The sequence below is a fragment of the Halichoerus grypus genome, chromosome 2, assembly GCF_964656455.1.
Source record: "Halichoerus grypus chromosome 2, mHalGry1.hap1.1, whole genome shotgun sequence".
Taxonomy (NCBI): domain Eukaryota; kingdom Metazoa; phylum Chordata; class Mammalia; order Carnivora; family Phocidae; genus Halichoerus; species Halichoerus grypus.
This window is the reverse complement of record NC_135713.1, coordinates 165923868-166068046: the sequence shown is the minus strand read 5'-3', so window position 1 is coordinate 166068046 and position 144179 is coordinate 165923868. Positions and strand designations below refer to the sequence as shown.

At 42.8% G+C, this 144179-nt stretch overlaps 3 protein-coding genes, 1 long non-coding RNA gene and 1 other non-coding gene across 10 annotated transcripts in view; 2 read left to right on the top strand and 3 right to left on the bottom strand.

Annotated features, from left to right (window-relative positions):
* Positions 1-21877, top strand: part of NSRP1 (nuclear speckle splicing regulatory protein 1) — a 53743-nt gene extending 31866 nt beyond the window's left edge. For 2 of the 3 annotated variants that reach the window (XM_036111873.2, XM_036111872.2), the window contains 5 exons: positions 10523-10579; positions 15236-15364; positions 16807-17014; positions 18212-18320; positions 20081-21877. In XM_036111873.2, coding sequence (XP_035967766.1) covers positions 10523-10579; positions 15236-15364; positions 16807-17014; positions 18212-18320; positions 20081-21134 — 1557 coding nt within the window. In that variant the 3' untranslated portion in view covers positions 21135-21877. Of the gene's footprint in view, positions 1-8248; positions 8450-10522; positions 10580-15235; positions 15365-16806; positions 17015-18211; positions 18321-20080 lie in introns of those variants that run through there. The other variant, XM_078068103.1, reaches the window with a different exon arrangement.
* Positions 3663-3757, bottom strand: LOC118548122 (small nucleolar RNA SNORD116). The gene has a single exon (XR_004923479.1). It is a non-coding gene; the product is annotated as a small nucleolar RNA SNORD116 (small nucleolar RNA).
* An 11959-nt stretch (positions 21878-33836) lies between the features above and the next one.
* SLC6A4 (solute carrier family 6 member 4) lies at positions 33837-69225 on the bottom strand. 2 transcript variants are annotated; one of them, XM_036111870.2, is made up of 15 exons: positions 69060-69225; positions 59800-59955; positions 56965-57419; positions 54670-54804; positions 53316-53535; positions 52359-52497; positions 51700-51834; positions 51064-51167; positions 49688-49815; positions 48590-48702; positions 47823-47954; positions 46487-46586; positions 44823-44923; positions 40711-40878; positions 33837-36098 (listed from the first exon to the last, which is right to left on the bottom strand). In XM_036111870.2, the coding sequence occupies exons 3-15, from the start codon at positions 57305-57307 to the stop codon at positions 36024-36026; spliced, it is 1893 nt and encodes a 630-aa protein (XP_035967763.1). In that variant the 5' UTR covers positions 57308-57419; positions 59800-59955; positions 69060-69225; the 3' UTR covers positions 33837-36023. The 2 variants fall into 2 exon arrangements, with proteins under 2 accessions (XP_035967763.1, XP_035967760.1); XM_036111867.2 differs by lacking the exon at positions 59800-59955.
* Positions 40885-43401, top strand: LOC144381196 (uncharacterized). The gene is made up of 2 exons (XR_013446070.1): positions 40885-41076; positions 41831-43401. It is a non-coding gene; the product is annotated as an uncharacterized LOC144381196 (long non-coding RNA).
* A 10980-nt stretch (positions 69226-80205) lies between the features above and the next one.
* Positions 80206-128214, bottom strand: BLMH (bleomycin hydrolase). 3 transcript variants are annotated; one of them, XR_013446069.1, is made up of 13 exons: positions 127918-128212; positions 127402-127599; positions 123642-123751; positions 122808-122949; positions 122120-122208; positions 120524-120616; positions 102624-102779; positions 101563-101721; positions 101376-101443; positions 100005-100122; positions 97307-97376; positions 88553-89047; positions 81007-81144 (listed from the first exon to the last, which is right to left on the bottom strand). XR_013446069.1 is itself a non-coding variant. In XM_078068102.1 (12 exons), exons 1-12 carry the CDS (start codon positions 127928-127930, stop codon positions 80993-80995), a joined length of 1368 nt encoding a protein of 455 aa, XP_077924228.1. In that variant the 5' UTR covers positions 127931-128210; the 3' UTR covers positions 80206-80992. The 3 variants fall into 3 exon arrangements, 1 of the variants encoding a protein (XP_077924228.1); XR_013446068.1 differs by lacking the exon at positions 88553-89047 and adding an exon at positions 81581-81707 and having other exon boundaries at positions 81009-81144; positions 127918-128214; XM_078068102.1 differs by lacking the exon at positions 88553-89047 and having other exon boundaries at positions 80206-81144; positions 127918-128210.
* Positions 128215-144179: the final 15965 nt, after the last annotated feature.

The following is a 144179-nucleotide window of genomic DNA, read 5'->3' as shown; positions in this document are numbered from 1 at the left end:
TCTCCTAGCTTAGAAACTTTAATACCATGTTTGGTCCTGTTTTCTGCATTCCTTCTGTCCATCTACTTCCAAGTTCTCTTTCTTTTAGAGCGTCGTCTAGTTTATCCCGTTTATCCATTCCCATGTGCGGTAGTCTTACAACCTCAGTGCCCCTAGTCTAATTCCCTGTTATCCATATTACATTGATTCCAGATCATTTTTCTAAATGACTTTTTCATTAAGTTTAAAAAAGTTAATTCTTTTTTGTCTTTGCATCACATTTAGGGTTTCTATTTTTCATAATGTAGTCTTGAGTCCAATTTTAGTTGGGTTTTTTTTTTAAAGATTTTATTTATTTGTTTGTTTGTTGGTTTGTTTGACAGAGACACAGTGAGAGACAGAACACAAGCAGAGGGAGTGGAAGAGGGGGAAGCAGGCTTCCCTCTGAGGAGGGAGCCCGATGCGGAGCTTGATCCCAGGACCCTGGGATCATGACCTGAGCTGAAGGCAGATGCTTAACGACTGAGCCACCTGGGCGTCCCCCAATTTTAGTTCTTAGCACCCATACAGAAGTCATTTGCTTTAATCATACTGATCTCATCATTCTTTCTTGCCATGTTTATGTCATTGTATTTCTTTTTTAAGACTTCATTCATTTGGGCACCTGGGTGGCTCAGTTGGTTAAGCGACTGCCTTCGGCTCAGGTCATGGTCCTGGAGTCCCGGGATCGAGTCCCGCATCGGGCTCCCTGCTCTGTGGGGAGTCTGCTCCTCCCTCTGACCCTCCCCCCCTCATGTGCTCTCTCTCTCAAATAAATAAATAAAATCTTAAAAAAAAAAAAAAAAGACTTCATTCATTTATTTAGAGAGAGGGAGAGACAGAATTCCCAGCAGACTCCGCGTTGAGTACAAGCCCTATGTGGGGCTCGATCCCATGACCCCGAGACTACCACCCGAGCTGAAATCAAGAGTCAGACGCTGAACCAGCTGATCAACCCAGGCGCCCCTATTTTTTTATTGAGTTTCCTTTATATAATACAACCTTTTTTTCCTGTTACCTTTCTTTCTAAATTTAGCTTAGATCTTCCTTCTCCATAGATACTTCTTTGACTCTCTCAGACCATGATTACCCCAACTTTTCTTTTCCACTGTCACCAAGTTGATTTTTATTAAAACTGTCTTTGCACTTGAAATAAAATTAATTAAAAATAATCTTTTTTCATATAAAATTTGATATATCAGATGAAAACTTCCACTTAATCCGCAAATTTGTTAATTTCGCATTAGGCAAGGTTTGTGTTTAAGAACACACTGAAATTATTATTAACCTCCTCTGAATTCTTAATACCGGTAGTAAGTTTCTCCATTCACTCTGATCCATGTCCACTTCCTTGGAGATGTTAGCCATGCCCTTGCCTATTCTCTGTGCCTGAAAAACTGTTCTCCAGATCTCATTGTGACTTGTTTTCTTAACTGTTTACCCGTCTTGATTCAAATGACACCTTCTTATTGAGACCTTCCTTGAATGTCTTATTTTAAATTCAGTCTTCTCCTTAGTCTCTGTACCTTTCTTTGATTGTTTTTTTGCATAGAGTGCAATACATCTGACATATATTTTACTTGTCTGTTTTTGTTCCCTTATAAGTTCATTGAGGGCAGAGGTTTTTGTTTATTGTTTTTTGACCAATACCCTGAATAGTGCCTTACACATGGCATATGCTCAGTAAATACTTAAGTGAATGAATAAATGCTATTAGGTTGGTATTAATTGTTCTTTAGTTAAATAAAGGTATTAGTTCAGTTTGTTTAGTTCTTTGAAGGTTGGCATGGAGTGACCTATTAACATTAAGTACTAACTGACTGAAGGTGTAGAATTAGAAACTTTGACCACACAAAGGCAGGTTGCACTTTATATTCCACAGCTGGTCAAGATGCTAAGCATAATTAACTTTCAGTTCTGAGTAGGATCTTAAAGTTGCTTTTGTTACTTAATAAATTAGAATAATTTCTGGTTACTTAATAAATTATAGTAACCTCCTGGTTTTATAAAAAATGCATATTCTTTTAGACCATTTAGAAAATACAGAAAAGCGGCGCCTGGGTGGCTCAGATGGTTGAGTGTCTTTCGGCTCAGGTCGTGATCCCAGGGTTCTGGGATTGAGCCCCGTGTCGGGCTCCCTGCTCAGTGGGGAGTCTGCTTCTCCCTCTCCTGCTGCTGCTCCTCCTGCTTGTGCTCTCTTGCTCTGTCAAATAAATAAATAAAATCTTTAAAAAAAAACAAAATGCAGTTTCTTCCTTCTGGTACAGGGAAGGCACCTTTCGCGTGGGAATTTTCAAGTTTCTTCAGTTCAAAATAATCAGTATTTGCCAAAGGAGCATATTTTGGGGTGGCCATGTCCTGAACTCCTTCAATACGTACGTAGCAAAACTAACAAAAAGCAAGGAGACTATATAAAAATTTAGGATGGAAAGGGTGGGAGATGAGATTTAGGGAAGGATATACAGTGACTTCATCTCTACTGATAATGTTCCATTTCTTAGGCTGGGTAATGAATTCACAGGTACTACGTTATTTTTTGTACCCTTTTTGTACATAATTTTTCATAATTTTTAAAGGTAGTGGTAATGTCATATATAGGGAAAGTTGACAGGGTATAGGAGGTTTACAAAGAGAGGAGGCCTGAATATAGTTGGTAGAGAAAAAAGAGAGACTTGATTAGTAAAAGGATGTTTGGTAAATACAGTTAGGACCCAATTACAGTTGGAAGCTAAGAAATAATATTTTCCAGGAGTGCTTAGCTGTCTTACTATAGACAGAGGTGGTTGCATGGATTCAGGACTCATATTTATCAAATAGGTGCAAAAGATGGGCAATGGGAGTTTAATTATTGGCAAGAGTAGTTGAAGATTCACTACTGTAAAGATGCTAATAAAAAAATAGAAAAATCAAGGGATTAGTGGCATCCATAAGATCAAAGAAAAGATAAAGTGGAAATAAATGAGCAAGAGAGCTATGTATTTTATTGAAATCTGAAACATTGGGGCGCCTGGGTGGCTGAGTCGTTAAGCGTCTGCCTTCGGCTCAGGTCATGATCCCAGGGTCCTGGGATCGAGCCCTGCATCGGGCTCCCTGCTCAGTGGGGAGCCTGCTTCTCCCTCTCCCACTCCCCCTGCTTGTGTTCCCTCTCTCGCTGTGTCTCTCTCTGTCAAATAAATAAATAAAATCTTATAAAAAAAATCTGAAACATTGTAAATTGCACTGTTATTTTATGCATCATTAAGAAAACACTACCAATTGGGCGCCTGGGTGGCTCAGATGGTTAAGCGTCTGCTTTCGGCTCAGGTCATGATCCCAGGGTCCTGGGATCGAGTCCCGCATCGGGCTCCCTGCTCAGCAGGGAGCCTGCTTCTCCCTCTGCCTCTCTCTCTCTCTCTCTCTCTCTCCCTCCCTGTCTCTCATGAATAAATAAATAAAATCTTTAAAAAAAAAAACAAAAACTACCAATTAAACTATGATAGTCTTATGAGTTAGAATTCTAATTATATATTTACTATACAATACAATATTGAAAGTTCTTTTAGTCTTAAGGTGTAAATTTTTACCTTTGGTTACTCTTATATTAAAAAGCAAAATATGAATAAAAATAATTAGTTAAGGGATCCCTAAAACTTTTTCAAATCCAGAGTTTTTTGTTTGTTTTTTTCTTAATCATAGGAAGTTCTCACTGATTTTGTTCAGATTTTCCAAGGAATGCATATGAGGGAGTCATCATCAGTCTTTTGGACTTACTTCTTCACTCAGACTCACTGATGACTATGTTTTTCCAAATTTATCATTCTTTCTGAGATCGACCTTAATGGTCGTAAGGAGGGTGTTTGGAGGTAGTGAACTAGGCATATTAAGTAGTAATCCCAAGTGGGTGTCCAAAGTAAATTATCTCTACATAATTGCATAATTTTAAGAAATGCTATGTCACCAACACTTGATGATATTCATTCTAAGGTTTTGGTGCTGTTGCTGTTTTAGTATTTACACACATGCAGGTAGAACCAACTATTAAGAATATCTCTTGGGCGCCTGGGTGGCTCAGTTGGTTAAGCGACTGCCTTCGGCTCAGGTCATGATCCTGGAGTCCCTGGATCGAGTCCCGCATCGGGCTCCCTGCTCGGCAGGGAGTCTGCTTCTCCCTATGACCCTCCCCCCTCTCATGTGCTCTCTCTCATTCTCTCTCTCTCAAATAAATAAATAAAATCTTTAAAAAAAAAAAAAAAGAATATCTCTTGGTCAACAGCAGTTAGATGATGCCAGCTGATTATAAAGTGTGTCCTGATTTCATCAATATAAGGATGTGAAATAATGTACATCTTCTATACAGTGAAATTTGGTAGAAAAGTAGTGGTTGTTGTTGGGTTGGTTGTCCAGATTTACAGTTTCAGAGCTGGGGCAGTCGCAGATAATGACAAGAGTGACAATGATAGGGTGGCTACGTGGAGAGGAAACCATCATAACTGGACCTGAGGAAAACAAGGTCAGGTCAGTGTGTTGTATGGATTTTCTGTGATGATGATGGCATGATATAAAGCAGAGAGGAAAACAGATCAGGTGTCAGAGATAGTAATAAAGAATTCATAAATTAAGAGTAAAAAGGGATAAAGGTAGTAGTCATATGGCATGACTTCAAAGGAGTAGGGGTTTTACTTTTACCCACAGTGTATGACACTAGAATCAGGAGGAGACACAATGTCTTCCTAATGTGAAGTATGTAAGCCATGAGCAGCCTCAGAAGAAAGGGTATCTTTAGGGAAGAGGCAGTTTCAGTCAAGGAAATAAAGGTTTATGAAAGAGGATGAGAATGCAGGGATTATAGAGGACTTCATGGGAAGGTTTTAATCAAGGTAAAAGACACAAGCAATGTGGCCATAGTATGAGAGGGGATGATTATTAGCAGGGGGGCTTACTTCTTGAGTAGTGAACATGGACTAACATGGGTATAACATTAAAGTTTGCCCATACCATTAAATGTTGTTGAAAACAGATTCTTTTTTTTTTTAAGATTTTATTTATTTGAGAAAGAGAGCACAGAGGGAGAGTGAGAGGGAGAAGCAGGCTCCCCACTGAGCAGGGAGCCCAATGTGGGGCTTGATCCCAGGACCCTGGGATCATGACCTGAGCCGAAGGCAGACGCTTAACTGACTGAGCCACCCAGGTGCCCCGAAAACAGATTTTTAAATGGCTGCAGAACTTTGTGTTGAAGGGTATACAGCTTACTTAACTGATATGATGTTGAAAGTTAGGTTGCTTCAAGTTTTTCACTAATGTGAATGGATATTCTGTTATATAATACAGTGAAATATAATAGCACCTAAATCTTTTTGTATATCTTTTTTTTATATCCATACAGTGAACTCCTGAAAGTGGAACTACTGGTTCAAAAGAAATGGATATTTTTTCAGGCTTTTAATACAGTTTGCCAAATTGGAACCATTTCACACTTTCACAATGTAGGAGTATATATTTACTCATTACCTTGCCAGTATTGGATGATACAACTTTAAAAATCTGAATTTGATGATAAAAGTTAATATTTTCATTTTCATCTCCTTAGTTATTGGTGAGACTGAACATTTTTTCATATAGTTAATGGTCATTTATATTTTCTCTTTTCTAAATTTTCTGTTGATAGCCATGTCCATTTTTTCTTAGCATATATAATAAAAATTTTATGTATTTTTTGCAACTCTTAAACAGGCTTTGTACTTACAAAAGAAGCATGTGAATGTGGACAAAGCTCATAATAGAGATTGCTGAGTTGTAGGACCTTTAGTAAATGATCTGTTGCTAAGTTAAAAAAAATAATACGGAACAGGAAGTATTCATTTCTAAGTTCTCAGAGCACAACTGAAAATTATAGCCATAAGCCATTTGGGGAAGGATTGATTCTTGAACTGTTTTTTCTTTAGTTGAGAACAGTTTTGGATAAGTGGATAGGTAAATATCTTATAAAGAAGGCCATATGTGATTTTTTAAAATCTGTGACTTATTAGTTATGGAAAAAGAGATTGATTTCTGCAAAAAAAATATTCAGAACCCTTTTCTGAACTTTTATTTGTTCTTTTTTTTTTTAATTTTTGTTTAATTTTGTAAAAAGTGTGACTGAAGAAAGGTAATTCAATAATATAAATTAATGGTCCAGTATCTTATTTCTTTCCCAGTGTCATTAAACTGTATTCTGTGTATTGGTGAAGGGGCTGTAGTAATATATATAAAACTTATTTCTCTTCTGGCAGTTACCAAAGCCCAGGAGTCAGCCCATCTAAACATGTGTAGTGATGTAAGAAATGCACAATCATGTGGTTTTCTCTTGCATTTATCTGAACTAATTGTGAAGGTTTTAAAAACCATTTCCCTTTTAATTAGATCATATCTGTCAGACTACATCCCAATGAAACATTAGATCGATTAAATAAATTTTTTTTTTTTTAGATTTTATTTATTTGGGCAGAGTGTAGAGTGAGAGAGAGCACAAGTGGGGGGAGGGGCAGAGGGAGAGGAGAAGCAGGCTCTCCACTGAGCAAGGAGCCCGATGCAGGGCTCGATCCCAGGACTCTGGGATCATGACCTGAGCCGAAGGCAGCTGCTTAACCGACTGAGCCATCCAGGCACCCGATTAAATAATTTTTATTCTCTACACAGAACAAACGACTAGGGGAGGTAGTAAAGACTAAGAACAGCCAGTCGCGGTGTTTTTCTTAATTCTGCAGTTTATGGTGCCTATGCTTGATAACCACATGTGTGTGTATGTGTGTGTGTGTGTGTGTGCGCGCAGAGGGTATTATTATATATTATTAGTATCTATAAAATGGACCTGGCATTTTATCTCTTTTTTTATGTTAATTTCTTATTTGGAAATTAAAAGAAACCTACCAACTCTTAGATTAGACATAAAAAATTAAGATGTTGATCAAATATGGCTCCTCTCCCACTTTTAGTGCTGTACACGTAGTAGGCTCTCAGAACATGTTTGTTGAATCAAGTTGAAATATTTGCAAGGAACTACTACTTCAGGTTTTATAAAAGGTTATTTCCCTGAGATTTTTGGTACAAAACCTGTTTTGAAAGATTGGTGTGGTACAATAGCAGTTTTTACACTTTCAGGACAGTTGGAATGTTTACATAAGAGCCAGTTTATAACTTGAATTATTTTTTCTTTAAGATAAAGGCCCAGGGCGCCTGGATGGCTCAGTCAGTAAAGTGGCTGACTCTTGGTTTTGGCTCAGGTCATGATCTCAAGGTGGTGAGTTCCAAGTTCCTTGTAGGGCTCCGCACTGGGTGTGGAGCCTACTTGAGATCTTGAGATTCTTTCTCTCCCTCTCCTCCCTTTGCCCGTCCCTGCTTACACAGAAGCTTGCTCTCTCACACATTAAAAAAAAAAAAAAAAGGCCCTTACGGGGAATAATTTTTATCTTCCTACATTTAAAACTAATGGTAATTTGTGGTTTTATTAGAAGGCACTATTAATGAATACTCTATTCTGTGAACTAATTGGTCTTCAAACATAAAATTAGAATAATTGCATGCCTGCTAATTGTGAAACTAATCAATTAATGACTGTATTGTATGGTTAGATCACTTACATTCATCCTTAATCATATTATTTAACAGCTATTTTTCCTTAGGCCATTTGTAGACTAGAATATTTTGGGCAAGAACTAAAGTGTTTTGTGATATCTGGGGCTTTAACTTACGATCCCAAGGTCACAGGCTGCAAGCACTACCAACTGAGCCAGCCAGGCTCTCCTCCTTCCTTTTTATAGAAACCATAGATGGTCCCCAACCTAGAATACTTTGATTTAGGATTTTTCAGCTTTACAGTGGTGCGGAAGTGTTACGCATTCAGTAGAAATTGTACTTCAAATTTTGAATTCCGATCTTTTCGTGGGCTAGTGAAGTGCAGTACTCTTGTCATGATGCAGGGCATTGGCGGTGAACCACAGCTCACTCGTAGTCAGCCATGTGATCATGAGGGTGAACAATCCATACACTTACAACTATTCTGTACCCCTACAACCATTCTTTTACTCACTTTCGGTACAGTATTCAATAAATTACATTAGATATTCAGCACTATATTATAAAGTTGGCTTTGTGTTAGGTGGATTTGCCCAACTGTAGCTAATGTGAGTGTTCTGAACACCTTTCAGGTAGGTTGGGCTAAGCTATGATGTTGGGTAGGTTAGGTGTATTAAATGCATTTCAACTTAAAATATTTTCAGTTTTTTTAAAGATTTTATTTATTTATTTGAGAGAGAGTGTGTGCAAGAGATAACAGCAAGCACAAGAAGAGAGGAACAGAGGGAGAGTGAGAAGCAGGCCCCCTGCTGAGCAGGGAACCCGAGGCGGGGCTCCATCCCAGGACCATAGGATCATGACCTGAGCTGAAGGCAGACGCTTAACCCACTAAGCCACCCAGGTGCCCAAATATTTTCAGTTTGTTGGCATTTTAGTGAAAACGTTAAGTCATTGTCAGAGTTCTTTTAGTTAGAAAACTGAGAATCAAATGAGCTTCAAAAGGAGATAATCTTCCCTGACTTTTTCCGCTTAGGTTCAGAGTTACCTCTTTATCCACTGATGATGCTGTTAGAATTCCAGGGATACAAGTCTATGAATAGAATTTGTAAAATTACTGTACTCCCTCCATTGTGTTATCACCCTGTAAGTAATAACTGATTTTTTCAAAGGGCAGACAGACACACATCATCCTTCAAAATGGGTATGAACATGGAAACAAAACCTCTTATGTCTCACAGTATATACACTTTACATTGGAAAGGCCCTTCCCAGTCTGCTTATTCTGTATTATATGAGTCTAAAAAGTACTAGCTTTGTGTTTTATTTTTCTAAGTTCAATAGTTTAGGTTGAAGCAACCAGTTTGAAAGTCACAGCAGGTGAACTGTGATTGGAGGAGAGATAGGAAAAAAATAATAAAAGCAAGTAAAAGAAGTAGAAGTCTAGTATTTGGAGACTTACTCTTCTAGTTAGTCCTTAAGACATTACTGAGTCAATGATCAAGAAATACTTAATTTACACTGATTAGAAAGACTGAGACATTAAAAATAGATGGGAAAGAATTCATGAGATATGGTTATTAGAATAGTTAATATTTTAATGTTTAAAATTTATATTCTAATGAGTACAAATGTATCACATAATAGGGAAGTTTGTGTTAAACAAGTAATTAATGTAATATACAAGTAATACACTTAGCATAGCACCTGGCTCAATAAATGTTAGCTGCTGTTTTTGTTATCAGTATCTTTTTCTCTAGTTGTAGTCAGTTTACTGTCACCTAAAATGTCCTTAGTTCTTTGCCTATCCACTTCTTTTAATTTATTAAGTATGTGTTCTATTACTTGTATGGCCTTTGTGAGTCTCCATGGTCATAGGGAACTGGAATTAGGTTTATGTTGTTCTCTTGGTTGCCATGGAAAACAAAGGAAGCACCAATTGATACTGTATAGCTAAAAGCAACAAATGTCAATAGGCTAGAAAACTATAGTCCTAGGGATGAGGATTATATTTTTCAATAAAAGATAAATTCATCTAAGATAAAATTCACATAACATAAAATTTGCCCTTTTGAAGTACACATTTCAGTGTTGGTTAGTATATTTACGAAACCTTATACTTTTAGAGAAAACGTTTTTTTAAGTAGTTTAATTATATATTTTTTCTTAGCTGTAAATGTTTACTTTTGCCCTTGTGGTTACTGCTTCCTAAACACCTCTTGCCTTTTCTTAAATTCTTTTTGATTCAGGTCTAATGTCATATCTCTTTTAGGAAGGCTTTCTTGATTCTTTGCTCCTACAGCCCTTTTTTTTAAAAAAAAATCTCTTTATTATATAGCTTATCACATCTATATTATGATTATCTCAGTCTTCCCTTTCAGACCATTTATCTCTCAGGGATAGAGACTGTTCTTATTTTCCCCACTATCTTCAGGAGCTAGAACAATGCCTTAGTACATATTTATTGAATGATTATAACCCCGGATAGTTCTGGCTGCCCCTAAGCCTTAAGCATATAATAAGATCTTGATATACTATATTCAGTGGTGAATATTTTAAAAAATGTGCTTTTTGTTGCTGGGAATCATACCATTAAATGTGTTGGAAGGGACCAGTTCTTCCCCACCCAATACATGCATGTTCACTCACGTTCACATGTGCACACAGAATAATTGAAATCGTAGAGATTGCGTGCCTTAGTGGTGAAGTTGGGAATAAAAAGCCATGTTACCTCATTTTTTTCATGTACCATTCTATTTTCTCTTACACCTTACAGCCTACGCTTTTGATTTACAATAAAATTCAGTTGTTTCCTAAGGTTTTGGTAAAAGACCTTGAAAATGTTTATTTAATTATAATATTTTTTCATAATACTTTTCTGGTTTTTAGTATAGGTAAGAAACTAATTGCCAACCAGAATACTGGAAAAGAAATTTTAAATTGGCTTAAACAAAGACAACATTTTTATGTTTTATAGACCTCCGTGAGTGAAAGCCTTCAGAGGGAAGCTGCTAAGAAGCAAGCAATGAAACAGGTAAGGTGGCTGAGGGAATTAAATGTATTTGGTGAAATAAGTATTTCAGTATCAGTTTTGGTATCTAGGTCCTGAGACAGAGCAGAGTAGTTGTGTATAAAGAAATAATTTTATCTTAACCCTTCTTTTCTGAAAATGTTTAAGATGTTTCTTGATTTACATATATTTCAGGTTTTTGTGATAAATTTACATGGAAAAAGCACAATGAAGAATTAACTCTTCATTGCTGTGTTGTAGATTAAACCCATTTCTGCTTTTAGATGACTCAGGAGTCTTATATTGGATTATATGGTTTAATTATTCTTACTAGTGAGCCTACTTTAAAAAAGTCTCTTCACACCAAAGTGGTTTCATAACTTTATAATTATTTGAAATTTGGCTACTGAGAATGGGGAATATCTGATAATTTTCAATAGATTTGCCTTGCACCTTATATTTATATAGTGCTCTGTCATATTTCCAAGCACTTTCTTATACATACATTATATTTTTAAAATTCTCACAAACCTGCCCATGGTCTGTTAAGAAATCTGAAACTTCAAAAGGATAAATTACCCCTCATGATCACACAGCTAATTACAGAACTAGGCGTGAAGGTTTACTAATTTTTCTACTATACCATTGTATCTTAGATTTAGCTGCTGCAGAACATAATGAAATTAAACAATGGCATAGTACCTTTCTTTTTAATTTTAATTTTTTCCTCTCCACATTTTCTTTAACCTTTGGCATCTGTTTCTCTCTTGTCTACCTGGAATCCTGCATGAGGATAAATTTGTTAAACACTTTCTAATGTGCCAGATACTATGGCAACCACCTTTTTTTTAATGAAGCTGATACTGTTTGTATAAAGCTGATAACAACAGCACATCATAGAATATATTACTTAGAGCCATATACATATGTGGGGGGAAAAGGAAGAGAAAATAAGCATTAAATTTAGAATATTGTTTACATCTGTGTGGTAGGCAAAGGGAATCATGGAGGAACACATAGATAACTTTGAAGATACTCGTAATATTCTAGTTTGTAAGCTGGGTGACATATTCTTGAGTGTGAGTTCTGTTTTATTGCGTGGGTGTGTGTGTATGCTATTTTTTCTGTTTGAAACACTACATAAAAATAACATTTTTAATTTTTTAAATTTTTAAATACTTTTTTATTTAAATTCAGTTAATTAACATATAATGTATTATTGGTTTCTGAGGTAGAGGTCAGTGATTCATCAGTCTTAGAGAATACCCAGATGGCAACCACTTTTTTTGTTGTTGTTGTTTAAGATTTTATTTATTTATTTGACACAGAGAGAGAGAGAGAGAGCACGAGCAAGGGGAGCAGCAGAGGGAGAGGGAGAAGCAGGCTCTGCTGAGCAGCCCAGTGCGGGGCTCGATCCCAGGACCCTGGGATCATGACCTGAGCTGAAGGCAGACGCTCAATGACTGAGCCACCCAGGCGCCCCTTCTTACCTACTTTTTAAAGCATAAATCCCAAATCTAATTTTATTCTTAATCCTAGCTGTCCAAAACCACTTTTCCTATTAGTGAGACTTTTTCTCATAGTTTGCTTGCAAGTTAGGAGTGCTCCTATAGCTATTCTTGTACCTTTACCTGCCTGCTGCCCCTTTGATCTCTCATCTGTACTTCCTGCTTTTCACTCTATTCCCCATCCACTTGGATGATTTAGCTCTTGTCTTCTGCTTTAATCCCAAACTAACTTTTATGATGAAGAATACTAACTTGACTGCATTTACTAAATCTAAGATACAATACTCTTAGAAATGGGGTATTTTATTTTTTTAAGGTATTACTTTTTTATTTAAATTCAATTAATTAACATATAGTGTATTATTATTAGTTTCAGAGGTAGAGTTCAGTGATTCATCAGTTGTATTTAACATCCAGTGCTCATCACATCACGTGCCCTCCTTAATGCCTGACATCCTGTTACCCCATCCCCCCCACTCCCCGCCCCTCCAGCAGCCCCCAGTTTGTTTCCTATGACTAAGAGTCTCTTACAGTTTGTCTTCCTGTGTGATTTCGTCTTGTTTTATTTTTCCCTCCCTTCCCCTATGCTTCTCTGTTTGGTTTCTTAAATTCCACGTATTTTTTTTTTAAGATTTTATCAGTTGAGAGAGAGGGAGCAGAGAGAGAGCACGAGCAGGGGGAGGGGCAGAGGGAGAGGGAGAAGCAGACTCCCAGCTGAGCAGGGAGCCCAACTCGGGGTTCCATCCCAGTACCCTGGGATCATGACCTGAGCTGAAGGCAGATGCTTAACTGACTGAGCCACCCAGGTGCCCCTTAAATTCCACATATGAGTGAAAGCATATGATAATTGTCTTTCTCTGATTGACTTATTTCACTTAGCATAATACACTCTAGTTCCATCCATGTCATTGCAAATGGCAAGATTTTTTTTTTTCTTTTTGATGGCCGAGTAATATTCCATTGTGTATGTATACCACATCTTCTTTATCCATTCATCTGTCAATGGACATCTGGGCCCTTTCCATAATTTGGCTATTATATAATGCTATAAACAATGGGGTGCAGGTGTCCCTTCAGGTCACTACATTTGTATCTTTGGGGTAAATACCTAGTAGTGCAGTTGCTGGGTTGTAGGGTAGCTCTATTTTTAACTTTTTGAGGAACCCCTGTAATGTTTTCCAGAGTGGCTGCACCAGCTTGCATTCCCACCAACAGTGTAAGAGGGTTCCCCTTTCTCCACATCCTCACCAACATCTGTTGTTTCCTGACTTGTTAATTTTAGCCATTCTGACCAGTGTGAGGTGGTATCTCATTGTGGTTTTGATTTGTATTTCCCTGATGCTGAGTGACCTTGAGCATTTTTTCATGTGTCTCTTGGCCATTTGTATGTCTTCTTTGGAGAAATGTCTGTTCATGTCTTCTGCCCATTTCTTGATTGGATTCTTTGTTCTTTGGGTGTTGAGTCTGATAAGTTCTTTATAGATTTTGGGTACTAGCCCTTTATGCTATATGTCATTTGCAAATATCTTCTCCCACTCTGTAGGTTGCCTTTTGGTTTTGTTGATTGTTCCCTTTGCTGTGCAGAAGCTTTTTATCTTGAAGAAGTCCCAGTAGTTCATTTTTGCCCTTGCTTCCCTTGCCTTTGGAGACGTGTCTAGCAAGAAGTTGCTGCAACCGAGGTCAAAGAGGTTGCTGTCTGTGTTCTCCTCAAGGACTTTGATTGATTCCTGTCTCACATTTAGGTCTTTCATCTGTTTTGTGTCTTTTTTTGTGTATGGTGTAAAAAAATGGTCCAGTTTCATTCTCCTGCATGTGGCTGTCCAGTTTTCCCAACACCATTTGTTGAAGACGCTGTCTTTTTTCCATTGTATATTCTTTCCTGCTTTGTTGAAGATTAGTTGACCATAGAGTTGAGGGTCCGTTTCTGGGTTCTCTATTGTGTTCCGTTGATCTATGTGTCTGTTTTTGTGCCAGTACCATACTGTCTTGGTGATTACAGCTTTGTAATAGAGCTTGAAGTCTGGAATTGTGATGCTGCCAGCTATGGTTTTCTTTTTCAACATTCCTTTGATTATTATACACGGTGGTCTTTTCTGGTTCCATACAGATTTTAGGATTGTGTGTTCCAACTCTGTGAAAAATGCTCGTTGTTATTTTGATAGGGATTGCATTGAATGTATAGTTGCTCTACGTAGCATAGAGATTTTAACAATATTTGTTCTTCCAGTCCATGAGCATGGAACATTTTTCCATTTCTTTGTGTCCTCAGTATCTTTTATGAGTGTTCTAGAGTTTTCTGATGACAGATCCTTTGCCTCTTTGGTTAGGTTTATTCCTAGGTATCTTACAGTTTTTGGTGCACTTGTAAATGGGATCAGTTCCTTAATTTCTCTTTCTTCTGTCTCATTTTTAGTGTATAGAAATGCAACTGATTTCTTTGCATTGATTTTATATCCTGCCACTTTGATGAATTCCTATATGAGTTCTAGCAATTTTCGGGTGGAGTCTTTTCCACATAGAGCATCATGTCATCTGCGAAGAGTGAGAGTGTGACTTCCTTCTTTGCCCATTCAAATTCCTTTTAAGAAATGGGGTGTTTTAATAGTTAGACAACACTTTTTTTTCTTTCTGTTCTTTTATCTGGTCTTCAAGTGCACAGGACTGATGATGGCAACATTATCTTACTCCCTATTTCATTGGAAAAGCTGTTAAATGTCATCATTAGGTGTAATATTTGCAGTAGGTCTTTGGTAGATATGTATTGTCAAGCTAAGTTCAGAAGTTCTTCTCTGATCTTGGTTTGAGGTGTTTTGTTTATTTTTAAAAATCCTATATGAAAAAAAATCATATATGAATGAACTGTATAAAGTAGATAATACAACAACTTGGAAGGTAGATACAATTATTATCCTCATTTTTTTAGATGAAAACTGAGGCACAAAAAGATTACACAAACTTGCCCCGAGTAGCTAATAAGTTATAGAGCCAGGATTCAAACCCAGGCAGCCTGGCTCCAGACCGATGTTTATATTTTCAGTCTAAAATGTGATTGATAGAATTTTTGTAATATATATCTGATTCATGATCCTCTCTCAAAAAAGTTAACCAAGACTTTTTATCGTATGTTTTAGCTGGTTCATATTTTTTAGACATGTTTGTTTGTTTATTTTAGACCAAACTAGAAATCCAGAAGGCCCTTGCAGAAGATTCCACTGTATATGAATATGACAGTATTTATGATGAAATGCAGAAAAAAAAGGAGGAAAATAATCCCAAATTGCTTTTGGGAAAAGACCGAAAGGTTTGTAGCTGAAAATACAAATTTCTTTGACCTCAACCTGTATTTTAAAGATTTATTTATTTATTTTAGAGTGAGAGTGTGCATGTGCAAGTGAGGGGTGGGAGAGGGTAGAGGGAGAGAATCTCAAGCAGACTCCCCGCTGAGTGTGAAGCCTGACATGGGGCTTGATCTCACTACCCTGAGATCATGACCTGAGCTGAAATCAAGAGTTGGATGCTTAGCTGACTGAGCCACCCAGGTACCCCTTGACCTGCATTTTATTTCTTAATCTTATTTAGCATGAGGAATGATCTGAGAAAAAGCTTTTATAAGGGTATTTGAAGTGTGAAGAGCCCCTAGTTCCAGATAATACAGTTTTGATTTAGAACCCACAAAGCCCTGCATTTAGTATCCTAATAGTGAGTAAATTATCTAACAATAAAAACAGTAAGTTTTGATTTTTTGTTTTACCACCTTCACAAATAAATTTTTGAACTTTTTTTTCTTAGAAAGTCTTTGTATTAGGGGCACCTGGGTGGCTCAGTCAGTTGGACATCTGCCTTCGGCTCAGGTCATGGTCCCGGAGTACCGGGATCGAGCCCCACGTTGGGCTCCCTGCTCAGCCGGGGGTCTGCTTCTCCCTCTCCCTCTGCTCCTCCCGCTATTCATGCTCTCTCTCGATCTCTCTCTCAAATAAAAAAAAATACTAAAAAAAAAAAATCTTTGTATTAGAAACTCCTCTTCCTGTCCATATTTTTGTGTTTTATCATCCTCTCATTTCTTTATTGCTTTCAAGCTGGTAACTGAATCATCTGCACATATGATCATATTTTTAGTTTGAAAAAATAATTGAGAGTGGGGTCTTGATATAAATTCACACTGTCATTCTTTTTCTTTCACAAGCACAGACTGATTTTTAAAGATCTTTACATTTTATAGTATGTACAAGTAGGGTAGTGGTGTAAAATTACAGCTATTTTTTTTTTTAAATAGGCTCCATGTGGAGCCCAGTGCAGGGCTTGAACTCATGACCCCGAGTTCAAGACCTGAGCTGAGATCGAGTCAGACACTTAACCGACTGAGCCACTCGGGAGCCCCCATGTATTCTTTTAAATAACCGTATTTCAACTAATGTGAAAAACTAGTAAGAACCTTTCTGTTTCACTTATCTGTTGAAGTATTGAGATAATACCTGTAAAAAGGGTGAAAACACAGTGGAAAAATTACTTAGTTTGAAATTTTAAAGTAAAATAGGATTTTGAATAATTTCTGTCTTTACACTTAAATTTTTCTTGAAAAGAATTTGTTTCAGTCTTGCTAGTTAAATTTATATTTAATTTTGAGATGATGACAGTCCCACCTATTTGGACTAGCCATTTTTATCTTAATAAATTCATGATAAAAACAGAATATTCTTAATTTTTATCCTTGATTCTTCCCTAAATCTTACTTTTTTCCTCTAGCCCAAGTATATTCACAACCTACTAAAAGCAGTTGAGATCAGAAAAAAGGAACAGGAAAAGAGAATGGAAAAAAAAATACAGAGAGAACGAGAAATGGAGAAGGGAGAATTTGATGATAAGGAGGCATTTGTGACATCTGCCTATAAGAAAAAACTGCAAGAGAGAGCTGAAGAGGAAGAAAGAGAAAAAAGGGCTGCTGCACTCGAAGGTGAACTGGAAGAGGGAGGAGGGGAGAAGAAAACAGAAGCAGCAAAATTCTGCCCTGTGGTTTCGCCATTTGCTCTGTCCCTGAACTTCTAGATTATAATGTTGTGGTCCTCATTTGTGTATATGAACTCGAGGTGTAGATACGATATTCTGTGATATTATAAAACGGAGAAAAGACGATGACTAAAAACATAGCTGTACTTTTATTTATTTTTTAAAGATTTTATTTATTTATTTGACAGGAGAGAGACACAGCAAGAGAGGGAACACAAGCAGGGGGAGTGGGAGAAGGAGAAGCAGGCTTCCCGCTAAGCAGGGAGCCCGATGCGGGGCTCGATCCCAGGACCCTGGGATCATGACCCAAACCGAAGGCAAACGCTTAAACAACTGAGCCACCCAGGCGCCCCATAGCTGTACTTTTAGTAACTATTACTTCTACTGGACTTTTCACATCTCTCATTTTGTTTCTTAAAACTATGGCCATTACAAGTCATTGCCTTAGAAAATAATTCCAAATGTAAAAAACCTTTATTATAAGTCATACACCACATGATATTTGTCAGAAGCAATATAAACTAAGATTTAAATCCTACTTATATTTTCTGGGTTTAGAAAACTAGAGTAACATCACTCAAGGAACTGGGTGGGCCTTCAGAAAAAGAATAATGTTAATTCAAGAAAGAACAAAAATGTGCAGGAGCCAAAGAATGTCTTAGGGCTTTACTTCAGTACTTTCTAATCGTGGTCATTTCTCAAGATCTAAGTACATTGTATACTTACAAATAACTTAACTGGCAAATGCTCATAGAAGTTTTAAATAGAAGGAAATCAAATCTATAATATTCTGTCTAAGCATGTACTATGTGTTTATATAGAATACCAGTTGGCAAATTTTCTGTGAAGGACCAGATAAGTAAATATTTTAGGCTTTGTGTACCATATGATCTCTGCTGGAGCTACTAAATTCTGCCTTTCTAATGGAAAAGCAGCTTTAAACAATAAATGAACAAGGCTACATTCCAATAAAAATTTCTTTACAAAAACAGTAGGCCACATTTGGCATGCAGGCTATAGTTTGCCAGCTAGATCCAAAGAGTAGTTGATACACTGTGTATGTTACATTCTCTGTACCTTTGAAACTGAACTGTGTTGTGCCTTGTTGAATCTATTCCTCTCACTTTTGCTTGCCCTCTCTTAGCACGTTTGGATGTAACCAAGCAGAAAGATCTCAGTGGATTTTATAGACACCTATTAAATCAAGCAGTTGGTGAAGAGGAAGTACCTACATGCAGCTTTCGTGAAGCCAGGTGAGCCGCGGCATATGGAATAGTAGAAGAAAGATTCCTTTCATGATCTGTGGTTGTGGGATCATTTTAACCCTCTGAAAGATGGAGGATTGCAGCACTGCATATTGTGTTGTCAGCCAAACCTGACCTAATTGAATTGCTAGGGATTTACAGTTTCTTAATTCAAAACCTACGGATTACATGTATGTTCAAATAGTATATAAGAGAAGTGGTTTATTTTCGTAAATAGAACTCGGCCTCTATAAAACAGAAGGTTCACATATCAAGGGCTAGAATGCACTACCTGATATGTAGCCACATTGCAAATACTCAGTGGCCACATTTGGCTAGTGGCTACCATACTAGATGGCACAGATATGAACATTACCATGTCTGTAGATACGTCCATTAGCACTGGCATAGAAAGTAAGGATTGGAGAGGTTTTTTGATAAAATTATAAGATATTGTAGGAATGGTGAAATGACTGTCATAAGTATATAGCTGAAGGTAAAAGGGAGAATTTGTCCTAAGCTTGTATCTGAGTAAATGGTTTTTTGGATCAGAAACATTCATATTAGAGGATCTAAGTCTGTGTTGCTGGGAAAAGGAAAGAGTAGAATTAAGGCTAAAGAGACAGAATTAGATTTATACTCCACCTTCCCTCCCCCCCTCCAAATGCTGGGTTTGATTACAAAATTCATGAAAATTGTGTCTAAGAAAGTATATTTGAAGACAGATTTTTGAGTGGAAAATTAGAATTTCAATTAGAGTTTCATCTGGAATAGTTGTGAGGCCAGCCATGAAACTCCATAATGTCATTTAATAGTTGTACTTTTCTCAGAGTCTAATAATAGAATTCCAAAGTATTAGATAATCCTTCAGCCAAGACAGTTCTGCCAGCAGTTCCCAGAGAACCACAGTTGTTCTCTTAGCATGATTATTATGCGATCAGTAAGAATGAACATGTGGCTAATGTAAATAAATTAGCCACACTTACCAGTTGGGAAAATGTAGGTGATGTAAACAATTTTTAGTGTTATTGATTGTAATCAGATGGATTCACGTATTCCTATTTTGTTGTGATAGGTGCCAGGGGGTAATACCAGGATGCTCGTGCCTTTTTAATCATAAGAGATTATTTAGTGATATTTAGAATTAGATTTTGCTGTCAAAATATCTCAGCTATTTCCAGGACTATTCTTGAATTTTTTAAAAAGAAAGGAATAAGAATCCAACAAAGAGCTGCAACTTGAACTTCATGTTGTGAAAATAGTACTTAGATCCAGAATATATCTTACTTTTCCCAATTTTTCTTTGTCATGCTTAACAAAAATGAAGACCTTACACAGACTTATGCCTAAAGATTCTAGTGGTCCAATACAGAAAGGCTCATTTTCTCTATTTCACTTCTACCTTTTTCTGAAAATATTCTGAATGGTTAGAAAATACTAGTTTGGGGGCACCTGGATGGCTCAGTGGGTTAAGCGACTGCCTTTGGCTCAGGTCGTGATCTCAGGGTCCTGGGATCGAGTCCCACGTCGGGCTCCCTGCTCATCGGGGAGCCTGCTCCCTCTGACCCTCTCCCTTGTCATGCTGTTTCTCTCTCTCAAAAAATAAAAAGAAAATACTAGTTTGCAGATGTTTACAAGGTAAATAGACAGCACCTTTTTGCATTTAGTAGTTGCATTGGTTTAAGTATTGAGAAAAATTATATGAACACTTCATGTGCTTATTACTACAGTGATAATGTGGCATTTTGTGTTATATTATTTGTTTTAAGGTCTGGGATAAAGGAGGAGAAATCAAGGGGTTATTCTGATGAAGTAAGTTCAGAGAACAGAATACCACATGAGAAATGCAGTCTCCAAACTGTTGTGCAAGCAGAGGAAAACCCAGATGCAGACAGTGACTTTTATGCTAATAGTGAGGATGATGAAATGGAAGAAAATAATAAAGTGAACTGCAGAAGGAAAAAGGTCACAGAGACCTCCGAGAGTGACTCCAAGCATCAGAGAAATCAAGCGCACTCACGGTCTTCTAGTGAAGAAAGAGAGCATGGTACCAAATGTCACACGAAAAGGTCCAAGTCAGGAGTTCATGAGAAAAGGGAAGATCAGCACCAAGAGAGACAATCCAGGGATCATGAGAACTATTACACTGACCGTGGTTCCCGAAAAGAAAAGGATTCTCAGAGGCACAGAGAGGTCAGTCACAGAGCTTCTCACTGGAAGAGGCATGAACACGAAGATAAACTGAGGGGAAGAGACCAAAGAGAAAGAAATGACAGAGATTGGAAAAGGGAGAAAGACAGGGAGAAATACTCCCCAAGAGAACAAGAAAGAGATAGACCACGAAATGATCATGACCGACACAGTGAGAAAGGAGGAGAGAAAGAGAAAAGCAAAGAAAAGGAAGAGCATATGAAAGCAAGGAAAGAAAGATATGAAAACAGTGATAAGTACAGAGATAGAGAACGAGAAATAAGTGTTCAATCTTCAGAAAGAAGCCGAGACAAAAAAGAAAGCAGCCCAAATTCTAGGGCAAAGGATAGGTTTCTTGACCGGGAAAGATCCAATAAAATGAGAAATACGGAAAAGGACAAAGAAAGAAACCCAGAAAAACCCTCCAGTTCTGAAACATCCCTGGGAGCAAAACACATACTCACAGAGGGATGCCAAGAGATGGGCAAAGAACAAGAGAGACCACATGAGGTGGGGAACAAGTTTGCAAAACGAAGCAATGAAGAAACTGTAATGTCGGCTAGAGACAGGTACCTGGCCAGGCAAATGGCACGGGTTAATGCAAAGACATATATTGAGAAAGAAGACGATTGATAACTGCCCAAATAGAAAGACCTGTGGAAGCACAAAAATTGTAACTCCTGGACCATGCTGTGTGAAGGCACAAAGGAGTGTATTAACAGTGGTTGGGAGGGTATTTTTTAATATATTTTCAGAATTCATTTTTGGTTAAGTAAAAAATAAGTCCTTTTTTCTTGAATGTTTGAGTGAATTGATATATATATTACCAATACCACATTCTTGGTTGTAATCAAGCCACTTAAAGAATGTTAAATCCCTATAGTTACTTAATGAGGAAAATGGGCTCCACTGTAGCTATTAAAAAATAATTCAAACAACTCCCCTAATAATGTTGGTTTTGTTGCAGGGAGGTGTTAGGTTTATAAATACTGTATTCTAGATAAAAATATGGATTTGAGGGGCGCCTGGGTGGCTCAATCGTTAAGCGCCTGCCTTCAGCTCAGGTCATGATCCCAGGGTTGTGGGATCGAGCCCCTCATCAGGCTCCCTGCTCAGTGGGAGGCCTGCTTCTCCCTCTCCCACTCCCCCTGCTTGTGTTCCCTCTCAGTGTCTCTCTCTGTCAAATAAATAAAATCTTTAAAAAAAAAATTTTTTTTTTAAATGTGGATTTGAACAATAGAGACTATTGTTATACTTCACATTCTGAAATTTGTGTTAATGTATAATGGATCATACATCTTGTGTAAGTAACTTTCTAGCTCACAGCACATTTGGCTTAAATGCAAATAAAAATAGTGATGTGTTTGTACATTTAATTCATGCTCATATTTTATTTTAAAAGTATGTCACTCATTTATGCCACAGTTCCTCTTTTATTTTTTTAATTTTAAAAATCACTTTAATTCTGATCCCCTATCAAGTTAGTAAATTGGTTATGTTATTTCAGTCAGTTTTAGGTAAGGGTAAAAAGATGGAGACATTTAGTCAAAATGAAGTTAGCTAAAGATTCAGGTAGCCTATTTAAGAGCCTGTCTTATTTTATATACTTAAGAAACTTAATATTTGGGGGCACCTGTGTGGGTCATTTGGTTAAATGTCTGACTTGATTTCAGCTCAGGTTGTGATCTCAGGGTCATGAGATCGAGTTCCATGTCAGGCTCCTGTGCTGGGTGAGATTCTCCCTCTCCTCTGCCCCTCCCCCTGCTCTCTCTAAAAAAAAAAAAAGAATACTGAGTTTTAGAAAAGACATAATATTAAGGATCAAATTTAGCATTCATAAATCATTTTATTATAGCTTTAAAGCCAAAAAGGGAAAGTAACAAGAAATCTAATGCCCATATCTCTTGACTGATACATTAAATATCAGTTGCATCCTAATAATTTAAAAAGATCAGTGATGGGGCGCCTGGGTGGCTCAGTCAGTTAAGCGTCTGCCTTCAGCTCAGGTCATGATCTCAGGGTCCTGGGATCGAGCTCCATGTCAGGCTCCCTGCTCAGCGGAAAATCTACTTCTTTCTCTGCCTCTGTGTGCGCTCTCTCAAGTAAATAAAATCTTTAAATAAAAATAAAATAGATCAGTGACAGACACTTAAAAAGCACTGAGTACATGTACACAGAGGGAGTCATATAACTGAAAAAGTTCAGGTGAGATGATGGAAGAGCATGAGTGACAGGCTAAAAATCTTCGACCTCTGTAGGGGAATATGGTTCCTTTGTTGGAGTTGTTATAAGTAGAGCCATATATTAGATTAAATTTTTTTAAAGATTTTATTTATTTGACAGAGCACAAGCAGGGGGAGCAGCAGAGGGAGAGGGAGAAGCAGACTCCCCACTGAGCAGGGAGCCTGATGTGGGGCTCGATCCCAGGACCCTGGGATCATGACCTGAGCCGAAGGCAGATGCTCAACCAACTGAGCCACCCAGGTGCCCCTAGAAAGATTAATTTAACTATAGTATGTAAGCTATAGTCAGGGAGGGAGAGACTGGAGATAAATCTGATAAGAAATTAGATTTCTGGGCGCCTGGGTGGCTCAGTTGGTTAAGCGACTGCCTTCGGCTCAGGTCATGATCCTGGAGTCCCTGGATCGAGTCCCGCATCGGGCTCCCTGCTCGGCAGGGAGTCTGCTTCTCCCTCTGACCCTCCCCCCTCTCATGTGCTTGCTCTCTCTCATTCTCTCTCTCTCAAATAAATAAATAAAAAATCTTTAAAAAAAAAAAAAAAAAGAAATTAGATTTCTTTCCCCCAGTAGTTCAGAGACTTTCACAAAGCAGCTTGGATGCTTTGGATAGGAAAAGCTATATATTACTCTTAACAAAATTTGACATAACTCAGGGACGAACTACAAATTAAGGGTTTTCTTTTGATCTCCAGATACATAGATGTTTTTGCCTCTCTCGCATTCATTTTACCCTTTTCTGAGAACAGTGCCTTGGTTTTCCCTTGGGGAAGTACCCCTTCACTACTTAATCCAGTGGTTCAAATGGGGTGGAAGAGGCTCCAGGAAAGGTATGTGACTTAAGCGAGGCCAAGTCAGACTTAAAGAGATGTTTTCCACTACCATTGCCAACTTCAAAGGTGAGGTAAGTCCAGAGTTGTATGGGAGAATGAGTGCCTCACTGCCTGACAGGCTAATTGGTTAACACGGAATGAACACATCCAGTGCAAAAAGAGAACATTACCTGACCCACAGAAGCTCTCTTCACACCCCTTCCTGGCTTCCTTATTACCCCTTCCCCTTTCACTTTTTTTTAAAGATTTTACTTATTGGAGAGAAAGCATAAGCCGGGGAGGAGCAGAGGGAGAAGGACAAGCAGACTCCACGCTGAGCATAGAGTCCGATGTGGGGCTCGATCCCATGACCCATGAGATCATGACCTGAGCCAAAACCAAAAGCTGGAAGCTTAACTGACCACCCAGGCACCCCCTCCCACTTTGACTTTTAACACCATAGATTTCTTGTTTTCTAGATTTTATGGTACTTACACATTCTACTGCAGTTGGACATTGAGTTATTTCCTGTTTGGGGTTATTATGAATACACTTCTAGGAGCATTCTGGTCCTTGTCAAAATTTTAGCATGTACATGTATATGTTTTGGTTGGGTATTTCCTAGGGATGGAATTGCTGACCCATAGGTTATGCATAGTGTAGCTTTATTAGGTACTGTCAGTTATCCAAAATATACATCATCAATGTATTCTCATACATTGCTCCACGTTCTTGCTTACACTTGATAATTGTTTACCTTTTGTCTTTTGAGTTTTGTCGTTCTGTTGGGTGTGATGATATCTCACGGTTTTGTGGTTCCCTTATGGCTGCCATATATTTATTAGCATTTGAATACTCCCTTTTGAAGAGTGTTTCTTATGCCTATCTTGGAGGGCTTGGGGCTATTATCTGCCTTTTCTCATGACCTAAATTATTTTTTATTTTTTTATTTTTTTAGAGTGGGAGAGAGAATCCCAAGCAGGCTCCATGCCCAGTGCAGAGCCTGATGCGGGGCTCGATCTCAACCCCAAGATCATAACCCAAGCCAAAATCAAAAGTAAAACATTTAGGGGCGCCTGGGTGGCTCAGTCGTTAAGCTTCTGCCTTCGGCTCGGGTCGTGATCCCGGGGTCCTGGGATCAAGTCCCACATCGGGCTCCCTGCTCAGCGGGAAGTCTGCTTCTCCCTCTCCCACTCCCCCTGCTTGTGTTCCTTCTCTCGCTGTGTCTCTCTCTGTCAAATAAATAAAATCTTTAAAAAGAAAAAAAAAAAAAAGGACATTTAACCAACTGAGCCACCCAGACGCTCCAATTCTTTATATATTCTAGGTAGGAGTTGTCTTTGCAAGTAATTTCTCCCCCTCAGTGGTTTGCCTTTTCACTCTCAATGGTATCTATTAATGAACAGAAATCTTTAATTGTCATAAAGTTCAAGTTAATCAAAAGTTAAAATTTAAAGCTCACTTCTTCAGTTGCCTAGACATTTGAAGATGTCAATAGCCGCATGTATCTAGTGGCTACCATATAGGAAAGTGCAGATTGATAGAACATTTCTACCATTGCAGAAAGTTCTGGACAGCACTCTTCTAGAAGCATAATGCTTCTACAGTAATGTCTACTTTTCACAATTAGATTCACCATGCACCTGGAAAGAATGTTTTATATAGTATAATATGGGGAGTAAGATTTTTTTCCAACTGGGTAGCAAATAGACTCATCGGTGAGTGAAAATTTGTTCAAATTAAAATCACAGTGAATACCACCAAACATCCACTGAGAATGGCAAAAATACTTGGATACAATACTAAGTGTTGCTTTCGACATGGAGCAGTAGTCATCTATGCTACCAGTGGGAAATGAGCTTGTAGAACCTTTCTTGAAAACAACGTGGGGGCGCCTGGGTGGCTCAGTCGTTAAGCGTCTGCCTTCGGCTCAGGTCATGATCCCAGCGTCCTGGGATCGAGCCCCGCATCGGGCTCCCTGCTCCGCGGGAAGCCTGCTTCTCCCTCTGCCACTCCCCCTGCTTGTGTTCCCTCTCTCGCTGTGTCTCTCTCTGTCAAATAAATAAATAAAATCTTTAAAAAAAAAAAAAAAGAAAGAAAGAAAACAACGTGGTGACGCACGTTTTCTGTAACTTGTGTTTTTCCACGGGTGCACCAGGAATTTTCATGATAGTGTTTTTCATCGAACCAGAAATAACCTAGAATGTCACCATTAGTAAATGAATCTGGTATCCATATAGACACAATACAGTGAAAACACTAGAGCTACACACAATTGGGATGAATTTCACAGTATTGTAAGAAAAAGTAATTTGCTTTGTTATTTTTAAAAGAAGCAAAATGATACCATATATAGATACATGGTAAGTAAAACTAAGAAAAAGCAAGGAAATGATTGTTAGAGTCAAGATTCATGATACAAGAGAGGTACACACAGGGCTTCTAGATGCTGACAATGTTCCACTTCTTGACTTGGATGGTAGTTACTTGGCTGTTCTTTTCATTGTAAATATATTTTATATATTCTGTACGTGTAATATATCTCAACATTTTTGTAATCTTACTTTTTTTAAAGATTTTATTTATTTGACAGAGACAGCAAGAGAGGGAACACAAGCAGGGGGAGTGGGAGAGGGAGAAGCAGGCTTCCCGCTGAGCAGAGAGCCCGATGCGGGGCTCGATCCCAGGACCCTGGGATCCTGACCTGAGCCGAAGGCAGACGCTTAACGACTGAGCCACCCAGGTGCCCCAACATTTCTGTAATCTTAAAATTTCTAGGGCGCCTGGGTGGCTCAGTCGTTAAGCGTCTGCCTTCGGCTCAGGTCATGGTCCCAGGGTCCTGGGATCGAGCCCCGCATCGGGCTCCCTGCTCAGCGGGAAGCCTGCTTCTCTCTCTCCTACTCCCCCGATTGTGTTCCCTCTCTCGCTGTGTCTCTGTCAAATAAATAAATAAAATCTTTAAAAAAAAAAAAAATTTCTAGTATATGAGTCAGAGGAACTGTTGGCCATCCTGGTTAATCTTAGTCATTTCTACAGGAAGAATCTATAAGAGGTTGATTAATAGAATGGCTTATGCACAGGGCGGCAGTTACTTGATAATGTACGATTTGAGCTAGTATAAATAAGAAATTCATTAAATTTGTTGCTAGTTGTGTGTTCTTTTTTAAGATTTTATTTATTGGGATGCCTGGGTGGCCTAATCAGTTAAACATCTGCCTTCGGCTCAGGTCATGATCCCAGGGTCCTAGGATCGAGTCCCGCCTCGGGCTCCTTGCTCAGCAAGGAGCCTGCTTCTCCCTCTGCCTGCTGTTCCTCCTGCTTGTGCTCTCTTTCTCTCTCAAATAAATAAAATCTTTAAAAAAAATTTTATTTATTTACTTGAGAAAGGGAAGGAAAAGCAGGCTCCTGCTGAGCAGAGAGCCCGATGCGGAGCTTGATCCCAGGACCCTGGGATCATAACCTGAGCCAAAGGCAGATGCGTAAGTGACTGAGCCACCCAGGTGCCCTTAGATGTGTTCTTTTACATGGATGTGAGGTCCATGGGATGCCTGGGTGGCTCAGTTGGCTAAGTGTCCCAACTCTTGGTTTCGGCTCATGTCATGATCTCCTGGGTAGTGGGACTGAGCCCCACATCAGGCTCCACGCTCAGTGGGGAGTCGGCTTGGGGGTTCTCTCCCCCTGCTCTTCCTCTTGCTTTCTCTCAAATAAATAAATACATCTTTTTAAGAATAAGTAAATAAATAAGGTCCAAAATAATGTACTTAAATTTTACAAATTGATAAATAGCTGTTCCCCTGACTCAATTTTCAACAATACACAAGTAACTCAAAATGTTTTCATTTTCCTTCTCCCTCCCCTTGTTGACTCTCACTGCAATCATATCAAATACATAGTGCTGTTTCATGATAACCATGCCTTCCCACATACTGGTGGCTTTGCCTAGAATGCCACCTATGTTTCTACCTAACTTGTTCCTTTTTTTTTAAAAGATTTTATTCATTTATTTGACAGATAGAGAACACAAGTAGGCAGAGTGGCAGGCAGAGGGAGAGGGAGAAGCAGGCTCTTCACTGAGCAGGGAGCCGGACATGGGGCTCGATCCCAGGACCCCAGGATCATGACCTGAGTCAAAGGCAGCAGCTTAACCGACTGAGCCACCCAGGCGCCCCTACCTAACTTGTTACTTTTAAAACTGAACAAAAGTGGTATTGCCTCCATAAAGCCTCTCTTAATACCGCTCTTTCAGCAGCACCTCTATTTTCTTTGCATTCTGTGCATTATGATAGTATGTTAGTTGTTGAAGGGCAAAGACCCAATCTCAACTTTATATGCCCAATGCCTACTATAATGCAAGGTTTTGTTTCTTTTATCTTAATATCCCCTAAGCATTTCTTAAAATCAGAATTTTTAAACTGGAATGACCTTAGAGATCATCTAATGTAACCCCTCCAATTTAAAATGTTTTTAATGCACTATGACATCATGTTTAAAAGCTGAGACTTGGAGGTCTAGGGTCTACTACTTACTAGCTGCATAGCCTTGGACAAATTAAGTTCTCTACGCTTCAGTCTCATTTGTAAAATGGGGATAATAAAAGTGTTTCTTTTGGGGCACCTGGCTGGCTCAGTCAGAGGAGCATGCAGCTCTTGATCTCAGGGTTGTGAGTTTGAGCCCCACATGGGGTATAGAGATTACCTTTTTAAAAAATCTTAAGAAAATAAAAAATGAAAGTGTGTCTTTCATAAGATTGATGTGAGAATTGCTTAAAACAATGCATGCAATGCTGTGCCTGACATTAGTAAGCACCCAGTAAATACCAGTATTTGTCATCAGTTGTATTATTACTACCCATGAGGAGATGGGGCTGGTGAAGCTGAGTGACTTATGTAAGGTTACTTAGTTTAGTAGTTGCTGAGAAAGGAGCCCTTGTCTTCTCAATCCTGTCTGTTCTTTGCATTGGTGCAGGGAAGGTTTTTGCTTTTGGAAAAATATATGACATCAGTCATACGATGGAGGGAAACGAGGCCAGATAAATGACATGAAATATGTATTTTCATGCATTTAGCAAGTTGAGGGCTATGTGCCAGATGTGTTACATTCTTGTTCATTGTGTTAAGAAGACAAAGCCTAAAAGAAGAAATAAGGAATAGTTAGCAGGAAAATTTGTGGGTTGGGAAAAAGAGTTTAAAAATATACTTAAGTATCTCTCCTGGAAGATGCTGTCTTTATCCAAGCTCTGCCCACCCCATTATACTACTAATCCCCATCCTCACTTTGCCCCTTAAGAAAAATGATGGCTTTTTAAGGCTTTAATTTTAACTATGAATGTAAACTGATCCTCTCCCCTTTTGATCATCCCTTCGCTAGCAATTCAGTCCGTTAAGGGGTGCTGTGCAGGGTAAAAGCTATCATGGCCCAGAGCTGGGTGTCACTAAAACCCAGTGAAGAAAAGAATTATGTAGGCACAGCCTACACTCTGTGTCAGCCCAAATGAGGGTGGAGGGTAATCGTGCAGAGAGGAGGCCCATGCAAGAGGTTGAGCCCAGGTGTGGTCAGGAAGGCATCCATAGAGTGAGTGCGGTGTGACTGCCCAGGATGGTTGTCAGCCTGAGCAAGGTGAGAAGGGCATCCGTTCAGGGGACAATCCCAGCACGAGGTGTCAGAACCTGAGTGGGAGAAGGAGATCAGAAGCCGTAGAATATTGCTTACGTTCAAGGACACCGATCAAATAAGGAAATCTATTCAGGATAATGGGAACCAGGCTTCTCATTGTCCTAGAAGGGGTTATAAATATAAAGACAGAAAACTAGAGAGAACTTTGCAGTGTTGGGTTAGAATTGGAGATACTGGTGTGAACTCAGTTTTCACAGTAGAGATCCAGAAATAATTATGGATGCAAGTGTGTGTGTGTGCACGATTACACACATGCACACACATACTTTTGTTCTGTCCAATGAGAGGACTTGGGATCAGTGACAGCCCAATAGCAATGATCATACCTACCCCCTAAGTCTTGGTTTCTAAATACATCACTCACTAAAAGGAACCAGGGCTTCCTGGAGGAAAGGCTGTGTCAGGGAAAGTACAAGATGCTCCTGGAACATTTTACTCCAGACAGTAAGGAAGTGTTCTAAATGATGGGGACATGTCAAAGGGACAGCTTGCCAAGACTCTCACTGGCTCAGCATGGGATGATTTGAGCATCAAAATTAATGATTATAGTCCACTGAACAAAATAGGAATCCATAATAAATACATGAATAAAAGTTAGAGAAGGAAGGGGATATTTGCACAATCTCAGAGGAACACTCCCTTACAAAATACTAATTAATTACAAAAAAGAAAAGAAACTTGACAGCAAAAAGCCTGGCAGACACCACCTTATTTGTGTGATTGAAGTTAACATGAATATGGGACAAATCAAATTGTGCTCCTCCAGATAGAGGAACACAGCATCATTCCCACGATATTTGCCAAAATACTTAGCCTGAATCTAATCATGAGGAATCCATCTTCAAACAAATCAAACTGAGGGGCATTCTGCCAAATATCTGATTTGTAATCTTCAAAAGTATTGAGGTCATGAAAGTCAAGGGAAGACTGGGAATCTGTTCTGGCCTGAAGGAGACAAAAGCGACATGAAACTAAATGAAACGTGTGATTCTGGACTGGATCCTTTTGCTAAAAGGTCTGAGATTAAATGGCAGTGACGTATCAATGTCACTTTCCTGATTTTGATGGTTGTATTATGGTTATGAAGGAGAATGTCCGTATTTGTTGAAAATACATCCCTCATGATTTTCATTTTTGAATTTAGGATCTGTGTATTTAGGCTTCTGTGGATGATGATTTTAAAGATAAAGTGCAAATAACCTTTGGCCTTGAATCAGAAAGCTGAGGCGTAAGTCCTGTCCTGGAACTTTTCAGCTGTGAACTTGGGCAAATTAATTGACTTCTTTGAGCCTCAGTCTCCTCATCGGCAATACTAGGGAAATAACACCCAGAGTTCTGATGATCACGTGAGATGATATATGTGAAAACACATTATTAACTAAAGTTCTGCACAAATTGCAAAAATTGTAGTAATTTAGCTTTACTGAAATTTAATATTTCTAATTCTAGGTAGTTTTGATACTAAGTATTTGCAAATGACGTGTAGTGTTGGGGAATTGTATAAATGTTTTGATAATGTACAGTTAAGATTAAGATTTTTATCTTAACCTTAAGAGGTTGGAAGTTTTGTTTTTATTGTGAGACAGAACAAATCTATATATCATGATGTTAAAAGTTATTACAGTTGACAGTTCACAACATAAGGCATTTGCTGAGATCTCTCATCTAACCTGGACTGCGTAAATGAATACAGGGACATGCTATGCATCTTAAAGAGGGGATTCTACTTTTATACAAATAAAACTTAGTTTAGTTCTGCCACTAAAGTTTAAAAATGTTTTATGTAAAAAATAAATAGAAATTTCATTGTACCACTGTTGACAGAAGTGAATAGAAGAAGGAATTCACTTAATTGTCGTTGTAGGTAATGTGGAAGAGGAAAGTAAAGATGAAAAGAAAGAAATACCATTTATATAATTCAATTAACCATAATCAAGAACTTGAAGTACCTCACTGATATGTCCAACACATATAGTATCCTGAAAGATTGTTTGTAAATCAAATCCTATTTACTTTAAAGATTTATTTATTTGAGGGGCATCTGGGTGGCTCAGTTGGTAAGCATCTGCCTTCAGCTCAGGTCATGATCCCGGGATCCTGGGATCGAGCCCCTAGTCAGGCTCTGCTCAGCAGGGAGCCTGCTTCTGACTCTCCCACTCCCCCTACCTGTGTTCTCTCTCTCTCGCTGTCTCTCTCTGCCAAATAAATAAATAAAAATCTTAAAAAAAAAAAAAAAGATTTATTTATTTGAGAGAGAGAGAGTATGTGTGAGTTGGGGAGGGGCAGAGGGAGAAGAGAATCCCAAGAAGACTCCCCACTGTGTGCGGGGCTCATTGCGGGGGCTCAATCTCAGGACCCTGAGATCATGACCTGAGCCGAAATTAAGAGTCGGACACTCAACTGACTGAGCCAACCAGGGGCCCCAGTCAAATCCTATTTTAAATGCCATTGAAGAAATAACTGCAAACTCTTGAAGTCCCTAATTTTATCTTTTAAAATATGCGTTTTTCATAAATCAAGTTTTCTTAAGGTGCACTTCTAGTATTAGAGTTTGAATAAGAAGTATCTTTCAAAATAGCTTTTTTTTTCTTTTTAAGATTTTTATTCTTAAGTAATCTCTACACCCAACATGGGGCTTGAACTCAAAACCCTGAGATCAAGAGTCACATGCTCTACCAACTGAGCCAGCCAGGCGCCCCCAGAATAGCTTTAAAAAAAAACCCAGAAAATGTTCTTGTTTGGTTATAGTATTTTAGGTATTTTAGCATAAAGATGGGATAACTCCTCCTCCCCAAATATTTGTTGTTTGGGCTGTCAGTGTTTACAAATTGCTAGAAATAATGATCTACTATTATTTAGTCGAGCAATTTGGCATGGATAGTGTGATGTGTTGGTAAGAGAAATACCAGCTGAAATTCCAACTGAAATATATTGTGAATCATTAAAAAAAAAAAGACTTCTCTTGAAAAGGTGAGTTATTTTGAAACACTCCGTTTAGAAACAATACTAAATAGGTCCCAATTATATGAAACAGAAGGACAGACATATTTAAGATTCCATCCTAAAATGTTTATCTTTTCCACTGAGGTAAATGCCCACTAAACCAATTGAGAGGAGTATTATTTCATTCTAGCAGAGGAAATAACCTCACCTTCATTTAGAAATTTCCAGATCCCAGGAAGAGCAGAGAAATTAGCTAGATCACCAGGTTTGCTCTGCCTGTAATGTGGTTATCTAAACGTTAAAATATTGTTCTATCATTAAAATTTAGAGAGAGTTAAGCAATGAAGGGAAAGTAAGAAAAGAAAAAAATTTAGAAATTTGAAATACTCCATCTATGGAGCTACTTATGCTGAATTTTAATAAGATAATTTACTTATCTCTGATACTAAAAAAAAACTTCAAAAACCAGAATGTTTCAAGTGGACCAAAACAGCTTTCTACAGTTTAGGGATAATCTTTCTGCTGTAACATTTCTTTTCCCATATTTGATTTTATAAATTTCTCTCTCTGACATGCTTCTCAAATAAGCACTTTATAAACTCAACTTCCCAGTGAAGAGCCTTTTGTGTAACTCACCTTGTGTTTTAAATGATGTGTGAGCTCCATGATGACTTTAACGTATATAAGGCTTCCCACTGAGCATAGGACTATTTTCCTTTTATTACATAACTTGATTACTTATGGGATGACAGGTTGTAACATAGTCTCTCTGAGGAACCTACTGCTTTTCCCCACTACCCCCTGACCAAAAAAAAAAAAAAAAAAAGGAATGAAGAAAAGGATAGTGAAAAATGTCCTCTGATTACTGCCGTGTTTAATGACACCATTCTGAACAATTCTGGTATCTTAAGCACCAGTTATTGATTTATGAGGAGGGGAGTCAAGATGTGCTAAGAAGGGAACCAGGCTTGGATTGTACGTTTCTGTAGCTAAGCACTAAGATATGGGTAAGAACACCACAGTTAAGCCATTGCATTCCATAGTTTTAAGCTTTGCTCTGACGGTGAACCCCCAAATCAATTATACAATAGGTAGAACATTTCGGGTCACTCCTTCCTACTTATCAGAGAGAATACAATTGTAATTCTAGGAGAGTAATCTCCCTTTTCAGGCGTGGAGGTGGGGTGGATGGGTTAAATGGAAATTCATATTTAAGCTTAAATTTTGAGATTGGTATCACAAGTTAACAAGCTTAGTAAAAAGAGGATGGTGAGGGAGTGACTCATCTCACCAAATAACTTTTTTTTTTTTTTTTTGCCTTATTGTGAGATTTCATTATTTGATTTGATTTTCGCTAGTTGATTTTGGAGCTATTCTGTTGACTTTGTGCTTGTCAGGGTCTTCATCTCCAGATGGGGCAGCCAGGGCAATGAATTTAGGTTATAAGTCATATGCGTTCTAAACAACAAATGGAATAAATTTTAAATAGGTTGTAAGTTTTCTGGAAGGGAGATGAATTCTTTGGCTTCATTGCTTATCAATATAGGAAACAACCTTAATCAGCTGAATTGCCCTCCATGCCTTTATCTTGTGTCTTGCCTATTTCTTGGGTATTTCTTACTAATAAAATCACAGCCAAAAAAAAAAAAAAATTAACTTCAGTACTCAAATAACTTTACAATTCAATTCCATTTTTATTCTTTACTTTTATGTAAATACTGCATTAGATGTAAAAGGTCTTTAAAAGATTATTTTAAAGTCCACCTACCTACTTCTAAGTTTTCCTTTAAAAAAAAAATCCGTAACAGAAATAGGGATCAAGTAAATGCAAACTGTGCAGAACAGAGATTTTGTTATTTTTTTTAAGTCCAGTGAAGTCTGAAAACTTTTCAAAACACCTATATAATTCCCTCAGCACCTGGCTTGGCAAAACTCTATTCTGTTTGAAAAAGTGCTTTTTAAAAAATGATGTCTTTGGAACATGCGTAAGTGTGTGTGGGATGGAAAGAATCCATATCTGAATATCTTTATAAAGTAGTTCTTAAAATTTGCAAAGCTATTTACCACTGAATCACGCTGCCGCTTCTACAACCCCTCTCCTTTCAGCGCACTAGAAAGCAAAGAGAATGGAAATAAGGTAGCATGAAGGAATGAAAGAGCGAAGATAATGAAGGTAGGTCAGTGAGGGACATTTTTTAATCCCTCTTCTCTTTTCCTCTAATATTTTGGGAAACTTCTCAGCAGCTCACATCTATAAGGAAAATATCCTGCTGGGAGAAGCAAAGAATCAGAAATAGAAGAATGTAAGGGGAGTACAAGAAGATGGCTGGGGCAGAGATTGTTGGGGAAAGAAGCCAAGAGAGGAAGATCTGTGATTGGATAAAACCAAGCTTCTGCTATATGGGTCTTCTTTCTATAAGGTGGTTGGAATTAAATGCTATATATAGAGGACCGAAATGATGTGGGGCAAGATGATTGAGTCCTTTTATCATCGACTAGGCTTTATTCCCTTCAAGATTTTGGTGAGGAAATCTTACACTACAAGGTAAATTTACTTCTTTAGTTATGCATCTGAAAGTCACAAGCCACTCAAGGTCAAATTTACTTGATCTGTATTCAAGGCTTTATGTGGAATGCAAGGTTATTCATTTAACTGACCCTTTTCCAGTTAGCCTCAATCTTGAATATTAGCTGGAGGGCTCACAATCCTGGTGGTCAACCAGGAAGTGTTAGGGGAATTCCATTTAAGGCCAACCCATAGTCTCCAATTACTTCTAGATTGAGGGTGACCTTGGTTAAGGTCAGGGTGCCAGACTCTATACTTATCCTCTCTTCACAAAGCAAGGTAACCTGAGCGGTCAAACCCGGTAATTTGAAACAGGGCTTAAACCAGATAGTCAACTGAACACCGAAGACACATTTGTCAGTATCCGTCTTCAAAGCAGTTTACGGCCAAGCCACAGTCACCAATGAAATAGGCCAGATTTGCCTGTGGAACATTATCCTGAATGTTTAACTGGCAGAGACAGGAAGATGGCAATGAAGTGCAGCAAATGCTAAACACCGGCCCATAAAGGAAGGTGCGCGCTAAAGCGGGGTCATTGGAGAAGGCGAAGTTGGCAGTGATACCCTTATAATAACATACATACGCATTTGAGTAGGTGGAATTGTTAATGTAAGAAAAATTAGAGGAAATTCATATAGTTTGTAATGGGCCCAAAGTATTGGACTAGAGACAAGGATACACTGAAACAACAGTATACACAGACACACATGCTCACGTGAATACATTATTTTTCCATTTAGTTTCTACCTCTCCCTCTGCTGACTCCACAACAGCACACGGGTTACAGGGTTCTAGCAGATTCCAGCTACAGAATTCTATGCTACTCAGAAAATATATGGCTAGCAAAACGGCATCCCTGTTTTCTCCTACGTGGTTTATGCACTCATGAACAGTGAAACCTTTAGAAGCAATGGATGTCAGATACCAATGATCATAACAAGAAATGACACAGGCGACTTGTACGAACTTGCTTCTCAGCCTAATCCTAACTGATTAGATGGTGGCTTCCATCACCTCCATACACACCCTCACGCGTCCAAAATAGTCCAGTTTAGCTGTGTCATAGAGCTAACGTGGTGATGTGTCCAGGAGATTTCCCAGAAACAAGTAGTTGGAGGCCATAAGGGTCTGGGCACCATAGCCTTTTGGGACTGTCTCTCCATGAAGAAGGCCCTTCCATTGTCAGGCGTAGCTGAAAACTTGTTCACTCTGAGGGGAGAAGGCGAGGCATGACTTGTCAGAACCAGAGGAAGAGGTTGTTGGGAAGCCATTTTCCCCTCACTGAAGCTTGTTATATGGCATTCAAGTGGATGTCCCCATAGGGAATTTCTGTCGCTGTTTCTGGAGTGATACCTTTAATAATACGCTGTTGGGAAGAAAATACAACGTTACAAACATAATAACAGTACTACAAAAATATTTCAACATTAATATTAAAACATTTAAATAGCATTTTAATGGCATTTACTAGTAAGTGGGACAGTCTCATTGACTTTCCTTAAGAAAATAATTCCCGGGGAGTGGGGGGATGGGTTAGCCCAATGATGGGTATTAAGGAGGGCACGTATTGAATGGAGCACTGGGTGTTATACGCAAACAATGAATCATGGATCACTACATCAAAAACTAATGATGTAATGTATGGTGACTAACATAATAAAATTTTTAAAAAATTAAAAAAAGAAAGGAATTCCCAATTTATCTGTTCTCAAATATAGATAAAAATGCTACGTTCAGGGAGCACCTGGCTGGCTCAGTTGGATGCTGTGACTCTTGATCTCGGGGTCATGAGTCTGAACGCATGTTGGGTGTAGAGATCACTTAAATAAATAAATAAATACATACATACATACCTACATACAACTTAAAAAATGATATATTCAGGAACTATAAGCATCTGTCAACTAATTACAAAAATCATTGTAACACTAACGGGAGAAAATGATGATCTTTCAGTCGAACCTCCACCGGGGTATAACATGCTTTTGAGGACCTGGGAAAGCACATCTTTTTCTCTGGACCGAGGAGGCTTCCTGCAGCCACACAGGGCTCAGGGAGCAGAGTGAATGCTGGACCCTGTACACCCCCCACCCCGCCCCAGCCAGGCTCCTTGCACCCTGCACACACACCGGGCGCATGATGCACAGTGTCAGCAGCCGCTATAATGGCTAGGATGTTACTGATCTCAGGAATCTACCTGTGAAGAAGTTAGTTCATACAGGGTTACAAATTATCACAAAACTTTTTAAAAAGAGTGACCATTTAAATCAATCACTCCTAAAGCAAACTCATGTTGACATAGGACTCATTACAAGGAAGACTTTAGGAATTTTTAGTTTGGAAACAGCTGAGATACACAGAAGCTTTAAGACAGATCTGAAATACGCTTGGGCTTGGGTATGAGACATACAGCCCACCATGTAAAACGTAGCATCAGGGTGACATGAAGCAGCTCAGGGATGCGAAGGGAAAACAGAAGCACTTCAGAGGCTTAGGGAAATCTTTATTAAGTTGCTTAGCAAAATCTTTGATGGCTGAAAGTATGTACAGGAAGTGGGCAAAACTGGATTTCAAAGCAGTTTTTGATTTATGGATTGTAGGTGAAGCTCTGCTACTAGTCCTTTTTATTTTGGATTGAAAAAGTATTTAGTCCCCTTCAGTCTTTTTTTTTTTTTTTTTGAGATAGTTAATACAAAATGTTACATTAGTTTCAGTCCTTCAATCTTTTATTTCCTGATTCTGGGAGTTTGTTCTTCTTTATGGAGCAGGGCCTATGGCATTCAAACAGTTCCATCTGCATAGTTAATGAAATTAACAAAATTGTATATTTTGTGTTCCTAATGACCTTAACATCCAAGAACTGAAATTTCACGCCAGAAATCCCCTTAAAAAGGTAGACCTCATCAGCTACCTGGACATGTCAAGCCATAGAAAGCAAAATTTCACAAACCATCCCTCCCCATAGATGAATATGTAAACCATAACTGATTACGCAGAGTTAAGTCTTGCTAATTGGGAACTGGACGCAGATCATTCTAACTAGTCTTGAGTGAAGCTATGTTGTGCAGGAAGAGAAGAGAGTACTAAGGCATATGGTGGAATGGTATAATGAACAACACTGCAAAGCAGAACTTTTGGCTTTTGTGTCCTAGTCCCCAGCCACCCATTCTGCTGCCCTTCTGGCTGCTGATCTCCCAAAATACTAGGCCCACTTTTGTTTTCCCTGTTTTGGCAGCATTCCAGTTGCCAGACTACCACTGCTCTCAAAATTTGCCAGGCCTTGGCCTTTTGCAAGGTGATAATCTAAGAAACAGATCACTGTTGACATCTTCATGAATGCTTACTTTTGAGGGCCCAACTTCCCAGTATCTTTGTGCAGTTTACTAGGGCTTTCTACAACAATGACCTAATCTAGTTGATGACTCCAAACTGGAGACTTCCAGGCTACAGGTGCATGTCCAAATTCCAGGTAAGCAAGTGGAGGATCATTCCACAAACTCCAACCTTTTATATGGCTAGGCCCCAAAAGAGTTGGGAAATTTACCTTAGTCTTTTTTTTTTTTCAACTATACCAAAATTTTACATGCAGCCTCCCTCCCTCATAGATAGAATGTTATGGACCAGCAAGTCTGGTATTCACAAAGAATTATCGTCCCTCGGAGTGCTTGGCAAAAAAACCTAGCATGCTTTATCCATCTCAGAGATTAAGCATGCAAATGGGCATATAAAGGCTTTTGAGAAGTCCTGTAGTAAAGAAACCTATTTAACTTGCGTTAATCCAGCTTTCTTCAAAGTTATTTGACCACATAACATTTTCCCCAGCAGTAACACCTAGTGATATTCCAAGAATATTTTATTCCTTAAAAAACAGTTTGAGAATTGTTAATCCAGTCCAATAAGCACATTTTATAGATGAAGAAACTAAGGCCCAGAGAAGAGGAGCAACTTGCCAGAGCTGACTAGCTCCTTTCTCTACCAGTCTTCCTTGACGGGCTGCATCATGCTTCCTGGAAACCCACTCTTCCCCATATGATGGCCTATGGCAAAGATGATGGTGCAATCACCCTTACTTACCTCTATTGCTAATGGATCTGAGCTGTAATAATTATTCACCCTTGGGTGACATTTCCTTGTGGCCAACGGAGAATTTGCAAGAGAGAGGACCAGGATTTGAGGTGTAGTCTAACCAAAGAATACTGATATTTTCTAACCTAACTAGACTTCCCACCCCTGACCTTGACCTCTGGATTTTAATCAATGGAACCAGTGGGTCATCATGACTATGATAAAGGATGATTTGAAGGGATAAATCCAACGATTCTGGGTCTGAGTGTGTATTTCAAGCAACACCAGGGTCCCAGGCCCTTGGGGAGGAATGAGGTTGTGATAGGACTGGTTTCAGTGCAGGAAATAAGTAACTCCATGCAGAGTTCTCGCCACCTAGAATTCAGTTTTCCTGTTTGGAAAAATAAATGCACTCAGCTGTTCTCAGAAAGAGCTGATGTTTAATTGCCTTATGTACTCTTGCTTACTGTTTCTTATGAAATGTTTTAGGAAGATGAGTGTGATGGTCTCCTATTTGAGTTTTGCATTGAAGAGCCCATAGACTAGCCCACCTCAGTTCTCAGGTCATTACAGATACGGTCCCTTCTAGCTTTCCCCAAATACCACTCTTCACCTTTGAGCTCATCCCCTACAAAAGCACCCACCTACAGACTTCTTCAGGCTCTTCTGCCACAGTAACCTTCTTACTATGGCAAGAAAGACAACCAAGTAACAACTCAAACATTTTCAATTCTGGAAATAACGAAGTACCACATTATTGGGAATCCTGGTGACCTCAACTACGAACTCTGGTGGCACTGGATGAAAAATGGCAACTCACCGCTCCCAAACCTCTAGTGTCAATTTCTACATAAACTATTGACCCTCTGAGGAGAAAAGTGAAAAGAACTGGACCAGGAATTAGAAAACCTGGATTCTGAGCCTCCCTGTACTTATATCCTTGGACAAGTCACTGAAATAAGGAAATTTTGGGCAAGATTATTCCCAGCCTCAATATCTTGTGTCTAATAATACCTGCCCATCCACCTCACAAGGGATTCTGATAGCAAAAGGGGATCATCTACATGAAGATGCTTTGAAAAATATACAATCTTATACAAATTATAAGGTTCTATTAATAAAATTTTATAGCATTATTCATTACTATATTAATATTACTATAATGGAAACTTTTTTTTTTTTACTCCAATGGTTTGAGCTAAAACTATTATATTGCTGCAACATCCTTATTTAGTGATGATTTTCAAAATAGCACTCATCACACTGCTGTTAGAAAAATGACCATGGACATTTTCCACCATAATCTCCACTTAAGTCAAAATATGTGTATTGCTTCAGGGGCACCTGGGTGGCTCAGTCAGTTAGGCGGCCAGCTCTTGGTTTCAGCTCAGGTCATAATCTCAGGGTCCTGGGATGGAGCCCCGCCTTGGGTTCTACACTCAGTGGGGAGTCTGCTTGAGGATTCTCCCTCTCCCTGTGCCCCTCCCACTGCTCGCAAATAAATATTTATTTACTTATTCTCTCTCAATAAATAAATCTCCCTCTCTCAAATAAATAAATAAATCTCTAATAAAACATAATGTGTATCGCTGCAGACACGACAGGCCTGATGCCCATGCCCAATGGCAAGCAGAAGGCAAAGCAGTCATCTGATAAGTTTAGAATGCTATCCACACCTCACGCTGTGCGCTCTGGTGCATGCAAATAACCAGCTCTCTCTTTTGCCTAAGAGAGGCTCATGGGGGTGGCAGCCATTACAGGTCTGCACATTGGTGTAGGCATGTAAATACGTAAGATGGAGAGCCAACTGGTGAACTTCACGTGGCGGACTCATCTCCTCTGAATAGAGCACAACCAGAAAATCCTTTTCTCCCAAAACAATTACTAGTCTGAACACACACACTAGCACCTACCTCTTTAAATGTCCCTGGAGTGATGATCAGCCGGTAAGCTATATATGTGGGGATGCAGATGAAAGATGAGGTTCCTATGCAGTAACCCAGGATGATACTCCACTGAGGATAGTTATACTGGAAAAGTCGGAGCTGGGGCGGGCTCATCAAAAAACTGCAAATGATGAACTGAAAGAGCAATGCCAAGAAACATTACAAATCGTAACGACATCCTTGCAGATGGGGGCAGTTCTGATACCAGGAACACCAAATGCTAAAGCTGAGATCCTTTCAGGAAATCCCCCAAACGTGACAGATCCTCGACTGAACTCCGACTCGGAGAATTCACTCATTTCTGTGCCCAAGCTGCAAGCGGAAATCAGCCAGGTATTTATATTGATTTTCCTCTCCATCCCCATCTCAACCCTTAGAGCGGGGATGCCAAGCCCTCAGAAAGTTGTTTCTGAGGAGTTAAAGCAACCCTTTCGGGGCAAAGGGGAAGAGACCGGCAACCATGAAGAGTGGTTTGGGCCCCGTCTCGCCAGACAGTGGAGGAATAAACTGGATGACTCCCCACGGCGTCTGTCAGTCCTAAAGCCTCATAGTTGTCTGGGCTCTGTTTTCATTTCCTCCTGCATTTCTCAGCTGTCAGGTGGAAGTTACCTGTGTCCAGGAGAGATTCTAAGGTTCTCAAGACTGGAGAGGCCTTGGGCTCCTGGGTATGTGTTCCCTCTTTTCCCTTTCCTTGAGCTCTCTGCTTTCTGCATTGAGCGCCTTAGCCTGGGTTCTGCCACGACGCGTCTCAACCACGAGTGACTGCCTGCCCCAGGCCCTCGTCATGAACGGAATCATGGAAGGAAAAAGCAACTTCGTGTACTTTTTACTTGAAAATTCGAGTGAAAATGTCTCCCAAGAAAAATGCCATGGTGTGCTCCCAACGCTCAGTTTATAGGTTTTCTTATTTTGCTTTGGTTTCCTGAGAGAGCATAAATACCAGTTTTTGCCTAGTAACCATGGGGCCGAAATCGTTATTGCTCTTGATTTAATTTTATTTTATTACTTCATAGTCATAAAGAAAGCAGTAATGTAAACTATTTGTGTGGTTAAGCATCTATTTATATCTTTTCTTCTTTGTCTGCAGGTAATAAAGTGGGAAGTTGTTAAACACACATCCATCTTCCCAACAGTGTTATCCTAAGTCTGGGAGGAGGCTTTTCCAAACAGGAGCCCGGCCAATCGCAGACCCTCCTCCGGACTTACCCTCCTCACCCCTAGACCCAGCTACTAAGGGAGCTAGTTCTGGAACACGGAAAGACGGGACGGACACGGTGAGGAGCCCTCCCCTCTGTAACTCATCTCATCTGGGTGGCAGGTGTGTGAAATCCAGCACAGTTCAGAGAGGCCTCAAGCTCCTGTGGGAGCCAGTGTGTGTTGTTCCAGACAAACCCCGTGCACGGACGGCCCTGCCTGCTCATATATAATATTTTCTTTTTTTGTAACTTGGCTTCGGTGAAAAAGAGTATTTTTAGTAAGCTACTCATTGTTTACTGAAGGCAGCCTTAAACAGCGCAGAGCCAGGGATCTGGTAAGTAAACCCAGAAGGGGAAGACAGATTTGCCTCCTCTTCGTTGGGTACTGGAGCACTTGCCTTTAGAGGAAGTGAGTAAAGCAAACATCACACGAACTAGGAGTGACAGGCCTCGACGCGAATCCGTGCGTGAGTTTTGCTGGGCACGGGAACGCGCTGACCGCTCACCACATGTCCACCCAGGCTGCAAGACAACCAGAGGCCCACAGACATGAAAGGACTAAAAGCCTGGGGCCAGGACGAGGCTGGCACATGTGAGCCGCTCACCTGGGGCACAAGAGTTAAGTCAATTTTAGTAATCAAGGAGTAATATTTTAGTGCAATATTTTAAAAAAGACAAGATCTGGCAGGGCCAGGTTAGAGTAAGGTGAGTGAGGTGAGACAGGCAAGTCCAGGGTCAGATCTTTCGTTTATTTAAAATGTTGAAATCTGCTGATTGGGGACTTCTTTGCCTTCATTTTGGTTTTTAAAAAATATTGTGGTAAAATAGTCTTTATCTTGATTCCTGAGTGTTTTGGCACACAGCCTCCCCCCCTTAAATTTGACACCTGTGGTGAATGCCTTACTTGCCTCTCCCAAATCCCAGCCCTGGACATCATTTCCTCCCTGGGTGGGGAATACTAAAGTCGACGAGCAAACAGATATAGCTTCTTCCCTCAACGAACTAATGCAGTGTCTCCTCTTCCTTTGAAAACCAACTGAAAGGATTTAAGTAGATTATCAAGAAGCACTGGTAATAATATAAATTACTAATCCATTTATGTGAGAACTTCTGTGTCTAGTGATGGCAGGCTCGGTGGTTCATGCCAACCCCCTCACTGAAAACAATTAAAACTCCTGGATTTAAAAAAAGACATGTTTTTAAAACAGGTGAACATAGGGGAAGGGGAAAAAGAGAGAGAAAGGAAAGCAAACCATAAGAGACCCTTAACGATAGAGAACAAACTGAGGGTGGATGGAGGGAAGAGGATGGGGGGCGGGCGAGGTGGGTGATGGGGATTGAGGAGGGCACTTGCTGTGATGAGCACCGGGTGTTATATGTAAGTGACGAATTCCTAAGTTCTACTCTACTAAATATTATACTGTTAATGAACTAGAATTTAAATAAAAATTTGAAAGAAAAATATACATGTGTTTTTAATCTACCTAAAAGCACCAGTGAGCTGATAAGATAATAGGAACTACCAGGCCAAGTCTAGGAGAACACTAGAGCCCAGAGCACACCCCAGAGCCACTGGGTGCTGAGAATTATCTGCCACCTGGAGCAATGGTTGGTTTTGGTTTTGGAAACCTCCAGGGTCCAGGGGAATGGAAGTCAAGCAGGGATTCTGGGGTACAGAGAGACTCATGCAACATCGCAGAGACAAGAAGGGACGTCCTGCTCATCTTATATGTTAGTGTCCAGACGTACGGGTACAAAAAGTACCAAACAAAGGGCTGCCCAGAGAAAGTCAAAACAGAATTCCTTGTTGTTGTTTTAAACAAGACAGGGAAGGAACAGCTATCTCTATGTCAAAGCCAAAGATGTCCCTAAGACAAAATGTTTGGTCCAGACACTCCTAACAAGCTGGACCCGGATGGAGGGACCAGTCCAATAAGCCCTCTGGATCTAAAAGATAAAAAATTCCCTCCAAGATAAAGTTACAGTTAAATCAAAGAACTGGAGAGTGATCCCTGCCCACAGGCACGGAGTCACTTTACCCCGGGCTACGTCAGAGCACACGTGGGATGCAAGCAGGGAGCTTCGCCATCTTGGGGCAAGTGTCTCTCCTTCGGAGGGACACCGGGAGGTAAGCAGGGACACTTGCTGCCCGGGGGAGTGAGTGCTGAACACATCTTGGCAAAGAGGCAACGCTTGGAACTGAATGTTCTCACCCAGGTCCTTTGGCATTAAATGGATTCTACTTTTGACTCAGGTCCACGCTTGAGGACTTTCGTGTGGGGCATCTTGAAGAAAATGCATACGAAATTACGAGGACCCCTCCACCCAGGGCCTTCAAGAGCAGCTCAGGAAATCCTTCCCAGGTCTTGAACAGGTCTTACCCGTCATGTGACCTGGACCCTTCAGGCTTCAATTTCCTTAACTGTAAAATGGGGTATCAGGACTATGCTCCTTCATAGGACTGTTGTAAGGATTCATAGAGCAACAGGTGTAACTTTGGCACAAAGTCTGGCCTGGCATGTCATGTTCAATAAATGTTATTTATCATTATCATTGAGCAGGGGAGTGATGGACACAGGCAGCAGGGACCCAAGCCCAGACTAACATTCCATGGCTCTGGAAGTCAGAAGAGTGGGGAAGCATGGGGAGCACAGTGACTGGGAGGGGACACTGGAGGGGCTTCTGAAGGGCTGGTCATATTTTTGTTTCTTAGCATGGTTTCTGCTGCGAAAGCATGCTTGATTTATAAAATTGCAATGAGATGTACACTTGAGATTTACACACTTTCCTGTATCTATGTTACACTTCAATGCAATTTACTCTATATAAGTGTGTGGGTGAATCTTCCTTTGCGGCCAGAAGAAGAGGGAAATGACCACTTACCAGGAGAAAGAGAGGGCTGATGGCTACCCAGCAGATCCTCCAAAACCACCCAGGGTTGAAGCCGAGCATTTCCTTCACGTCACTGCAGAACTGAGTGATGCCTAAAATCACCCACAAGAGAAAGAGATTGACTGAGGGAGGACACGGACTGTCTTATCCCCTGATTCTCAGAGACAGTAGCAGCTCCCGAGTTTGTCCACAGCAGGGGCTCAAGGGCACCAATCTGGTCAGAAAGTGGGACAGCGGACATGTCACAAAACTAGATTTGATAGCAAGCAGAGTCGGGGGGACAGGTGGACATTTGGGGAGGGACCCAAAGCCCCCTCTTGGTGCCCACACTGCACTGATTTCTGAGAACTCAGCACACGTTTGATTTTATTGTTACTGTAGAAAAGAAAGTTGAATTTTATCTAGGAAGTGTGAACCCACTTGGCAGAGACTGACTTGGACCGTACATTGGAAACGTTCAAGAGAAAATTTTAACCACAGGTTGCCCATTCACATGCCAGATCAAGATCAAGGTTCTTCTATAAAAAGTATGAGAACGTGAGAACTGAGAACTCCAACTGGTGAGAAACTGGGAAGGGGAAGGCGGGCTGCCCTGCAGTCGCTTCCCCAAGAGCCCCAGCAACAGTGAGGCCCACGACGATGCACCTACTCTGAACTCTGTCATCTGAATCACTGAGGAGGTAGGGAGAAATTCTTTTTAAAAAACTGGTCCCATGTGCAACTCAAAATATGGGGCCTCCCCTTCTTCATGTTATGTGTAATGACAAACATGCTGAAGCTGTTTTATTACCATAGAACTAGGGAAATCAATACATTTTCAGAATGAAATAATCACTTCTTGATTTTAAAGATGAAGAGAGGTATCTCTGAATCTAGTTTTCTTTCATTTTTTTTTCAAGATTTTATTTATTTATTTATTTTAAGTAATCTCTACATCCAATGTGGGACTCGAACTTACAACCGTGAGATCAAGAGTCACAGGCTCTATGGACTTGAGCCAACCAGGAGCCCCTGAACATGGTTTTCTTCATTTCAATTGCCTGGGTCAACCCCATCTGCACCCACGGATTCTTGGGACCCCTGCCAATGGACCCACGTTAGCTTACTCTCTGTGCTCCTGCAAGTTTCACCCCTATCAGATTCCATCCCAGCATCACAGGGGGTGAATTGGGGATTTTACCAAGGCAAATAATCCAAACAGGAACATTCTTGCCTCTTCCCTGGAAGATAATCTCCTAGACTCTATCTCGGGGCTTTGTGGGGAGCTCTGTAAAATAGTAGTATATTGTACCCTCTACAAATGCATTCACCATCCACTAGTTCTCTGCTGTCTGTGCTATTCTTAGAGCCCATCAGCAGCTTCAGCATCCACTAGGATGAGCTCTATGGAACTGCTTCAGCCTGTGTCCGCTGGGTGAACGTTTAAACTCAGAAGGAAACAGCATCCTCCCACGAGTCAGGGGAATCTGTGGTGCAGAGTGTGGAGGACATGGTGACCTGTTTGCGAAGAAGGCACTCTGCTGGGGTGGCTTCAGAGACCCCCAGGGAGGGGACGTCTTGTACCCTGCCCCGGCTTTCTTTGATGAAATCAGCCCTTCTCTATTCTGATGGCTACAGGCTGGTGTGGAAAGGCTCGCGACTGGTGAGCATCTTACCATAAAACCAATACACAGCAACCGCCTCTATAAGGGCGACGGTGAGCACGGCGGGCCCCGTGGCATACTCCTCCAGCAGCTTCACCACGTAGGCCCCTCCCTGGAAACGAGATGGCAAACCGGTTAAGGGCCCTCGGATGCGCTGCCTCCTCTTTACGGTGAAGGCCAAAAGCAGCTTCTTAACGTTGGATCATTCCTGCCTTGGACCTAATATAAATATCCCAGAGCCTGCCTCTTGGACTGGCCCTCCCAGCATGGGCCTGATTTCATGCCATCGGGTATCTCTTCCCGTCCTATGGAGCACGACACTCTTCACCTTTGAGCTCATCCCCTACAAAAGCACCCACCTACAGACTTCTTCAGGCTCTTCTGCCACAGTAACCTTCTTACTATGGCAAGAAAGTAAGAAGGTTAGAAGGTTAGAAAGGTTAGAAGAAGAAGGCAAGAAAGACAACCAAGTAACAACTCAAACATTTTCAATTCTGGAAATAACGAAGTACCACATTATTGGGAATCCTGGTGACCTCAACTACGAACTCTGGTGGCACTGGTCTACAACAATCTCCTTGCTAACTCTCCCACTGAGCTTTAAGATACAAACTCAAAAGAGCCCCTGGGTCTGTTTTCAACTTTCTTCTATTGATGCGGCACTTAACTGTGTACTCTACCCTAAAGACTGAATCTGGGCGAGTTCACCATACCATACCACACATGCTGAGCACATTGGTCCTGGTTTTTGCCTTCTGTCTTAACTCGCCAATCCCTTGGGTCCTCCTCAGGGGCCCCCACCTCCACCCCCACTGAAGCTCCAGAGCCTCTGGGGTCGTGGCTTGAAGAGGCAGGTCTTCAAAATCTGCCTTGAGTCAGGAGGACACAAGCCTGGGATGCCTGGGATTCCGTTTTACCTTATTTGCCTCAGCTAGTAAAAAAAAAAAAAAATCATGGGCGAGGGTCTGACTTCTTCACCATTGCAAATTCTCTGGAGGAGACAAAGCGAGATTACAAACATAAGATGCCAGCCTCCAGATATTCTGCATATCAGGACATCAGGGCAACAATCCCATGAAAGCAGCTCTAAAGACTGGAAAAGCAAATCTCAGTTCTTCTGCAGACACCCCGCCAAGCCTGAAATCTAATTGGGTCTACAGTAGGGCGCGAAGACCTCCAGCCACCAGGCACAGATTCTACACACAGACGCTGCCAGAAACAACTTTGTGTCTGATCAACCCCTTTTACTTTGGCCCCCAAGCCAGGGCCCCCACGGAGGATGGAAGGTCCTTGTAGGGCTTTGCTGCCCTAGGAGAGGCTACTCAAAGCTGGGGGTTGTGGTACTCACAAAAGTCAGGGTGGCCAGGGATCCAAAGAAGCAGGTAATGACCACACCAAGCACAAACCACTCCCGGCGCTTGGCCCAGATGTGCGGAAACTCATCTAGCACAGCTGTGATCACCCCCTCCAAGCCTGCAAACTGAGAGGGACACGCAAGCAGTCACAGGGGAGACTCGGGACAAGTCTGTTACCTTCGAGGACGGCGAACAGGCCAGAGGGTGGCTGGTCATGACTGGTTCCCCCCATACACCCCAGCCCTCACTGGCAATGTTATCACCCCATTTTACATGGTCACTTAGACCCCACCCCCAAGGACATTGGGGAAAAAAAATATAGTGCCTGGACAGGACTTCTTTATGTGAGGTCGCTCGGGGAGACTTCGGCTGTGCCAGAAAGGCCAACTCAAAGCTGAGAGTCATCCCACGCTACTAAGTACGAGGTGCTGAGCCAAATGCGGGGCAGCAGGGTACCAGGACACAAGAGGGACCTTTAGGCGCTGCCCTGTGGTCCAGGGACAGTGCACAGTAATAGCAGTTCACATATCTGAGCCCTGGCCTGTGCGGACACCTAGCCCTCATTAGCCCATTAATGACCCTCTCATGCCCTAGACGGCACGAGCCCCAGCGGTGAGGCCTGAGCCAGGGGCTGAGGGAGCACCGGGAGGGGGCAGCCAACACCACGTGGGCTGGCCAGGATGGGAGGGATACGTGCACCCTCCTCCCCCCCAACCCCTGTCTCCTCCAGAAAGCCAGGTTTCCCTCCCCATTCACTCACGGTGCTGTCCAGGCCCAGCGTGATTAACATCAGGAAGAAGATGATGGCAAAGAACGTGGATGCTGGCATGTTGGCTATGGCTTCTGCATACGTGATGAAGAGGAGGCTGGGGCCTGAGACAGAGCGGGACAGAGGGGGGCGTGGTCACCAACACCTGCCCTGCGAAGATGTCTCGGGGGGAACCTCAGCCACACCAACAGTTACAACTCCGGTCACGAGACCTTACACGTGAACTAGGCTTCCTCACACTCCACACCATCCCACCGTCCCGACATCACGCGAGGCAGGGAAGGAATAGTAGCCATCTTGAAAAGTGTGAACCCTCAATCAATGGGGGGGGGGCGGGAATAGAGACAAACCCAAGACCCTAAGACTAGCAAAGCTGCACACAGGAATAAGAGTTTCCACCATATCATAATTCAGAGCTTTTTTTTCAGGGCCAGGACTGATAGCTCTAGAGCATTTAGCTCTCTCTGATGGCGTTAGCTCCAGAATAGTAGGAAATGTGAACTGATTTCAGAAGAGTCATAGAGGCCTTGGAATAAAGACCTCCCACTATTTTAAAGTCCCTTTTGATAGTGTGAGGGACATGTCTTCCACCTCTCACGAGCGAGATAGGGGTGCCTGAGTTTGGGGTATGGGGATGCTCAGAGCTGTGCATCAGGCCAAAGACAGGCTTGTTGGCAAGAAAGCCCTGGGATTCCATCCACAAGCTTCCATGGCCACTTTTTCAATATCTGTCCCTCCTTTTCCATGAAAACCTCACAATACAGTAGAGTGATACGTCATCTACATTTTATTTTTCTGCAAGGGGAAATTCTAAGGGTTAGTAATCATTTGCTTATTAGACTTGGACCCATCACCGGACCCAAACCCAGTGGTTTTTTAAAAGCCCTCATCCAAGTCACATTTTAGGGGGAGCTGCCCCATTCCCATCATGGCTGAGCACACAGAAGGCAGTAAGTTTCTCTAAAACCTTGGGCAATGTTTAAAGGAACATTCAGAAATAATTCAAAAGTTAGATATTTATAAGGACCCAAAGAGCAGCCAACCAATTCAGTGAGAGCAAGGGGATGTAAAGAGAACCCAAGTTCCCACCTGCGTCTTTGGCCACCTCGGACACATCCTCGTTCCTCATCTCGGCCATATACCCGAGCACCGTGAAGATGACAAATCCGGAAACGAAGCTCGTCATGCAGTTCACCACGCTGGTCACCAGGGCATCTCTGGAGCGGAAAACACACAGGGACTGAGACATTTCCAAGGAGAGAGTCTCAAGAGCATCTGTCTCCAGCCAAGGCCCGCAGGGACCTGTCCTGGTGTCCCCTCCCGTTCTCCCAGGCCCGGCCTCTCACACTGGTTGGTAGGTGGGGACGAGCCGCAGGTCAGGACTGGTTATCGTGACCTCCTGTGGTGAACTGGAACCACACAGACCTCTTGATTTCAAACAAGAACTGCTCTGGGGGCGCCTGAGTAGCTCAGTTGGTTAAGCAACTGCCTTGGGCTCAGGTCATGATCCTGGAGTCCCGGGATCGAGCCCCACATCGGGCTCCCAGCTCAGCGGGGAGTCTGCTTCTCCCTCTCCCTCTGCCTGACACTCCCCCTGTTGTGCTCTCTCTCCCTCTCAAATAAATAAATAAAATCTTAAAAAAAAAAAAGAATTGCTCTGAAGCAAGGTCTGGATTGGAGGCGGGGCCGTGAGGGGGCCTTGGCCTCACATTCATGAAGTCCTCAGATTTAGACTTTTGACATTATGTGCAAATGAGGTTACGAGGCTGTCACTGGGATATCCTGATACTTTTAAAAGAAGATCTTGTCATCCAACTTCAGGCTGGTGTCCCAGTGCAATGCCACATTGCTTAGGGTACTTGTGGATTCCTTTGTAAGAAAAAGTGAATTCTGTAATCATCTTATTGATTAGAGTGCCGGACCCTGCCATCCGTGAGAGGACATTCAAACAAAGTTAACTCTAAAGATGACGAGTGATAGTGAAATCGTAATTGGCACAACACTCCCCGTTTTGTCAAAATTTCTGAAATGAGATTTTGCGACAAAAATCATGGTGGCATTTTGCATTGGTCAAAATAGCTCAATCGTTATACTTTTGTGAATATGTACATAAATAAATGATCACATTACAATTTTTGTTAAACACGTTAATAAGTGAAATCTAAATATTTACTATATGTTGCAATTTTTAAAAATCTGCTGTGGAATTTCTTAATCTGAAAAAAATTTTTTTGTGAGAAGCTCTCACAAAACGAAAGTGGCCTGAGGCCCCTCTCTCATTCCCTGACTGGCCTGGGGGAGGCTATGGACTGGGTGGGTGCTCTGGCCATGGAGGAACTGGTCAGGGACCTGGGGGGTGCCCGGGCCCGGCCAAGTTTGAGGCCATTAGTTCGATCACCTTCCTCTGGCCAGCTGACTATGCTCACCCACTTTCAAGCTTTGCCTGGGGAGCCCCAGATACTCACTGGTAACAGCTGTTGTTGAACTTGTTGTAGCTAGCGAAAGCCAATAGGACCCCAAAGCCAGGACCAAGAGAGAAGAAGATCTGAGCGGCAGCATCTACCCATACCTGGAAGGCAGCAGAGGTAAGGGTGAGGGCCGAGCCCGGGGCCATACTCTCTGTGCAAAGTGAAAAACAAGCCCTCAAAGCTCCTCCCAGGGGCGGCCACATACGAAGTGCAAACAAATGTGATTTCTCTTCCTCACACTTTGGCATAAGCCAATCCACTGGCCTTGACTGTACTTTCCATGCTTGTACTCCTGATTTAAAACATTATTGCAGGGCGCCTGGGTGGCTCAGTTGGTTAAGCGACTGCCTTCGGCTCAGGTCATGATCCTGGAGTCCCTGGATTGAGTCCCACATCGGGCTCCCTGCTTGGCAGGGAGTCTGCTTCTCCCTCTGACCCTCCCCCCTCTCATGTGCTCTCTCATTCTCTCTCTCTCAAATAAATAAACAAAATCTTTAAAAAAAAAAAAATAAAACATTATTGCAGACTTGCAATAATGAGCCTAAATTTCAGTTGTCCCTATGGGGGGGGGGGGCGCTAGCTTCAGTTAGTAAAATGACAGACAGGTGCCCATCGTTTTCCCCGTTATCTTACCCCTGTCTCCAGGAGTTTCTGCCAGTTGGGTTTCAAATAAAAGAGAACACCCCTCCAGGCTCCGGGGAGGGTGGCCCCCCTTACCAGCAGGACCGAGAGGATGATGTAAGGGAAGGTGGCTGTCACCCATACCACCTGTGAAGGAAGGGGGTAGAAACACAGATTGTCAGCATGTGGATGTTGGTGTCTTTTATGCTTTCTGTAACTACAGGAGGCAGAGTGATGTGGCAGAAACATCAGAGCCTTGAGGATCAGACGGGGATCTGAGTCCCAGCTTACCAGTACTACTGCCTCCAAACCCACTTCCCACCTGCAATATGGGGAAACCCCAGCAAAAGACAAGACAGTAGCCAGTGTATATAAAGCACTGATCATGGCCCATCATGGGTTTTCAATAAATTATTGCCATGGTTATTAATTGTGACACTACAGGTGGGTTAAAGGAATTTTTTAAAAAATCATATAATGGTTCCTGGGATTGGCCTATTTCTAGAATTCTTGAACAGATGTGGTGAAGAGAAATTGAGCATCACGAATCGTGTTTGGTGTTGAAGGACACAATGTCCCTGTGTCTATGGCTGTCCAGGCTACTGAGTTCTGAGTTTGAATCCTCTGGGGCCCCTTGGCAGGTCAGGATCCGCAGCCAGAGTCCTTCTCACCTTGCCAGACGTTTTGACACCCTTCCAGATACTGAAGTAGATAACGGTGAAGATCAGCATGATGCAGAGGGTGAGCTGCCAGCTGAGCCCCCCCAGGTCCTGAAGTCCCTTAGACCGATGGATCTGCAGGACGTGGCGCCTGGAGTGAGCGAGAAAGAAAGGCCCGTGAGATGCCCTGAGCGGCGAGCGGATCTGGCAGGTGCCAAGGGAAGAACCGGACAAGGCGCAGCAAGGACCAGAGCAAGGCACCAAGCCTCAGAAAGAGCGGGCCCTGCCCATCCTGGGGGACAGACCGGCACATTCGGCCCACAGCCCCTGGGAAGAGCACTCAGCCCCCGAGGCCGACTCTCAGGCACCTCCTTTCCTGGCTGGGGCAGCTTTTGTCTGGGTGGGTAGTGGGTCCTTCCCACCCCAAAATCACGCTCTCTGGGGCTGCCGCTGCCCGCAATGCCGGCATTAAAGAGTACTCCGTACTCCAGGCATCTTCTTCCAAAGGGTAGGTCCCGCTTGTGAAGTGAACACATGAAACCAGAAACCCTTTGAATAGCTGCAAACCACGGCAGCAGGGGGAGGCTTTGATTCCCTGACAACCGGCGGGAGAGCGGGGGCCCAGGAGGAAGGGTGGTTTGGACGCGGAGTCGTTCTGGAATGTGAAGGACAGGATCGGCCTGGGCACCTGGGGGCAGCCTGGCCTGGCACATTATGAAGGGCGGGGGGGGGGGGCAGCCCACAGGGCCAGATTAGGGAGCACTCGAGGTCGAGTCTCCCAGCTCCACATCTGCCTGGGGCCGGCCTGGCGGCTCCCTCACTTACATTTACTCCTCTCGCCCGAAGAGCTTCGTTTCTCGCAAACCACGGAAGAGGCGGGGAGCCCCTGGCCCCGCCTCCCTCCACAGAAGCCACGCCCCGGGGTGTGGCCCGCCTCTACCAGACCACCCCTCACTTACATGCACTTACGTGTAAAATTCTTCTGCGGGGGACGTCGAGTGCAGCGTCCAGGTGACGTTGTTCTCGGAGAAGTAGTTGGTGCAGTTGCCAGTGTTCCAGGAGTTCGTGCAGCTGGTCCAGGGCAGCTGGTCGGTGAAGGAGGAGATGAGGTAGTAGAGCGCCCAGGCCATGATGGTGTTGTAGTAGGAGGCGATGTAGAAGGCGATGATGCAGATGGCGTAACCGATCCCTGGGAGAGAGGGGGGCCGGGGGGGCCACGTTTACAGGGCGGCCCGGCAGTGACAGACTGACGGACCCGGGGGCCTTGGAGGGTCCTGCAGCTCAGGGGCGGGGGCGTGCTGGGGGCTGCCATTCCCCTCATTCTCCAAGACTCTGGGAGATGGCGGACAGGGGTGGGAAATTCCTTAGATGCATTTGCAAGATCACACGTTTGAGAAAACGTGTGTGTGCTGTTACTGCTTTGAACTCTTTATATTTCGGTTGCTTTGTATTTTTTTTTTTTAAGATTTTTATTATTTTTTATATTATTTATTTGAGAGAGTGAGAGAGAGCACCAGAGGGGGGAGGGTCGGAGGGAAAAGCAGACTCCCCGCGGGTCGGCGCTGGATTCCAGGACCCCGGAATCATGACCTGAGCCGAAGGCCGTCGCTTAACCGACTGAGCCACCCAGGCGCCCTATTTTGGTTGCTTTAAAAAGTCCTTTTATTTGAATATAGCTGACAAACAATGTTACATTAGTCTCAGGTGTACCACAGGTGATTCAACAATCTGTTCTGCTCTGCTCACCACAAGCGTAGTGCCGTCTGTCACCACACAACACAACGCTATTACAGCACTATTGACTATATTCCTGACGCTGTGCCTTTCATCCCCGTGACCGATTCATTCCATAACTGGAAGCCTGTACCTCCCAGTCCCCTTCACCCACTTTGCCTATCCCCCACCTCTTTCCCTCTGGCAACCATTAGTTTATCCTCTATCTTTATAGGACTCTATTAGGTTTACTTTTATTTATTTTCTAAAATGCTTATTTTACTTTTATTATTATTATTTTTAAGCTTATTTTTTTTTAGTAATCTCTACACCCAGCGTGGGGCTCGAACTCATGACTCCGAGATCAAGAGTCACATGCTCTAGCAGCCAGGTGCCCCAGGTTTACTTTTAATTGCTATTTATTCTGTTTACCTTTAACAATCTCATACCACTTGAGCAGTGAAAAACTTAATTACCGAGGTCATCGCCCAGAGATACCTTAAGGCCCAGCTGATTCCAGAAGAAGGTCCCCAGCTCCCATACATGGACAGGAATCACCTCTCCCCTGCAAGACCCATCACCCACCCCCCCACTCAAGCCTTTCAGTTACCTTTGAAAATCGGGCAGATTTTCCTCCATATAGAAATGCATCCATTTCGGTGGTACTGGCCCAGCGCAAGCTCCATGTAGAACAGTGGGATCCCCCCAAAAATGGCCATGATCGTGTAGGGCAGGAGGAATGCCCCTGAGGCAGACGAAAGACAATTTCACCCCCTGCCCACATCTGCCCCAGGACAGCCCAACTGATCTGGACACCCGGGGTAGCGCCGAGATTCGAGGGGCCGTCTGATGCTCGAGTCTCATGAAGCCACCCTGTGCTAAGCGACCTCACACTATGCTCCCCTGGGCTTAGCACTTTCCCAGAGCTCCACGGTCAAATGGGGGTTTGAGAGAGTAAATGAAGGCGGCAGAGAGTACGTGGAAAGGAAGCTGGGTTCAGGATCAACAGACCAGACCCTGGAATCGGTTGCACTTCTAACCACCCGGAGGACCCTGGGAGACACCGCCCCTCCCTGAACCTGTTTCCTCCCCTATGAAATGACAGAGTGGCAGAGGGCTGAGCTTCCCAAAGCCAGCCACACGAGGGAATCACCAGTGAGCTTAAGAACACACATCCGACGGGGAAGTTCCAGGTGTGGGTTTAAGACAAAAATGTGTAAGCTGCCCAGGTGATTCTGACGCAAGCAGAGTTTGAGACCCTGGGGACAGATCACCTGTGACAACCTGCACAATGACTGCAGTAATCTGCAGGTCCCTGCATTCCAATCTTTGTTCATCCCTATTATCCCTGGCTCCAGACTCTTGTTTCTGAAATGTGGCTCTATTTCCATAATTCCACTAAGCCAGAACGCTCCCTTCTGGGCCCCCTTTGCAGATGTGGCTGAGAAGGGTAGTTTGTCACAGAACGAGGAAGCGCGGGGCTGCGGCATCCCCAGAGATGCTGGTGTCCCCTGGCTCTCGTGGCTGAGGCACAGTTTGGAAACACCGAGGTGGGGATTGCTCACCTGCCACCTGAGTCTCAGCCCAAAGGGTGGGTCAGCTGTGATTTTCCCCGCTAACTCTCCCTCCCATAAAGTGCTTTGAACCTAGAAACCGGAAGTTAGGGCAACTCAGAAAGGTCCCACCTCACTTACAATCGCTCTGGGTACATCTAGCTTGGGAATAAGAACCACGTTGTGTTCTCATGGTGGCATTTGTAACGGGTTTGCTTGGCTGGCTTAATGGTAGGGAATGAGTGTAGGACAAACGTCACCAGCGCCCCAGCCCCTTATAGAAAGCTCAGGCTAACGATGAGCCCTCCCAAGCTGGAGATAACTTCCGCTCCTCCCAGGCAGAGAGGACTGGGCTTCCCAGCCCCCCCACCCCGGAACTGCCTTCGTAGGCATGTGGACCAAGGTCCTTAAAAACTCCAGGCCACTCTGTGTCAGGCCATGGAGGAAATGAGGACACTAATGAATTCTCCCCAAACGTCATTTTAGCTGCCCTCCCAAGTCAGCTGCCAGAGCTTCTGTCAAAAAAAATATTGACTGATTTGACTTCCATTTCTTGTCCTTTTAGCATTTTGATAGCAAGTCCAGTGTCAACACAGAGGCCCCGTACCTACTCACTCCTTTCCACTTCCCCTCTCTGTGGCTCCCATAGCCATGCCGGCAGTCAGATACTCTTTTTGATAATCTACAGTTAACTGCTCTGAAGGTGTTGGGGGGTAAAAGGAGGAACCTGAAATAGTCTCTAGCCTCAAAAACCCAGCACTCTTGTAGGAGATAGAAGGCAGATCCAGTGTATGGTTTGGGGTTATTAAGGCCATGCTGTGGCTGGGTTCAACTCTGGATCATGCTCAGATTCCAGCTCAAGACTCTGGACCTGAGCAGACGCCCTTCTCTGACCACACATGGGTCCAAAGGCCCCGGAGGGCCTGGGACCCTGGAGCCCCTTCCCAATTTTTCCTTACACAGATCTAACCTCTCTGGCCTCTGCCGAGCAGAACCTGCACAGGGCTGATGGTCATTTTCACATCTCGCTCTGAGGGTGGAGCTTGGGTAATTCAGGGGTTGAGAAGGGGGCTCTCCCACACATGAAGCACAAGGATGCTGAACATCTGGCGAGGTCAGGTTTGGGAGAGCTTTTATCCAACTTGATAACCCAGGGAGCCTCAGACATGCTGACTGAACATTTGGCTTACTGGGGCTCTGTCTTTTGGACCAGCTTGAAAGTCTAAGCAATCATGTTCCCAGACTCATCAGTTAGACAGGACAGAAAAGACATGATCTCCGCTCTGGCCTCCCAAAAGGATCTACAGACCGCCCCTGGGTCAGAGCCTCTGCTTGTGGCCCATGATACTGACCCCCTCCATTCTGGTAACAGATGTAGGGAAAGCGCCAGACGTTGCCCAGGTCCACGGCATAGCCAATGACCGAGAGGAGGAAATCCATCTTCTTGCCCCAGGTCTCCCGTTCCCCTTGATGAGCCTCAGCCACTAGGGCGGTGGTGGTGGCCGGAATGGAGTGCTGAGAGTCCTCTCCGGCACCAGGGCTCGGCACCGCTGAGTACCCGTTGGAGACGTGGCCAGACTCCACCTTATCCTCAGGGACAGGGACACCCTTCTGCAGAACTCCGTTTTCCTGACAATCTTCTTTATCCTTACACGCTGATAGCTCCTTCTGGGAATTTAAGGGCGTGGTCTCCATCCTGCTGGCTAGGAGATGACAGTGACACCCATCTGCTGAGGACCCGAGCCGAATTCTCAGTGCTCAGATCTGGGGATCTCCTCGGGGCTTTATATCAATGGGGTTGAGAACTCTGTTGGGAAGGCACACGGCGAAGGGAGAACAGAATTACGCATCCTACTTGTCTTTGGTATTAACAAACATCGTAAACGACATTAATGAATGGGATTACAAATGCATCTGTCAAGTGTGAAACATCCTGTTTGCTATATGGCAGTCAATAAAATCAACTCCAGTTTTCAACCTAGACGAGGTATCAAATCACAATCAAGTCATTTGAAAAGGTAAAAAAAAACAAAAAACAAGAAACCCAAAACAACAAAACAAATAAGAACAGACAGCAAATCACCCAGGTCTTGCATCGGCTCTGTTTAAGAACAAAAGACTGACTTCAGTTTGAGGGACTAGAATTGCATCCTGGAGTTTACCAGTCACTCAGAAGAAGGTAAGAAGATGACTTGCTTCACCAAAGCTGTGCAGAGCACTTACCTTGTCCTGGATGCTAGGCTGGGAAAAGAAACACAAAGAAAGGAGCAATTGCTGCCTGCAAATAAATTAGGACAGTCCTAAACCGTTTAAGCGGAGCATGCCGTGTATTTTACGTAAATTGCAAGTATGACTTTAAAAGGACAAGAACAAAGGCACCCCTAGATCCTTAGCTGTGGACTTTTCCCCTCTTCCTGTGGTCCAGCCCTTAGAGGGTCTAGCTGCTCCTGACTGTGTCCAGTGCATTCCCCAGATGCATTCGCCTCGTGCCTCTGCGAGTCTGCCCGGGCTTTGAATGGCCCTGCTGCTCAGCGTGTATTCTGCCTACCTCTCCCAGCCACTCCTGAGGAGGATCCCGTTAGCTGCCAGCAGTGGGCAGGCGGGGCGAGCTGGAAGAGCGAGAAGAGCGTGCGGGTTACAGATGCCAGTATGGCTGGTGTCTCTGTCCCCGAGCAGCCTGGTGGGGAGGCCTGGCCGGGGCCTCGGCACCTCCATAGCCCTGCTGGGGCCGAGCGAGGTGCGGGGAAGTCAGCGCCGCAATCTGGACCGAGGCCTCACACGTCAAACGTGGGGCAGAAATCCGAGCCCTCTTGGACTGTAAACCTATGGCATGTTATAAAGTAGCAAGGAGCCAAGACCGGAAGGAATACTTCATTTTATCGGGGCCTGAACTTTTCAAGCTCTTGAAATAGGCTGGGAGTTGAAACAGGTCTCTGCTTAGCTCAGGTCACATTCCACCTTTCGAGATGTCTAGGGATGACTGTTAGCACTAGTCACAGCTGCAAAGATCTGATATCACCCCTTCAAATCCAACAGCTGGAGGATGGCTAGGAATGGAAGCTAATAAAAAACGGCAGTGTCTGTCTCCTACCTCTTTGGGGCTTTCAGTGACTAGAACTTAACTATCCACAGGTGGAAATGTGAAGATAAAAATGTAGCGAAAAATTAGAACACAAAGTAGTAGATTCACACCGATGACTGTGTACAAAAATATTGGCAAGGATGAGCAATGAATACGAGGGGATGCAAGTAATTAGAGCTTTGTGTTCATTGGGTTCTTTTTTTCTGTAAAGTAGAAAATAAAAATTTTAAAGGGATTGATTGTTGCTGAAAATATTCCAGCAACAAGAGAGATACCAGCTCTATGGATCTAGGGTGTGTATGTGTATAAGCAAGGAGATGGGGTGGGTGTCCTGGGTTCTACCCTATCCAGCTGCTTGGCCCCCACCTCCTGACCCTACCCCGGGCTCAAGGATGCAAACACCACTCATAGAAGAACATGAATTTCTGGGGCGCCCGGGTGGCTCAGTCATTAAGTGTCTGCCTTTGGCTCAGGTCATGATCCCAGGGTTCTGGGATCGAGCCCCGCATCGGGCTCCCTGCTCAGTGGGAAGCCTGCTTCTCCCTCTCCCACTCCCCCTGCTTGTGTTCCTGCTCTCGCTATCTCTCTCTGTCAAATAAAAATAAATAAATAAATAAATAAATAAATAAATAAATAAATAAAAAGAAGAACATGAATTTCTGATAAAGCGTGATCTAGATAAAACCCCATTGTGCTCATCTTTATGCTGCTCTCCAGCCTCCCTGGCCCCCTCCGTGGACTCTTCAAATTAACCACACATTCTCTCATCCACCATAAGTAACCATGTGCCAGGCTGAGGGATTTTTTTTTAAAGTTCATTATTTTTTTGAGAGATGATGATGAGGTGTCAGTGTATTTAAATACACAGCTAAATTAAACCTGCACTTTGTGGTCTCTGGTTGTGTTGTTTGAAGAAGGCCTCTGCACTTCTCTTCGGCCTCTATCAACAGCATGTTCTCCACATTGAACACTGAAGAACTTGAAGGCCAGATGACAGAAATAAAGAGCTTTACCATGTGCAGCCCGATGGCACCAATGGGCTGAGCCAGCCTGTGACCAAGGCTCCCCCTCCCCCACCTTTCTTTCTCCACCTTCAAAATTTTACCCAGTTTTCTGTAGGAACTTCTTCTTATCTGGAATACTGCATTGTTGCTCTCATTTAAACTGCAGCTCAGGGGCGCCCGGCCGGATCTGTGGGTGGAGCGTGCAACTCTTGATCTCGGGGTCGTGAGTTCGAGTCCCAAGTGGGGTGTAGAGAAGACTTAAAAAACAAAACAAAAAACTGCAGCTCAAAGAGCAGCTGTACCATCCAATCTTTCTGTGGCACGTCCCCCATGGTCTATGGGAGGGACACGTCACCCATCTCCGAAGAATATCATGGTGGGGGGAGCAAACACTTAGCCATACTTGTGACTCTGTCACCTTCCTCATGCCTGGGTCAAGTGATTTGTTCTAGGTTTCCTGTACTTTCTCCCTTGGGGCATCCTGCAGGGAAGATGGAAAATGTGTGTGTGTTGGTGAACTTTTTTGGGCAATATATGTTCTTCAGTATCTTCAGGGGTTCGTCCCCTAAGGCAACTGATCTCGATTTCTTGGCACCTGTCCTGAGCAGCTCCTAGAAGAATAATGCACGCTTCTCTATTTTTGTTCTGAGTATTACAAAGACCTTGTTTCCTGAAATATCTCCCAGCACTTTTTTTTTTTTTAATTGCATCAACAGGCTGAAATGGTCCAAGTCCTAAGAAAGCCTGCCAAGGGGGATCCTCCATGGACTCATGACTTCAGGTTGGTCTCTCTCCAGCCAGCTCTGCTCTCTAGCACTCCTGATACCCGAACCTGGGGTACAAACCTAAGTTACAGCCACCCAAAGCCACCAAATGGGCAGGAGACGCACATCTCCTTTCTTTCTGCCTCTCCCAATTGGAAGAAAGCTCCTCCCGGTGACTCAACCAGTTGGCCAGGAGACCACGGCCTGGCCCGGACCCCCTCCTGCCGGCAGGATGCTGCCCGTGGCTCCCATTCTCCTACTTTTCCGATTCTACGGAGCACGGGCCACCTTTTTCTACTGAGACCCGCAGATCACAGTTGAGAGCAGGCTGCCCCTGGGAATAAAGAAGTAAGAGTTAAGAAAATTGGCTTCTAAGAATGTTCTCTTAAAAGCTTTCTTTTTTAAAAGATATTTTTATCCTGCTGGGTAGAGATTGCAAACGAGGTCAATATTACAGCTGTGACCTCCTCCAGGCAGCCTTTGAGTTTCTCTGTGGCCAGAGAAAGCCCCACAAGCCTTCCTTTGCACCTTGAACATTGGCTCTTGCGCCCAGCTGAGCAGGTGACAGGCTGCGGGTGGCACCACGTCACCTTGCTGCTCGGTGGGATGACAACGTGACACATGGGACCCTAATCCCACCTCTCCGCACACGGGCAGCACAGGGGAGTCCCTGGTGGGCTGACAGCCCGCGCTTTCGGTTCACACTCCTGCTTCCTCTTAACCCCAGGGGGTGGAGGGTGACTTAGCCACCCCGCCCCACCCCCCAACCCCAGGAGAAAGGATTCTTTCTCTTTAAACTTCTGATCAAACCTCCATTCCTCTTCCCACAAACTCTGTCTCTGTAGCCAGGGGAACCGGTTTCGGAACAAGCATGTAATTACGGTTAGTCATGAAACTACCTAGACCTTTGGAAATGTCCGTGACCCGACTTGTCTGTTGCACGTCCGTCAGCACGCTCTAAGCAGAAACACTAGAGAAAGTCTGTACTTTGACTTCGCTTGTCGAGATCAAAGTGAGTTCGTTTCTCAGGACACTTGGTTTCATTTTCAAAAACCAAACCAAACCCAGCACGAATGATGCGTGTACCACAGAGAACAGATTAATTATAGGTCAGATAGCCAAGTGGCAGTTTGCCTTCTCTCTTCAGAGAGGGAGTCTGAAGTTCCCAACGCACCTCCCCGAGGGCGAGAGCAATTACAAAGTTCTGGTGCCCATTGCCAGGGAGCCCTGAGCCTGGCAACACTAATTCTGCCAAGACATACTGTATGCCTACTACGTGCCAGGCTCCTGGCGGCAAGGCAGGCGCAGTTTGGCCCGTCTGAAGTTCATGGTACAAGGCCAGGCTCAGTACTTAGGCTTAAGGAGGGAGAGGCCGGTGGTGCTCCAAATCCCTGTCGCGCATCCTATTGTCACCGGAGCCCTCTGCTGACCTGAGCAGCGTGTTTAGATGGCTCACATTTCTAGCCCCAAGGTGCCTTCAGAGTCTACAAGTCTTCCTTTTGTTCCTATTGCGCGGTTTCTGTCACAGGAGCCCGGCTGTGAGTGGGTTCTGACTCACAGTCGCCCGCAGCGTAAGACGGTGGTTTGTATTTGGATCCAAAGGGACTCCTGGCTCCCCTTTCAAACAAAACAGACTTCACCGTGTGAATGGGGAGGGCAGGGAAAATCCGCCTGTTTTTGGACAAAAGAGGTAGAAATGAACATCGCTTTCCCACCCAAAGAATTCTGTGTGTGAGACAGTTCAATTTTTTGGAGAGGGATTAAATAGTCTATAATCCTTAGGGTCATCTGGGCCAGTTATCCTGAGAAAGGACAAGGGTCTCTGTCCAGAACTTTCCCTGCCTGGGAGAGGGGAGCTTCGAACTTCTCTGCACACAGCGTGTAGGATAGAGAGGATGAGCCGTTTGTGGTGTGGTTCACATCGCTCCAGAGGCTGGACAAATGGACAATGGATTATTTATCTTGACTCTCAGTGTCTAGCACGTGGAGAGCATCAGTAAATGACAGGGCGTTGATGGCCACTGGGCCACCACACGTGTGCAGCCCATCCTGCCCTCCGGCTTCACACCCCACCAGGGGGACCGGGGCCCAGACGCGAGTGACTCCCCCACTTCCACAAGCCCTCCCTGACTGTGCTTGTTCCTCCCAATCAGCTCCTCTCCTTGGGGTCACTGGCAAATTGTAAACAGCAGATTCCTGGGCTGCTGTCCCAGAGATTATAATTCAAGGGATCCATGTGGGTGCTGCATGCTTAACAGGCACCCCAGTCATCAGGGGCAGGTGGGCCACCCAGCGCGCCCAAGTGTATCCCTACCCCACGCCGCGCTGCTGCCCCTAATTATCCCGCATCCTTCGAGGCCTGGCTTAAGTTTCCATCCACCCCCTCCATGAAGCTTCACTCATCACCCCAGCCCAAATGATCTCTCCCCACTCTGTACGATTACTAATATGTCATTCATCCCTGATTATTGTGTACCATTAGTTATCCTTTTAGGTCTATTTGCTTTGGATGTCCTGGCAGCAGGGGCCATTCCTCATACATCTCTGGGCTCAAATACTTGCACAGCTGCCAACACAGAGGTTGTATTTCAGGTTCCCTGGGTGCAGGGCCCAGGGAGCCCCAGCCGCCGTGCTGGTGGTTTTGAGCCTCAGGTAAGGCGCTACCCTTTCATTCCCCGGGTCCCTTTCTCAGGTGCCCCTCCCCACCCTTCACCCATCGGGAAGATGTGCTGTGCATCTTGAGGGCGGCGAGGGAGGACTGTCACAACAATCATTTTCATGGACTCTGGACTAGAAAACACGGACATGTCTGGGATTAAAGAAGAGTCCGGGTTGTGCTTTTAGACTTTGAAACAAGTACCAGCAGGCACACCCACCAATGGTCTGTGTTCCAAACATTCAGTTGTGAGTTGCTTGTTTGGAACGTGGAATGTATTTTCTACCTACAGAAATCAACCTTGTCAATGCAGATAGCCTCCTAAACTAGCTACAGAATCCAGTTTGCCCGGAAAATACGGAAACATCTAAAACATAAGCTGTGGGACACAGCATTGTGAAGCACAACAAAAGGGGACAATGAAGCTGATTGGAACGTATCTGTGATCCGTCATCTCCCTATCCTAACATTCCTTCTGGTTCTTGAGAAAAACTACATTTCAGGAGAGGACAGGAAGTGGGGAGACTCTTGTGCAGATTCTGTGGAGGAGTCTTTCAGGCACCTTTCTAAGAGCTGTAGAAGGTGAGGACACACGTTTGTTATTACACTGAACCCCACAACTCACAACTTTTTGCTGAAAACGAAACTGCTGCCGCTGTGTTTCAACGTGGACGAGGCCAGGAAAGGACTTGGGAAACTCAAACCGCCAATGCGTTAGATCAGGTGGGGTGAGGAGGGCCGCTTCCACCTTCGGAACACTCCTTTACTGTGGTCGTAATGCAATTTATGCCATAAATAGAAATCGAGATTAAAAAACGTGGCAGCATATCCAAACACAGATTTTTCTCTTCCTTAATACGAAGTATATCACTAAAACTACTTTTGCGTAAAACAGACATGATTAAACCCACAAAGGGAGCCAAGGGAGGGAGAGGGGGGAGAGAGAGAACATGGTGGGGGGGGTGCGGTTAGGAAGTGAGGGTGGAGCAGAGAGAGAGAGGGTGGGGAGAAAGGGGGTCTGAAGTCGAATTAAGTACAATGGGAGTGGTGGAGGCAAGAGGAAAGGGGGAGCTGGGCCCATTTCTCGGGGTGGGGCAGGGAGTGGGGAGGACACAGTGGAGCCAAGGGCTGAGGTCAAGCAGCAGAGTGGAGGGGGCCACAGAGGCCACAAGATGTTTGTGATTTAGGGAATGTTGCCTGAAGGGACCTATACTCTTAGGTCAAGAAGTTCTGAAATGTGCTTTACAACGTGTCATGCACGCAGTTTGGGAACATTCATGAAAATCAGTTCATTGTTACGCAATATTGATCTAGGCCTCAGATGCACAGAGGTGAGGGCAAGAGGTGGTTTTCGAGCCCTGGGAGTCTGTGGTCTCAAGAAGTAACCCTCTCTGCTACAGAGGACACCACTGAGATAGTGGGGGAATTTCAATAAGGACTGTAATATTTGTATATTTGATAACAGTTTATCAAACTGCTTCCCAAATGTGATAATAATGGGGCTCTGCTTATGTAGGCAGATGTCCTTGTTCTTAGGAGACAAGAGGTGAAGTATTTAGATGCCTGCAAACTCTGAGGTTCAACAAAAAAATTATATAATATATAGATTGTCTCATTGTTACATGAATTTTGTCACACATATGATATAGAATGTATCAAACTATATATATTACACAGGCGAAAATTAGAGCGAGTCACACACGAACATGACAAAATGTTAATGACTGGCGGCTCTGAGGGAAGAAGGTTCGCTGGACCATTTCTCTGACTTTTCAGTTGAAATGTTTTAAAAGAAAAAACTGGGGTGGGGGGAGGAAAATCATTCTAGACTTAGGAGCGCTGGGAAACCTCAAGTCAGTCAGATGTCCCTGCGGGGGCCTGGGGCGCGCCCAGAATAGCATTATCTCCCCTCTCCTCCCTCTCTCTCTGGGCAGGGCCTCCCTCCCCTTTCCTCCGGCCCCGCTCCTTTCCTCTGAAACAGGGAACAGAGCCAGCTAGCTTGATTAGTGCTTAAAAACCACACACCAGGGGAGAGGGAAGACCAGAGGTGCGGGAGAGTAGCAGCGGCAGGCCCGGCTGAGCCCTCACAGCCGAGGGCGGGCTGGAGTAAACCCCCGGGGACCTGGAGCCCTTCCAGCTCTGCCCCTCCCTAAATTCGAGGGAGTCCCTTAGTGAGAGGGGAAAGCTCTGTTTATTTTATCTTCATTCAGCAGCTCAGTAGTAATGGAAAGAAAATGTTCTTTTTCTTTGAATGTGCCCAGAAAAATCACACAAAAACACAAGAAGGCCAAGGCCCCCCGCTGACTCGCTGCCTCTAATCCGCCCGCCTCCCAGCTGCCAGCTCTGGATTCTCCTGGAGCACGCAACTGGCTCTCCCAGATCTGCCACTCGGCCTTGTCACCCCCTCCCCCCAGCCCCACCCCCCACTTCTTCCCTCCCTCCCTCAAATAATGGCAGAAAGAGCTGGACCTCAGGGTCCCAGGAGTCCTTCCCCATACCATCTCTCCCGCTTGTCAGTGTCTGGAGACCCTGGCCACCGGGCTGGCCCAGCCACATGACCTCCACGTCTCCACACCGCTTGTGTTCATCTCTCGCCCTGCAGTCCAGGGGGGGTCCTGGGATTCCTGACAGGATATCCAGTCCCCTATGGCTTAGGGGCACCCGGCTGACTCAGTCAGTGGAGCGTGCAACTCTTGACCTCAGGGTTGAGAGTTCGAGCCCACATTGGGTATAGGGATTACTTAAAAATGAAATCTTAAAAATAAAATAAAATAAAATTAATTAAAAGTAAAAAGCCTAGGGGTGCCTGGGTGGCTCAGTTGGTTAAGTGTCTGCCTTTGGCTCAGGTCATGATCCCAGGGTCCTGGGATCGAGCCCTGCATCAGGCTCCCTGCTCTTCAGGGAGCCTGCTTCTCCCTCTGCCCCTCCCCTGCTCATGATCTCTCTCTCTCTCTCTCTCTCTCTAATAAATAAAATCTTAAAAAAAACCCAAAAAACTTAAAAAGCCTATGGCTTAAATACCCACTAACGAGTACCGTTGGTCCAAGCTTGGGGTGGAAGCAAGGGAGATCTGCGAGCTTCCCGGGGAGCCCAAAGAAAGGAGGAAAGATGACAAATGGCCTCACACTGGCCTCATCTCTACACATTTTGTCACCACATGGACACAGGGCCGGGAGCACACTCCCTTGCTTTAAAAACGTGTTATGGACATCCAGTAAAGGCGCACTGATCTTCCCACTCACGGACAGCCAGCCCCGGTCAGGCTGAGGGAATGCCCCTGCACAGAGCCGTTACTCAGAGACCATTTCTGAAAATGGACCCAAGTCAGTATGATGAGCTGCGCCGAGAAAGATGGGGGCTGTGTCAGCTCTGGTGGGTCTTGCGCCCACCCTAGAAAAGCAGTTCACCCTCTGCTCAGGGAAAATCACTTCTGCCAGTTATCTCCCACAGGCCACTGTCGTCTATTTTTCCACCTGGGTCCCTCCTGGAAAGATGACTGTTCTCTTTCCTTAGCGTGCTAGAAGGTTAAGCCCAGAGACTAATTCCCCACAGGAGCAGGATGAGTAAGTCTCACTTGCCCCAGGAAAGCAGAAGTGGGGCGATTTCTCAGATCTTTAACTCCACACCCAAGACTGTTGCTGTTTACATGGGAGACCACAAACCTCAGAGGACCACAGCCGATTGGCAAGGGCTCGGTGACTGGAAAGAAAATGGGCACGGCCCAAATCGTACTGCCTGGAGGCTGTTTCCACTGAACCCCACGCTGGGCATGCTGCAAAGGGGATGTGGGGGGCGGGGAAACTCGGGCTCCTGTTGCCTGTGGGTGGATGAGGCGCAAGACTTGACTTGTGCAAACCTCTGCCTTCAAGCGACGCCTGGGGGTTCCTCAGGGGACCCTGATTTGATGGCAACATCTGGGCAGAGTCCCGGTGCTCCGGTATTTTGCAGCATCCTTTCAAGTCGTGTTTGTTTAAAGCAGAGAGATTAGGGTCACAGTCACAGAAGAAGTGGAGGAGACTTGGACATCATGTCACGCAGGGCCCCCTCCTGCCCTCAATTACAGCTGAGGACTGTGACAGCCAGAGGAGCGGACCTGGGATGGGAAGAGCTAAGGCGTGAGGTACCTTCTGACAGAAAAAAATGCGTAATTCTCCCTTTGGTCACACAGGCATCTTTCTTCAAAAAAGTCAAATCATGACCATGTCCTGTTGATTCATGAAGCCAAATTGAAATTAAACTTCTTCAGGCGGCCCTGCCTTTGTTCTCTCCAATCAAACCATTTGATGATACGCAGGAGAAGGAACTGCCACTTACTGGCTTAATTTCTGGAATCATCTGTGTTTCTCTTCGGAAGGGGACATTGGGGACGTTCCTGCACGCCTGCCCTCGGAGACTCCAGCCAAGCACCAGCCAAGCACCCCCACCCCACGGCCACATCGCCCACTCGTGAAACTCTTGGACATGCTTCTCCGAGCGTCATCATTATGCTCAGACAACTCTAAAAATCCCCCACAGAGGAATTTCTGAGGTTTTGCTGATTCCATTAAAACTTCAACATTATTCTGTCCCCACCGTCACCTCTCTCCCCACCCCTAGTATATGTTTCTTAAGCAAGAGACCGAAAGAAATGGGTTTGAGTATCTGTGCTGCTCTTAGATTCCTGAAACGTCCCACACGGGTCACCAGAGTGCTGAGGGGCCTCCTAATTAATTGTGAAGCAGTCTCGATCTGCTCTTGTTCAAGTTCAGTGAAAAAAAGAAAAGCTCATGCACAAAATGGTTTGCTTCGTTTGCACCAGCCTCCTCAGAACCTGACTCTCCTCGGTGGCGCTGGAGGCAGCCACCCCCACCCCAGTCTGTGGTAGGAAAGCCACCTTCCTGGCATCAGGGACTCCACACAAACGCAGGGAATGGGACAGAGTCAAAGCTGTGTGTTTCCCTCCACAGCTCAAGACCCAAATGCTAATGCCGCCCATAGTGGGCCTGCATTAAACATAAATCCCAATGTTGCTTCCTTAGACATTTTTCCTATGTAACTGAAGGCAAAACACATTAAATATTTGATCTAGTCTTACCATGATGAGAGCTAGCAAGCTCATAAATAATCCATTGACCTGGTTCATTTTTCTGGACAAAGTTGATCATAAACACACCCGCGCGCGTTTGTAATGTCCTCTTAGAAATTCTACCCCTCTCAAAGTCTTCAGAACCCCAACTGAACAAGAAATTCTTTATGCAAAAGACCCAGTGCAAAAGGAAACGTGCTCCTTTGGGTTCTTCAGCTCCAGAGAGTGTTTTCAAAAGACATATTTAAATGCACACATTTTCTTTAGCAATCGACGGTTACGCACTTGAACGTGCCCAACAGCTCGCTGCAGTGTGAGTTTCCCATCCGTTCGGAACGGCCCGGCCGACGGCGGAGCGTGCACCGGCTCTGCCAGTGAGAACAACCCCGGCGCCCGGAGACTCGTCCCACGTAACAGTCCACTCAGAGATTTCTCCAGATACTCGGGCTGTCAGCCGGAACCCTCCCTGCAGAAGTGCCTCTGCACGAAGCCACCTGCACGCCGTGGGTAAGTGAGGACCCAGCCCAAGCCGCGAGCTGAAACTAAAGCAACTTTCCCCGACGCGCAGATCAGCGCTTAGCCTGAGCCCGTCTTCACAGGGTGTTGCTCCGGTCCCCAGGCCATCGGAACAGCCCCCGCGTGCGGTAGACAAAGGAGCCCTCCAGTGCCCCCCCCCCAGGCCCCTCGGCGCTCGCCCCGTCCCCGGGCGCGCCGGCCGTCCTCACCCGTCCTCCCGGCGAGGGCGGCGGCGGGGCGCGGAGCCCAGCGCGCCCAGCGCGGAGCCCGCACACACGGCCGCGCCCGCGCCCGGGGAGGCCCCGCGGGATGGGGTGTGCGGGCAGGAGCGCGGATCCGCCGCGAGGCAGGCCGACCCACCTGCCGGAGTCCGTGGGGAGGCTGGTCCGGGGCTCTCCGAGGCGGGGCGGCCCTCGCGCCCTCGAGGCAGCGGGGGCGCGGCTGCCTGTGCGGGAGCGGGCGCCCGAGCGGCCGTATTTGTACTCTCGTGCCCTCACATGGTCTGATCTCTAGATATCCGCCGCCAAAGAGCTCTTCAAGAATTTTTGCGTCACTTTGAGCCGCAGAAACTTTACGTCTCCGCGTGGCCGCGGCTCCGCGGTCCCCCCCGCGGTGGGGTGGGGGGTGGCGTGCGCCGTGCAGGGAGGGGGGCCGGGGGCGGGGCCCCAGGGGACGTGAGGGGGACCCTCCCTCCCACGGAGGGACAGTGCTCTAGGCAGCGAGAGAGCCCGGGGCGGCGGGGGCGCCGACCGAAGGCCGAGCAGAGCCAGGAATCCCAACTTTCTCGCTCTCACCTCGCGGGGGACGGGGCCGCTCCACAACCGACAGGGATATTTCCGCCCCCACCAATTGCTCCCCAAGTCGTGTTTAGGGTTCTGCTCAGAATCACTCCTTCAGAGCGATCTTTCTGGACCACTGACACCTGCCCATCACCCCCACCCGGAATCCTGCTCTATTTCTCTTCCTAGGACTTAGCACCTGGCATTCCTGGAGTTTATCTCCACCGTGGGATGTGCGCTTGGCCAGAAGGGACCTAGTCTAATTTCTGGCCTCCAGCAGTGCCCGACCTAGTGGCTCACAGTAGATACTTGCAGACAGAATGAATGAATGAATGAATGAATGAATGAATGAATGAATGAAGAATTCTTTCTCGTTTTGTTAACTAGCCACACTTCAAAGCCCTATCAGAACAGAGTGTCCGGCTGGTGATCTGCCGGAGCAGATACGCCTGTGGTGTTCCTAGAGTCGAGAAGTTACTACAGTATTTTAATTATCTGAAGAGGTTCAACAGGAGCTTATTGTTTTGAACCATGTGAAAATATTGCTGTGATAATTTTTTTAAAAACTTAAGTTTAAGTGTGAATTTCATGTTATTTGTTGTATTCTCTTCTCAGTAGATTTTTTTTTTTTTTTTTTTTTTTACATTTGATAAGAACAGATGGAGTCCTTGCTTTGGGATGTCCCTGAGGCAGAGGGGAGAGGGCGAGGACCTCCAAAAGGAGGCCAGGGATGGAGCAAAGTAGAAGGAAGAAAGGAATTACAAGCTTGCAGCTGCTGTGTACTTGGAGGAACTGAACCCACAAAGCTGAGCACGAACTCGCTGGGTTGAGCAGGTGTCTGCGGGGCACCCGGGGGCTCCCAGCCTGGGAGGAATCAGTGTGAGGCTTTGGTGCCACCTAGACGTCAGGCTAGCGATTGCACGGGAGTGGTGAGCTGGCTGGCAGTTAGGGCTGCAAAGCCAAGCTGGGGATTCCTGGGCGAACTTGGGAATTTCATCTCCGGGCCAAATCCCCAGGCGGCAGGGGCCCACGTGGGCGCTTCCCCCTTTGAGATAAACAAGTTGCTGCGCCCCAGGCTTCTACTTGGCTTTCTTAAACTCATATGTATACGCAGTATGAACAAGGGGCTACACAAATGTAGGGTGTGGTTCCAAGGAGGGGGCAGGGCAGAACCAAGGGAGGAGGAGACTGGGAGGGGGGCCACAGGCTGTGGGAGCAGTGGGGGTGACTTTAGCCCTTGGCTAAGGCTCTCCGGAGTCTGTCCTCCACCTTGATTCCAACGTGGCTTTTTAACACCGCTCCACAGTCTCACGAACCTGTTGACCCCACCACTCCTGGCCTTCTTTCTAGATCCTAATACCCATTTCTGCCCAGCCACTCCAGGGTGGGTACTGCCTTCTTTGGTGTGGTGCTGGCCTAGAGAGTGGGGATCCCACGGGCCTCGGTTAAATCTCAGCCCTGACCCTGTACTGTCTATGTGGGTTTGTTCCCACACAGGGTAAGTTCCCTTACCTCAACCTGTCTGGCCTTCGGGGCCCTTGTGTGTAAAACAGGGATCCTATGAATGGTGAGCACCACCCAGCTCGGGGGTGTGAAGAGGCTGACAGGTGCATGGCCCGCCCCCTGTGCACCTCTCCTCCCGAGGGAGACTTCCCGTATCCTCTCTCTTCGGCCTTGGACCACCCAGGCCAGGCTTCTCTCCTCTTGCTCCCTCGCTAAGGGGGCGCTACCAGAAAAAGACATTGGACTTATGCAGATGGATCCCTCGCTCCTTACTGCCTCCCTGGTGGAGTCCACACAAAATTGTCCCAGACGGTCCATCTTCTCTTGGAACATGTGCTTTCTCTTCCTCTTGTCCCCGTGGGTGCCACCCTATAAACACCCCTTAGCCTCAGCCGCCCCTGCTTCACCTCCACGAATCCAGCCCCCCTCTCCTCCCTACAGCCAACCCTTCCCCATCGTGCCTCTCGCCGCCATTGCCACAGCTGCCCAGTCATCTCCAGAGCTGACTCTCTCCCTCGTGAAGATCCCCGGTCTGACTGCCCGTCCTCCGTCCGCATGGCGGGAAGCAGACGGATGTCACCGTCTACTGGTGCCCTGGCCGGTCGTCCATCTCCATCACAGCTCCTTCATGACCTGGGCACCTGCTCCGTGCCAGGCGGAGGAAGACACAGGCTCTGCCCTCCAGGGCCAGGCCGAGGGGCTGTGCTGAACGTGGGCGGCAGCAGGGAGCCCGGAGCCGGAGAGGCCCGAGGAAAGCAGCGTTTCTGGAAGGATCCCGTGGCTGCTCCACCCGGGCCTGAGGTGCAGCAGGGGAGTGGGGGCGCTGGAGGCACACGGGCCTCAGAACGGAAGGTACAGACAGGGAGGAGGCGGAAGGCAGAAACCAGGGGAACTTGTGAGGCTCAGCGACTGGCTGGTGTCGGGAAAGCCATGGGGCTGTGGAAGATGCTCCGAACCTGGCTGACCCTGCGTGACCAGGACCGGGCGAAGAGCCCTGCCAGGCGACCCCGGTTCAGCAATAATTGCTCCCAGTTCCAGCAGCTCTGGCCTCTGCAGAATGAGCAGAGCCCTCTCTCCCTCACCACACCTAAACACTGCCACCCCGAACACCCACGCTCCGGGTGTCTCGAGGCCCAGCAGACCGTCCCCCTGTGGAGCCAGAGCAGGAAGAACCCTCTAAGGCCAAACCTCTCCCTCCAGAAGTCCTGGGGCCATCCGTCTGTCCTGCCTCCGTTCTGTTTAAGGCAATAATGGAAGACGAGGCCCACCCCTGCTTCTGGGCCTTTCCTCAGCATTCCCAGCCCTGGCGGCGTCTGCCTGCGCCATCCCTTCCAAAGGGGATTTGCCAGGGAGGTGACACAGTTTGGGTGACTCTGTTCATGTTCAGCCATGTGCAGAGTCCGGCGCCTCGAAGGCAGGCTCTGCTGCGCTGTGAGGCCTGTGCTCACCCCCTCGGAGGGCTGGGGGGTCATTCTGCCGCCCTTCCCCCTGCGGCAGCCCCTGCTGGATCCAGAAGAGACAACGGAGGGGCATGGGAGGGGCAGCCCCATCCGGAGTGCCGGGAGGGGAACGTGCTAGGCTGCGGCAGGGATGGGGTTGAGCAAGATGCTTTGGCCACCTTTCCTGCCCCTTCTGTCCGGTTCCTGAGGAGCCTCCTGCCTTGGATAAACAACCCCTCTTCCTCCAGGCTTGACAGCTATTGTGATTGCCCCGTGCTCTATCTGTGATATCTTGGAACCGGGGTTTCTGATTTTTCCTTCCTTCCTACAGAATTCCCTCCCCTGACTATAAACACCCAAAGCTGGGGCCACATTCTGGAGGGCAGCTAGTTTTTTACCTCCGACCTTGGCAGAGAAGCGGAAGCCGGAGCAGCACGGAGCCCCAGGAAGGGCCCCCGCGGCCCTGTGTGTGCGCCCCCCGGTACATAGAGCCCGTGCCCCGCTCCTACGTGCGCACCTCCTCTGCTAGGCTCCCAGTTCCCAAGGGAAGGGGCTCCCCACCTCTCCCCACGGCTCAACACACAGCAGGCCCGGCAGACGTGTGCGTGGCCAGGGAACTACTCAGAAATGCTTTTTACTCTTGACAGACTCCGGGTGCCATTAAAACCAGGGCCCTGGGTAAATCCTGGCGCAGCCAACGACAGGGTACCCCCACAGCTGTTGGGAAGAGTGAGGCAGTTTATCTGGGCTCATCTGGGGAGGTTCACAAGATTTATTGTTAAATGAGGGGGAAAAGCAAAGCACAGAACAGGTGTTACTGAGTTTGCTGGGCGGGGAGGCTGATAATGTGTGTTGAAATCTAAGTATAGACAAGTGAGGAAGAAGAAGAACAAGGAGGAGGAGGGGAAAAGAAAGAAGGAAGAAAAAAGCCGAGGAAAGACAGAAGGCAGGAAGACATCCTGAGAGCCCCAAACTTACCACAGAGCAGAACCTGGAGGTGTTCCCAGGGGCGCAGCTCTACTTCACAGGATTCAGATGTGTTTCCTTCCCAAACGGGGCCAAGTTACTCGGCACCATTGTAATTTTGTCTGTTCCCATAGGAAGGGGCCAAATATTTGCGCTCATTTACTAGCGAGATTGCTGTGAACCGAGAGGTGACGTTTAGGGCTTCGCTCGGGATGGGATCAAGAGGGCCAGAATTATTCTTAGAACAGGCCCTCACTCACCCTCTCTTTGGCTTTTCTTCCCTTCTAGGAACTTCACGATAACTTGTGCCTCTGCGTATAGGGAGGTTCCCCCTTTGTCTCTTCTTGGTAAGCTCGTCACCGTCATCCACCACCCTCACTGGGGTCTGTGGTCACTGTGGTTAGAAGTTAGTTTAAGACCAGTCAGCATTTCTTCCCTTCTCCGAGTTCAAGCCCTTTTGCAACATAGGGCACTTACTAGAAGACCTCACTCATATAAAGCCACCTTCTTTCTCCACTGGCTTGTGTAAAGACATCTTACTTTCCCAGCAGAATGATAAACTCCTAGAGAGGACGGTGATGTTTGGACCGCAGAGGGCTCAGCACAATACTGCATGCGTTGGAGAAGCTCTGTGAGAACTGGTCATTAATAAAAGCTACCATTTGGGGTGTGGCTCAGTCCATTAAGCGTCTGCCTTCGGCTCAGGTCATGATCCCAGCGTCCTGGGATCGAGTCCCGCATCGGGCTCCCTGCTCCGCGGGGAGTCTGCTTCTCCCTCTGCCCCTCCTCCACTTGTGTTCTCTCTCTCTCAAATAAATAAATAAAATCTTAAAAAAATAATAAAACCTACCGTTTATGGAGCATCTACCAGACTCATTCTGCACATTGTCTTTAGTCCTTTTGCTATTTTATGGGTAATAGGCAGTATAGACTCTTCGGCTGCATTTTGCTGTAAATGTTTTTAAAAATAAATGACAGCTTTTCTCCTTCTCAAGCTGTGAGTTTTCATATTTAATACACTTAAAAACGATTTTTCAATAAAAGTGGTATGGAGACTGAGGCTGAAAGAGGTTCAGGAACTTGTCCATGGTTACGCAGACCCCAAGTGGCAAAACCAGCCTATCTGGTCCAAACGCCCCACACCTCCCACTGTGCTGGGCTGATTTGAAAGGAGAAAGGTACAGGCAGTGAGAAAAGTGACATAAAACTTTGTGGGTTTTCCCTCTTTTTTTCTACTCCCCTCAAGTAAGTCACCTTCATGAAATCTAGAGCTTTCTGTGAAGCACTGGAATGAAGATCACAGAGACTTTGTTCTCCTGCTACTTGTTCCTGTTGAGCAAGTTGTATAGGAAAGCAGACTTCGGATCTATGTATAAACTTTTAATTGAGTATAGCTGTCAGAATATAGGGCATTTTCAGTCAGCCAGCCAATCAGTATTTACCATGAGCCCGGCCTGAGAACACAACAGTGAGCAAGTCAAAGCCCCTGCCCCTGGGGAGCTGACAGGGAGTATCGACTTTGGGGGAAACAGACAAACATATAAAGAAATAGGATCATTTCAGAAAGTGATGAGTGCTGTGAAGAAAGCAGGCCCCGATCACAGCAGTGAGGGACCGGTGTGGAAGTGGTAGAGGCAGCGGGGCGGGGAGGCTCGCTATGCAGGTAAGTGCTCAGGATGGTCCTGACAGGGCGCCATGACTAGACTCAGGAGAAGCCAGCCATGCAAAGACCTGAGGGAAGGGCTTTAGGAAGAGGAACAGCAAGGAGGTGGGAGTGAGCTCGGTGTGTCTGAGGGACAAAATAGGGAGAAAGGAGTTGGCAGGAGTGGAGTGAACAAGAAGGGAAGTGAGCAAGTTGAGTCTGCAGAGGTGGGCAGAGGCCACAAGGGAGGAGGCTCTGTGTTCCTGTCGATGAATGTTCCAAGTAAAACTCCAAGGATTTCTTGACTGTTTTGGACAAGTTTGGACAAGGTAACCTCTAAGGTCCCTGGCCAGGGGAGATGCAGGGAGGCCACAACTCTAAGTCAAACACACTCTGGTACTTTCTACCATAAGCCCACCTTGTCTCAGCTGCCCTACCCTGAACTGCAGCTGATTTTAAAAAATAAAACCAGGGGTACCTGGGTGGCTCAGTCGGTTAAGCGTCTGCTTTCAGCTCAGGTCATGATCCCGGGGTCCTGGGTCCAGATCCAGGGTCCAGATTGGGCTCTCTGCTCAGCAGGAAGCCTGCTTCTCCCTCTTCCTCTGCATGCCACTCTGCCCGCTTGTGCGTGCTCTCTCTCACTCATCTCTCTCAAATAAATAAATAAAATCTTAAAAAAAAAAAAAATAATAAAACCAAAAACTGTCATGGGGCAGGCTGAGAGATGGTTCCCAAGAGCACTCCATCCATTTCAAGAGGAGTTATGGAACTAGAGTTTTTCTAGAGGAGTAAGCAAAGCATAAAAGAGAGCAACTGGTATTCAAACTGTACCAAGAGAGAGGAGTACAGGGGCTTCCCGTCTTCACAGTTCTGTTCCCAAAGAACTGCAGCCGGTGCGAATTGAACATTCCCTCCCTCCTTTTGTTCCTTTCCCTTTGTGGTAATGCAGAAAAGGCTGAATTTGAAAGGGGAAACAAGGGGCACTTGGGTGGCTCAGTTGGTTAAGCATCCGACTCAATTTTGGCTCAGATCATGATCTCAGGGTCGTGAGATGGAGCGGATCCACTCTGGGTGTGAAGCCTGCTTAAGATTCTCTCTCTCCTTCTCCCTCTGCCTGCCCCCCCGCCCCGCCGCTCCTTCCCCCTGTACCCACGTCCCCCCCACCTCTCTTAAAAAAAAAAGGGAAACAAAACAACTCTGGCTGGTTTATTCCTAGTTTTCAATCAAATTGTTATCATAGACCCCAGGGAGGAAGGAAGAGTCAGCGTCATGAAGGGCAACAACGGTTCGAACAAGTTGTCCTAAATATGGGAATGCTCATCTGGAATTACTTAAAGAAGTCCAGCTTAACCAGGGGCTGTGGCCGTGGTCAGCAGCAGCGCTGGCCCGCACCGCGCAGCTGAAGGAATTCGTCGGAGCTCAAGGGCCCTGGAGCTGCCGACAGCAAATTAGAATCAAGCTGCTCCTTAAGGACGAGCTGGAACAGGCACATAGGTCCATGACCACATCCTGAAGGCACGGCTCATTATCAGGGCCTGGCTTCTGGGGTGTGTGGGGTCAGTATGACTCTACATGTCTCCAGAGTCGTCCTGGCCGGCCAGGACTTTTCTAGGGGTCAGAGTAGCAGTCAGAGAGTGCCCAGCCACAGCTCCCTATTTCTGCGCTCAGCAGTCCCCCAAGTATGAGCAAGGTCCTCCAATTCAGGTCTCTGGCTAGTCCTTTGACCCGTTTCCCTTCCTCTTCAGCAGAGAAGACATAGGCAATGTTGTGTGTTCCTCCCCACGTGAACCTAATTTTATTTGAGAAATAGCTTTTATTAAATATTTGGTTATGAGGATTATTTTTTTACATACGGTGGATTTGGTTTATAATTTGGGGACTTTTGCATCTCTGTGTATGGGTGTGATTTACGTGTAATTTTTTTCTCTTACTATCCTTGACAGAGTCACGCCAGTCTCATAAAATAATGTTTTATGCCATAATAGTTCTTTATAGCTTTCCTTTTGGACTAATCAAGATTCCCCAGAGATTTCCGATCTCCTGGGCACTAGAGTTCTTTTTTTTTTTTTTTAAGTTTATTTATGAGAGAGAGAGCAGGGGAGGCAGGAGGAGCAGACAGAGAGGGACAAGCAGACTCTACACTGAGCGCAGGGCCTGACATGGGGCTCCATCTCAGGACCCTGAGGTCATGACCTGAGTTGAAACCATCTCTTGATGGACGACGCTTAACTGACTGGGCCACCCAGGCGCCCCTGCTGGGCACTAGAGTTCTAGGAGCACAAGATGACAGAGAACATTCAGAAAGCAATACTCAGCCCTCTTACGGTACTTTCATCCTCAGCTATGTTAATGACCTCCAGACCACAAACTGTTTCTCTCTCTCGAGAATAAATCTTGAATTGGCTGAGGGAGCAGGGCAGGGACAGTCACCCAGCTGCCCAAATTAGGGAGGGGATCTAACATTCAACCCTCCAGTAACCTTCCTTTTGCTCCCAATTCCCTTAATGGCTACCTGGAGCTGCCTTTTTCGGGGGATTATGCAACCTAAATTGGTTTGCTTAGCACCGGCTGTCCCCACCATTGGCTGAGGATTCAATTTTTTCGGCTCTGCTAAATCTTTCAACGCCTCTGTCTGCTTTCCAGCTTATTGTTCTTCTGTTGCTCTGGAGGTTGTGGATTTAGGTCTTCTAAACAAAGTTAAGTGTATCTTCCAGTTTTCAAATATCTGCAGTATCTAGAATAGCATCCTCCTTTTAATTTCTTGTTGTGTTTTAATCAGTCTTGTCAAGATCTGCTAATTTACTTCATTTTTTTCTAAAGAAGCAACTTACGGCTTTGTTGATCCTATCTTTAATTTCTGCACATACATTCTATTTCCTTCTACTTTCTTCAGGTTTATTTTGTAGTTCTAATTTCTTGACATTGATGCTTAGCTCAATTTTCAGTCTTTCTTCGATTTTAATAAAATTTTAAGGCTTTTAAAATTTATGTACTGTTTTAACTATACCTGTCATTTTGAATATGCAGTATTTTTTTTTATCATTATTCAGGTTAAATTTCCTTTATGATTTCTTCTTGGGCCTATGAGTTAATTTCTAAACATATAGGAACCTTCTAGTTAGCTCTTAATTTTAGTTTCTAACTTAATCGCTTGGAAATTTGTTGAGGTTGACTCTACTCCCCAATATATGGCCAATTTTTGAAAAAGTTCCATGTGTGCTCAAGAAGAATGTGCAGTTATTAGATGCAGTGTCCTATAGATATCCATTATACCAAACTTACTAAATGCTTAAATCTTTTATATACTCGAGTTTTCGGTTGCTTGATCGATCAACAATTGAGAAGTGTATTAAAATCTTCCATCATGATATTGGATTATTTTGCCATATAGTTATGTTTTTATTTGATGTACTTTGAGGTTATTAGGTACATACTAATTTATAATTTAGAATCTTTGTATTTTTTCTGGAGAATCAAGTAAACATGTAATTATGAAGTGATACTATTTCTAGTAATGCTTTTTGTTTTAAAGCCTATCTCCAGGGTCCCTACGTTGCAGGACTCCAGGGAGGCTGCGAGTAACATACCCTGGCATCAGTCTGTTTGGTTATTCAGAGCAGCCCTAACGTTGCTAGTTTATTAGTATAGCCAGACCAGATTTATTTGGGTTAGTATCTGCCTGATGTATCTTTCCTTTTTATATCCCAGGTTGCTGATGTCTCTTGTAATTAGCTTATGGCTGAGTTTCTTTTAAAACTCCAGTTTGAGGGTCTCCTCGTGGTTCAGTCCGTTAAGCGTCTGCCTTCCGCTCAGGTCCTGGGATCGAGCCCCGCTTTGGGCTCCCCGCTCAGTGGGGAGTCTGCTTCTCCCTCTCCCTCTGCCCCTCCCCCTGCTCATGCTCTCTCAAATAAATAAAATCTTTAAAAAAACCCAAAAACCTCCAGTTTGACAATTTGTCTTTTTTCAGGAACATTTATATATTGTAATTATTGACACATTTAGATTTATCTCCGTCTTATTTTGGACACTCTACTTGTCTTGCATAATTTTTCTCTCACCATCTTGTCTTCTCATGGATTGATTACATTCTTGCTTGGAAACCATACCCTGCTTATTTTTTAGTAGTTCATCTAGAAAATTTTAGGATATATTATTAACATACCAAGGTCTAAAGTTAATTGATATACTTATCTTTTTCCTGAATGACAAAGAATATGTTTAGTCCAATCACCTCCCTAATTATCATTATCTTCTTCCATGTATTTTAGTTTCATCCTTCTTTAAACCCTATTAGACTTACCTACAGGCACTTTTTGTTTAGATGATGCACGTACTTCTCACATTTCAGATCTTCCATACGGGATCACTTCCCTTCTGTTTGACTGAAAGTGTATTTTATTTCACCCTTGAAAGACAATTTCATTGAGTATAGAATTCTAGGTTCACAGTTAACTTCTCATAGCACCTTGAAGATGTGTTTCACTGTCTTCTTGCTTACATAGTTGCTGATGAGAAGTTAGCCGTCAATCTAATTGTCTTTTCTTTGGAGGGAATAATCTGTGTTCCTGGATGCTTTTAAGATCTGTTCTAGGGTTTTGCCATGATGTGTCTAGAAATGGGTTTATCTATCTTGCTTGGAACAGCAAGGGTTTACAACAATATTGTAAACACTTCAATGAAAGCTTGAGCCTTTATCTAATGTTATCTTGGAAAGTGCTACGACAGACAGTATCCCCTACTAGGACTGAGAAGATTCTAGGGAAGCCAGAAAGGTAGGGGGCTCAGGCACTGATGGAAATGTTGATTAGGAGGCTATATTTATTTGCTTTCAGTGAAAGGGAGACCCAGTCTCAGTAAAACACATATTCTCCAGCCAATTCCAAGGCTGGACCAGCAAAGCTTCATGTCTTACTCTTGTAGCGACCCTGGATCTGGATGAAAAAATGGTTAAGTGGCAGGGACACAAGCTCTCTTAGATGTGGTGCTTGGACATCCTCTGCGGAAGCCAGTGAGGATCAGCACCGGCTGGGAAGGATCATCTATACCACAGAGAAGGTGAAGCAGGGAAGCCCTGAGCGATCCTACTGCTTCTCTATTTTGAGGAGTATGAGTCACCTGGTTACTTTCCTTTGTGGCTAAATAAAGAAACTCTTCAATAGATCAAATAAGCCACTTACTCTCATTTAGCAAAGTGTTTTATTCAAAAGCTTCTCAGCACCATCTAGTTGTCAGAAAGAATGGTATCACCTTTTCCTGCCCACCCAACTCCCAATTCCAGAGACAGAAGTTAAACCATTTGGCTAGAGCTCCCCCTAAGGATTATAATTCAGATCATGATAAGGTTTTGGTTGTTCTCACACTCATCTTTCTCCAAGCCTCTACTTACCCCTGACTCAAGTAGAGCTGTGCTCTCCCACAGTTCCAAACAACAGGAAGGAATCATGTCAGACTTGATCAACCTCCCATTCCTGGGCTATTAGAGGCACGTACAATTACCTTGAAAAAAACTGAATTCAGTGACTGCCATCTAGGAAGGACAGTGATACTGTCAGGCAGCATGCAGTTTGAAAGCTCAAATCTTAGGATAACCCTCCCCCAACTCTACGCTAGAAACAAGGAGCATCAGGTCCATTTTCTCTCCATATTCTTCAGTTGCTCATCCTCTCCTGTCTTATTCAAAGACACTAAGCCAGACCTTTTTGACAGAGTTAGGACAAACAGTGACATCTGATTAAAATGCTAAGAGATCCTGAGCTGTTGGAGATGAGGAGAGTACATAGTGTGACCTGATCTTTCCCTTTAAGAATATTTTGTTTCATCATAAAGCACTTCTCCAAAGAGGTTCCTGGAGGAGAAATCCAAGAGTCTGACTGTGTCCTTGGGAACCCGGTAACTTTGGCTTCAGTCCTTGGATCTGTCCTTTGCAGCTACTTCAGGTCCCGGAGGAAAGAGCTGGAGGCAGCGTCAGTCGGCCAAGGCCCCCATGGGGTCCCAGGCCGGCAGGACAATGGGTTCCTGCTCTAACACAGCTAGCACCTCTTCAGGGACATGCTTCCTGTCCACCACCACTTCGTAGACATACTCAGAGAACCACTCATCTGTCATGCACAGGTAACCTGGAGAAAAGCACAGAAGCCTCATGAATGCAGAGGGCAAGGGGCAAAGAGCAGAAGCCCTACTGGCACTATAAAGAAGCTTTTCACAAAACTTGTATTTGCACACGGTTTTCAGCTTTCCCATCTAGAACCTCACTTAACCTAATTCTTACTAACAATTCTGTGAAGCAGACAGGACAGGCATGGCTATAATTTCATCAATCAGAACATGGGGGCTCAGAGTACCTAAGTGACATGCCCCGGTCGCACAGGTGAGGTTCAGACCTGGGCCTCGGACCTAAGACTGTTAGCAGATCCCGTGCTGTTGCACTGCCCGGGCTGTGTGGGCTGAAGATGAGTGCGTGACCCTAGAAGACAGGTGGAAAGGCTTCTTGTTCACAGAGCCAACACCAAGGGGACTGGGCAAGCACACTAGTTCCATTCTTACCCTACCCACCTTCTCAGCATCACTGGCTCTTCCACCTTCCCCTCTACTGTAAATTCCTGCAAGCCACTGAGCTGTCAGGGGAAACCCAATGGGGCCGTGTCATCACTCCCAGGTAGCCGCTTGTTTGCAGGTGATCCTGTGTAAGTCAAAGGATAACACAGGCTTTGCTTTCCTAGTGGAACATCTGTGGTGAAGATCAGGCAGAACTGAACACTGAGACAGCATCTTGACCTCTTCTCCTCAGTAAGGCTCTAGGGTTTATGGATCTCTCCAGTGGGTAGGACTGTACAAACGCCCCAGGTTGAGAGCTCAGCTGAGGGAAAACGTGGTGTCAGGAATCATCCACCCATCTTAGAAGCCTGCCTTTTCCCATTAGGAAGATTAAACTGTATCTCAGGCTCCACTAGGACAAAACAAATTCCCCTTCAGGAACATACTTCCAACAAACCTAAACAGGGGGAAAAATGTTTCACTTGAGCCACTGATAATATAAAGAGCAAAATTAAAGTGAGAGACTAAAGTGTGTATATTTAAAACAAGAATTGGTCAAGGAAAGAGCACGGAGCACAAAAACGTGCATCTACACTGGGTACGGTGTGCACCTGCCCCTCCCGGGACTCACGGGGACGGCGAGCATCCCCAGCAGCACTGTCACAACATCTCCCCGCACTTGGCACCTGTTCTATACTAGACGCTTGAGCCATTCTTCTCTCAAAGTGTTTGTGCAAATCGATTTCTGTGCTGTATCATTTCTCACTACATGGGACCAAGAGAAAGGAAGAAGATGTAGGTATTTCTTCCAAGGGAGTCCTCTAGTGCAGCAGTTCTCAAACTTCCAGGCCCCAGTATATTCTTAAAATGACTGAGGATGCCAAAAAGTTGTTTATGTGGGTCACACCTACCGATATTTACCATGTTAGAAATAAAAACAAAGTTAAAAATACAAATTCATAAGAACTAAAAAAAAAAACCATGAATAGAAATAATATATTTTTAGGAAAAAGCCATTATATTCTCCAAGACAAAATAAACTTAAGTTGGAAAAATGGCTTTGTTTTACAATTTAATGTCTGGCTTCACAGAAGAGAGAAGAATTCTTGTATCTGCTCTGTCCTCGATCTGTTGCAATCTGTTGTTCTGGCTGAAGGAGAGGAAGTAAAAGCTGGCCTCATACAGATCTGTTGTTGAAGGGAAGACCTTGCAACCCCCCTCAGAGGGCCCCAGGGACCCACAGGAGTCCTGAGCGCACTGACAACTGCTGCCCTGAAGGCCAGACCGATTTAAGTAAGTAAAATGCAACATGATGGCAAGTCTAATTGTGTAAGCTAAATGGTGTCACGGAGGACATTATTTAACATGAAAACACAACTGTTTTGGTGAGGTCATCTGTGTCCAATTCTCCTCTTCACCTCTGACAGAAGCCAAGACACAGGATGTCTACTGCCACAAGAAAACGCCCTGGAGAAGTGCTCAAGGGCTCCAAGTCGGCTGAGGGAATGCATCTCTGGCCACCGATGCCCGCCTCCTGACCCAGCTCCTCTTCTCCACCGAAGGTACAGGCAAGGGGAACACAGACCAGCCAATGCTGCAGCCTGGTGCCTGCCTGGATTCAACACCCCGGAGTCCCTGGCTTTGCGTGTGTCCGTCAGTCGAGGACCCGGCCCGCACTACCACCTACACGACTGCCACTAAGTTCTCTCAATGGACAGATAGTCCTATCAACTGATACCAACTATCAATTCGGGCAGCAGAAGGGCCAACCAGTACCATTTCTTGCTGCATCCTAAGTCACTGCTTCCTGAGAAATTCATTATCTGCCTTCCCCAAGAGGGGCCTTCAGTGGGCAGGAAACCAGACTACTAAACACCCCACCATCTGAGACATTAGTCATTCTTCCCCTTCCCATAATGCAGGCTAAATAAATCCCTAGAGTAGCTCCAGACAGTGAGGCAGGGGAAGGACAGAGGCAGATTCATGTAATAAAGTTCTGTGTCCTTATGACAATACTATCGTCACACCATCAAATGAGCCTTCAAAGAATGCACAGAGAAAATGGACAATAAGTACATGTACACTATCTTGTTCCAAAAGCAGATCAGATTAAGTCCTCACAAATTAAAACTCCTATCAATTGCAATCCAGCCTCTCAGTGTCCCTACCTAGAGGACCTGCCTTGATTAGTCTCTCTCTTCAGGATATGAGTTCTTTGGGGGCCCACAAAAACCTCACAGTCTAGGTGGCTGCCAGGTAATTGCACCCTGAGCAGATAATGAACTTGGGGCTGCTCTAACTGTTGTATCCTGCGTGTCTTGGGAGTTTGAGATTAGGATCAGTATGTCTGAAACCCGAGTGAGTGCCGTGTAAGGCAGCAGCAAAGTACCCATTCAGGCAGGTTTATTTTTTCAGGTAGGTTTAAAGTGGCCATTTTGATTTGAAGAAAGTTGCGGCTTCTAGCCCACAAGCACCTTGGCCACCAGGAACAGGCGCTCCCCAGGGAAGAAGGAAAAGAAAAGTCTGCAATAAGGAGCCCAATATTATATTTAAGGAAACAGAAAGTCAGCTTTAGGAACTAAGGTGAAATCACATTTTACTTAAGCTTTAAAGTGTTGTTTACATGCAATGAGAAAGAAATAAAATAAGTGAACAGTCCCTCAAAAAAACTGCCAATGTTTCTGTATTTGTTAACAGAAAGGGTAGTGTTGGTCTATAAAGGGAAAAGCGGTGTCTGCTGATACAACTCTAGACTGATTAGGCCAAATTCACACAGAAACAGAATAGTATTGAACAGGTTAGTTTAAGGGGAAGAAGATCTTTACCTGAAAAAAAAAATTTTCTGAAATTCTACCAGAGATCTAACATTTTAATCTTTCAGACTTGATTAAGGTGATATATTATCATTTATGAATTAGATACATTTTCTATTTTTTGCTGTCTTCTATGAGATATTTTACCTCACTGACAAATGATTTGTGGTTAATGTGGGATGTTTTTTGGGGGCTATTTTTGAAAAAGGTGCGACAAAATCAAGTTTCTGTTCCGCTCTGATGGATGCATCTGGCAGCATACGGACCTAAGGAGGCCAGACTCCCGGGGCCTCATTAAGTCACTGCCGATCTCTCACCTGATGGTGATAACCTCAAGGCTGAAGAAAGCCTCCAAGAAAGGACAGCAAAAATCTCACTGGCGTTTGTCTCATATTTCCAACTTCCTAATAAATACTGAGAAACTACTTCACGGAACATTAGCCAGTCATTTAAAATGAAGTTGCAAAGACCATGTAGCAACATGGAAAACATTTAAGCGATGAAAGTGAAGTATATAAAAACAATATATCTACATAATTACAACTATGTTACAAATCTAGATATGCAGGTGAAAAAAACCTTACAAAAAATAACAAAATGATAATTTTATTCAACGGGGTAGGTGATTTTCTCCTCAAAACTTCTGAATTCTTATATTGGTTTTTTGACTCCCAATCCTAAAGATTACCCAAATAATTAACACTTATTATAACCGATTTTGGAAACATGGGAAGAGGAGGGAGATGAAAAGGAAGAAAATGAGGGGGAGGAGGAAGAAGTGGATGAGGAGCAGGAGATGAGAAATATAAATTTAAGAATTCCTACAATCCCACCATCTAGAGATAAGCCCTGTTTAGGTTTTACATGCAGCCTTTGATAAAGTTTCTGCGTGTAGACTCTATACATTTAACAAAAACGAGACATCACACATGCTCTTTTATAACAAAGTACCACACAGGCTGTATTTTCCACTTCATCTCTTTCCATATTAAAGAATACAACTATCTACATCATAATTTTTAAATGCTGAGTTTGGACGAGTAAGCCAAAATGAATTTTTTTTTTTTTTTTTTAAAGATTTTATTTATTTATTTGAGAGAGAGAGAACGAGAGACAGAGAGCATGAGAGGGAGGAGGGTCAGAGGGAGAAGCAGACTCCCCGCTGAGCAGGGAGCCCGATGCGGGACTCGATCCCGGGACTCCAGGACCATGACCTGAGCCGAAGGCAGTCGCCTAACCAACTGAGCCACCCAGGCGCCCCAAGCCAAAATGAATTTAATCAATCCCCTACTGATGAAGTCTGGCTTGTTTTTTCATGCTTAGAAGCAACACTGCTATAAATATTTTTGCAACTAAATCTTTGTACAAGCTTAATTATCTATTTAAAAAATTTTTTAAAGATTTTATTTTTATTTATTTGACAGAGAGAGAGCAAGAGAGCACGCACGCACAAGCCACGGGAGTGACAGGCAGAGGGAGAGGGAGAAACAGACTCCCCACTGAGCAGGGAGCCCAACGCAGGGCTCGATCCCAGGACCCCGGGATCATGACCTGAGCTGAAGGCAAATGCTTCACCGACTGAGCCACCCAGGCGCCCCAACACCTTCCATTTCTATAGGGTATGTTGCAAATGTGCAAAATGACACAACCCCCCCCCCAAAATGAAATGGAATTTGGCAATATCTACAAAAATTTCAAATGCGTTTACCCCCTTCACTAATGCCATTTCTGAAACCCTGTCCCACAGACATACAATACTTGCATGAACATAGTATGTATTTATGCATAATAACTAATACTCATTTAGCACTTACCATATGCTGGGCACTGCTCTAAGCATTGTGCATATATTAACTCACTGCAATATTGTTTGTAATAGCAAAAGACTGGAAATACCCCAAGTTCCATTAGTAAGGGAACTGGCTGAATAAACTATGGTACATGCAGACAATGGGAAATAATGAAGCTGTCCCGATATGGAAACATACTGATATGAAAAGCTTCCAAGACATGCTGTTTAGTGAAGTGAGAGCAAGAGGCAGAGCAGGGTAACACGGTGTGTTAACTTTGATGCACTAAACCACACTGAGAACTGAAGAGAAACTAACAGAAATGGTAACCTGAAAGAGGGGAAGGGAGTGGAGAGGGACAGAGACAAGATTTCTCTTTATATGCTTTCTTGTAATTTGATTTTGGAACAATGTGATTTTATGATTTATTACAAGAATTACACTTTAGAAAGCAAAGCAAAACAAAAGCACACACATAAATCTGCAGGGAGCTTCATTTCACAATGCAATTTCACACCCACTGTCTTTGTTTTTTTTGTTTTTTTTAAACTTTTTTTTTTTTTTTTTAAAGATTTATTTATTTATTTGAGAGAGCGAGAATGAGAGAGAGAGTACATGAGAGGGGGGAGGGTTAGAGGGAGAAGCAGGCTCCTCGCCGAGCAGGGAGCCTGATGCGGGACTCGATCCAGGGACTCCAGGATCATGACCTGAGCCGAAGGCAGTCGCTTAACCAACTGAGCCACCCAGGCGCCCCCCACTGTCTTTGTTTTGATTTTAATCCTGCAACAACACTACAAGGCAGAAAGGGTTGGTATGAATTGTCTAAAGTCATGTAGCCCGTGTTCGAACCTAGGTCTTCGAATTCAGTCTTTGCCCCCTCCTCTAGAGCATTCAGAGACTTGGCAGTTGGGGCCAAGGCAACAGGTGACAGCACATCATCTAGTTCCAGCACCTGCCCGGCACCGACTCCACCTGCTCACACATTCCTCATCAAAGGTCACGTCATGTGCCCAGGGGCTGCTTATGAGGTATTCTGTATCTTTAAATCAAAGAGACGTCATGTGTTCCGGGTGCATGAATTTAGAAGACAGAACAGGATGGGCTGGGTATTAGTAGAGAGAGAAAGGGAACCAAAAGCACCATTTATGAGACAGACATTGGATAGTGATCTGAGAAGAGGCTTCTTTTTCCTCCAGAGTAAACAGAAAAGTCTGCCTGTATGGTGGGGACACATTCACGTTCCTGAACCTTTTGCTGATACGAGATATTCTTACAGCTTGATATTACCTGTGGCTTTTTCTCAGAAACAAAAGCTAGAGAACTTACAGAGTGAAAAATATGGTAGGGAAAGAGGGTTGTTTTGGTTTATGGGATGTATTTTTTTAAACCATCAAATCACAACCAAGTTCAAAGAGCAGAAGCATATGCTTCTGAGGAAGTGTCCTCTGCTAAGGAGTCCAGAAGAAGCCTGTCTGCCTCTGGGCTGAGGAGAGAAGGCAACGTACTGACCAGTCAGACTTCTCTGGAGAAGTCCCTGGACCAGTAGGAACGATCCAGACGAGCCTGAGAACACACACAATTCTGCCAGGTCTCTAACAATGGACAGGAGACGAAAGATTTAGATGTCACCCAAGGGTCTATTTTCCCACTGAAACTCAATGACCTCCCTGACACCTCTCTGTCACTGCTCCTGTTTCAGGCAAAGCTTGCTTTTTGATCTCCTCAAAAGCTCACACTCTTTCTTGGCCTCCTTCCTCAGACCTACCGGAAGCATGCTCCACATGCCAAGCGCTAACCTCTTTTCAGCTACCTTTTCTCTGGCTGGCCTCCCACTTCCTTTCCAAAAGAGTCATGAACTTTCCTAAAACTCCATTCCCTCTTGAAAACTCACTAAGGAGCCTTCACAGTTCCAATCACTCACCATCTACCTTGCAATTTATCCCCTACATTATTTTGCACTTATTCTTGTGTTTATGTTTTACTTATTCTTATAATAGATTACAAACACCATATATGGAGCGAGATTTACAAGCTCAACTGTCCCAGCTTCCGTCGTCCCGTCTCCTCACTGCACCTAGCACGGAAGGGCCTGGTACTGCTGCTGAGGTGGTAGAACAGGACAGCTGGGCTGCCATTCTTTTCTAAAACCCGCCCAAGCCCTTTTCCCTTGACCCATTTTCTGGCGGCTCCGTGGCAGCACTATTCACCCCCAAGTTCTCCCTGACGCCATGTAGTCCCCTGACTTCTCGCTAACCCCTCCCCCACCAAAGCCTCAGTGTCCTCCTATTGCCTCCCCACTGAGGGGGCCTCTCCAGTTCTTCCTCTTTCTCGGTCACCTGCCTTCTTGGAGAAATCGTCTCTTCTCTTGCCTTTCTGGGGCTACTTACCCTGTATCTTACAGTCTGAGGAGCACACCACGAATGCCACTTCTGCCCCGTCACAGCCCTCTTCAAGTCCCCTTCCTGTGTCCCTGGTGAATGCGTGTAAATTCCTTGGAGGGTCCAACATTCATTCCACCATGGTCTGCACGGTTCCCTGCATCCCATCGATAAATGTGAGGTGAAGCTATTGCTAATGGTTTTCCCTCAGCACTAGGTTTATTCACCTCCGCTGCTTTCTCTCATGAAACTAAGCCCGCCTGACGAGCCATCCATCCGGTAAGCTGGTGAGGTAGCGCAGTGCTCACACTACGATCCTGAATTCTTCAAGGTCTGAAACTGGAGGTGTGGGCAAGTTAAACAGCCCTCCTCTAGAAGGGAACTTAGTTTAAGGGGCCTTCTTGTTCTGCCTTCATTGGTCCACAGGTAACAGTAACGACGGAACGACGACAGCTAATACTTTTGAGCACTCCTTATATGCCTGGCACGGTTCTCACAACAACCCTAGGAGGGAGGTACAATTATTACCCCTATTTTATAGATCAGAAACGTACAGCTTTGGAAGGTTAAATACCACGACCAAGGTCATACAGCCAACAGGTGGGACTGCCAGGACCCAGGCGGTCTGGCACCAGTGTTTCCCCTTTATCCTTCTCAAACCAATGCAAGTACACCTTGGAGACAATCAGGTGAAAACAGTAGATCCTCCCCACAGGAGAAAGCAAGTACACGCACAAAACTCCATGTGAATGTGAGGAGATTTGTCCCTGAGACTGAGGCCTGGTCACAGGTCAAAAGGAGCTACGGTGCCATAGTTTGTCCCCTCTCACAAACGGCAGCCCTTTCCTAGTCACACACTTTGAGAGGGAAGCAGCAGTCAACCTGAGAGCGCGTGCTTGCTCTGTTCCACTCATGCGCACTCTTTTTCAGCCCCAGTCACACAGGCTTTTTGGTTAATAAAGATGGAGGACGAGAGGTCCCTCTGAAGGAACTCTGACACCCAGGTGATAACAGCAGCACTTTTCCATGAAAACCTCGAGGTGACATAAATTTGTATCTTGCCCCTTTCCAGAAAGTCAGAAACCTCTGCTTCTAGCTCATATAATTTTCTCTTATTTCAGTACATTCAGCTCAATATTGCCTATAATTTACATTATTTGTGCTTGATACACAAAACTGAATCTCAAACAGATCTGCAAATAATTATCTTTTATAGGTAATAAACATTTTTAGGAAAGCTGTCTCTGTCAAAGAGCCTGGGTGGCTCAGTTGCTTAAGTGTCCCACTCTTGGTCATGATCTCGTGTCCTGGGATCGAGCCCCGTGATAGGCTTGGGGAGTGTGCCTGAGAGTCTCTCCCTTTGCCCTTCCCCCAACTTGCACGTGTGCACTCTCTCTCTCAAATAATCTTTAAAAAAAAGAAAAAAAAAGAAATCTGAATCCCAATTCTATCTCTGACACAGTGCAATCCAAGTAAGTGAAAACCTCTCAGTAAGTTTCAGTTTTTCACATACGACATGGGTATGTATAATCACCCATGCTCATATCCTGAGTTACTCTACCTTGATGCCATGAGGAAAAATACAAATGCATCAGCAAATTTTGAATTCTTATAAAGATGCTATGAACTATATATACTGAGTTGACAGAAATATGGAATACTCATTAAACTCTTCAGAGCTCTTATTAAAGATTATTTATTTATTTATTTGACAGAGAGAGAGACAGCAAGAGAGGGAACACAAGCAGGGGGGAATGGGAGAGGGAGAAACAGACTCCCCGCTGAGCAGGGAGCCTGATGCGGGACTCGATCCCAGGACCCTGGGATCATGACCTGAGCCGAAGGCAGACGCTTAACGACTGAGCCACCCAGGCACTCCTAAACTCTTCAGAGTTCTGTGGCAGCATACAGTTTGAAACATGCTTTTATACATTATTTCATTTGATGGCTATATACAAACTGTAGGACCTCATAAGGAAACAGAAATTATCCATGTTACTGATAGAGTAATTGAAACTATACAGAGTTAAATTACTGTCCAGGATCTATAATCAAAAAAGTAGTAACTGTCTCTCCTGGTTCCACAATATAACATTAGATGAAGGATATGATGACTTTTTTGCCTAGATATCCAAAATCATATGGAATAGTTTGGCTGGTAAGGTTAGTTTTCAGGAAGCAACAGAAGTCCAGATATAATCTGAATCAGCCACATAAATTTCTTTCCAGAATAATCTCTAATATGTCAAAGTCTCTTTGATGGAAATCAAGACTCTCTTTTAGGAGGAAGTCTAGGAATTTCACTAAAATTAAATCAGGAACAGAGAGGCTATTTGTAAGAAAAGATGAAGAATGTGGGTTAAAAACAATTTTAAATGTTGATGTATCTGAAAGGCACAAAAGCAATTTGAAAAATGAAAAATCTTGGTTCAAAATAAAAACTAGGAGAGACAAAAATTTTCAAAGAAATGTTTTCTGGGGCACCTGGCTGGCTCAGTTGGTACAGCATGCAACTCTTGATCTTGGGGTTGTGAGTTCAAGCCCCACCTTGGGTGTAGAGATTACTTAAAAAAATAAAATCTTAAAAAAAAAAAAAAGAAATATTTTCTTTCAGTGACCACTGCAGATTTAGAAAATAATATCCTCCCTACCTTCACTTTAAGGTTGTATTATTTAGCATATTAAGAAACTAGACTTAATGGACATGAAGAACTCTGTCACGATAATTCCATGTTCAGAGCTGTGCTATATCAGACTTTAAAACTAGAATATATCTCATGATTAAGTGAACCAAGCATAAAGAAGTCAAGTTCCATAATAAAAATGGTTCATAAGGAAGACCATCCAAGAATTCAATTTATTGACTCTCAGAAACACTTTGTTATATGCATGCCAGAATTTGATAATTATTGAAGTTGGGTGATGGGCACATGGGAGTTCCTTAATACTATTCTGTTTACTTCACAGATGCTTGAAATTATCCATGATAAAAAGTTAAGGAAAAAAAACCCCAACATATTATAAAGCAGCATGGACACAATAATTGTGGGAAATAATAGGTGGCTAGGGTTTTTTACTTGCCCAACTCACAATGTGCTATATTTGAACATAAACTTTCACCAGGTACCCCATCCCTCCCTCCTTCTTCAGATTCCCAGCCATAAATGATGCTCCATGAGCCCCTTCTCCTGGCATGGGACATGTATGAGGTTTCTAGACCCCTTATAGTTTTATATGTTCCCTCCACCACTAGTTTCTGATCACCAAAAATCATGAACTGATCTGTTATTCCATGAGTGGAGTAGATGCTACTAGACAGAGAAGCTGAGAGGAAGCAGAGTTTCGTGGTTAAGAAAATAGGCTCTAGTGTCACTGTCTGAATTATAATTCTGGCTCAATCACTTATTAGCTAGATGACCTACAGGTTATCTTGGCTTAAAGAGTATGCTCTTTTCAGGTGAATTTCTAAGAGAGAGAAGCACTAAAGGTAATTTCCTCTATTTTAAATTCTTAAATGTTTTACAAACTATTTTACTCTAATAAGCCTACCAACTTTTCAAAATGAAAGACAATGGAACAAGTCCCAAGGTCTGTTCCCTCCTCCAGTTGTGAAATCCACTTTTTTTTTTTGAAGATTTTATTTATTTGACAGAGAGAGAGAGAGAGAGCACAAGTAGGCAGAGCGGCAGGCGGGGGGGGGGGGGAGCAGGCTCTCTGCTGAGCAGGGAGCCCGATGCGGGGCTCAATCCCAGGACCCCGGGATCATGACCTGAGCCGAAGGCAGCCACTTAACCGAATGAGCCACCCAGGTGCCCTATCCACCTTTTTTTTTTTTTTTTTTAAGATTTTTATTTTTTTTAAGTAATCTCTACATCTAATGTGGGGCTTAAACTCACAACCCCGAGATCAAGAGTCAGAGCTCTATTGACTGAGCCAGCCAGGCACCCCTCCATTTCTGATATGATCCATAAACGTACAAAATGCACAGCCAAGGGGCGCCTGGGTGGCTCAGTCGTTGAGTGTCTGCCTTCGGCTCAGGTCATGATCCCAGGGTCCTGGGATCGAGTCCCGCATCGGGCTCCCTGATCCGCAGGAAGCCTGCTTCTCCCTCTCCCACTCCCCCTGCTTGTGTTCCCTCTCTGGCTATGTCTCTGTCAAATAAATAAATAAAATCTTAAAAAAAAAAAAATGCACAGCCAAGTATTTTAAGAAGCAGGTGAAAAAAGAAAGCCATGTTGCTAATACAGCATGTTAGATATGTATCCACTTTTCAGTCCAGCTAAGAATACTGGAATTCACCAACAGGAAGTAACCCACTGGGCCCAGTAAGACAAGAATTAATTCCTCCTTTTATGTCTCAGAAGGTACTTTTGTCCATTTTGGTAAACAGGTTATTCGATTTACTTAGTCATCTCTGTGTAAGAAAGGCCATGAACATGACCAATGGGGAAGACCAAAGGCAGGCCTAGGCAGAGGGCAAGGGCAGCATGCGTGTTTGTATCTGCTGTGTTTATATCTAGCTTGTATCATCAACACCGCTTTTTCAGAAACCATCAATCTTAACAGGCAGAAATCCCAAAGAGAACAGTAACAAACTGTTAACAATGTTATCTACAGAAACAAAACCCTAGCACTGCTGTTTAAGACTGTTTTGTCTCCCGAGAGAGCACAAACACGTTCTGCCTCACACACGCTGGCCAGTGCCCACCAGGCTGACAGGAGGGCCTCGCTGGGGTGAAGACCTATCGTCAGCATAACAACATACTACACATACTCAGGTCGGGCCAAGTGTGCTAATTAAGTTAGATCTTTCCTTCTTTCCTGTTAAGTAAAAAGGAACATTGCTAAGGGGCGCCTGGGTGGCTCAGTCAGTTAAGCGCACATCTCTTGATTTTGGCTCAGGTCATGATCTCAGGGTCGTGAGATAGAGCCCCAAGCCCCACGTCGGGCTCCGTGCTGGACGTGGAGCCCGCTTAAGATTCTTTCTCCCTCTCCCTTTGCCCCCCCCCCAATATTACTAAGAAATACACGAAAATAATTTATTTTGGCTTTAAATGAACTATTCCCCACCCCCACTCAGCTCATATCTTTTAGTTCTCTACTGAAATGCTTTGCTCAGTTATTCAAGAACAACAAAAAAGTTAGTTTAACCTTAACTAGATAGCTGAAGATTTCACCAAGGATTACAGGCAGATCACAGGAATCAAGACCTCAGCTCTCTCAGCATAATGGAATTAGTAAGTCAGCAAAAACAAAACTTTTAAAGAGGTACAGTTGAATGGGAAAAAAAATAACAAAGTGACCCAGAATCCTCTTTAAGAGTAGGTATTTAGGGGTGCGCCTTGGTGGCGCAGCTGGTTAAGCTTCCAACTCTTGGTCTCAGCTGGGGTTGTGATCTTGGGGTTGTGGGACTGAGCCCCACGTCAGCTCTGTGCGTGGCATGGAGTCTGCTTGGGATTCTCTCTCCCTCTCCCTCTGCCCTTCCTCCCTGCTCTCTCGAGGTCTCTCATTCTCTCTCTCTCTCAAATAAATAAATCTAAAAAAAAAAAGAGTAGGTATTTAGGTTCAAAGTAATAAAGACAATAACTCACACTACACAAAACAGAGCATTTGCCAGACTTAACATGCGTTAAGTGGATATCACCACGTAGTGTAAACCCTGATAGTTGTTTTTCTTTCTTTTTTGTAATGCAAGTGCCCGACTTAAGCTTTGATTGCCAAGGCATCGGGGCAAAGATGGCTAACTCAAATAAATACATCGCCAGCCACAGGACTAGATAAAGAGCCCCCCACTGAGGCTCCTTTGTTTTAGAGATCCTAGTTGATTCTGATAACTGACCATTTAGGCCACTTGCTTCTTCTCTTCCCACACTTTAAGCTCCTGCTCTTATGTTTTAAATTCACCAATAAACAGTGAGCCTGTGAAACCCTAGTCTTCCACCCTCAACCCGCTTTAAAGCAGAACTCCAGGCACGTGCATGCTCTCTGTCTACCCGCAACCTCGATGTGTGGCCCCAGGTGAACTGTGTAATTTCCAGATTCTGTAAGCAATAAATCTTTATTTTTTCAAAGTTTCCTGGTTATTGCTGAAGGGCATTTTGCAATCAGAATAAAAACCACAAGGGCTGGTCAAGCCACAACACTGGTTATTGACAGGCCAACAAAAACAACAAAAAACACACTACTAATCTACAAACCGAGTGACTGTTACAGATGGAAAAATATCACGGAAGCAAGCCAACAGATCCAGGCTCATCTAAACCGTAACTGTAGTCCTTTTCCTAAACACTAACCTTTATGATAACAAACCCAATTACAGGGACCAAATTAGACCAAAAATGAAACAGAAGGTACAGAGGTTCACCTGAAGCAATCTCTTAGGTTTTAAAATGTTACAAATATCAAATCCTTCCAATTCAAGACAAGTTATTCCTTTGCACCCATTTCTTAACTACTACCAATTTGCAGATGTAACTAAATCATGAGTTATCTTGATTTTTCTGCTAAGTTTGTTAAGGTTTCTACCCTTCTCCACCTAATCCCAATGTATATTTGTCTTAAAATAAAATTCATCATATAAGGAATCACCAATTTCAAGATATACTGCACTTTAATTCATAATAGTTAATTTAACAAGCAGCCCATAACCACAGAACAATTGCAGAAATCACAGAAGGGGCACACCCAACTGATGATGAAAGAAATGCACTAACAGTGCTTGTATTTGTTTACATAGAAACAATGAGCTGCCGAGTTTCATGGCAGATCCCAGGGATGGTCAGCCAAAATCCACCAAGGATCACATTATGGGGAGATGGAAAGACTTAGAACAACAAATTAAATGGCTTCCAGGTTTTGGCCTGTGCTGCTGAATCACAGCATACTCAAGTCAAGTTCAAAACAGAGGTTAATAGACTCTTCTAAGACAGTAGTTTTCAAATATAAATGACATCAGCTCACCTCCAAACCTGCACCCCCCCCCACAACCTCTTACCCTTGGAAATCCTAGGGCTGACAAACACAGCTGGGAAATCACTATCTAAACGGGCAACAGGCAAAGAGTTGCTAAGATCTCTATTTTCTTTTCCTTATTTAGTAAGGACATTTCTGGCTGATCCTTGGTTGGTGGGATGTGTGCTGAAGTTTGATTCCAAATGTTTGGGTATCTCTCACAGGATTCCCTCCCTACTTCTTCTCAGTCTTCTAGCTAGTCTAGTAAGCTGTGGTTATTGCATTTTTCCTAGCCAAAATCCACTGGCTAAATGTTAAGAATATGGACTCTGGTAAGGAGCTACTACAAAATACCACAAACACACATGCATGTACATGCTCTCTCGCCCAATACTCTATGGTGGTTGCCTCTTTGGGCTTGAAATCCTAAAAATTGGGGCGCCTGGGTGGCTCAGTCGTTAAGCATCTGCCTTCGGCTCAGGTCATGATCCCAGGGTCCTGGGATCGAGCCCCGCATCGGGCTCCCGGCTCCACGGGAAGCCTGCTTCTCCCTCTCCCACTCCCCCTGCTTGTGTTCCCTCTCTCGCTGTGTCTCTCTCTGTCAAATAAATAAATAAAATATTAAAAAAAAAAGAAACCCTAAAAATTAAGGCATTAAAACACCTCAGCGGCACCTGGATGGCTCAGTTGGTTAAGCGTCTATCTTCGGCTCAGGTCATTATCCTAGAGTCCTGGGATCCAGCCCCACATCAAGTTCCCTGCTCAGTGGGGAACCTGCTTCTCCCTCTTCCCCCCCCAACTCCTTCTCTCTCTCTCTCAAATAAATAAAATCTTAAAAAACACCTTAAAAGGGTTTCATCTACTATGAAAAGTTGTCTTTAAAAAGTATGGTCTCAAAAATTTGCAAGAATATGGGGCACCTGGGTGGCTCAGTTGGTTAAGCATTTGCCTTCAGCTCAGGTCATGATCCCAGGGTCCTTGGATGGAGCTCCGTGTTGGGTTCCCTGCTCAGTGGGGAGCCTGCTTCTCCCGCTTCCTCCGCCTCCTCCCCCCTGCTCCTGTGCGTGCACGTGTGTGCTCTCTCTCTCCACCTCAAATAAATAAAATCTTTAAAAAAAATTTGCAAGAATATACCCTAAACTGTTAATCGATGGTGATCTCTGGGTGATAGGATTACTTTAAATTTTTATTTTCTTCATTTTGCTTATATATATATTTTTTACTTTTCTATAACTCATATATTACCTGTGAGCTTTTAGCCCAATTACTATAATTTCCTTATGACTTCTGCCTGGGTTTTGATATGTCAGAAGAGAACAGTTCTAAACGGTAACCAGAGCATTCCTCTGCTCTTTGGACTTCACAAATTCTAAGGAGACTCCAATAAATGGCTAAAGTTTCTTGCCAATCTCATTCTCCCACTCGGAAGGTTCTGACTTTCTAGAGAGTTAGTGCAGTACATGAAAATCCACCAAATGCTATAGAGCAAGCGTCCTGGCAAAGGAAACTCAACTTTCTTATTGGTCAAGTGGTTCTGGTACAAAGAGGTCTAGTAGGGTCAACATGGTTTGGAATGAATGCCAGCATTCAATACTGGTCTCAGAATCAACTGTGGGTTCAGGCACAACATGCTGGCCATAGGGATCATGGAGGCAAACGAGATTCTCAGATTTTCTGTAGAATAGTCTAGCTAATGGACTAATTACTGAAAAATGCTACACACTAGGGCAGCTTTTTACCCATATCTCTTAGGAGGCAGAGAGTAGCGCAGACTCCAGTCACCCTGAGTTAGCATTACCAGACTAAGCTCACCTTTGTGGCCGTGATCTTCACCCCATGAATTCTCCACTCTCCATTTCATAAATGTACCATCCTGATCATCCTGTAAAAGAGTGGATAACAATGTATAGTCTGAAACAGATCCCTCCTGCTGAGGTGTCATATAATTTTAGCTCTTCTTCAGCCACTCAGAAGAAACAGTCTTCTCTATACAGCCATGATATACATGATCAGGGCTATATATTCTCTACTATAACTAAAGGGATACTCTAGTAGAAGTGAGGTTTAACTCTCTTGGGAGTAAAAATGCAATACATGTAACAAAACAACAAATACTATTTTCTCCTTTACATTATATTCTACACCAAAAATAAGCGTATTAAATTGCTACTTGGCTGACAATATGAAATATTAAATTACTAAAAGTGGTGAACACCATCTGAAACCAGGGACCCTTGCTTTTAATCAATCAGCATTCTCTGTAAAGGCTTCCCACTGTATTCATTTTAGAAATGACTCTAAGACCTAGTCAGAGTTTTAAAAAGAAAACAAACACATTCTCATCATACTGCCTAATTTTCTACTTAGTGGAACCAAGTAATGATACTCTCCAAATGTGCGCTTTTACTGATTCAGTTACACAAATACTGAATTTAATACAATAGAGACTGAATGGCAAAGCCAAAGTAAAAAGACTACTTTCGTAAAACAAAAGCCAGACAGTTCTACTGTTCTCCCTCTTTTATCTTCATTAATAAAATGAACTCAATTATAATCTTCTTAAAGGGACAATGACACTTAATGATAACCTTCATTCATAACCTTTACTACAGTAACACAGAGAAGGACAAGAGGAAGGCTCCATTTGGGAAGACTTTTATCTTTTACATTTACCCAGGGCATTTGCTGATGTCAAAACAACTCAAATCTTTGAGAAGAGAGCTGGCTCCTAATGATTTCATCTGTCAACTCCTACTTGCATATAACTGCATGAGTCTCATCTACATGGGATCTGATTTTTCTCTTGGCAGTTTTCTTAGATCTCAGTAATTTTCAGTCTCAGAAATAGCCAACAATCAAATCAACAAGTTTCAAACACCCTTATCTGTACTACCTCTTAATTTGGGCCCCAGGTACCTTCAAAACCACATAATTAAACTATACATTCTGGAGTTAGCCTATCAGATGTCTGTTTTGGTTTTCTACTCCCCCCATTATAGTACATTTTTACTTTCCTTTTAAATATACTGTTAGAATCTATACCACCTAAGGTCATTTACTATAATGAGTCTGCAAATGTTTCCTCTCCTTGGCCAATGAATTTCTGCATGACCTAGACAGAGCTGTTCTCTGTGTCATCTATAATATGGAATAATACCTGGACCTCCATCATAGGGATTCCAAGAAATCAGCAACCAAGAAAGGATATCCCAGAATAGAGCTACTAGCATTTATCTTTGCATAATCATTCAAACGTAGTACAAATTAGTATGGTAGTCAAAAACCCAAACTGGAGGGAAGAGAGAGATTTCAATATAGAATTCCAGTTATGATAATATAAATTCTGCTTTATACTATTAGCATATAAAGTAGCTCCATTTCCCTGAGGAAAAAAATGGCATGTTTATAAGCCATACCAGTCAAAGAATGGAAGTTCCAGAGAAAATGACACAGTGTGTATGATTTTTATTTCTGAAAATTAGGAATATAACAGAGATGGAAAATGATAAAAAAAACTGAACATCTCCTGGCAATTACAGGTTTTTCATTTATTTTTGTTTTTTAATAATTCTCCAAATAATTTAAAAGTTTAACTTTAATTTAAGGAGCTTTTGTTAAAATCCAATACAGCAGGTGCAAACATATAAATATAAATATAAAATATAAACCACTTAGTATTTTATTCTAAGTATTTTAGTATTTTATTTACTTTAGTATTTTGTTCCTTTTTTTAATAGTATTTCATGAAAAATGCCTTCTAACACTTTGCTTGTCAAGGTAGTTATTCTGTGACTTTCCAGTAATTAGACTAGAAAACGAACATTTTTTTTTTTTGGTAGTGGTAAAGAATAGTTTTAAATTTTTTTTTCCTTTGATCCGTGAGCACAGGAGTGAAATATATACTCTACAGCCTAGAAATGGGGAAGCTTATTTGTGAAAGATAAAATTTCAGTTATTGTTTCCAACAGTAGGTTCTAGAAACAGTGATATTACTATTCAGAGTATTTCATAGGAAATTCTAAATACTTTATATCCAATTTCCTGAATAGCTCTGTATAAATCCAGCAATGGGCAAGGAGTCCATAGATTACTGTTATTGACATTTTACTGCAGAAGAATCTGAATGATAAATGAAAAGAAGGTAAGTCTGAAAATATAAGTCATCAAGATATGAACACTTTCACAGCATATTTTAATTCCTTATACATAGAAGTTATCTTCTCCCCCAGGTTCTCTTGCTGACCTCTCTTCACATCAAGAACTTCCAAAGTCACAGCAGAGCTGTTACTTCCTTACTCCCTTTCAACCCAAATTCTGTTCCTCATGGAAAATTCCTATTTTTATTACCTCTGAGCATGCAGCCAAACCCCAAGTGACGCAAGTACAGTGTCTTGCTTGGAAGCTAACTTTTAACAGAAATCACATGAATGAAGCTCTGTTAGATAACAGTCTACAGGAGAATGTAGGTCCATCTGTGCAAACACTGCAGTAAGCATGCTGAGGGTCATACCTTCTCTGAGACAGCAGTGAAGGTCATGGCGTGGGTCATAAGTGACTCACCAAAAGTCAACCTCTCAGCTTTATTCATGTTCTTCAAGGAGACACCAAACACTAACTCATGATCATAGCTGTAAAAAGAATGGTAGTAAAGAATAAAGACAGTACAATCAAGGGGGAAAACTGGCTTCTGGTTGTAAAAGGAACATAAAAGAAACTGAAGGAGCTCCACAGTTCCAAATAAATATGGGCTGTAGCTCTTCAGAGAATATGGTACACATGCAGAATTTGGTCTCTCAATGGGATTTCATTCTCTATGTGCTACAAGCGTACTGAGGAAAATATGAAGTAATTAAACAAATTCCCCATCTCAAAGGCTGACAAGATGAGTTTGTATTGGTTATTTTGGCAAGAAAACCTTAAAAAAAATCTTTTGAAGTAAGTTCAAAAAATGATCTCTTCTGGGGCGCTTGGGTGGCTCAGCTGGTTAAGCGTCAACCCTTGATTTTGGCTCAGGTCATGATCTCAGGGTCGTGAGATGGAACCCCGAGCCCTGCATCAGGCTGGTGCTCGGTATGGAGACTGCGTAAGATTCTTTCTCTCCTTCTGCCCATCCCTATCCCTCCCTCTCAAAAAAAAAGTCTCTCCTGAGCTGAACCACCCAGTTCAGAAACACCCAGTTTCTGAACTCATTTAGACCACTACTGATAGTGAAATTTAAATAATGTCAAAAATATTGGAGAATATTGTCAAAGTTAAAAAAATTCATGAATTCTCTCTTTCAGCAGATTTCTCTTCTCTGTTCTTAATTAATTATTTACTCAACTTTTTGTAGGTAACGGTAAGAAACCGTAAAGGGGTTTATTTTAATAGTCAAGGAATTTTGTATGATTTAGTTAGCAAATGAACCTTCACTGCCATAAACAACCAGGAGGCATGCTTTAAAGTATGCATGCAAATTAGTCCTAGTAGTCATAAAGACAAAATACATAAGGCATCAAAGTAAGAGTAGTAGTTAAGAAGGATGAAATAGCAAACAAGAAGTCTGGAAAACCTTTCATTACATCTCAAATGTACTGAGCAGATTTATACAGTAATCAATTTTTTTTTAAAGTGTTTTTCTCATATAAGATGGCTTTTTAGGAACATGCAACAGCTTCAACTTAAATATGAAGTATGATCTTAACTTCCCAGGTTACAGCATATACGTTATGTGGAGTTTATGCTATGAGTCCTCAAACTCTACAAGATGGAAAGAGAGAGACCCACCCTCAGGCCAACCTTAATCTTCGGGTGAACCTCAGCTAAGTCATTTCGTACCAAGAGTGCACTCTAACAACAACAGCCCACAGATGATTTTCTACTTTAAATTTCTCGTACTCACACATTCATGTCACTGAGGCCTAGCTTGCCACTGAAGTGTTTTCCAACATCACAGCCAAACCACACAGCCTAGAAATAGAGGAAAGAGGAAAAAAGAAAGTCAACATAAATCCTGTCTTCCTCTTACACCAAACAAGTGGAGAAGAGGTTTTTAACCCCAATGGGGAAGACACAGAAATGATACCAACCTCTCCATCTTTGATGGAGGCGGCGACCATCTTTTTCAAGAAGTCAATGGGCTGGTTGTTATATAGAGTTTTTCTTCCGCCAACCATATTGCTTAAGTAGTCCACTGTGTAAACTCTGTTGTATTTGTGCTGTGGCCGAGGGTCATTCACTAAACAAATCTATTGAGATTAATAACATGTTGATTAGAACATAAAACCAGGAACCTCAAACAAGGCTTCACCTCTCCTCTAAATTCATATGTGGGCATTAAACTCATCACTTCTGCCTGCAAGAAAAAAACATTACAAATACCTTGCTAAATAACAAAGAAACAAAAGGTGGCAAAGTCATGTGAAGAGAGATTCTTGCATAATCTAGTTAGTGCAAGGAACACACTTTGGGAGCTGCATCTACTCGTTTTTCCTACTGGCAAGAACTGCCCCAAAACTAATTCTGAATTAGTTGCATGCACTGAATAAGGCAAGATGGAGATCCCATCACTCCAAGACTCCTGTTCTCAAGTTCTAAGACAGGCTCAATTCCTGGCAACACAGCAACCAAGCTGAGATTCCACTCCTAAAACAAAGCCACTTGCTTATAAGAGGGTCAAAATGCCAAGGAAGTAAGTGGTTCTGGTCATCTTGCTAGATTGGTGGAGAAGACCTGAAGAGAGCAGGAAAAACTAGGATGGGACAGTGCTCCTTTCCATGTGAAAGTCCCCAATGAGGCCCATGGTACAGAGATGCTCTGAACTCACGGTGAGAAACACCTAATCTCCTTTTCTTGTCTTGCACCTGAGACTGATTCTGGGCCCAAATCAGGGGAGTGTGTGGGAATTAAACTGACTGCTGGCCTATAGTCAGAAGTTTCCGAAGAGGAGCACTGGGGAAAGGTGACCGATCCTCAGATGACCGACTCTATCATTAGGTACATAAAATACTTCAAGAGGAAAGGAGAAAATAGTTTGTTTAGTGTCCAGTTTGATGACCATGCATGTTAGCTCAAGAATCTTAGCCCCTTCCTTGTAGACAACAGGTATGTGAAAGTAAATGGCCAGCGGCTGCCCGTGCCAGTCTCCAACCTTATTCTCCATATTGAAGAGCGGCTTGACATGTTCCCTGTAAAACGCCAACGGTGTTATGGGGCCAATCTTCTGATAATTTTTATCTTTGTCTCGATACTCCCAGGTGAATGTCTCTGGTGGATTACCCAAACAAATGCACACCACTCGGAATATCTGGAAGAAAGAAGGGGGACAAATGAGCAATGGCTAGGGAAAAGTGTTATTTTTTACCTCTTTGTTTTCCTCAAGCTTGGGAAACACTAGGAATCAGCAGCTAATTCAGGCCAGAAGTTTCACAGGAAATCTAACATTGCTCCAAAAATTTGAAGGCTGATGTCCAGGATTTGATCAGTTGACTTGTGAGTTCATGACCATTCTGAACAATACAATTCTGAAATGTCAATATTTAGTACTTAGTATTTGCCCTGCAAATTAAACTTCTTTAGCCAAGAAACCACTCACCACTGATACCCAACAAGACCTGGGCTGCTGCTCTGCTGATTATATTTCAAGTGACAAATAATGGCGCACATTATAAATGGATTTCCTTCCCTTTAGGCACCTAGGTTTTCCTTTGATTGTGACAGGGGTCTCCACTCATAGAAAAGACATTAACTTTTCAGTTGGAGCTTGGGTGACAATGCCTATTAGAAGTATTATTAGAACAAAAATAACTTCTAGTGGAAGGTATCATTTTTTGGGTTATGAGACCCTACCATAGTTTCTAATAATGTCACACCTTCAGGTTAGCATCATTACAATCCAAAGATATATTTTGTATTGTTTTCATCTTATAAAAAGACAAAAATAGAAGCATAGAGAAACACCTTGTATAAGGTCACAGTATGGAAAAGCTTCCTCTGCTATATCAAATTTGCTATATCTTTTAAAAATATGACATGATGAGCCTATTCTTTCTCCACCCCATAGTACCCACTCTGATCCAATTTCATCACTTACTGCCTGCATTATTTGTATTACACATTTGTATACTCCATCACATTCAAGAGAAATGGATCTTGCATTTACTTAGTGTGCCTCTTTCACGCTAGATACTACATGTCTGCTAGGTTCTCTTCATTCTCGTAACACTCACTCAAGGTATAATTTCCCTTCCCTTTTCTCCCCCCCAAGAGAGTGAGACAAAGAAATTAAGTAAGCTACCTAAGGTCACATAGCCAATAAGTGCCAGAACCATGATCTGAAGTAAGGTCATACATTGTTTAAAAAACAAAACAAGTACCGCTCTATGGGTGGGTACAGGGTTTAAGAAAAGGGAACATTTACTGAATGTCTACTGTGTTGTACTATAATCTTTGAATACCACGTCTCTGAATCTTCTCAGCAAAAGTAGATGTTATTCCTATTTTATAGATAAGGAAACCAACATTTAAGGAAATAAGTAACTTGACTGAAGTCAGAAAATTAATAAATGACAGAATTAGGAGTTGAACTCAGATCTGATTTCAGGGCTGTTTCCATACCACCATGAATCAAGCATTTATCACTGTAACTTTCTGGGTTTCATATAACTTATCTCCTCCAAAAGACCATAAACTTCCTTTTTTTTTTAACAGTTTATTTATTTATTTTTGTGAAAGAGAGAGAGAATGAGCAGGGGGGAGGGGCAGAGGGAGAAGCCAACTCCCTGCTGAGCAGGGAGTCCGATGTGGGACTCGATCCCAGGACCCTGGAATCATGACCTGAGCTGAAGGCAGACGCTTAACCGACTGAGCCTCTCAGGCACCTAAGACCATAAACTTCTTAAGGCTAAGGACCGGGTCATGGATATTTTGTCTCTCCTATAGCACGCAGCACTGTATCTGATCTAGATATAATAGCTGATCTGAACACTGTTCCATTCTCCACATCATTAGAGGATGAATCATTTTAGAAGCACGTTTCTTCAGTCACTTCCTTATTCAAGATTCCATAATGCTTCCCTATTACCTCCCACAACAAATCTAAACTCCAGAACCTGATTATTCTCACTTTTTTACTAAAACATAACATATATTCAATAAGTATGTAAAGTGTATTAATCTGAAATATACAGCTCAACTTTTTGCATACATACATACCCATGTAACTACCATTTAGATTAATATACAGAATATTTCCAGGGCTCCAGAGGTTCCCTGGATCCTCTGCAATCAATAACCCACACCTCCCCCAAAGTAATTACCATTTTGACTTATATAACCATTGATTAATTCTGCCTGTTCTTTAACTTCATATAAATGGACTCATACAGCATATTCTCTTTTGTATCTCATTCTTTTGTTGACAAAATGCCTGTGCGATCCAGTCATAGTGCTGTGGGTATTACTAATTCATTCTTTATTGCTGTGTAGTATTCCACTGTGTAAACAGATTACAGTTTATCTACTCTCCTGGTGATGAGACATATGAGTTATTTGCAGTTTGGGGTTATTGTGAATAAAACTGCTATGGACATTTTTACCCACACAGTTCTCAAAGGGGCTGAGGAATTTACATACTTGTCAGTATGAGAGGAAAAAAAAGTAAGAAAATTTCAGTTGTACTGCATTCCTCCCAATACCTGACATTCTATTTTTAATTTGTCATTTTGGTGGTTATGTAATTATATCTCACTGTGGTTTTAATGTGCCTTTCCCAGTTTTTAAAGGTTCCCTATAACTTCACCAAACCTATTTCCCATCATAGATCCCACACTCGTCAGGCTTGTCCGTGTCTCTCTTTACTGTCCACTGAATGCATTCAGCTCACTATCACCTTCATAATTTTGTTGTCTCCTCTGTTCCTGAGATCCCAATCCTACTCCCATACTTTACAGCTCAGTGCAGGATACCCCTCCCCTAGAAAGTTTTCACCAATTAATTATTCCAGCTCACACTAACTGTTCCCTTCTCTGAACACTTCCGGCATAAGAATTTATCATTTGATTCCATAGAGCCGTTTATGTTTCTTTAAGGTCTCCCCCTGCCCCCAACTAGACTTAATCAGTAGGGACAGTAACTAGGTCTTAGACATATCCCAACAAGCCCTAGAAGAACCACATTAAAAACAGTTTTCTTAAATCAAAAGTTCTTCTCCAGTGACTGGTGTGAAATTTGAATTTAGGAGTTCAAACTGGGCTTCTGCTCTCTTTAAAAACATTCTGATGGTTGAGGATTTACTCACAGGTATAGGCAATGTTTTCCTACACTCCAACATCCAGAACTTGGTGGTAGTTAAGTCAAACACACCAGCTCCAGTCCATTTCTGACAAACAGATCATGGATTCACACCTGCCACAAGCTGATTATACAAGTAAACCATCATCTATCAATTCCATTTATAATTAAGGACATTTCTCTCTCTTTTTCCTCTAGTTAAGGGAAGAACAATGGCTCCCAAAGTAACACTGTTATTTTCTCATTTCATAGACTAGATACTTAGACTTTGGAAAATTCTCTATTAGGATGAAGTAATCTCTGAACTCTGTCCTTCTAAATTTTAAGGTGTACTAAATATGGGTAAGATTAGGGTAGCCAATCCTACCTATATTGCAGTGATTCTTGGAAGCAGTGAAGCTATTTTATTTTTAAAATAATGTCCTACTAATCCTAAAAGCAGGCAAAAGGGAAAGCTCAGAGGACAAAACAAAGCTACAACCTATAAGAAACACCGCTCTTTCCCCTCCTCTTCTTGGACCACCTACTCTGGAGAACTCTGTTGTCCTTCAACTAAGAGAACCCACATTCTTCCCTCACATTATGGTCCTTTCCCTTCAGAAATATCTGCTCCTGCCTTTGTTTTAGAGAAATCACCAGATAATCTATGCTTCTCTCATCCCCATCTACCACTTTCACCCTGAAAGACCACTTAAAAAGCTTAGTTTTGGGTACTCCTGAGCTGTACCTGAGTGGTTGATTTCAGAAGCCAGAACTTTCTCCAGATTAACCTTGAGGGAAATTTATTAGCTACCCCAGTCCCTATCTGACTTCCTCACTCATCAGGGAACACACATGCGAGATCTCCTAATTCTAAGTCTGCATTTGTATTTCATCAGCAAAAACTGAAATTGCTATGTATTTACTTCTCTTCATCATCCCCACTGCATTCCAGGCCTCAAAAAGCCCTGGACAGACTGGGACCTGATACCACGGTTCAACCTTATGCTCTGAACCAAAGTTAGAAAGCAAAGAACAGGACCTGACTATGACATTACACCAATAATTCAGGATAAAGAGCTTAATTCATGGGTTATTATAGAAAACAGAGCATGATTCTACTATCTTAACAGAAGCAGATTAATCAAGAGAAGAGGTAATGCTTGCCTTTCCTTTTGTTATGTTCTGTTTTCCAAGAGAGAATGTTCCTTTACTTGTATTTACTACAAGGGCCTGAACAGCTGGTCCTTAAACCACCACTCTCTTAATGCTGTATCATTCTTAGGTTGGTTTCTAACACCAAAGAGGCCGGGCATCCTATTAGCAACTGTAACTGAGCTACTCTAACCATGGATTAATGAGCTGTTTGGGATTCACATGGATTAGAGAATCATTTGTATTTGTTCAGCACCAAGGTCACAAATGGCAACCTTAGGAATCTGTCATCATGAGGAGGACACTGTCACTGGTAACTATGCTCAAGACAATGTCAATGAAAGTCTACATTTAGAACACGCTTAGACAAGGAAGGTTTTATAAACTTAAATGATGGGCATTTTTTTTAAGTTTTTATTTTTTTTATTTTTTAATTTTTTTAGATTTTATTTATTCATTTGGAACACAGAGATAGAGAGAGAGAGAGAGAGAGAGCATGAGCAGGGAGAGAGGCAGAGGCAGAGGGAGAGGGAGAAGCAGGCTCCCCGCTGAGCCAGGAGCCCGATGTGGGGCTCAATGTGGGGCTCGATGTGGGGCTCGATCCCAAGACCCTGGGATCATGACCTGAGCCGAAGGCAGACGCTTAACGGCTGAGCCACCCATGCGCCCCTTAAATTTTTATTTTAATTCCAGTTAATATACAGTGTTATATTAGTTTCAGGTGTACAATATAGTGATCCAACACTTCCATACATTATCCTGTGCTCATCATGACAAGTGCACTCCTTAATCCCCATCACCTATTTCACCCATCCCCCTCCTTTCTGGTAACCATCACATTGTTAAATGATGTGTACTACCAACTAGTATTTGTCACATGTGTATGGCCATATTGATCAGTGAGACCATTTTGATCAATTCTCAGTCAACCAAGGGTGGTTTATCCAGCTCTGCCAGGCAGTGGCCAATAAAAGGGAAAGGCTAGGGCCAGGCCAGTGAAGATTATGACAACAAGGTGAATTTGTTTACTTTTAAACACATTTTAAATATAAATATAAATATAAATATAAATGTTTTACACTATAATTTACATAGTACCTTATTGTCCATTTGGCTCTATCTAAAGAAAAAATGTTAAATAATTTCTTCCTTTCTCTCCAAAAATGCATTAGTGGAAATTCATTTTTACTATCTAAATGGATTCTATGGTGAATCCTTTTGCAAGACAAATGCTTATGCCCTAATGCATATGTTTTATAAATCTGTATTTTTATTAAAGATGCCTATAAGGCATGAATGAGGATAAGAGTGACATCTCTTTCTCTTGAATTTTAGTAAAACTATAATTTGAAACATGTTGCTTTGTTTTATATTACTTGTTTACTGGGATTATAAATTATCCAAAGTCATTCACATTTAGGTCAGTGTGTAACACTCTGGAAAGAATATTTGGTTCCAAGCCAACTAACAATAGTTAAATGAACTCCAACTTCAAAAAAAAAACTTCCAAAGTATAATCTCCAGAAGCCCTGATACTATATCTTCTTGATAAGAGGCTCTGCTGTTCTAAAATAACATTCTCTGTTCTTGAAAGTACAAAATTGACAAGAGAGCTTTGGACAGCCAAGTCTGCTCTCTGGTGGTCAACCTGGGAGTGTCACCTGCTTCTCGCAAGATGCACTTGGCATTCAGGACAAAAGAAAGATACCAGACATTGAACACAAGTCATTACACACAACTGAATAAAGTAAGGCTATAACCATATTACTCAGAATATAAGTACATATGAAAAACCACAATTAGTCCACGTGGGGAAATATATTTGTGACTTCAATTGAAATTATCCACTCCCCATCCCAGCACTTCTATCTTTCTCTCCTTTATTTTTCTCCATAGCACTTACCTTCTGACATATTATACTTTTTATATATTTTATTCATCTCTCTATTAGAAAGTAAACTATATGAAGGCAAGGATTCCTGTCTATATTGTTCACTGCTAAATCCCCAATGCCTAGCTAGACAGTACCAGGTATATGCATTAAAGAAATATTTACTGAATGAGATGACTCATAATTGTGATTTTATATTAAACTTAGTATCGGAACCAACCTGACAAAAAGTGTTAAAACAGAGCCAAGGGAGTGGATTCAGGGAATATGGGCTTTCCAAAATGCTAGAAAGCCGAAGGAGAGAGATCTACTGTCAGTGACACCTGGGAACTGTTCTGCTTTTCTCTAACCTCCCAACCCAATAATGATGTGACCCCGCTGATTCTGAATACCGTTTAAAAAAACAACGATAACAACAAAATATCCAGGAGAATCCAATGTTTGTAATTATTCCCTTAAATACAGATTGTTAGAGAATGTTGTCTTAAAACTGTGACATGAGCCAAATATAAGAGGGCAGTGGTATGCCAAAAATTGATCTTGGTGAAGGACTCACTGAGATCCTTCCCTTGTACACTCTGGGAAGTAAAGGGAAGCTCTGTTGCCATATGTCTGATCTATACCTGCCTCTTGTGGCCAGCTGGCTTCTATGGTATCATATCCTTGGCTAATGAAAATTACATTTAAACTAACCTCAAAATGTGGATTTGTGGACCAACCTGCAATGTATCAGAAAAGCTGCAGCTGGGGTCAGAAAGGCCCAAGTCCTATTTGCAGTTTATATCCATTTTGTATTTATTGCCTATATTACTACCTATTATATGGCCTGTAAGTAGGCAGAATGTAAATTATCAAGAAGGGTTCCACCTCTCAAGTCTAATTTTATGAAAAAAGGTCCATTATAATTGGTCTCTAAAAATACTGTACCCAGGGAGATCTGTTCATTTTCAATGATTTGCTGAAGTCTAACATGGTGAATAATCAATAAAGGGAATGGAAAAAGGAAAAAGGACACAGAAAACATGAGGCATGGAATGTGTGAATCTCAATTTTAAAGACAAATGATGTGGGACTGAGTCAATTCCCATATCCCTGCCTCAAGGGGAGACAGACATCAAGTGGGAGGCGGAAGGGAGGATGCAATGGTTGACAGTCAGTCATGAATCCATACAAGGGTGAGAGCTTAAAGCTGTTACAGGCACACACGGAACGGGGGAAACCGTAGTAACGAGAAGGCTTAGAATGGAAAGGTGATTCAAAGGTAACCACCCAACTACTTGTGATGGAGCAAAACTGGCAGAGCCAAAAGACTTCAGTGCTTAGAACCACTACAGAAGTGACAGAATCTTGGAATCTTCATTTGTATTTACACCACTGGGTTGTTGAGACAATGTACAATAAAGTCTAAAGCACTGCAGAAATATTAGTTGCTTCTGTTGTTACAAAAATGCACAGCTACAGTGCCCTTAAGAAATCATCTGCTCCAACTTACTGATCGAGGAATTAGGCTCAAAGGTAAAATGACCTATTGATCACAGAATAGAAAGGCCATAGGATACAAAAGTGGTAAAAGAAAACAGCTGAACTTTGAAGAAAGTTCCATGTGGTGGGTAAATAAGCTAGTTTCAAGAGGGAAGGAGTAGGGACCTTGGTGACTGCGCATATGCAGAGAAGAGAAGACAGCTCTCTACTGCCTTCTAGTGGGGAGTGGAAGAAAGGCAACAATCTGTTAAAAACAAAAAGGGGCATCTGGGTGGCGCAGTTGGTTAAGCATCCAATTCTCGGTTTCAGCTCAGGTCGTGACCTCAGGATCCTGGGATCAAGCCCCGCATTGGGCTCTGCCTGCTTGAGACTCTCTCCCCCTCCCCCTCTGCCCCTCCCAGGCCCCCCTCTCTTTCTCTAAAATAAATAAATTAATTAAAAAAAAATAAAGAACACCCACCTGTGCCTGCAAAAGCAGGCAGAGGAAACACTTTCTGGAGGCATTAAATTTATTTTCAGGCAGGGAAAGACATTAAAAAGTATACTTAAAAAGTATATGCCCTTCTGTGATGTTAAATGAGCTCATATAGAGAGCTGATAACTAATAGTCAAGTGATGATTTTTTTTTAAAGATCTTATTTATTCATTTGAGACACAGAGATAGAGAGAGAGAGAGAGAGAGAGCATGAGCAGGGAGAGAGGCAGAAGCAGGCTCCCCGCTGAGCCAGGAGCCCGATGCGGGGCTCGATCCCAGGATTCTGGGATCATGACCTGAGCCAAAGGCAGACGCTTAACCATCTGAGCCACCCAGGTGCCCCGTCAAAAGATGATTTTGAGGCTACTTCTAGAGTGGTGTTTGAATCAAAGAAATGCAGACTTTCCAGCTCCACACAAGCTCTCTAGTGAACTGGTGAGCACATTAAAGTTTGAAAGCACTACTTCAGACCACATCTATTCTTTCCCTCCTCCAAAACCTTATTATTTATTATTTTTCTCATTTGCGTTTGCTAGCCCTTTCCACACACTGGTTCCCTCACACTGCGCTAACTGCCAAAAGACCTTCTCTCATATCTGCAAGTCCTCCACCTCAAGGTACCATGACATCACCTGATGTCCCCTTCACCTCAGTGGGTCCTGAGAGCTTCACTTTGGAAATATATTCCAAAATGTATTTACTTCTCTCCATCCTCACCCTCACCACCCTGGTCCCAATCACGATAACCTTTACGTGACCAGAAGAGCCTCCTAACTAGTCTCCCTACTTTCTCTCTTTGTTTTACTATCTATTCTCAAAACACTCAAAGGGATTTTTTTTTTTTTTTTAACTGCCATGGTTACCTCATTTAGAATAAAATGCGAACTCATTACCCTGGCTTGCAGGACACATGTAAGCCAGTTCTCCTTTCCTCTAGGAGACCCATCCAACCACTCCCCCACCTTCTTTCCAAGCTCAAGCAACACTGCCTTCCTTTGTTCTTCAAAAATACCAAGCTTTCTCCCATCTTATAGCTTTTGCACCTACTGTCCGCTCTGTCTGGTATGCTCTGTATCCGCATCTCTGCATGGCTGGTCTTCTTGTCACTCATGTCTCAGCTCAAATTTGATCTCAGAAAGGCCCTTCCTGACCACCTCATCAATCACCGTATTATTTGTTCTTCAAAGTACATATCATATTAGATAGTTTCTTGTTCATTTACTTGTGTATTGTCTGTCTCCCTCCACTAGTATGTAAAGTCCATGAGAGCAGGGACCATGTCTTGTCTTGGTCATCACTGTACTCCTAGCACTTAGAAATGCTTAATATTTAGTAGGTACTCCAATAATACTTGTGGAATTAATGAGTATCAACTTTTTTCCTTCTCTTCACTGCCAAGCTTCTTGAAACTGCCTTGCTTTTCTTGCCGTGGTCTGACTCCTCTCCATCTAGCTCCTTCCCTTCCCCTTTCTATTGACACTATTCTACACACCCCTGTTCAGGAAATCAGCAGCCTTTTCTCCGTGCTTATATTCTCTGACCAGTCTGCAACATCTGACACTGATGACCAGTGCCTACATCACAGCATAGTTCTGGCACTCACTTTTACGGAAATGGATATTTTCCAGAATTCTTTACTCAGATCTGTTCTATCCCCCTGTAGGGAGCAAGATGGAGTCATTCATGTCAAGCAGTGACTTACATCAAGCAGTGACATAAGCAGCCAAGGGTGTTGTAGCCCAAACCACTCCATAACTGGATCGCCAAACCCAGCACAGGCTGACACACAGAACTGATAGCAGAATCAGAGGAAGCCTGCAAAAGGCCCATGGCTGATTAACTCTAAAAATGGAGGATTTTTGCAGCAAACTGTCAGACCCTCCAGACGCTGACCCTTTCACATCTGACCAAATCAAAAAGGCAACTGCCATTGAGGCTCTGCCTGTTTTCTCTCTGAACATAACAGATTCTCCACTGCTTGAACATAACGAGTAGCACGCCCAGAGGTGACCCTGACCAGGCCAAGGCCTCATCTCAACTGCGTGCCCACCGACTGACTTCGCATTTATTTACTCCTTACTCTTGTTGTATCTTGCTTGCTGTAAGACTTTGTATTGTGCTTTGCCTTGTGTGATGTGTATGAAGCCAAATTAAACATGCAGTGAAACGTCACTGAATTTGGAATCCTGAACCTACTTTACAATTATTTTAATCTTGCTTTATGATTGAATAAAGTTGACACTGTGGAAAGACACAACTCATATGTGTGTCTTCATAACATGCTCACAACACCTTCTATTCTCCCTCAGGGATTTAAATCATCCCCAAGGCTTCAGCCATTTGTACTATCATCACTATCAATTTTCTAGATCATTCCCTTTCCTGAGCTCCAGAATTGCTTCCATATGCTTGAAACCCATTTCCAGTAGACAGTGCCTTGGGACTAGACACTTTAAAGCCAATGTTTCTCCTCTTCACAGGGGTCTCTGAAAATAGTTTCTCTGACTTGCGTAAACCCCAGCAGCATTCCCCCAGCTACCAGACTTAAAACCTTAACCTTACTCTTTTTTTTTTTTTTTTTTTAGATTTTATTTATTTATTTGTCAGAGAGAGAGATAGAGCACAAGCAGGGGGAGCGACAGGCAGACGGAGAAGCAGGCTCCCCGCTGAGCAAGGAGCCCGATGCGGAACCCGATCCCAGGACCCTGGGATCATGACCTGAGCCGAAGGCAGCCACTTAACCAACTGAGCCACTCAGGCGCCCTTAACCTTACTCTTTAAAAAATCTTTTAATTTGAAAAAAATTTTTACATGCAATGTTACATTAGTTTCATGTGTACAATACAGTGATTCAACACCTCTGTACATTAGGCTATTATGCTCAGCCAAGTGTAGCTCCCACCTGTCACCACATATCATTATTACCATACCAATGACTCTATTCCCTACGCTGTACTCTTTATTCCCACGTCTTATTCATTCCATGACTGGACGCCTGCACTTCCCACTCCCCTTCACCCATTCTGCCCGTCCCCCCAACCCCCTCCCTCTGGTGAACATTAGTTTGTTGTCTATATTTATAGGTCTGATTCTCTTTCTTGTTTGTGTTTATTCATTTCCTTAACATTATTTTTTTAATTTTGTATTGTTATGTTAATCACCATACATTACATCATTAGTTTTTTGGGTTTTTTTTAAAGATTTTATTTATTTATTTGAGAGAGAGAATGAGATAGAGAGAGAGCATGAGAGAGGGTAGGGTCAGAGAGAGAAGTAGACTCCCTGCTGAGCAGGGAGCCCGATGCGGGACTCGATCCTGGGACTCCAGGATCATGACCTGAGCCGAAGGCAGTCGCTTAACCAACTGAGCCACCCAGGCGCCCTACATCATTAGTTTTTGATGTAGTGTTCCATGATTCATTGTTTGTGTATAACACCCAGTGCTCCATGCAGAGCGTGCCCTCTTTAATACCCATCACCAGGCTAACCCATCCTCCCACCACCCCCACTTCTAGAACCCTCAGTTTGTTTTTCAGAGTCCATCGTCTCTCATGGTTCGTCTCCCCCTCCGATTTCCCCCCCTTCATTCTTCCCCTTCCTTAACATTATTTTTAATGATGAATTCTTGGCAGATAAGCTGCCAAGTCACACAGTTTTTCCTCTAAGAGCTCTCTCAACTTCTCCCCTCTTCTCCATTTCTATTGTCACCACCCTTGTTCAGGCCTAATCAGTGCCACCTGAACTACAACATCATAACTGGTCTCCCTAACTCTCCTTCCAGCTTCACCTAATTAATCTCCTAAAGTGCAGCTTTATTTCACATTACGCCTCCAAAATTTTCCTAACTGCTCATCTCCGACGAAATTAAACTCTCATCCTAATGTTCAAAACTCTTACAATGTTATGTCCAACTTTCCACATTAGTCTAGCTTCAAACTTCAATGTGCCTCAGGATCACTAATTTAATGCAGATTACAGGGCCCATCCCCAGAGATTCAGATTCAGTGTATTTTCAGTGGGACCCAGAAATTTGTATTTTTTGATAAGCTTTTGATGATTCCAATGCACATAGACTTCTGATTACTTTTTGAGAAATACCATTCTAGCTCCTCCCTAAGACTCTAGGTAAACTAGCCTGCTCACTGCTCATCAAATCTGCCTTGGGCATATCTAGAATGCTTTTCACTCCAAACTCACTTCATTCCAAAGCACATCTCAAATGCAACCTTCTCCAGGAAGCCTTTCTTGATCCCCGTACCAATTCCATCTTTGGAGTTAGATATGCTTGCATATCTCTTAAGACATTTACTTTACTTCACTTTGTATTACATATTTTATTCCCCTACTAAATGTAAGTTACTTAAAATGTATTCTCTGCAACTCCTCCCATATAACAGGCACTGAGAAATATTTGAATGAATGCTGTGGAGGTCCAGAATGCTTCACACAGTATGCCCCCTGGGTGCTACCATCAAAATAGAACCTTGGGCTGGTTGGATCCATGTCTGACTCAGCAAGCAATTTTGAACATTTTTTCAAGTCAAGAGTTGGGAGGATAAAAGTTTTTCATCTACTTCAAGAAGAAGAAAACATGTTCCTAGGCTTTTGTTTTTCTTTTTATAATATCCACTAACTACGATAGAAGAAATGCAGGTTTATTTTCAAAACAATTCTGATCCTCAGTGGGCTAAAAAGAAAAATGTGACTTCAGATCCAATGAAGACATTTAAATGATAGTTCACAAAGTTAAGGAATAAAGGTCTTCATTACATTTGGTTTTCATGACAGATAATGATGTATAATGTATTTAGGGTTGTAAGCAAACATGATACACAATTTATCTCCATTTTAACTAAGGATTTTATATTGTTTGGAGATATGAAATTTTCATTCCTGAAGGAATTCAACTAACTTTCAGCTCCAGAATACTTAAAGGAGACTGACTGAATTTATTTATTTTTTATTTATTTTTTTAAAGATTTTATTTATTTATTTGACAGAGAGAGACACAGAGAGAGAGGGAACACAAGCAGGGGGAGTGGGAGAGGGAGAAGCAGGCTTCCCGCAGAGCAGGGAGCCCGATGCGGGGCTCGATCCCAGGACCTGGAATCATGACCTGAGCTGAAGGCAGACGCTTAACGACTGAGCCACCCAGGCGCCCCAAGACTGCCTGAATTTAAATATTTAGTTCATATTACTTCAGAATTTTAACTATTAAAGAGAGCCTTTGGTTTAAGTACTTATTGATTTTCCTGATTATATCTCCTTAGTAAAAAGGGAAAATAATAGGTGAACATTATCTCTTTCCTTCAAGAACCTTGAAGAACTAACCTGAGGTTAGTTCCTTATTCAGTGTCAGAGATGTCCTCCAAGGCTATTAAAAGAATAATTCCCTTTTCTCTTCCAGAATCCAAAAGAGAAGACCATACTAGAAAACGTTATTTCTTCACAGCAGTGGATCTTAACCAGAATCATCTGAGAAGCTTTTAAAAGTACAGATGCCTTAATTGGACAGATGCTAAAACAAAATTAGCCAGGAAAACAATAAGAGAAGAATGAGATAGAACTAGCCTCACAAATATTACAATACTATAAGTAGCTCCAGCAACTAAAATAGAGTTATTGGCAAATGAATAAACTAACAGAACAGAATTGAAAGCCCAGAGGCTTTAGAATGATAAAAATGACATCAAATTAAGGGGTAGAGAGAGGATGGAAAGGAAAAAATGTGGGTAAACTGGGTAGCCTTTGGGGGAAAAAAGTTAGATCCAAACCTCATACTCTATGTCAGGAAAAATTTTAAATGGATTAGAGATTCAAATATAAAAATCAAAACGCAACAAGTATTAGAAGAAAAATGGAAGAATTCTTTCATAATTAGAGAAAAGCCTTTCTAATTAAAAAACTATAAAAGATTTCAAATTTGACTATATATAAGTAAAAAATTCTGCATAGCAAAAAAAAAAAAAGCATATCATACATAGATAAACAATAGACTAAGGAAAAAAATGCAATTTATATCAAAAAGGGCTAAGGGGTAAGGACTACCTAGAAATTATAAAAGAAAAGAAAAACAAGTTAAAGATATGAATAGACAGTTCACAGAAATGATGCTCAGCCCCACTCAAAGTAAGAAAATATAAATTAAAACTACAATGAGATACTTTACCTATCAGATTGTTTATCTTTCAACTGTTTACCTATCAGATTAGTAAGTATCCAGTTGTTTGATAAATATATCGCCTTGATAAAACTAATGGGGGGGGGAGGCGGGAGGGAAGATTCTATCAGATATTGTTGCTGATCAGAGTATAAACTGGTATAATCCCCAAAGAAGATAATTTGGCATTACATATTGAAATTACAAATGAGTATTTTCTCTGACTCACAAATTCTACTTCTTTGGGGCACCTGGTTGGCTCAGTTGGTAAAATATGCAACTCTTGATCTCGGGGTCATGAGTTCAAGCCCACACTGGGTGTAGTAAAGCTTACTTTAAAAAAAAATTCTACTTTGGGGCACCTAGGTGGCTCAGTTGGTTAAGTGTCCAACTCTTGATCTCAGCTCAGGTCTTGATCTCAGGGTTGTGAGTTCAAGCCCTGCATTGGGCTCCATGGAGCCTACTTAAAAAAAAAATTCTACTTCTAGAAACGTACCTACAAGTATACAAGCATATATGCAAAATGATGTATGTACAAGATTTTTTACTATATTTTTAATAGAAGCTTGAAAATAATCATAATGTCCATTACTAAGGACCAAATAAATCAGTTATGGTACATTCATACACAGAATTCTACGCAAATATTTTTTAAAATGCAGAAACTATGCATCAATATAGAAAGGTTACCAAGACATATTAAGTTAGGAAAAAAACACTGTGCAGAACAATATGAGTAATATACTAACATCTCTATAGAAAAAGGAGGAGAAAAATAATATAAATTCATATTGGATTGTAAAAAAAAAAAAGGTTTCTGGAAGGATAACTAACAACTAATATAATAACAAACTAATAAAACTGGGGGATACATGAGAACTAGAAGGATGGAGAACAGAATGGGAAGAAGACTTTTCACTGTATACTTCTTATATTTTTGATATTTAGAAAATGTTTTTTATTCAAAGATGTCTTTAAAATAAAAAATAAAAATACAGATAATTAGGCTCTGGTCTCAGGGAAACTGATCTTGCACATCTGGAGCAAGCCTAGGCCTATATTCCTGAGAGCCACTGCTATAGAATTTCTTAAGCAAATCACAATGGCTTCCTATCTCTTCTCACGACCTTGGTAAATATTGTTTCTAGTCTTTGTTTTATGTTTTGTTTTTAACAGAGTTTTGAGAGAATACATTAATAATCCCAAGGAGATCTGGAGGCTAAAAAAGAGTAGACGCACCGAGAAAACATTGCAATAGAGGTTACTACATGTTTCCAAAATGGATCTGTCTGGTCTGTCATCGCAACAAGCAACCTGCACTTCTCTAAATAATGCCTTTAGTACAAACACATTTCATTCAAAGCTATCTGAGCTTCATGGCTGTTGATTTAGTCATTATTTTGATATGCCTACAAGGCTAGGCAAATCATAGGTACTAATTTGTGGCTTTAAAACTATAGCTAGACTCTTCATTACCAAAGAGTCAGGATCAATAAAGAGGGGTTTAGGGGACTGTAAAAATCTAAAGACCTACCACACAGAATTCTGTAGTCAACAGTTTAGGCAGAATCATTAGGTAAATAATCTTATAAAACATCCATACTCAGGACTCAGTAAGGTGGTGTTTTACTGTTTTTCCGAGGTAGGAGCAGGGAAGGAAAAATATATGAAATATATCTGCCCTAATTTCTATCAGCTAATCCCAGGGTCAGGACATGGATCTTAGATCCATTTGATCCATTTGAAAGATCATTAAAACAAACAACAAAAGCCAACAGGATGCTTATGATTTGCAAGAAATATTATCTAGGCTCTTTTCCATAACTCTTTACAGAACTTTCATTCTTACTACACCCCACCATTTTACTATAATCATAAATGAAGGCAAATTATGCAGGAAATACGGCCTCAACAAGAGAGGTTATTCCAAGCTGGAAGGAAGAGAACTAACACTTACTGGACAACTGCCATGTGCCAGGCACCATACCTTGCATTCTTCTATTTAATTTCTTATTTGATCTCCACAAAAATCCAATGAGGAATATATTTTAAATCCCAAACTGAATCTCAGACAGGTTAAGCATATTACCCCAAATCAAAGAGCTGTAAGTAATAAAGCCAAAACTGAAATCCATGTCTAACTCCAAAGACTATTTTTTTCTACTACATTCAGATACCTTTCCTAAATAGGAATCCTTAGAAGAAAGAGGCAGATATGAGATAATTTAAATGCATTAGGAAAATTAAACCACTGCATTCAATCCACTCAATGAATATTCAAGAAATAGGGTCACCTGGTGGCTCAGTCAGTAAAGTGTCCTACTCTTGGTTTTAGCTCAGGCCATGTCAGGGTTGTGAGATTGAGCCCCATGTTGGGAGAGATTCTCTCTCAAATAAATAAATAAATCTTAAAAAAAAAAAAGAAAAGAAAAGAAACAGCTACTGTGTTAAGCACTGGGCTAGACACATTATAATTGAACAGACCTGAGAGCTTAAGGAACCTGTCCCAGGTCACACACCTGTTAAATAATGAGAAGACTAGAATTCAGACAGTCTGACTCCAGGGACCATGCTCTCAACTACACTTTATTGGCTCTCTGAAATTCAAAGGAAAACACGAGTGAAGCATTAGGTTTGTCCATAGCAGTGAAAAAGTTAGGTCATTTTAATTCCATACAAACAGTTTCGAAAGGAAACTGTTAGTTGACTGGTTCCTAGTAATGGGCCCACAGGATGAAAAAGGGAAATGCTTTTTCTTTTCTCAAAGTAATTCATAGTTTTATACATATTCATCTATATTATGTATAGTCTTAAGTAATAAAGATTAACTGCCTTGATAATAGCTATTACCACCTAACATTTGCTTAATGCTTTTTCTGTTTTCCAAAATGTTTTTACATACATTATTTTAAGTGACATAACCATCAATAGCTTCCCATCTTTATTCCTACAAAATAAGAGTCCTGGCCACTACCCAAGCTCTGCCTTTCTAGCTTTATTTGCTACCAATCACACACAAGATGTTATGTTTCAGCTACACTATTCTCTAAGGATTCTACCTTTGTTCATGCCACTGTACATGCAATTCCCTTTGTCTGGAATGGTCTTCCCAATTATCCATCTGATAAATTCCTATTGCTTTTTAAGAGCTGGTTCAAATATCTTCCCTACAAAACCTTCAGCTCACTGAATTAGTTACTCCCTCCTCTGGAGGGAGTCCTAGAGGACTAAAAAATCCTTTTTTACAAATCTGTGACATAGGATTTACCATAACTATTCATGTGTTTCTTTTTCAAAGAGATCGAATACTTTGTAGAGACTATGTCTTTCTCTTTTTTGTATCCCTAGTGCCAAAGTCCTAGCAGGTATTCAATATTTATGAAATGAATAAAAGAATGAATTATATAGAACATTAAATTGAGAATCAGAAGATGTTAAGTGCAAGTCCCATACTAAAATACAAAGCTTACACCTCAGTTTTTTCAGCTGTAAAGTAAGTAATTTTCAATTCAATTCTACATTTACTGCAATGACTATGCTTCCTAATCAGTTTAACAGATGGAAATATTTTGAGAGCTCTTTAGAACCATCACAAAAAATCCAAATAATTGTTATTACCTCCTCCATCATGACATCTTGTGTGGCTGAGATTTCTCCTTTGGTCGCCCCACTGTGTACCAGGTTCCGTAGTCGGATACAGAATTCTCTCATCTACGACAGAAACTTATTCAGTACTCCAAATAGTTAACCCAACTTCAACTGTAAACGAGCCTGGTAGGCCACTACTAGTTCTTTTGAAGTATAACTAAGCCAAGACCCAGGGCAAAGTTCATAAAAACATGTATGTTTTTCCCCAACCAGTCCACTTAAACACATAGCTAAAAATTTTCCATAAAGGGAAAAAACATGGCTTACTCCCAAAGAATTCTAGATGGAACTGTTCCTGTTCTGCAACTGATGATACCCTCTGGGATAGTATGTGCCTGGCTATGGGGAAAACGTCTGATTCCGTCACGCCTGTCACCCCTAGGAAAAGCAGGAAACTTAAGATGACTATGCCACTAAGTCACTCGAGTAGATTTTTATTTAGAATTTTACTGGTTGTTCACTTCTCCTTCTTTACCAAATAATTATAACAATGGCTATGCCAACCCTATAGTTTTCATTTTTGTTGCTTTCAATTTTGAAAGTACCTAAGATAAAGGAGAGTCTTAAATCTAACCAAGTGCTCTAAAAAGGATCTTGCTCTCCTTTAAAATGAAATCCAAAGATATACTATTAAGGATCTTTTAACTTGTGGATAAGAATTCTGAGTTTCCTGGGTGAAAAATAACCTACTTCTAATATTGGGGAAACACATCTATAGTTGATTTTAAAATGTAATCTTTCTCCCAAATCCAATTTCAGCCTTGTAGATCAAGAGAGCAGATTCTGGCAACTCCCAGTACTCAAAAAAGATGTCTGGCTGGTAGAGCAGCATCCCTATAAGATTTATAATCCTCCTTGGGGGTGCCTGGCTGGCTTAGTCAGTAGAGGATGCAACTCTAGATCTTGGGTTTGTGAGTTCAAGCTCCACACTGGGTGTAGAGTTTACTTACTTACTTACTTACTTACTTACATACATACATACATACATACATACATACATAAATAAATAAATAAAATATATATATATATACACACATATATATATCCTGCCTTGGGAAAATGGGTTATGTAGAGAAAGAGAATGATTCACTAAGATAACTGAAGCAATAAAAAGCAGTTCAGTGACCTCAACAAATCTTTAGTGGGTGGATAAACTACACTGATGTGGTCTGGGGACGCCTCAGAACTCTGCATACTCTTTAAGGAAGTCTCACAAATAGTTCTCTCTGGTTTTACTAGAACATAAAGCTCTCCCAGCCAACTTCCACTAGAATCCAATGGGCTTACAGCCCATTTTAAGCATGGGACTCTCTTTCCTCAGTACCCGTAAGAAAACATTTAAATCAATAGAAATAAAAGCAGAAGGTTTTTAAAAAGAAAAAAAACCTCTAATCTCAATTATTTTTAAAGTTAATACGTAGCTACATTGCCTTTGATAGACACTGAGTGGCTACCTTGTACATAAACTGTGTACACTGAAATGCCCAGGAATCCCCCTGGAAAATTAGTTAAAAGTTTTAAGGTAAGTATACTAAATTCAATCCCACCCTGCTCCATATGTTGCACCTTGTGATTCAGAATATCATTCATCCTTCTGGTTGCCTCTGTCGTATAAGATTCAGGGAAGCACTTCTTAGGGACGACACCATATTTTTCTAAAAGAAAACACATTTTGGTGTTCAATAAGGAAAAAGCATACTCCAGCACTAGAAACTGTAGCAAAAATAGCTATTGCTTTAAAGAACAGGCCGTGTTTTGCTGGTCTAAGTCAGAAAACTTAACAACCTTATGCTTCATATTAATAAACAGGTCATTTAATCTGTATATTTATCAATATATGTAAGAATGAATTCCGTTCTTTTTATCTATAATACTTTGTAAAGTGCTCAGCATGATGAGGTTTTCCCAAAAGACACTTTTTTGGACGAGGATATTTTTAAACAGTTGCAGTTTCAATATGTGTCTTGATTACATTGATGGAAAAGAGATAAGCTTTTTCATAGAAAGTTAGTTCTATTTAATACAACCGCTTCTTCTCCAACCAACTCTTCACAGTATCTATCTCCTTACCTCTCATTTAAGAAAGGTACTTAAAAGGTGAGAGTGTGAGATAAAGGTTCTTAGAGCTAACCGTATACCCTTCTGGGAGACTAATTCTACTCGGTACATAACCACCAAAGAAATGGCCCATGCCCAACTACAAAGCCTTGCTTGAGCATGCTGAGTTCCAGTTCCATTACAGAAAGGCTCTTACCAACAATATTGACAAGCATATCCCATTGTCCACCATCATTTGCAGGATTCATAAGCAAATACTGCACCAGCCTACCATCCTCAGGCTCCTTTTTCTGGGCTGTGTCCACAAAAGCATTTAAGAAGAAATAACAACGTTCAACCTAGATAAGAGAAGTTAAATAAAATTAAAGGGACAGAGAGCTAATACTTTTATTGGCATTAGCAACACAACAGGAGTCTTGGGCCTACCACAGACCCACCAGAGTAGGTATTTTTAAACTAAAGTTGCTAACTAAATATCAGTATCTGGCTTCATAAGAATATTTAAAGTTTCTTCTTATATTTCTGTAGATACATTCCAATAGTTTATCCAAAACAATGCACTGATTTTGAAACAAAATCTGATATTTAGAGTCTTAATCAGTAAACATTTAATGAACACTTATATGATGTACATTTTAAAAATTAAAAAATGAAATAAAATTATTTACTGTTTTTCAAACAAGTACTACCCAGAGATGGGAAATTAGGTCCTAGAAAGACCAAATAACCTAAATAAAGATGGTCAAAGGAGAAATTATTAAAAACAAAATTAAAAATTTTAAATAAGTTAAGAAACAAAGATGCAGTAGGTGAGTCAGTAAGTTGACTTATTCCATTGCAAAAAGTAGCCACCTACCAACCAAAAGCAGTTCTGCCTTTGAAGAGTCAACCTTTGATACTTTGGAAATCAGAATAAGTGGTGTCCCGCCTATAATGGAAGGCAAACTACAACTGGAAAAGCAAGAAGTGAAGAGATCGTCCCTACCAAGGTTGATACTGAAACGATAATCTTGCAAGATCAGTCCCCTACCTTGTCCCAGAAAAAGAGATAAGATTGACTAAACTCAAATTCTTCAATATTTAATTTTTTCATGAATGGAAGTCTCATAACATTCAGACAAGAAAAGATCCAGCATCGCCCTGAAACAAGAAAGCAAACCAAGAAATTAGACTGAGTGTTCACATAGATTACATTGTCCTATCCCTGTTTCCCAAAACTGAACGCATGACAAGATCTTGAACAATTTAAAACTAAATCAGAAAGAACAGAAAGATTAAAACAACAAACAAGAAAGGTAGGAATTAGTATTTGAAATATATATGCAAAGGCTTAATATCCTTAACATATGAAAAAAACTTTTTACATATCATTTAAAGAATCCAATACAAATCACCTAAGAAAATCACATTAGAAAAAGAAATACTGCTAGAAAGACATGCGCAGAGATCATGAATAGATAATTTAATGGCCAAAAAAGTTACAAATGGCAAAGAAACATTTTTTGAAGTTCCTCATAAGACACCTATTAGATGGGGATACATTATTTTTTAACTGATTATGCCCAATATTGGGATGGATTTGGGAAACAGCATTATTATACAGTCTGGATAGAGGTCTAAACAGGTACAAAAGATCTGAGAGCAATTTGGCAATATATGACAAAAGCTTTAAAAAGACCCTACCCTTTAATCTGGAAGATATAGTGTATGCTTCAATATAAGATGACCCTAATATAAGTCATTCCCCATTCTCCCATAGAGAATTAAAAAGAAAAAGTTGTTGGGATGCCTCGCTGGCTCAATCAGTAGAGAATGAGATTCCTGATCTCAAGGTTGTAAGTTCCAGCCCCACATTGGGTGTAGAGATTACTTAAAAAATTAAATCTTTAGGGGCGCCTGGGTGGCTTAGTTGGTTAGGCATCCGACTCTTGATTTTGGCTCAGGCCATGATCTCACTGTGAGACAGAGCCCCGCATTGGGCTCTGCACTGGGTGTGGAGCCTGCTTGGGGTTCTCTCCCTCCCCCTCTGCCCCCCGATGGCCCCCCTCTCCCACACACAGGTGCACTCTCTCTCTCTCAAAAATAAATAAAATAAAATTGTTAGAAAAAAAAAGAAAAAATTTTTTAGCTAACTGGATCACACAGACATTGAAAAATATAGATTAAATAGTAAACGTCCACCTACAACATTTAGTAATTTAAATACATAGATATTTAAAATCATGTTAACATTAATAAATTGATATAGCATTGTTTTTGCCACTTTCACATATGTCATTTTCACACTGATTCACTCTTCACTTGCATCTTGGTATCAGTGCTTTTGCCATCATCAGACCCACTCTTACAATCAGAACACATCATCTTTCTTCCATCTAGTATGTTTGAGTCACAGCAATGTTTTGAATTCATGCATGATGCTGATGCTGTCCCTGAAAACTGTATCCCAGTGTCAATTTTACAATCATATTCTTCACTTGTCTAGTAAGCAGATAATCACAAACTCTACAATGTCACCATTGCCTGTACTGATTTAAGTGATCTTTAGCCTATTTATAATGATACCCAACATTTCCATGATTTAAGTGATCTTTAGCCTATTTATAATGATACCCAACATTTAAGTGATCTTTAGCCTATTTATAATGATACCCAACAATATAATGAGGTCCTGTCCTAGGAATATACTATGTTCATATTTTTCACCTTTTTAAAAAACTGATTCAATCAAATGATCTCTATAAGCATCCCAAACTAGCACAGATTGAGGTCATTTCAGAGTAAAGTGCCTGCCAAATTGTATTTTACTTCAAAATGAATTAACCAAGAGTGCTCATTATGAGGATTTTTGTAGGCCTCAAAGGGTAACTCTCTCTTTCCTAAAGGAAAATTCAGAGGGAAAAACCTTGACTTTTATTTCGGCATAACTTCTTTACTGCTATGAACTTATGTTCATGCTATATGGGTAAGTGAAAAAGGCAGATAGGTTACCTAACAATATGTAAGGTATCCACCTATATTAAACACACACACACACACACAGAATAAAGACCTGACAGAAAAAATATATACTGTTGGTATTTTGCAAATATTCTACATTGAAGAACAGTAATTTTGTGGGGCACCTGGTGGCTCAGTCAGTTAGGTGGCTGCCTCTTGATTTTGACTCAGGTCATGATCTCAGGGTCCTGGGATCGAGCCCACGGTAGGCTCCACACTCAAAGGGGAGTCTGCTTGAGGATTCTCTCTCCCTCTCCTTCTCCCCTCCCCCTGCCTGTGAGCCCCCAGAAATAAATAAATCTTTTTTAAAAAAATAACAATTTTGTAACAAGAAAAAACAATTAAAAATAAGTAACTATAGTGGTTTTTGAAAGTCACTAATGACTGAGCTCATCTTTACCTTGGGTTTGTCTGGATGCCACCTCTCTCATATAAATTATTTCTCGGTAAAGAAAATCTGGATGAACTGTTAATGTGAAAACTACACCAAAATAAACTCCATAGCTCATGTGCTATTTGTATCTGTTGTAAATAAAAGTGATACTACAGAATATATAAGACCTGATCTATTCCAGAGGCACATTTCCAGGTTTTTCCCTAAGAGGTCACTGCAATCTGAACTGTGTAGGACCACTGTGACATTACTAACTGGATCATTTGTAGCCTGACAGTCCACACTATCCCAAGCACTTCCTACTATGGCAAAACAGTAGTTATGGCAAAGTCATAGCTTTTTTTCCCTTAACATTTAAAAATCAATTTTATTGAGGTATAATTTACATACAATAAAATATATCCATATGAAATGTACACTTTGAATTCTGACTGGCTCTCAGCAAGGACTGATCTGCTTTCTGTCAAAATAGACTGGGAGTAGGGCACCTGGGTGGCTCAGTCGGTTAAGTGTCTCACTTTAGCTCAGGTCATGATCCAAGGGTTCTGGGATTGAGCCCCACATTGCACGCCCTGCTGAGTGGGGAGTCTGCTTCCCCCTCTCCCACTCCCCCCGCTTGTGTTCTCTCTCTCTCTCAAATAAATAAAATATTTTTAAAAAAATAGACTGGGAGTAGTTTTTAAATGGATACACTTTAAAAAGTTCTTTTAGTACAATTTTGATATAAGAATAACCAGTTTGCACCACTGTCAGAAAAACAGCTACAGTGAAAGATTGGTTATCCAGGAATCTTTCACTGTAGCTGTTTTTCTGACAGTGGTGCTAGACACCAAAACAAGAGCTCTTGACCAGTAAGGCATGAGAACTGAGTATTTTTCTATATTACAAACTGGTCTATTAGCAGGAAGTGAGCCCATTAGCATATCTGCTCAAACTGCAACCAAAAAGCCTACTTAAAAAGAACATTTGATGATATTTTGATACAATTAAATTGTGTCTTTTCCACAGGTGTTATGGCCTTCAGGGCAAGAACTTTTTGGGGAGTTTCTAGAGCATGAGCATTTTTGCATGGTTCATTTTGGACCAAGAACACATATCTCCAAGACACCGGGCTACAGTCACCTAACTTCAGGACAGAATATAGTGAATTACATTCAAGCAGATGACCATGGACTTGACACTTAAGTGCTCAAAGCAGATACACTATCAAGGCACAGAGGACCAAAACAAGTCACAAGGTAATGTCCTTGGACCTGCCTTTCCCTGTGCCTGTTCTCTGGAAATTTACTTCAAGTTCCTTCAACACAAACTTCTACTCAAGACCACTCTTAAGACATCAAAATGGGGCACTGTCAGGAAGGTCAAGAGAAGTGTGCAAGGAGTTGTAAGACCTCACCTGAGCTCTTCTGGTTGGTGACTGGCTTGCCTTCCTGAGTCACAGCGTGCTGGAACACATGCTGAGCACCCTGCACCGTGGCCCTCTTCAAGCAGATGTCCAGCAGGTCGTGGGTGGTCCCGACATTCTGGGCAAGTACGAACTGAGGGTCGGAATTCAGTTTCTGAATCAGAGCAGCTACCTTCTCCGAATTCAGTCCTGTTGGAAGACCAAATGGTATTTATAACACCGAAAGGAGGCTGAAGAGGGCTGATCCGAGACTCCCACTGCTTGGCTCTAACTTCGGAAGACCGAGCATCCGGAGGTGACCCTTGCGGCGGCGAAGCCCTTCACCGGCGACCTCCCGCAAGGGCCGTCTCCCTCCAAGAGCGCTCCAGCCCGCCCAGAAAGCTCCATTCCCGCCATCGCCCCCGGTCCCAGGCCCGGTCCCCCACGCCGCCGGGCCTCCGGGGCCCAGCCGAGCACCCCCGAGAGAGGACCCCGGTAGGGCCTCGGCGGGGAAGAGCGGCGCCTCACCCGCGTTGTTCATGGTGGCCACACCGCCCGGCTGGGGCACGGTAGTTTCGGGGTTCTCAGGGGGGAGCACCGGGGTTACGCTGCAGCTCGCTGCCTCGGACGCCGGACCTGCCGCTCGCAGCCCGAGCGCCAGAAAGGGGGAACCGGCTCGGTGGCGGCGGAGCGCTGAGGCCCGGAGAAACGGGGTCCGCGGAGGGACAAAACTCCCCCTCGCGTTGCTGAGTCAGCGCCGTGTGGGCTGGCCCCGCCCGGGGGAGGGCCGACCGGGCGCGCTCACCACGCGCCGCCGCCCGCCCGCGCCCCCTCCCCACCTCCGCGCCGCCCGCGCTGGGCCCACGCGACGCCGGCCGCCTGGCCCGCTGGGCTGCCGCTTCCTAGCCGCCGGGGTGGCCGAGCGCTTCCGCGCCGGGCCCAGAGCCCGAATACTCTGGCCTTGGGGACTGGACCCAGCAAGCCTTTCCAGGAGCCTACAGGACGCTCGAGGCAGTGGGCGGAGCTGAGGGGCTGCATTATTAAGCGTAGGCTTAGGATGTGTTGATCGACACACACACACACACACACACACACACACACACGCCTAGGAAGGGTTGATTGTCTCACACACACACACGCTTAGGATGGGTTGATACACACACACACACACACATGCTTAGGAAGGGTTGATTGTCTCACACACACACACACACACACACACACGCTTAGGATGGGTTGATCCACACACACACACACACACACACACACACTTCCCAAAGGCTCTTCCTATGGGCATCCTCTGCTGACCATTCACTGCATATTCGATGGCAACTTGTTGCTTGGATTCCAGTCAGAACCAAGTTCCTGTATTTGAGGGAGAATTGGAACCAAGCTCTTTCGCACCCACTCAGAAGCTACTACCACGGTTCTACAAATACACATCTGCTCATTTCAAGGAAACTAGCCTTCTGGGCTTCACGGAGTCAGCGAGCGTTTCCTGCTTAGCCCAGCATGTACTATGGGCTTAACTAAGGGGAATGACGGAGGTCAGTCCTTCGCATCAACACTGTATTGCCTGCAAATGAGCACCCCTATCCTGTCCACGGGCTTTTAGGATGAGTCAGTTGTTTTAGAAGGTTTTGACATTTCGAAGCCCTTTTCTTATATTGTTTTTCGTGCTCTGAAATCTCAACCTTTAATGAGATGTTGGGATGGGGCCCACAGATGATAAAGCAAATACAAATATATCTGCCTTATTGAAAATCCTTTCTGCAACTCAGAACAATGAGAGTCTATTGTGGAACCCAGAACCTAGGTCCTAGATTGAAAATCATCGCTGGTTCTAAGGTACCCTATTATCTGGAAAATTCCACACTCAGAAACTAGTTATTTGAGAAAGCACAATCTCTATGTCTCTACAGAGACCTAGCCAAAGTTTGGGGATATGACATAACTATCTCCAACAGGGCTCATCTACTATCCTATTTTGAGATTTTTTTTTTTAACATTTTATTTATTTATTTGAGAGTGAGAGAGACCATGAGCAGGATGAGGGGCAGAGGGAGAAGCAGACTTCCGGCTGAGCAGGGAGCCGGATGCAGGACTCCATCCTGGGACTCCAGGATCATGACCTGAGTCGAAGGCAGATGCTTAACCGACTGAGCCACCCAGGTGCCCTCTATTTTGAGGTTCTTCTGATGTCTGAAGAAAAGGAACAGGCTGATATTATGCTGAAAAAAATCATTGGTCCTTCACAAAATGATGTCTCAGCATCCTGCCCAATTCAACTTATAAAATTTTATCCAATATCTTCCATGTACCAGGTACAGAGCAAGCTGCTGATAATAGAGAGACCAACAAAGCTTAAGCTTGCCCTTAAGAAACTCACAATGCAGTGGGGAGGATGCAAAATAACTTTTAGACAATCTATACTAGCATACCAGTAGTACTGGAGAGCCAGTGAGGAGAGAAGCACTAATTAGGGCCAGAAGTGCCCGAAAAAAGAGATGACAAGTGAGCATAATCTTAGAGTAGATGGGATTTTATAAGGCAAAAATGAACAAACAAACAAGCAAAAACAGAGGAAGGGCGCAGAAGACACCAGCAAAGGCACAGAGCATTAAAGCACATGGCAAAACCATGTTGAAGAAACTGTGCATCATAGTCTGATGTGGTTAAGAGCAAGGAAGGTGTTGAGATCAGGAGCAAGGTACAGAACTGGAAAGATAGGTTTGGTCAGGATATGAAGGGTTTTATATGCCATGCCCCAGCATCTGTAGTTTATCCTATGATTAATCAGAAGAATCAGTTTTTAAACAAAGAAGCAGTATGCTCAACTCTGTGTAAAGAAAGAAACCCAATGAGGAGGGTGACTTAGAGGGAAGAGATTCTGGAGATAGAGAAACTAGTTAGGAGGCTGTTCCAGTAGTGCCTTTGGGAGATGATCCTTAAAGGAAAGGGAAAAGACACAGATAATCTGGAAAGTTTTCAGTTGAATGAGAAGCTGGATGGTGGTGTCATTACCCCAGAGAGGGAATACAGAAAAATAGATGTTTGGGAGTATGTAAGCAAGCAGATAATGAATTCAGTTCGGGCCTTGGCAAGTTTGGGGCACCCACAGGACCCCCAAGAACAAAAGTACAGGAGATAAATGAAAAGATGTCCAGAGATTAAGTAAGACACGCCAGTCTTGGAACCATGAGAGTCAATGAGGTTGCAGAGGGAAGGAGAGTAAAGCAAAAAAGGAATGAGGACTGAGGGTAATACCCTGGGTGGCAGCATGCAGCTTTATAGGGTGTTCGAGGCACAAGGGTGCCAGGCTGATTGGGGTGAATAGGACCTGAAGCCTAGTCCAAGCTCTGCTTGACAAGCCACACCCCCTGGCCCAGGGCTGTGCTCAGAGTATGGTGCATCTTTTACTGTTTATTACAAGGAAGCCATATGGAGATACCATTAACTCTAGAAAAAGCAATATTTAAGGAACGGGTGAAGACAGAGGAGACTGCAGGAAAGGACAGAAAGAGCAGACAGAGAGGTAGGAGAAGACATGGAGTGTTATGTCTTGGAATCCAGGAAGGCAAGGAGAAGATGGTGAAGCAGACTGAAAGCTTCAGGAAAGTTTGCCAGCTGGATCAGAGGTGAGCTGAGAGAGAGCAGCTTTAGTGGAAGAGTGCAGTGGGCAGGAGCCACATTGCAGGAAGCTGAGAGGGAAGAACTATCAAGGAAGCTCTTTTGGGAGAAAGGAAAAGTTATGTTTACTTTGAGGATGAAAGGCAGGAACCAGTAGAGATGCCAGATGCCAGAGGGTATAATGGCTAGAATAAGAGCCCAGGAAAAGAGGAGGGATGGAATCACTGGGGAAGGTGGAGGGGCCAGTTTTGCAGCCAGTGCCACCGTTTTCATGCCAGTGATTACATTTCTCCAGCCCATGTCCAGAGATTCCTATCATCGCTTTACCAGGTCTCCTACTTGGCCTTCATTGTCAGGGTGGCACCCTTAGTACCAGCTTTCCACCCAGCAACTCACACCCATGTGTTCAGCCCCCGTGTGAGCACAGAGACAAAGTGTGGAAGAAAACTGGTTTCCCAGTGGGCTCACCCCAAATGACCCATCCAGAAAGACATCTCCCCAAGAATAGAATTCTTAGGACCTACCCCTCTAACTCCATCCAGAAGAGATGTTGTTGGGCCCAGTGACACCTCATACAACAAAGCAACCAGAAACAATTCTAGTATGAAGTCCCCAATATTAGCAAAGGAAATCTTTATAAATCCTGTGAAGTGGTGCCACCTGCCATTGCAGATGTGCTGACCGCCTGTTGCTTCCATGGGCTCCCCCCAGTTAAGGCAAACAGGACCAGTCTCAAGGAAATCTGCATCCTGGCTCCCCATTCTGTGCTGTCCACCAGTCTTTGACATGTGTTGGTCACCTGCTTCTACTTTGATGGAAAAGACCAGATTTTTGTGTTGGATGGAATTCTGGATTAGGATGTAACTCAAGTATTCTACTTTTAAATGTTGCCCTAGTTGAACCCTCCTACACTGTTGGTGGGAATGCAAGCTGGTGCAGCCACTCTGGAAAACAGTATGGAGGTTCCTCAAAAAGTTGAAAATAGAGCTACCGTATGACCCAGCAATTGCACTACTGGGTATTTACCCCAAAGATACAAATGTAGTGATCTTAAGAGGCACCTGCTCCCAGATGTTTATAGGAGCAATGTCCACAATAGCCAAACTATGGAAAAAGCCCAGATGTCCATCGACAGAAGAATGGATCAAGAAAGTGTGACACACACACACACACACACACACACACACACACACACACACACAAAAATGGAATATTATGCAGCCATCAAAAAATGAAACCTTGCCATTTGCAATGACATGGATGGAACTAGAGGGTATTATGCTAAGCGAGATAAGTCATTCAGAGAAAGACAATTACCATATGATCTCACTGATATGTGGAATTTAAGAAACAAAACAGAGGATCATAGGGGAAGAAAGGAAAAAATAAAACAAGACAAAACCAGAGAGGGAGACAAACCATAAGAGACTCTTAATCATAGGAAACAAACTGAGGGTTGCTAGAGGGGACGGGGGTGGAGGGATGGGGTAACTGGTGAGGGACATTAAGGAGGGCATGTGATGTAATGAGCACTGGGTATTATATAAGACTGATGAATCACAGACCTGTACCTGTGAAACCAATAATACATTATATGCTAATTAATTGAACTGAAATTTTAAAAATAAATAAAAATAATCATAAATAAATGTTGCCCTAGTTAACACTGAGATTTGCTTTGATCAGGAAGCCTTCTGATAGTTCACCAAACCTGACAGTAAGCTTCTGAAGTCACATATTGGTGCTCTGCTGGGCCAAATTCAGCTCTTAGATGTATTGCTTGGCCTGCATGATGTTTTGAAATTTTTGAGCCAATATTTAGAATTGGGAGGTTTTGTATACAAATCTGGGCTACTGGCTTCTTTTGAAAATATTGTTTCAAAGAACCATGAGAGACGATGGACTCTGAAAAACAAACTGAGGGTTCTAGAGGGGAGGGGGGTGGGAGGATGGGTTAGCCTGGTGATGGGTATTGAGGAGGGCACGTTCTGCATGGAGCACTGGGTGTTATGCACAAACAATGAATCATGGAACACTACATCTAAAACTAATGATGTAATGTATGGGGATTAACATAACAATAAAAAAATTAAAAAAAAAAAGAAAATATTGTTTCCCCACGATAGTCATTTCTCTATCAAAAGTGAAAAAAAAAAGTGAAGGGGGGGCGCCTGGGTGGCTCAGTCATTAAGCGTCTGCCTTCAGCTCAGGTCATGATCCCAGGGTCCTGGGATCAAGCCCCACATCGGGCTCTCTGCTCGGGCGGGAAGCCTGCTTCTCCCTCTCCCACTCCCCCTGCTTGTGTTCCCTCTCTCGCTGTCTCTCTCTCTCTCTGTGTCAAATAAATAAATAAAATCTTTAAAACAAAAAAAGTGAAGGGAGCCCATATAATTTTCTTTGTATCAAGCTTGCTTCACTCATTTACATTTATTACATTTATTTATATTTTAGTTTTTCATCCCCTGATTTCGGGTGACCTAGATGCAGTTTGGGAAGACTACTTCTCTCCTTCTACACCCCTTTCTACCCTTAACCCCCAAATTCCTGCCTCCCCAAATGAGTAAAATCAGCAGGAGCTGACTCGGATAAGGCTTTCAGATACTGAATCTTGGGACTCTTGGGGACCACAGGAACCCATATCCCTTCACTACACTTTTCCTCCAGATGTACCCATCTGAGTATAGGTAACTGACAATTCAGGACTTCTACCTTCCCCGCCATTCCTAAACTCCATGTAGGCTTAATCCAATTCTGCTACCCCTCCTTCAGATTCAAAGTGTTTGACATATTTGACATCAGTTGTAAATCATGTCCGTGGTTTTTTTTTTTTTTTTGAAACATTGTCCATGTTCTAGAACAACATTGTTATATCAGCAATATTATTCCTTCCTCTGGATATGACGTTTCTGTCACTCAGTCGCTGTTCTGGATGCTAGCCATTCAGAGCATTCCAGGCAGGGGACACAGGATATGCAAAGGCAAAGAGGCACAAATGGGCTTGAGTGTGATTCAGGAAAAGTAAGGAAGTCCAGTCAAGTTTTGTGAGTATTTTATTTATACAAATTTGAAATAGCTCATTGTAAACTATCAATAACATCTTACTGCATGCACAAAATTTGAAGCAATGTGAAGCCTTCACAATGTTTAACATTTGTCAGAAATGGTATACTTTCAAAGCTGGTGGTGGCTCAGTCAATCAGAAAGTACTTATGCAAAAAGAAAGAAAGAGAGAAAGAAAGAAAAGGAAAGAGAGAGAGGAAGGAAGGAAGGAAGAAAGGAAGGAAGGAAGGAAAAGAAAGGAAGGAAAGAAAAACTACTTTTGCTGTTGCCAGATGGGGGAGTCATTTTAGCTAGTAAAATAGTACCTTCCCTTCAATAAATTTACATTTATCACGAAATAGTCTTGCTAAATACTATTGCTAAATAGTCTTGAGTTATGGATATTTTGAACTTTGCGTAAAGTTTTCAGGAATGTATCCCTTATGTAAAATTCAACTGCACTAGAATTTGGTGTGGCAAGAGCAAATGATAGGGGGCAAGAAGACATATAGGTGGTAAGAAATAAGGTTGAAAAGATTGTTCATAGTCAGATTTGAAGCACTTTGAAGGTCATGCATCTTTCATTCATGGGGATATTACTATATCCACAAAATTCCCCCATAGGTAGCAAGCAGAATGGAAGAAAATTTTCTTCAAGTGATATTGCCCAAAAAGACAATAGGTTAGTATTATATTTCTCCCAAATATTTCATTTCTCTCCCTCCCTTCCTTCCTTCCTTCCTTCCTTCCTTCCTTCCTTCCTTCCTTCCTTCCTCCCTTTCTCTCATTTATTCAACAGCTTATTGAACTATCTACTATTTGGCAGCAACTGCACTAGGCATTTGAAATACAAAAATGAATAACACATTGGTCCCTGACCTCGAGGAGCTTCAATCTAGTAGAGAAAATAAAAAATAATATTAATCGTTATTTTTTGATTAATGCAAAAAATATTCTGTGAGTACTTACTGTGTGTCAGGCTCTGTGTTAGATGTAGAAATACACAGGAAAGACAGACAGACAAGATTCCTGCACTCCTGGTGTTTACATTCTAGTGGGGGAGACATAATAAACAAATGCAGATAATTTCAATAGCGATATAAAGAAAATAAAACAACATGATGTGATAGTGACTGGTCAGAGATAGTGGGAGCATAAATAGTCCCTCTGAGAAAGTGACCATTCGGGCTGAGACTGAATGGCAATAAAGATCTGGCCATGTGAGGAGGATCTCTGGGAAAAAGTAGCAAGGAAAGGGGAAAGAAGGGCAAGGGCCTCAGTATAGAACAAGCAGCGACCAACAAGGTCAGAAAGAACCCAGCTTCCTTCCGGCACCAGGATCTGCCATCCACAGTGTTAGCACCATTCTTGGCCTTGTTCCCCTCATGCTTCCTTTTTCAAGTCTAGCGGGAAAAAGTCTGGCATTTTCTTACCTCCTTCTAAGAGTTAAGACCATCTTTCTCAGAAGCATCTGGCAAATTTCACCCTGAATTGTACTGTCTGCAATGAGGTCATGTGCCCTTTCCTGAACTGGTCATTGGCTAAGGGAAGGGGATTACCCTTGCATCCATCCATCCGGCCTATCCCTAGTGCAATAGTCGATTCCCCAAACTGCATTGCTTCTCCTGAGGCAAGATGGGTGGGATGGCTGTGGGGCGTCAACTTCAGTGCTAACTACACCAGAAAGAGTTTAGATTTTATTCTAAGGGCAATGGAAAGGAGTGAAGGGACCTGTTCTGGTTTATGTTTTTAAGGATACACTGAAGATATATGTAACACATTTAATTTAAAAAAATAATATTAAGGGGCACCTGGGTGGCTCAGTTAAGTGTCTGCCTTCAGGTCAGGTCATGATCCCAGGGTCCTGGGATCGAGCCCTGCATCGGGCTCCCTGCTCAGCGGGAAGCCTGCTTCTCCCTCTCCCCCCGCTTGTGCTCTCTCTCTCTCTCAAATGAATAAATAAAATCTTTAAAAAATATATTAAAATATATACAAAGAATTCCTAATTATAAATAGGAAAAAGACAACCAGCTTAATAGAAAAATGGACAGGGGCGCCTGGGTGGCTCAGTCGGTTAAGTGACTGATTCTTGATTTCGGCTCAGGTCATGATCTCAGGGTGGTGAGATTGAGCCCCACGTCGGGCTCCAATGTACGGCAAAATCTGGTAACCATCATTTAAACATTTTCCTTCTTTTAGTTAATATTACATTATGGAGATTTTCCCTAGTAAAATCATATAGATGAATATGACTATTTTAATTATTTAAACATTGCAGAGTATTTCATTGCACTGGTGTAATGTGATTTGTTTAAACTATTCCCTGTTTATACCATTTAGATCATTCACTTTATTTAATGGTAACCCGCCCTCCCAGGTTCTGTTTTAACTGTGGACGATAGAACTGAGAACTATATTCTGGACTTGGCTTGGCTCCCAAGAATCTCTGAAATGTGCAGTTCAAAACCACACCAGGGAGTAAGAACTTCTCTGGTACCAAGAAGAGGGGACAGTGGACTTGAAATCTGGAAGCAAAATCAGCTCCAGTTCTGTCTGTGTCTCTTGCATCAGTGAAAATGACAACGGAGTCACCTTTACCTGCAAGCCGCAGAGCGACCAGTTGGTGTCCGTCTCGGTGGTGCGGAATGTCATTTGTGAGTGAGGGGGAAGAAACTGCTAGTCTGTGTTGTCTGCACTATATTAAGTGGTACTTGAAATCTGGGACTAGGGGCGCCTGGGTGGCTCAGTTGGTTAAGCGCCTGCCTTCGGCTCAGGTCATGATCCCGGATCCTGGGATCGAGCCCTGCATCGGGCTCCCTGATGGGGGGGGCCGGGGGGAGTCAGCTTCTCCCTCTCCTTCTGCCTGCCGCTCCCCCAGCTTGTGCTCTCTTTCTCTGTCTCTCTCTCAAATAAATAAATAAAATCATAAAAAAAGAAACCTGGGACTAAAGAGTGTGTGCATTTTCACATTTGCTTGGTGTTGCCTCATTGCCCTATTTATGCTCCTACAACAATGCACGAGGGTGCCTATTTCCCTACACCCTCATGAGCACTGAGTATCCTCAAACTCTAAGAATTTGCCAGCCTGATGTGAAATTTTATTTTCATTTTCTAAATTAAGAACGAGGGTGTCCACCCTTTCATAAATGTATTGGCTGTTCATGTTTCTTTTCTGTGAAATGCCTGCTCATGTCCTTTACCCATTTCTCTATTGGGTTATTTACCTTTTTAAAATTGGTTTGGCTGGGGGCGCCTGGGTGGCTCAGTTGGTTAAGTGACTGACTCTTGGGGCACCTGGGTGGCTCAGTCGTTAAGCATCTGCCTTCAGCTCAGGTCATGGTCCCAGGGTCCTGGGATCGAGCCCCACATCGGGCTCCCTGCTCCGCGGGAAGCCTGCTTCTCCCTCTCCCACTCCCCCTGCTTGTGTTCCCTCTCTCGCTGTGTCTCTCTGTGTCAAATAAATAAATAAAATCTTAAAAAAAAAAAAAAAAAGTGACTGACTCTTGATTTCGGTTCAGGTCATGATCTCAGGGTTGTGAAATCGAGCCCCTCCCCGCCCCCCAAGCCCTGCGTGGAACCTCCTGTCAAGCCTCGAATGGAGCCCCGTGTGGGGCTCTGTGCTGGGTGTGGAGCCTGCTTAAGATTCTCTCTCTCCCTCTCCCTCTGCTCCTCCCCCCAGCCTCTCTCTTTCCCTCTCTTAAAAAAAAAAGGACAAAATAGGCATTTCACAAAAAAAGAAGCATGACTAGCAAATAAACAGTCATGATGGAAATGGAAAATAAAATTGTGATAAGATGCCACTTAATATGTAGACAGGTAAAAATTTTAAAGGCAGACATTAAAAATTACTGTTGATAATTCTTACATAGTGTTTGTGAAAGTATAAACTAATATTGCCACTTTGGAAGACATTTGTTGATATTTATAAAGTTGAAGTCACACGTACTCTATAACCCAGCAACTTTATTCTTGGGTGTATATTGTAATGCTACTCCATCCAGTATGGTAGCCACTAGCCACCTGTGGCTGTTTAATTTTAAGTTAATTACAATTAAATAAAATTTAAAATCTACTTTCTCAATTGTAGTAGTCACATTCCGAGTGGTCAGTAACTACACAAGCAATCATATTGGACAGTATAGATACAGGACATTTTCATCATCACAGTAAGTTGTATTGGACAGCCCTGCCCTGGAGAAATTCTTGCCTACGTGCGCTAGAAGTCATAGCCAAGACCATTTATCTGAACATTGTTGGTGATTGCATAGCACCTGGAAGAATTCCAATTGTTCATCAACAGGAGTTTGCACGAATTGTGACACATTCATAAAATGGAACACTGTGACACAGAAGTGAAAATCAACATGGATGAATTTCAGAAACATAATGTTGAGTGCAAAAAGCAAATTGCAAAGCAAATGGCATGTAAATCTAAAGATTCAAAAACAAGCAAATTTAAATAATGTATTGTTTAGAGATGCCTACATGGTAAAAAAAATTAAAGAAAAAAACAAAACAAAGGAAGGGGCGCCTGGCTGGCTCAGTTGGTAGAGCATGGGACTCTTTTTTTTTTTTTAAGATTTATTTATCTATTTGACAGAGAGAGAGACACAGCCAGAGAGGGAACACAAGCAGGGGAAGCAGGAGAAGGAGAAGCAGGCTCCCCGCTGAGCAGGGAGCCCGATGCGGGGCTCGATCCCAGGACCCTGGGATCATGACCTGAGCCGAAGGCAGACGTTTAACGACTGAGCCACCCAGGCGCCCCTAGCATGCGACTCTTGATCTTGGGGTTGTGAGTTTGTTGGGTGTAGAGATTACTTAAAATAAAATCTTTAAAAAAAAGTGTAAAAACCCCAAGGGAAAATTAAACACCATATTCAGGATAGAGTTTACCTTTTGGAAACAGACACAGTGTGCTTCAAAGGTATAGGCAGTATTTTATTTCTTAACTGGTGGCTGTTCACTTTATTCGATATACTTAAGTTTATACATTAGCTATATTTTTGTATATATGAAATATTTCTTCTTAAAAAGATTATTCTAGATTATATATATCTATATATATAGATATATATAATTTGCAATAATGTGGATGGAGCTAGAGTGTTTTATGTTAAGCAAAATAAGTCAGTCAGAGAAAGACAAATACCATATGATTTCTTTTTTTTTTAAGTGACCTCCACACCCAATGTGGGGCTCGAACTCATGACCCTGAGATCAAGAGTCTCACACTCCACTGAGTCAGCCAGTTGCCCCCATATGATTTCACTCATGTGGAATTTAAAAAATAAAACAGGGGCGCTTGGGTGGCTCAGTCAGTTAAGCGTCTGGCTCTTGATCTCAGGGTTATGAGTTCAAGCCCCGTGTTGGGTGTGGAGCCTACTTAAAAAAAAAAAAAAGAAAGAAGCAAAACAGATGAACAAAGGGGGGAGAAAGAGAGAGAGAGGCAAACTGTAAAACAGACTCTTAACTATAGAGAACAAACTGAGGGTTGCTGGAGGGAGGTGTGCAGAGGCGGGGTGGGGATATGTTAATGGGGATTAAGGAGGGCACTTGTGGTGATGGGTACTGGGTGTTATATGTACATGATGAATCACTAAATTCTACTCCTGAAACCAATATTACACTGTATGTTAACTAACTAGAATTTAAATAAATACTTGAAACAAACAAAATTGATGTTAAAAAAATAATAAATACATAAATACCACTGAAGACCATAGATCCTTGTTTCCATTTAAGAATGTTGTTAGACTGGTTTCCCTTAAACCTGTGAAGAATAAAAAACCAGAGCTTTCTGTAATTCTTCTTTGTTCATGAACTGCATTCTTCACTGTGAAGGAAATACTGAAGTGTAACAATTATGGCATTTTTGGCCTCTTTTAAGAGGCCTTTCTTGAGATGCATAAAAAGCATCAAATGAAAAGCATTAAAAATCTCAGAAATAAAGTTAACATGTAGGAGTTGATGACCCAAAAGCACCCTTTCCAATGTGTATCCTTTATAATATTTTTTCATTCAATTTTCATTTTTGCACTTCATCTTATTTTTTTTCATTTAATTTTCTTTCTTCCTTAATCCAAGAAGAATAATTCATCAGATAAGAATAAAACTGAACACATTCACAGGGCAAATGAAAAACTAAAAAAAGACAACATGCCTCTCACCCTGAAAGTGGGTGAAAAAAACTGGTCTCTCTTTTTAAGATTAAAAAATATATATATTTCGGGATGCCTGGGTGGCTCAGTCGGTTAAGTGGCTTCCTTCGGCTCAGGTCATGATCTCAGGGTCCTGGGATCAAGCCCCACATCGGGCTCTCTGCTCAGTGGGGAGCCTGCTTCTCCCTCTCCCTCTGCTTGTGCTCTCTGTCAAATAAATAAAATCTTTAAAAATATATATATATATATATTTCTTAAAAGCTGTCAAATAGAAAACTTGATTTTTTATGTTAAATAAGAAAGGCAGCATGGGGTTAAGAGGCCAAGGTTTGAAGTACATTAAATCTGGTTTTGGTCCCAACTACTACTTACAGGCATAAGCAATCATTTAAACTGAGTGTCCATTTCCTGTTCTGAAAAGTAGGGTACCAGTTATAATAGCCAAAATTTAGTGAGTGCTTACTATCTTACAGTCTTATAATGTATAAGCCTTTGTTCCTGTATTTCCTCATTTATAAAATGGGGATAGTGATAGAAGCTACCCCCTAACTCAAGGTCATGGTAAGGATTAAATGAGCTGAGAGGTTAGGTAACTTGCACATCATCACATAGCTAGTGAAGTAGTAGAGTTAGGATATATACCCAGGTAGTCTGATTCCAGAGACGAAGAATGTAAACTCAAAAGATATAAGGGGCCCCTGGGTGGCTCAGTCAGTTAAGCATCTGCCTTCGGCTCAGGTCATGATCTCCGGGTCCTGGGATGGAGCCCCGCATCGGGCTCCCTGCTTCTCCCTCTGCCTCTCCCTCTGCCTCCTGCTTGTGCTCTCTCTCTCTCTCTCAAATAAATAAATAAATAAATCTTTAAAAAAAAAGAGATATAATGTAAGTGAAAGCATTTTGAAACACAAGTACCTTAGACATTTCAGCCTAAACAATAAATTTGCAGATTTATGAATTGTTGTGTGTTGGTACGTCATTTTTCAATTTGTAACAAAGCAACCATTGTGGATATTCCATTTGTGGATGGTTTAGGTTTATGGGTGCTTTTATTCTAGGCTTTGACAAATGGGATATAATCAGGAAGTTTGTCTTAGGCACTTAACATATGCAGCTGTTACGTTTTCACATTGGCCCATTTTAATTTGTCTGCTATAGGTAGAAAATCATGATGACCGCACAAGACAAAAAAAGATCAATGACAGAAGCCTTAGTTAGATGATTTTTTTTTAAAGATTTTATTTATTTATTTGACAGAGACACAGCGAGAGAAGGAATACAAGCAGGGGGAGTGGGAGAGGGAGAAGCAGGCTTCCCGCAGAGCAGGGAGCTCGATGTGGGGCTCGATCCCAGGACCCTGGGATCATGAGACCTGAGCCGAAGGCAGACGCTTAACGACTGAGCCACCCAGGCGCCCCTAGTTAGATGATTAATAGCATTGTGGAATCATAAAATGCATTATACCTGCGTTTAGAGTAATCAAAAGAGATTGTACAGAAATCTTTAGCTGAAATCCGAACTTGTTAATAAATCAGTAAATATTTTCTTAAAAACAAATATGATACACAACTCAAATCGGGGCAAAGTCTTTTAGACTGGTGATTGCCAAGTGAGCCAAGTTTGTTATTAAACACTTTTATGAGTCCCATAACTATAAAATTCAGGATTCAAGGCTATGTTGCTTTAGCAGAAGTAAAGTTTATATCCTCTTTGGTGGAATGTTTTAAATTATGCCCTTGAGCAGCCTATAAAGCCTACAAGTGATAGCTAGAGTGAAAAATGACCTGTTTGGGGCTGAGAATCTGTTGCAAAAGAAACATACAGTTTGCAAAATGCCGTACAAAATGCCGTACAAGGCCATACAATAGTAAGGCCCCCAAAGAGGTGTTTCATTATCGGTCATTTTAATATGAGGACTCACAGGATCTTAAAGATTATCTTTTGGTCTAAAACCTCAGTTTGAAACCTCTGGAAGATTATGGGACATCCTGGAGCTGAGCAGCTCATTAGCGGCTGAGCCAAGAAGGGAGGCCTGTTTTCTGAAGCAAATGTTCATACATCTGGTGTAGCTTCATCTACATCTGGTGGCTCAAACTCTCCCATGAGCAACGCTGAATATACACAGCAGAGTTGCCTTACAAACTACAGGAATGCAATTACCTCCTTTAGCACCAATCAGGTTGGATGATACAAGTGGGTTGTGGCTTTAAGACTCACGGATTAAGTTCCAAAGTCATGCAGACATTGACTATAATCAACATCCTTGGAAATTTGCTGGGGAAGTGTTGCCTCAGAGACCCAAACAGCTCCTCTTAATAAGCACAGCAGAGCAGGTTTTCATTCCAGAATTGGGAAGAGATTGCTGTTTCTTTGGTTGAGAACCAAATTAAGTAGTTGGCTTGTATTTAGGAGCCACATTGTAAGATAAGTGCACATCCTTGAACACTAGACTCATCCTCCGCTCATGAGATGCTCATGCTTTAAGAACCATAAGGGAACGAGCTGATTCTCCTCCTCATCTTCTGCTCTCATCAGGGCACGTGTTCTTTGAGTTGAATGGCCGTCCTCTCACAGTACTTTTACTTTGTTCTCTCTCCCTCTCTCCCATCCTCTCTCCCTTCTTCCTCACCCCTGCCCTTTTTTGCCCATTCTCCCCTCCCTCCCTAGCTCTCTGCATCTACCTTCAACTTGAATTCAAAGGTTAAGTGTGTCGCTAATAGGGATTAAATCAGTCTATAGATGTTTGTTCCTGCCATGTAGGAAGTACCCTGTAAGTCAGTTGTTAATGTAAATGTAATTTTCCCTGGTGGTTAAAAACTCAGAAACCATACTCCCTGGGTCCAAATCTGGTTCAGCCCCTAATAAGCTGTGTGACTCAGGACACACATGACTTAAATTCTCTGAGTCCTAGTCTTCCTCTCCTATAAAATGGGTATGATAAAGATATGATCCTTGTTGTGTGATTGTTATGAGGATTGAGTGAATTGTAATATATTTCAGCTGCTTAAGCCAGAACAAGGCAAGTACTTCTAGGAGCGTAACTATAGTTATGTGACGTCCCCGTCCTTCAGGTCGCTCAGAGAACTCAATTCTGACAGTTCCGAATGATTGTGTGCGCTAGTTTAATTTCTCACCGTCTGTCTCCCTTCTTCCTGGCATATAGTGATCACTTCTGAGGCAAAAGGGCTGAATGAGTGTCACTTACATAGAGCCCAAAGGCAGGGTGATAGGAGGGGTGACTCTTCTTACTAGCTGTGTGACCTCGGACAGATCACTTCAACCTTCGGAACTTGAGTATTTCCGGTTGCAAATCGTACAGGAAGACAACACCACCTGTGTCACAGGGTGGCTGTGAGGATCAAACAAGGTGTATGTAAAAATGTTTCCTGAACTGTAAGGCAGCTGGAAAGTGTAAGAAATTGTTACTAATAACCATAATTTATTTAAGATTTTATTTATTTATTTGACAGAGAGAGACACAGCGAGAGAGGGAACACAAGCAGGGGGAGTGGGAGAGGGAGAAGCAGGCTTCCCACCGAGCAAGGAGCCTGAGGTGGGGCTCGAACCCAGGACCCTGGGATCATGACCTGAGCCGAAGGCAGAGGCTTAACGACTGAGCCACCCAGGCGCCCCATAACCATAATTTAAACTGAAGCTATTGTTGTGGCTATCAAGAGCATCTGAAGAGACAAAGACAGGTATTTTCTGAGTTTCCACAGCAATACTTTACTGTAGGAATCTGTCGGTAAGGATGCCAGATTTCCGACTTTTTTCTTTACATGTGCACAATTCTCTGAGAACTCAGGTTTTTGGGAATTTGCAATGGTGTCCCCCATGTTTTCCAGTATTCTGTCAGTGAAAGCTACCCATGCTCTAAGTTGTTTGCTCTAGAATAACCTTGGTGTTGCAGAGATAGGCTCTTGAGGAAAGATTACCTGAGTGTTAAAGAATTTGTGATTCATTATG

Excerpts from the sequence above, each read along its gene's own strand:
- SLC6A4 (XM_036111870.2), bottom strand. The coding sequence starts at position 57,307 with ATGGAGACCACGCCCTTAAATTCCCAGAAGGAGCTATCAGCGTGTAAG. Across the intron at positions 52,498-53,315 it reads CCCGCAGAAGAATTTTACAC|GCGCCACGTCCTGCAGATCC; the intron begins GTAAGTGCATGT and ends CGCTCACTCCAG. Across the intron at positions 51,835-52,358 it reads GTGTCAAAACGTCTGGCAAG|GTGGTATGGGTGACAGCCAC; the intron begins GTGAGAAGGACT and ends CTTCCTTCACAG.
- BLMH (XM_078068102.1), bottom strand. Across the intron at positions 101,722-102,623 it reads TCTTCAATATGGAGAATAAG|ATTTGTTTAGTGAATGACCC; the intron begins GTTGGAGACTGG and ends TAATCTCAATAG. Across the intron at positions 81,145-97,306 it reads TGAAGATCACGGCCACAAAG|GTTACCTGTGCATGACAGAT; the intron begins GTGAGCTTAGTC and ends GCTTTTCTCCAG.